Consider the following 144179-nt stretch of genomic DNA (forward strand, 5'->3'; position numbering starts at 1 on the left):
ACCAAGGTGACATGTGTTGCAAGGGCACAGTGCTCAGCCCACAGTGTAAGAAAATGTTGCGGCCAGGATCACACATTTTAGTTACACTGGGATTTCAAGCTTAGCTGCAATTTAGACGTTTGACCATGTTCTCAGCGCTAGCTGGTTACATTGTCCTAAGGATTGACTTTCTTGGCACCCAATTACACATCCCATAATAAACGAACTCCACAAATGCATAAATCCTTATAGAAATATATTAAGCAAAATTAGTTGTAGTTGTATCCCATCCTGATTGAAGACAAGTATTGGAAAGCATATACTACATTTGAGATAGCTTTAGGACTACTTGAACTATTGTATTCACACTTGTGCTTCTTTAACTTGTTGCATTGCGCTTTTTATCGTTGTTTTTAGTGATTTTATATGTGATTGCTTAACATTGATTTAATCTCTTATTAAATTGCCTGCTGTCGTAGGGAAACTCGAAAATTAATTTGCGCACACATTTATTATCAAAAAGCTCTTATATTTTACATTTAAACCTCTGCTTCGTGTAATACACGATAAAAGAGGTTATAGAAACTACAACTCCCTTTGAATTAGTAGTTTCCAAGTAAATACTAATTGACACGTCAGGCAAGTGAGTAAATTCTATCCCGCCAGTCTACGCCCGTCCCTCTCTTTGTCTCCACTTTAGTCAAATCCCATGACGTCTCGCTGTGACTTTGTTTCCTCAATTCTCAGAAACCGCAGAGCAAGACTGCAGACGTCATCGCAGGATGCCTGCATTGAAAACAATGAATCTTGTAATAATCATTTGCCAGCATTGGTTGTTCAGGAAGTACAAACTCCTGTCTTATCAGATCAGAACTTGCCTATAAACCTGATACTGCAGCCTACAAATGCAATTTTTCATACTCCGTTAAATACACCAAGTACTGATATAACTAATATCTCCATCAATAAGCATACTTTGAGTTGTTTGCTTTTGAAAACAAGATCATTGGTAAAGCATTGTCATGCAGTAGATTTTATTCTCCAGTCCCAACCAGACATTTTTGCTCTGGCTGAGACCTGGGCTCATGATACCACGCTATATCTCTCTTGGAGTCTCTGCACATTGCAGAGTTTCATCAACATGTTATGGCCCCTACCCATTCAGGGGGTAATAACCTGGACTGGGTTCTATCCAAGAATCTTGTGACTATGAATCTTAAGGTTCAGAATTGTATTTGGTCAGACCACCTTCTTGTTTCTTTTTAAATTGACCATCAGACTGCACTAATCTGTGACCAGCAGTCTCCTCTGCCTTGATATCTGCAAAAGGTCACCCACAAAGCTTTTCATGCCTTGGTCCTCCCCTTGCTACCCTCCCTCAAAGAATACATGCCTCTTGAAGATTTTTTTTCTGGTATTAGATCTGCTGTGCACCATGCGTTTGAGACAGTGACCCCATTAAAATCCTCACATATAAAAAAGCCCACCATCTTCAATACCCCGTTTACGCCCGAGGTTGTCGAAGCTCGAGCATATAAGCAGAAATTAGAACGTGTTTGAACTAAACATCCAACTGTCATGAACCACCGTACGCGTCCCTTCTGGACTTCAATGTCCCTGACCCATAGGAGATTAAACTCAATTGTACTCCCAACATGGCCACGGAACTCGGAAAGCTGTCTGCCAGTCTTTGCATCGTACGCTCTACGTTCTACAAAACAGGCACGCCCCTGCGGCCCCACACGTCTAACGCTACCACTTGCAGAAGTCAGACGTGTGCGGCCGAAATTTGTACAGCGATTTCCTCTTGTTCCTGGTTCCCGGTCCCCTGATTCTCCTCTCCTAACATCCTTCCCTTTCTTTCCTCATTCTGCATTCCTGGATTGCGAGCGCATTCTCTGAGTGCGCTCTTCGTCATTCCTGGCCTATCCCGGACATCTGAACCCTTCCTGGAATCGGGTCACGAACCACACGCTGGAATCCGAGGATTCACGCACAGGGTTGTACAAGACCCGAACAGTGCATAAGAAGGCAACTTCGAAGATCCCGAACTAACAATACAGACAGGTGAGAAGGGGGGAAACCTGTGACACCAACTAAATCACAATGCCTATAAACTGCCAAAATCTATAAATCTATAAATTATTTTTAAAGCCAAAGAATCTCATCTAAATCTTAGGATCTCAGAAGTAAAATCCCAGCCTAACAAGCTTTTTTCAATTCTCCATGAATTTAAGGGATGCACTACCATCTCCTCTGCACCTGCAGATACTATCTGGTGCCAACGCATCCATGACAGTTTTACAAATAAAACATTCAGACATCTGGAGAATATAAATGTTCAAGTAAACCTACTATCTACTCAAGTGCACCCTTCCACTAAAGAGGCTGCACTACCCGCTACTGATCTTCCCGTTTTCACCCTTAAATCAGTTTCTATAGACAAGGTCATGGAAGTGGTTCGTAAACTCAAACCCACCTCCTGCAAAGGGGATTTCTTCCCTGCTTCTCTGTTCAAAGAGTTTATTTCTACATTGGCTCCCTGCGTTATCAGATTTGTAAATCGCTCATTTCAAGAGTCATATGTACCGGAAAATATTAAGGAGGCGTGGGTCACGTCCCTGATGAAAAAGGACAATTTGGACCCAGCAGAAGAGGGAAATTATCGATGCATGACCAATGTCCCTTTTATCCTAATAATCCTGGATAAAATAGCCTATATACAGTATCAGGCATTTGTGGAGATCCACAATATTCTTGCTGTCCAGCAATCTGGTTTTCACCCTAATCATGGGACCAAGTCGGCATTGCTGGATTTGAAATCACATATTGCAGTCTTATGGATGATGGTAACACATCACTGCTTTGGCTATTACATCTATCCGCCACTTTTGATCTTGTTGATCATCAACTTTTGGCAGATAGACTATCCTTAGTAGGTAGATTCTCCCCTGCGGCAACAACATGGTTTAGATCTTTCTTGGGCCCAAGAAATATGAATGTCACCAAGGACAATACTCACTCCAACAGCTCAGTCCTCATGAGTGGGGTGCCACAGGGGTCCTGTCTTTCACCATTCCTTTTTAATATTTACCCGAGACTCCTGTGTGTCCTCCTCTCTTCTATGGGAATCTATTTTGCCAACTATGCCGATGATACACAGATCGTAATTAGGTTATCTGGTGTATACATCGACGACTGGGAGCTCATTAATTATATCTTTACCCAAATTCAAAACTGAATGGCCATGAATTCATTGGCCTTTAACAACTTCAAGACCAAGCTGCTTATTCTGGGCACTCAAAAAAAACTGAAAAGGCTCGACCCCAATTATGACAAATTCATCATTGCCCAACTGTCATTCCCATCTCTAAAACTGTCAAGACTTTGGTTGTTTTCTTTGACCCCCAACTGTCGTTTAATTGTCAGGTCAGTTTCTTAAATTCATGCTGCTGTAACTATACACAGTTACTTTGGCAGATCCGTCCTTTTCTGTCTGCTGAAAATTGGGCCATGATAGCAGCTGCTATCATAAATTGCAAGTTGGATTATTGCAACAGCCTTTTAATCGGCACCTCACAGACCAACATAAAAAATTGCAAGTAATTCAGAATGGTGCTGTATGTGCCGTGTGTGGACTCAAACGCAACCTGCACATTACAGAAGCCAGAAGAAGTCTACACTGGCTGCCCATTCAACACAGACTACAGTATAAGAGCTTAGGTACTGTGTTTAAGTGCTTGCATGATGAAGCACCACCCTACCTTATCACCAGGCTTAAGAAGAAATCAATTGTACGCACTTTGCGCTGCAATTATACTATTCGCCTTATACAACCACGTTCTTCTTTGAAGATCATTGGTGGGGCTAGTTCCAACCTTTGGGGTCCCTCCTTATGGAATGCTCTGCCAAAACACCTTGTAGATAGTGACTCTACGGCCCTTTTCAAGAAGTATTTGATAACCTTCTTGTTTGATGCTGGACATGGCTGGTTGATCTTCTCTGCCAACATCCTTCCCATAAACATGCCTGTCCCATGACTACTTCTTTTGTTAGTTATCGGTTTGTTTCTATGGGACAGCTCCCTCCTCTCCTAGGCCTATATCATTGTCTTTGCATGTGACTCCTCCTGTGAGCGCCCTGAGGCATTTGGATTAGTGGCGCAATAGAAACATCTAGATAGATAGATAGATAGATAGATAGATAGATAGATAGATAGATAGATAGATAGATAGATAGACCTCGGCTCCTCGGTCGGGTAGAAAACCAACCTTCAGGTGTTTGGCTAGCATTTTGCTAGCTCTCCTTGCTTCCACTAGCTGCGTGGCCCAGCGTGGCTCCGCCCCTCTGGGACATCAAAGCTGTGGAGGCTCACCTCTACGTAGCTGTTCTCCTATCCCCGTAGGAGTGTCTCCTCCCTCCAGTCTGTTCTGCTATCATACACATGACAAGAACTCACAGACCAGTGTCTTTCTTCGTTGACCATGGCATTCAGGCCGTGTTGAGCATTACCTGTAGCCAATAGAGGTAAAAGGATATTTGTGGAATGTAGTCACTACAGGAGATTTCAAAGTCTTTTCCACATCCATATCTGCAAACAAGGTGGTGTGGACTAGGAGTTCTGCTTTGGAATGGGAGTGCTTGTCAACAAGAAGGGAGTCACTCCCAGTGAGGTACCACTTGCCCAGACCCCTAGGGAGGGTCTTGCTAGGGGCTCATCTCCCTAGCCTCAAAGGGGGTGGATCCCCTCTGGGGACAAGGGATGCATTGTCCAGATTCATCAGTGTGTAAATCTTCCATAAGAAGCCTTTTGCAACTATTTCCCTTTCTGAACGGTGTATCCTCCTGCATTGACGTTGAGGCAGAGGATTGCGGAATTCATAATCAACTGAATCACAGACGGGGGTTATGGATTTTTCTCGGCAATCTATTTTTTTTTAGGTTCCATGTCATTTCATCGCCTGCCTGTTCATCCCCAGGCTTTTTAACATGCACATTCCATCGAATGTGCTCATCGTTTTATGCTTATTTTTTGCTATTGCCCACCCACCAAAACCCTTATCTGCCCTTTCCCACCCCCCTAAAAAATTCGATGAGCACATTCGATGGAATGTGCACGTTAAAAAGCCTTGGGATGAACAGGAAGGCGATGAAAGGACGTTGTACCTTTTTTCAATAATGTTTGGGATTGCTGTGAAGTGAGAGGGAACTGAGTTGTTTTATGCTTTATATATTGGGCCTCATTCTGAGTTTGGAGGTAGCCATGGCGCTATTAGCGCCATGGCTACCTCCAAAATGGGTCCGGGTCCGGTCTGGTGGAGGGGGGACTTACCAGGACATTCTGCCCTAGGCGGGCCCGGTAAGTCCCCATTCCAAAAGCCATTCCCCATTCCCATTTGAGCCCCCACAGGGCTCAATGGTAATAGGGAAGGCGCTAATAACGGGCCCGCAAACTGCGGTACCGTTATTAGCTCCAAGGTCCCTTTACAGGTCCCGTCCAGAACGGCTGGTCAGACCAGCCGTTCCTGGTGGGACCCGCTAAGGGACCTCGGAATTGGGTGGTAAGGGATTACCGGCACTGGTCTCCTTACTGGTGCCTGGTATCCCTTACCGCCCAACTTGTAATGACCCCCATTGAGTCCTCCCATCTCCACCACTCTAATGCTGGTCTATAAGGGAAGTGCTGGGGGTTGGCTAATGGACACATAGAACCATGCATAGCATAAATTACAGACTGATAGATTTCAACTAGGATGTTCGAGTGACATCATGGACAACACAAGCTTTGCTCTCGACTGTCAGCTTTCACTTGCAAATCCTCAGTAAAATATATTCATGTGGTTGACAGCTACACATCTATAATTCCATATATAGTTGATGGGGCAATTGAAGATCATTCCTCAGAGATCATAATATATCGGTACCAATTTCTCTTCGCAGCTACCCAGTTACTTGGTTCTTTTTTAGCAAATTGACCTACTGAATCTAGGCATTGTGTTGATTTTCTGATTTGAATGCCTTGCTGACTAAGTGTTGTGCACTCTAACCTGATTGGTGATCATTTCTTCCCTCTAAAGTATTGTCTCAGAAATGTGGAGTGTGCTCAGCATAGAGCCTGTTGTGAACACACAGATTCTGCTTTTGCTTCATGAGAAGCTCATGGAAAGTCCTCAACAGGAGAGCAATACACCCCTGGACAGCAATCACGAGACCATACCAGAGAAAGCAGAAGCTCCCACTGAAAGGCCTGCTGTGAGTAGCCATAGACATATGTTCAGCCACAAATTGATAATACCACAGTATATTATGAATTCTGTAACACTGTACTAGTGCATTCAACTGTGTTTAATTCCTTTAGTCCAAGGGATGCCACACCCCCAGCACTATAGCTTTTTGAATGTCCCAGCATTTTTGCAAATAAACCTCCTTAACTTTATGTCGCGATGATAAGCTCGGATTTCTTTAGCTTTTTCAGATTCTGAAATAGCCAAACAAAACATTGTGTGGTTCATTTTGCTCCTGACGTACTGGAAATGTAGGCGTAAAAGCAAGGCATATTGCTTTTACGTTATTATTATTATTACATTTGTATTGGGCGCCGCATGCCCGTAGGCCTCAGGGCGGCGGCCTATTGTCTGCTCCGCTTCATGTTCATGCTGACGCAAGGAAGAGGAGGAGGGGCTTTCCTCCTCCATGTTTTGTGAGCGCTTCATTTTGCTCCTGCAAGAGATTGTTATTGTTGCACACGCCCCCTGCAATGTGTAATTGGCAGACGACATTTATTCTTTGTAAAATAGAGAGAAAAAGTAAAGGGTAATGGCAATTTCACCTTGTCTAACTCTATACATTTTCAGTCAACCTTTCACAAGTTGATATTGGCATGCATTGGATCCAACAGCACAAGTGCTGCTGATAGTGGTCTCCTGGATGCAATTTGTATTTTATTTGATAATGCCACCCTTTGTGTTTATTAAAGAAATTCAAAAACGATTGTGCACCAAAGGTTTTTCTATGTTTATTGCATCAAGTTTATATTTCAACTATTATGTTGACATGACAATGAAACTGTTAAATATATATATATATATTTTAATGTCATTTGCCTATTTCATTGTTTGGACGTGCTTGTGTAAAAAAAAAAGTAAAAACGGGTCGCAAAGCAAGAAAGCTCCACAGTTTTAAAGGACTGGACCCATTCTTCTTTCAAGACCGCTGTTGTGTGTGCAAATAACGAGTTTAATCAAGTGCGTTCAGAGGCGCATGTCATTTGCCCCGGTTCGCAGTCTGTGGGACCCTTAGCAAAGTTTCCTGAGAGTTTAGGTGCACTAAGCCAGACATCTCAACTTGGCTCTTGATGGTTTACTAGGGTGTCTCTAGGTGGATAGTGAGCCAGGGGGATCCCTCCACATCCACCCTCTGGGAGACACATTCAGTTACGGCTGGACCAGCCCAGTCCCTGGACATATAAGGATGGGGCATTCCAACAACTCGCCACACTACTTAGTAAGTAGCAACTTATTAGTGCAATCTATTGTCACATAACTAATATTATGACAAATATAATATGACACAACATGGACACTGTTACATGCACACTCTCACCCTCGCCTAGCTACTCTGGATGATGTAACATTAACATCACGCTAATGTAACTTCATCACACGCATGCGTAATTTCTAAATACTAGAAGCTTTGTCAAGCCCCTGTATTCTAGCTAGTGGGCACACTCTATCTGGCCCTTTGTTAAATCATCATTCCATATCATATCCTTCTGACCACCAGGATTCACTTCTGGATCTATGTCTGAAGACCAGGAACACAAAGACTAACGGTAAAGATTCCAGGTCGAAGAGGCTGCACCTGCAGGGTTTTCTTTTTTCCTGGTCCCTTTGAAAAGGGGTGGGGCCCACACCCCACTATGCTGCGTGGACATAAGCTCCCCCACTTACCTACTGCGACTCTGACTACCTCTGTTTGTGGTCTGCGGGCCCTGAATCCGGAAGACCGATGCACAACAAGTCGCACTTCTGTGCGCATCTTTCGTGCCTCTGCATTCCGGGTTTACAGTCTACAGACCGCAAACATCATTTCCCTGCGCTTTCTTTTTTTCTTTCTTTTACTATTGTGTAGCTTGTTTGCAAATTGAGTTGAAAGCGAATTTGAAACATCTGTGGTGATTGTTGCAACGATTTTGCTCAATTTCTTTCACCATGATTGTGTTATTTCTCATGCACACTGGTTATTGATAGAGCAATTACAATGTGTTAACTAAAACATAGGTAGAGTCAGGAATACATTTTTATAGTTAAACTTTAATGTCGCTTACTATTAGCAATCTTTTATTAATAGCATCTGTTTGTACACATGTATATTGCATTCTCATGTCATTAGGTCATTAACTATCTTCATGTAATATATTCTACCTTGATGGCCCACTAAGCTACATTCATCCCTTCAGACACATGTGCATTCAATTTGTCACAAATGTTCTTCTTGTGCTTCCTGTTGACAAACATAACTCATGAGCCCATCTGGTCACATGAGTCTTCTCTTTCATGTATTTACATATCACCATAAAAATTATGTGTTAAAAGAAGACAAAAGCATTCTTGCAAGATAAAAATTCTAAGAAATACAAGTTAATAGATAGACAGGAAAAAGTGCTAAAAAGAGGGACGAATATACATGAGCGTCAATTACTGTTGGCCAACTCCTTCCTATGTATCCAAGTCAAGCCTAGCAAATATTTGGCAACCCCACCAAATTTTCACAGTGCTAGAAGTAGACTTCTTCAGCATTGGATCTTTCATGGATTCACATGCTGTGAATATTCCCAGTCGTCAGGCTGGGAAAACCCTGGTAACTTTAATATAGTCATTTTCCTATGGGAAAAACGTTGACACCTTCAGTGTCCTATCGACGTTGTTATGGGTGCTTTGGGCAGCACCAATGGGACGTCGAGTGTATAGTCCCGCTCCGCGGCTTCCTCTCAGATTTCAACCGTCTTCCAAACTGTTGGGATTACCTCGTGTTCTCTCCAGAGAATTAGACTTTTTGTGAGAAACTTTCTTTTTCTTCACTTCAGATTTCGCTGCTTCCCAGTCTTTCGTAAAAGAAAGGTGTGTTTTTTGGTCCCGTTATGGAATCCTTGGGTCCGAAGAAATGTTTGGTCAGGCCGTGTGAGACCTGCGGCCTCAAGAATGTGTACGAGGGGGACAGGCATTTGGAGTGCCTATACTGGTTGTATCTAATCACTCGGCCGAAGATTTCGACATCTGTCAGAGGTTCTCTCAAAAACCCTCAAAGACAGGAACAGGCGCTTAATTTGTTGGCTAAACGAAGGGGCCTATCCCGCTTCAGAAGTCGGCTCTTCACGCAGAGGCAGGGCTTCCACTCCCTCAGACGGGAGGTCGTCATCTCGCCAAAGGTCTAGGTCAGAAGAACCACTGCTGAAGAAACAGCGCACAGGTGAACCTAGACCTTCATCCACTAAGGAAAAAGCCAAGCTTTCATCCTCCACTACCAGGCCTTTCGTCGAGTGGTGAGGGGTCACGAATTCCTCCTTCTCGTGATACTTCTACATCACGTTCCGAAAAGCCAAAGGAGAAGGGCTTGCAACCGCAAAAATACGTGGACTCAGCCCGCAAGGCATCAGATAAGGACAAATCAAGGCCCAAGTCCTCCTCCTCATCGACGAAGAAATCTTCATCCACGGACAAACATCGCTCCTCATCGGCATCCCATAAATCATCTTCGGCCATGAGTCGACATCATCCACTGCTGTGGTGCTGGTGACGAAGACAGCGTCAATGACTCGTCCCTCGGCGATGACTCCACCGATGACAACAGGTCCATCGATGACTCTCTCATTGATGACAGCTCTACCACCTAGTGGGCCTCATTACGACTCAGGCGGTAAGGGTTTTACGGCGGCGTAAACAGCGCCGACCCTTACCGCCTGAGTACGAGGTCCCTTAGCGCCATGGAGATTTTAACACCTGCTTTTAGCAGGTGTTAAAATCCATGGCGCTAAGGGACCATGGAGTTAATTACGCCACCGTAATTTACGGTGGCGTATTTAACGCCTTCCCCACTCCCATTATGCCCTATGGGGCAAAATGGGAATGGGGAAGGGTAAATGGGAAAATGGGGATTTACCGCCCCGCCAAGGTTGGAATGGGGCGGCAAATCCGCCAACCACCATGGCGTAAACATAGTTTACGCCATGGTGGTAAAGTCACGGCCCAGGCAGTAACTTACCGCCTGGGTCATAATGAGGCCCATTGTCTTGTCGATAATAATACCATCGAAGACTGCTCCGTCGACGACAACCTCGTCGATGAAGAGGAAAGCTCTGACGGCGCATACTTCTCGCGACACCAGTGAAATCTAGACGTACATCTGCGTCTATAGAACAGCCTCTATTGGAAAGGTCTCCAACCATATTGCCAGAGGACATACTTCAACTTGAGATCACCTCTGACTTTGAGGCGCATCACTACGACGAGCAGGCAGCTATTGAATCAGATCCCTAAGAAGGAGGTTCGGAACCTCCTCTCCCGGATCCATCTGTCTTGGGCCTTCAGTGGACAACGCAATCACTGTCTCTCCCGTCCACATCAATGGGCTTGGGTGCTATTCCTCCCAAATATCCTCTGCTTAACCCACAGTCATTGCTTTCTATGCAAGTACTCTCTACTTTACAAGCCCTCGTAGGGCAACTAGACGCCAGGCTCCCAATGCCTCAGGCTCCATCAGTCCCGTTGCTGCAGGGCCCTCAGATTGTCCCTCATAAGAAGGAGGCTTCTGGTGCCTAACGGAACCAGGAGTCTCGCACCAGGAAACCATCCCCAGCTAGACCTCCTCTGCTCTCCCCTAGCGTTTTTAGTCCTCCATGCAGGGATCAGGAGGAAGGGGAGCTAGATGATTCAGAACTCGGAATTTGCCTGCAGGACACCCTCTCCACGGTCTCCTCTTCTCTCTGAATGGCAGACACCTGAGATACAGACCAGGACCAGGATGCTCCAGATAGTCCGGCCCAACCATCTCCACCTGATGACATTGGGGGATTCCTTGCCACTATGGCTAAAGCCTGCCAGGAATTTGGCCTCATCCCTGAGGAAGAAAAGAAGGACTGTGTCTTGTTTGACCACATAGGGAAGAGGAGAAAAATGGTGTTCTCAACCCTATACCCGATCACATATGGCAGGAGGGTCGCCGTATGGTGAGGCACCCTCTTACGGAGCCAGCTGTCAAAGGCTGCTTGGGAAAAAAATTCAAAGCTCCCAAATCCACTCTGAAGTGCTTAACATCTCAGCCTACACCAGAGTCTGTTGTGTCTGCAGCAGCTAGCACGAAAGCTTGCACCCAACACAAATGTGCCACTCCACCCAATAATGAAAACCTTAAGTTGGACGCTTTCGGGAAGAAAGTTCACATGGTTGGAGCGACTACGGTGAAGGCTGCCAACTCTTTGGCCATCGTGGCGAGGTATGACTGTGAAATGTGGCACCGCCTAGCACCACTGCCAGACCACCTTCCAGAGCATCAGAGGAAAGAAGCTATGCTTTTGGTGCACGAGGGGGAGGAGGCATCAAACCATAGCATTAACATTGCTGTTGACCTAGCAGAGACTGGTTTCAAGCAAATCAACAACATAGTGGTGCTCAGACGTCAAGCTTGGCTTCGCTGCACGGATTTCCGCCAGGAAGTTCAACACAAGGGTGTGGACATGCCCTGTGAGGGTGAAAACCTTTTTGGGGAAAAGATCGACGAAGCTTTAAAAAATATGAAAGCGGATTCTGATACAGGAAGGCCCCTTACAGCCCTGCACAGCAGAAGATCTTTTTGCCCCTTTCATTCCTTTTGTGATGTCTCAGGTAACGCAAGATTTTCAAGTTCTCGAGACAAGGGATACAGCAGGTCCACCTACTACTCCCAGGGCTACAGGCATTCCTTCGAGACCGCCCAACGCAACAAGGAGTACTAAGGTCGGAGGAAAAGAAGATCCTCCTATTCACAAAGAGGCCATCAAAGTAAACCACAACAATGACTGCCACATGTGCAGTCAGTTAGGGGGGAAGGTGGCGCTCCATCTCGACGAGTAGCGTTCAATATCCACAGACAGATGGGTGCTGGAAGCTATTCAATACGGCCACTTGTTAGAATTCAAGCCTCCACAACTCCCCATTCCTCCAGTGAAAACATCTCAATTTCACCTTCACATCTTGCATTGGGAGGTTTATCCCATGCTAAAAAAAAAGGCCATCGAGAGGGTTCCCCCATCAGCAAGAGGAAAAGGCACCTATTCCAGGTTTTTCATGCTGAAAAAGCCAAACGGAAAGTGGCGCCCCATTCTGGACATGCGGATGCTCAACTAGAACATAAAAAAGCAAACATTCAGGATGCTAATGTTGCAAGACGTTATAAGGGCAGTACAACCCGAGGAATTTTTGGCGCCTCTAGATCCCGAGGACGCTTATTTTCACATACCAATGCACCCAAGACATCGGAAGTTCCTCAGGTTCACAGTGGACAACAGCCATTTCTTTGGCCTAAAGTCAGCTCCCAGGACTCCTGTGGCAGCTTACCTCTGGAGAAATGGCCACCATGCTTATCTGCACCTGTACGACTGGTTGGCCAGGGGATCAATTTACCTGCAGACTTTGGAGTCTCTCAACACCACAATGCTCCTTCTACAACGTCCAGGCTTTGCCATCAACTTCAGCATATCCTATCTGACGCCCTCAAAAAATGTGGTCTTCCTGGGAGCGCAATTCCAGACGTCCCGCAATCAGGTGAAACCATCAAAGGAGAGGATAGAGAAACTCTTGACCCTAGCGGGCTCATTTTCATCAGGAACATCTGTCACGGTCCGCTCGTATATGTACCTCCTCGGGACCATGTCGTCCTGCATCCCCCCTCATACCAAACTGCTGCCTCTATATGCGCCCAGCACAGGAATTTCTCACATCCAGATGGTCCCAGATCCAGGGCTCCAGGTCCAACAGTTTAGTCATCTCCCAGCCTATGACAGATGCCCTACAGTGGTGGACTCATCCCGTCAGTCTCGCAGACAGGATGGGGTGCTCATCGGGACCAGTTCCAAGTCAAAGGCCTGTGGTTACCTGCGGAGGCCTCTCTGAAAAAACAACGTCCTAGAGCTCAGGGCAGTATGCTGGGCTCTCAAATCTTTTCTCCCTGTCATGAAAGGCTCGGTGGTAAGGATTCTCACCAACAACACAACTACCATGTTCTATCTGCGCAAGTAAGGGGGAACTCATTCACAGCTGCTATCCCAGGAAGCCCAAACCATCTGGCACTGGGCCTTCCAGCACAGGATTCAGATCCTGGCTTTCCACCTAGTAGGGATTCTGAACACACAGGGCTAATTCCCTCAGTAGGGACTCTCCCCAGATGCACGAGTGGCAACTGAACAGCTCCAAGGTGACAAAAATCTTCGAGAAGTGGGGCTCCCCCCCTTTGGACCTGTTCGCCAGCCCCAAAAACAAACAGTGCAAGCAGTGTCCCTTATCCGGACTCCAGGCGAGACTCATTCTCTTTTCCTTGGAGCGGGATGTTCGCCTACGCATTTCCCCCGTTTCCTCTGATAAGGAAAGCGGTTCAAATGATTCACAAGGTTCCTTACAACATCATCCTAGTGGCCCTGTTCTGGCCCAGACAGACCTGGTTCTCCAACCTGCTCCACTTGACAGTGGACGATCCTATTCATCTCATTCCAAACCGGCTCTCCTATCTCAGAACAAATGATTGATGTGGCATCACAACCCGTGGCTCCCTCAAGTTGGCTGCATGGCTCCTGACCAATCCAAATTCAGAAACCTTAATATACCAAAGGATTGTCGCCACATTTTGGCTGCGGCAAGGGCTCCCTCTACCAACACATGATATGCCTGTAAATGGAAAAGGTTTTGTGTTTGGTGTGCTACACAGCCAAACCTACAGCCATTGCTTGTTTCCCCTCAACAGCTACTTTTTTACCTTTTGCTGTTAGCAAAAGGTGGTCTCGCAATATCGTCCATCAAGGTTCACCTAGCAGCGATATCAAGATTCACGCAGAAAAGGAATTCTACCATGCTTTTCAGCGACCGACTAATTAAGCATTTCCAGGACTTTTCCCCCAAGGAAAACGTTTTCTCCCATCTGGAGCCTCAACCTTGTTCTAACAGCCCTCATGAAGCCACCATTTGAGCCAATGTCTACAATGGCCATAAAGTTTCTCACCTGGAATGTATTTTTCCTAGTTGCTATTACATCCGCCAGACGAGTATCAGAACTGCAGGCTCTGGCCATTGACCCACCATATTTGCGCTTCATGAAGGATATGGTTCTTCTATCTAAAAGTCCACATTTCATTCCGAATATTCGATTGGATTTTCACAAAAACACTACAATTACCTTACCAACCTTTTGCCCTAATGCTTCTACTCCATCTGAAAGAGCTTTGCATTCATTAGACGTTAAAAGAGCTTTAAAATACTTCCTAGATCACACTAAGTCGTTCAGATCATCTGGGCAGCTTTTTGTGGCTTTCGGCCTATCCAATAAAAATAGGCCGATTTCAAAACAAGGCATCTCACGCTGGGTGGCGGCAACAATATCTTTCTGGGTGTGGGGGTGGGGTGGGGGTGTGAATGAGTGAGTGAGTATATAAAATCTGTGTGATTTTAATGGATGCACGCATGGAAAATGTACAAACATTTCGGTGTTGCGTACATTTCCCGTGCAGACTTTTCCATCGTGGCCCATTCCGCGATGGTAAAATCACGCTGATCTGTTCATTACGCATGATAAATTCTGTTGCTATTGTTTGTATGTCAACTAGATCCATTTTATCTTTGTGTATATTGCACACACAAACATGATTGAGTCTTTTCTGAGTCAGAGTTGTACGCAGCCACATTTTCAGTCATTGCAAAGCATTAAAGCTCCCCTCAGGCTCACAGGAAGATACTGGAACAGTTAGGAGGGTCCACAGTAGCTTCTCCACCTGTGCAAATAAAGCTCTTTCTGTGGGAGGGATCCTTTGATGTCTACTAATTCTGAGATGGAAGAATACTTATGGACGCTTGATAATGTTGTTAATTGTGCAGAGAGGAACAAATATTTGATTTCTGGGTACTTAACAATATTTTCAGCACTTCTGCCTGTTAGAAGCAGCTGTGCCACGTGAGATGGTGTAATGCCTACTACAGTACTGCAGGACATTATTTTACATATTCTACTCAATTGACTTTAGTACACATGTGTTGGAAAATGATCAAGAGTGTTCAATTTGATTAGTATCTCCTCTAGTATGCGGCTAAGGGCTTCACGTACTGCTGCACCAATGCCATGCTTAACCAGCAAGTTAACACGCCTTCTAGCAAACCGAGTTTCTGAGCAATGCTTCGCTTAGCAACAAATTGGGAGTCGGGACTATGCACCCATGATTTCATTAGTTTGACATACAGACCCAGAGCACAACCCTGGGCTAGTAACTCGGTAGCTGCCAGTCCAAAATCACCCCAGATTAAAACACCCCAAATTAATTCCATAGGGGTGTTCTGGGGTAATCCCAACAAAGGTCTCCAGCACTTTCCCTCAATTTTTTACAGTCAAAAAGGCCTCTTAAGGCCCACACTGCAGACCCACATAGTATCATATGCGTTATTTTAGAATTGTATATGCTATTAAGGCTGGCCTTAAATTATAGCCACAGTATGTAATATAATAGAGCAGCCTGGCCTGCATGTACTGGATAGTTTTTTCAGAGGAATACTGCCCAATGCAATTTTTGCATAGTGCTCAATGCTACCTCGCAGCCACTTCATGGCACTGATAGGCATTTCTTGGAAGAGCTTCATTACATTAAAAGCAGAAAAAACAGCTTTATACTTGCATGACTGCTCCTTTCAGCATAGCTGATAAGCATTTGATCGGATTGAAGAACATTTTTCGAAGGCTCTTTTCATGGCTCTATAGAAAACCTTTCAGACTGGTTGCTATTATTTGTATTAGACAGCATGGCATCGGAAGCTGTATGTTTAATGGAACTGTGCATCACTTGCCAGTAAGGCAACTAAACTATCAATGGGAAAGTATCAACAACTCAACACGACTGGTACAGTTTTAATAAAATGGTGTGGCACTCCACTTCAAGCAGAGACTTTGCTGCTAAACATTGCAATGGCACCTTCAAAGCACATCTGGGCGACTGTTTTTTCAATGCTTTACCACTTGCCTTATGTCTCAGAAGTGAGCTTGTGATTGAAGCGATAAGACTCTGAACTTCCTTTTCAACAGGTGTGATTCATTTTAACGCTCACCTGGTATCCACGGGGACGTCACTCAGCCTGTTCTGACCTCTTACGACCTCGAACCCTTCCCTGGAGTCTACTTGACTCGAGACTGGGCCTGAAACACAGGATTGGTAGAGTTTAACTCCCTATTGCCTCTGTGTGCTTGAACCCCTTGTTCCCGGGGTCCAACCCTTCACTTTGATTCACAGCTCATCTTGTTTTCTTGGAAATGGTGCTCTCTGTCCTGCTTTCAGCGCAGGGGCGTGTTGATTCATGCAGGCTCGTTGCTGCCTAGTTACTTCACTGGCAAGAGTCTGACAGGTAAATGTCTTTTGAACAGTTCTCTAACTTCGTTCCTGCTGAGATGAGTAGCGCTGAAGGTGAGTGAGAGTGCGATGCGCGATGCGACCCTTTCGTATTTGTATTGAAATGAGTTATTTTTCTGTGTCTTTTAGGTGCCGCAACGTTTTCAGCGTGGATGAAGAAGAAATGTGGTGAGTACGCGCGGTATTCGGTGCCTCTAGATGTTTCCACGCTAACCTGGAGTGTCTTTTCCCTCTTGCAGATGGATGAGAAGTTCCGGAGACAGCTTTTAAAAATAAGCGAAGATTTGCTAAATGCTTACTGATGCCTTTTTTATGTTTTTTTCCCTTTTCCTTAGGAAGCGACGTGCCGGGATGGGAATGACACCGCCGAAGATGCCCGCAGAACAGAAGGAGCGATGAATGATGGGCAGAAGCGCTGCAAGGTAAGGCTGTTCCTAACAGTGTTCTTGTTCTTGCAGGAGCTGAGCGCAGAAGAAAGATGCAGGCCTACAGGAGAACGATCCGAACACGGTGAGTGTCACGCTGCAGGTGCAGAAAACACAAAGCATGTTTCTCAGCCTGGGCGTGGCTTAAATAGTCTCTGGGTATCTCAGGTGTCTCTGGGCTGAATCACACCCAAAAGACTAGACTGCACATGCAGTTCTGGGAACCGAAATATGTGGGGGCATCCATCTTGTCCCCATCAATGCACTACAAGTCCAATCCCCAATGTTATCCTATGGGAGTGAGTGAGTCTGGTGCCACAAGCGCCAAGTCTGACTCCAAGTGGGTCTTTGGAGGGATGGAGAGGCCCTTGAGGGCCATGTAGGTGATTGTGGCCTGGCTCCAGCCTGACATCTTGGAGGGCTGGGGACATGAGGGGCAGGAATCATGACATTCATACATGCCACACCACACCATCCCCTCATTACATAGAATCATTACAGACCTATTTAGTATTACGCAGCATAGGGCTGTAATTGTGTTTTTAGCCTTGCAGGGTTGCATTAACAATGAGTGATATATGTTTCGCCCACTATGCTAGATAGAATCTGGGTTTATTTTCATTTTTGTGTGGTCTGCCTATGCTTTTTAGCACAGAACATAAGGAGTAATGATATATGGCTTTTAAACCTGTATCTCCCATTCCTGTAACACAAACAATGTAGCACTGAGCTGCACTACTTAAGGGAACGACAAAAATTAAGCTCCAATTATTGTGTACTACCATCAGGGCTAAACATTACAAGTTACAAGCTATTAGCCAGGCATTAATAGTCACTCGACCCTCCCACCCAATTCTTCACATACACACAGCACTCCTTTTCTTATTCACCAAGTCCATTATCACTAGTCAATAACTACTGAAAGTTTTGAGGCCTGCTAACATATTTGTCGACTGACATCAAATACTTGTAAGAATAAGACCTTATCCAATGGTGTGATTTGTTTCTCATTTGAGCCAGAACAAAGAAACATTTGATAGTTTCCTGGTACAGACTGTCATGATGCCTACCTCCAAGGAGCCAGGTCCAACCCAGCAACCCCAGAGGCAGGCATCATTCCCCCCAGGGAAGTGCCAGCGGGCCCAAGCTGGGGCCCTTTGGACACAGTCCTTGCGCCTTAGGCGCCAGGCTCATGTTGGACCCCTGTCCTGGCGCCTTAGGCGCCAGGCTCATAAAGCTAGACATGTGTTCAAGTGTTTTAATGTGCACTTACCTGTGGCAGACCATGCTGCTACATCCAGGCCCTCTTGAGGCCTGAATGGAACTACTTTACCTGTGGGACTACTTTCCACCTGGGTGTGGTCGGGGAAGGATACATACCTGATCGGTGGAAGGATACATACCTGGAACTTCTTCCAAAGCTATTTAAACCACGCCCGATCAGCAACTCACGCTTCGCGTTGTTTGCTCCTCGCAGCTGGACGCTCACCGTGTCAGCTCCTGCATCTGGACTTCAGCCACGCCTGTCAGCATCCTGGGTCGCCTGCAAAGGGAGATAAGAGAGAATTGGTGAGAAAGAAGACCTTACCTGCTAAAGCTGCATCACGGAGACATCACACCGACGATCCTGAAAGGGAAGACATCCTTTTAAAAGCATTTCGCTTCGATCGCTGCAGCGCTGCATTTCACTCACCTTTCCTGGGAGCCTCCATCTTCAGCAGCGATCATCTGGATCCGCACCCACTTCCCAGAGCCTAGAGAGAAAAAGACAAGAAAACAAGGTGAGAGAAGGAAGGGAATAGGAAAAGCTCAGTTTCCTTCTAAGACTTACCTGTTGGGTCATTCCCATTTCATTTCGGGTCCTGCCGCTTCCTGGCATTCCGGACCCCGGCCCCTATGGGGAAAAAAGACAAAGACATTGAATGAGCGAATGCAAAGACATTACCTGAACGCTCATCCAGAACTTACCTGTCATTTACTGGAACTGCACGTTTCACTTCGGGTCGGCGCCATATCTCCAGCATTCCGAACCCCGGCCCCTAAGGGGAAAAAGACATAAGCATTAGCGCTTGCTGCAATAAGACAATGAACATTATTATTAAGCTTGAACTTTTGAACTTGCAACAGAACTCTTACAGCGCCTCACCTGAATAGTCAAGCTTATTTTGAACTCCCATCAAACCTCAATCCAGTGAAGTAACTGGGTTTCAACGCGCCCCTGCATCAGAAGCAGGATGGAGAACTCATCCTTCCAGACCCTAAGGTGAGACTTCACGGGGAATCGTGGAAGGGTATTGTGGAGGGTTGGAAGGGAGTGGGAGGCTTGAGCATTATTCTGTCAGTAGGTAATACTCCCTTTTCACGCACAGGGGAATATTCCTGCGAGCCAGAAAAGCCAGAGTAGAGGGGCCCTTCCTGTCCATCTTCAGAGTCCTGCGCTTCACCATTGAAGAAGCATCAGCACTCGAAGCCAGACCTGCGCCTTCGTGGGAATCAGGTGAGCGTGACAGAACGCAAAGCCTACCCTCAATTTCCCACCCGGGCGCTATGGAGACTTCCGAAACAGATCAGCTGGCCCAGCTTTTGGGGGAATTACGGGCAGAAGTGCACTCAGCCCTCCAGGAGACTAACGCTCTCAAAAGAGAACTGATCCTATCCAAGGAAAGAACAGATGACCTGGCCAAAAGGTTATTGCAAGCACAGGCAGGGAACACTCCTTTACCTAATTTCGGAGGTACTTCCACATCAATGGGTTTGAATAACCCGGTACAAATCTACCTGGACACATGCCTTTGGCCCCGCCTGAACGTTTTGCGGGGGATCCCAAGAAATATGCCGTCTTTATGAACCAATGTCGTTTACACTTTCTATGCAGACCCGGGGCCTTCCCTAACGGCCAGACCAAGGTAGCCTTTATACTATCTTACCTCAGTGGCAGTGCTGCCGATTGGTCTATTCCATTGGTAAATCAGGATGATCCCATTCTCCAGGATTTTTAGGGCTTCCAGGCCAGCATGGAAAGATTGTTTGCGCGACACTCTCAAGGACAGGCCCTTGATAACAAACTGCTATCCTTACGACAAGGTAATCAGGATCTCCTGTCCTACGTTGCCACCTTTAATAGACAGGTTGTGGAAACTGGATGGCCAGAAAACAAAAGGATCACATTGTTTCATCGAGGCCTGCGCGGAGAGCTTAAGGATGTTCTAGCTCAGATAGTAAATCTACCCCAGGTCTGCGCAGACTACATAGACTTGGTGGTTCAACTTGATCACAGACTTCAAAATAGAAAAGCAGATCGGTTCAAGTACGAAACCCGAGTACCGATCAAAACCCACGCTAACTCCAAGAGTACCGACGTATCTGAACCTATGCAAATCGGCGGTATTAAAGGACCATTAACGCAGAAGGAACAAGAGAGAAGGCGGCAAATGCAACTTTGTCTGTATTGCGGGACTTCCGGTCACTTTCTTCGAAATTGTCCAGTTAAACCACCTAAGAAGGTGGTTGGAGCCACTGATAACGATTTATTGACACCTGATTCGGGAAACGACCTAGCCCGACAAGCGTAGGGGTCCGCTTGCCGAGCTTGAAAACAAACTCTTTGACCTCGCATTTTGTCATGCCAATGGTGCTCGTGGACCCAAAACAGCCTCAGCAGTTGCATGCTATAAAAACGTACATCGACAGTGGAGCTATTGGAAATTACATAGACCGTGAATTGGCTTCCAGGATTAAGCTCCCTCTCCGCCCGAAAGTAACCCTAGATGTCATTACTACAGTAGATGGAACCGAAATAGCCTCAGGGCCTGTAACGCATTCCACTGTTGAAGTGACACTGGTGGGTCAGGAAGGCCAGCGGGAAGCAATCGTGTTTGATGTGATCAAGGCCCCACAATTTCAAGTAATTCTTGGAATTCCTTGGTTAGAAACACATAATCCCAGAATCGACTGGCGAGCAAAGAACATAAGTTTTCCTGATTGGGAACCAACTTGTTATCCAAGAAATCCAGCTATGGGTCTAGCCTCAGCAACTTCCACCCCTGTACAGCTACCGTCAGAATTCCAAGAATTCCAAGACGTTTTTCAGAAGGAACAGGTATAACACGTTACCTCCCCATCAGTCTTATGATTGCCAAATCGATCTGGTACCCAATGCTCAACTACCTTGTAGTAGGATTTATGCTCTTACGGAACCTGAGAACCTGCATTTGCGTCAGTATTTAGATCAGTACCTAGCCAATGGTTTTATTCGCCCGTCCAAGTCTCCTATCTCCTCAGCTCTGTTCTTCGTGCCGAAAAAAGAGGGCGACCTTAGAACATGTATAGACTATCGCGCCCTAAATCAAATAACGATTAAGAATCGTTATCCTCTGCCCCTGATCCCTGAGCTTATCGACCAGGTGAAAGACGCTTGTGTGTACACCAAGTTAGATCTCCGAGGAGCTTATCACCTGGTGCGTATAAAAGAAGGCGACGAATGGAAGACTGCATTCCGCACCAAATTTGGGCTCTTCAAATATCAGGTGATGCCCTTCGGGTTGTGCAATGCACCTGCCGCCTTTCAGTACTTTATGAATGATGTTCTTCGGGAACTTATCGATGTCTGTGTCATTGTTTATATTGATGACATCCTGGTGTACTCTTCTTCAGAATCCGATCACAGAAAACATGTTAGGGCAGTTCTTGAGAAATTGCGCCAGCACAGACTATTTGCAAAGCTCGAAAAATGCGTTTTTCATACCACAGAAGTTGAATTTCTCTGATTCATCCTGACACCTCAAGGAGTCCGAATGGACTCGCGAAAGGTGGATGCCATCCTCAAATGGCCATCTCCTAGCTCGGTGAAGGGAGTTCAGAGCATGCTCGGCTTTGCCAATTTCTATCGAAGATTCATCCCGGAATTTTCCCGAACAGTCCAACCCATCACAGCTCTCCTAAAGAAAAACAAACGCTTTGAATGGACTCTTGAGGCCGAACAAGCCTTTCAGGACCTGAAAACCAAATTCACCTCTGCACCTGTATTGAAGCACCCACACCCAGATCTCCCTTACATTGTGGAAACCGACGCATCCAGTTCGGCCATGGGAGCTGTCCTGTCGCAAAGAGACCCAGAAACTAACCAACTACACCCTGTGGCCTTTTGGTCCAGGAAATTTTCTCCTCCTGAAATCAACTATGCAATTACCGACAAAGAGTTACTGGCTATTAAATCTGCTTTCAAGGCTTGGCGTCACTACCTTCTCGGGGCAAGACACACCATCACCGTAATTACGGACCACAGAAATTTACAGTATTTAAAGACGGCTAAAGCTCAATCTTCACGACAACTCCGATGGGCTCTACTCTTTGTGGAATTTGATTTTGTAATTACCTATCGCCCTGGCTGCAAGAATGGTAAAGCGGACGCCTTATCCCGGATTGGCATGGAAGAACCCAATTCGAGTTTAGAACCTGTGCCAATCATACCTGAACAAAGAATCTTAGGCCTAACTTCATTGCAAACTATTGAGGACATCCAAACGCAAGTAAAACAACTTCTAGACTCTTCAGCCTTACTGGAATGGAGTCAAAAGGGTCCTCATTACACCGTTAAGGATGATTTACCCTACTTACAGGAGCGGTTGTTTCTGCCAAGTAAAGAATTGCAAGAACTTGTTATTGTCCATCATCATGAATCATTAATGGAAGGACACCCTGGTATCGCTAAAACGGAGGAAAAAATCAAACGCCACTTCTGGTGGCCTTCTTGGAGAAAAGACATAAAGTCTTTTGTTTTGTCTTGCGGAATTTGCGCCCAAAACAAAGGTCAAAAGAAAAGGCCAGCCGGCCTACTTCAACCCTTGGATAATCCACCGGCACCATGGCACACCTTGTCAATGGACTTTATAACTGATCTGCCTCCTTGTGCTGGTTACAACACTATCCTTGTAATTGTGGATCTATTCTCCAAAATGGCCCACTTTATCCCTTTAAAAGGTTTGCCTTCAGCTTCCACCTTGACCAAGGAATTTCTGGAGAATATAGTTCGCATACATGGTTTCCCTTCCATATTAGTCTCGGATCGTGGAAGTCAATTTATCTCCCATTTTTGGAAGAAGTGTTGCCAACTAGCACAAATAGATGTGCGGTTATCCACCAGCCACCACCCCCAGACCGACGGACAAACCGAGAGAACCAATCAGACTCTCGAGCAATTTCTTCGGTGCATGTTACACCAATCCGAGTTAAATTGGAAAAACATCCTTTGGATCGCAGAATATGCATACAACAATTCAGTGCATTCTGGAACCGGACAAACTCCTTTTTATACTTTGTATGGTCACCATCCTCGGACCTCTGACCTAGATCCACCTCTGACCCTGGAAATGCCCGCAGTAAATCATCTGCGTTCCACAATAACCCGAGCCTTCAAAGAAGCTGCAACTCATTTACAGCAAGCCAAGAAAAAGTATAAAGAAAACGCTGATTTGCACCGAAGTAAAACTCCTCCTTACCAAGTAGGAGACCAGGTATGGCTAGCAACGAAACATTTACCCCTCAAGGGCCCATGAACCTTCAATCCCAGATTCATAGGACCTTATCCCATCAAGGCTATAATCAATCCCGTGGCCTTTAAACTGGATTTACCGTCCAACATGCGTATTCATCCAGTTTTTCATGCATCACTTTTGAAGCCAGTACAACCAGGGACCCGACTGTCCAAGCCTCCAGAACCAGTTCAAATTGAAGGGGAATTGGAATTCGAAGTTAAAGACATTTTAGACTCCAAGGTGTTAAGGTCGAAACTCTTCAATCTTGTTGACTGGAAGGTATATGGACCTCAGGAGAGATCGTGGGAGCCTAGTAACCATGTTCACGCACCTCGATTAATACAAAGGTTCCACCGGAGATTTCCGAACAAGCCCAAGCCCCCGGAGGGAACAACCTTGGGAGGGGCCTTGAGGGGGGGTACTGTCATGATGCCTACCTCCAAGGAGCCAGGTCCAACCCAGCAACCCCAGAGGCATGCATCATTCCCCCCAGGGAAGTGCCAGCAGGCCCAAGCTGGGGCCTTTTGGACACAGTCCTGGCGCCTTAGGCGCCAGGCTCATGTTGGACCCCTGTCCTGGCGCCTTAGGCGCCAGGCTCATAAAGCTAGACATGTGTTCAAGTGTTTTAATGTGCACTTACCTGAGGCAGACCATGCTGCTACATCCAGGCCCTCTTGAGGCCTGGATGGAACTATTTTACCTGTGGGACTACTTTCCACTTGGTTGTGGTCGGGGAAGGATACATACCTGATCGGTGGAAGGATACATACCTGGAACTTCTTCCAAAGCTATTTAATCCACGCCCGATCAGCAACTCACGCTTCGCGTTGTTCTGCTCCTCGCAGCTGGACGCTCACCGTGTCAGCTCCTGCATCTGGACTTCAGCCACGCCTGTCAGCATCCTGGGTCGCCTGCAAAGGGAGATAAGAGAGAATTGGCGAGAAAGAAGACCTTACCTGCTAAAGCTGCATCACGGAGACATCACACCGACGATCCTGAAAGGGAAGACATCATTTTAAAAGCATTTTGCTTCGATCGCTGCAGCGCTGCATTTCACTCACCTTTCCTGGGCGCCTCCATCTTCAGCAGCGATCATCCGGATCCGCACCCACTTCCCAGAGCCTAGAGAGAAAAAGACAAGAAAACAAGGCGAGAGAAGGAAGGGAATAGGAAAAGCTCAGTTTCCTTTTAAGACTTACCTGTTGGGTCATTCCCATTTCATTTCGGGTCCTGCCGCTTCCTGGCATTCCGGACCCCGGCCCCTAAGGGGAAAAAAGACAAGACATTGAATGAGCGAATGCAAAGACATTACCTGAACGCTCATCCAGAACTTACCTGTCATTTACTGCAACTGCACGTTTCACTTCGGGTCGGCGCCATATCTCCGGCATTCCGAACCCCGGCCCCTAGGGGGAAAAAGACATAAGCATTAGCGCTTGCTGCAATAAAACAATGAACATTATTATTAAGCTTGAACTTTTGAACTTGCAACAGAACTCTTACAGCGCCTCACCTGAATAGTCAAGCTTATTTTGAACTCCCATCAAACCTCAATCCAGTGAAGTAACTGGGTTTCAACGCGCCCCTGCATCAGAAGCAGGATGGAGAACTCATCCTTCCAGACCCTAAGGTGAGACTTCACGGGGAATCATGGAAGGGTATCGTGGAGGGTTGGAAGGGAGTGGGAGTCTTGAGCATTATTCCGTCATTAGGTAATACTCCCTTTTCACGCACAGGGGAATATTCCTGCGAGCCAGAAAAGCCAGAGTAGAGGGGCCTTTCCTGTCCATCTTCAGAGTCCTGCGCTTCACCATTGAAGAAGCATCAGCACTTGAAGCCAGACCTGCGCCTCCGTGGGAATCAGGTGAGCGTGACACCGACAAGAACGGTGGTCTATCAATCATTTCCACAAGCAGACCTCCTGACGCACATGCTGCAGTCGAAGCCTTCACTTATTAGTTACACTCACACCATGATTGCTAGCAAACGCTATTTGTTTGGCCAGGTGATGCCAGCAAACCCCACTCTGAAGATTATTCCACCAACGCTGATACAAGGCAATTATATTAATTGGCAAGTGCTCACATCCGAAGCCAGGTATTCCACTAATTCACATCATCTAGCAGGCATGCCAATGAAATATAAGCAGCCTTAGATATTGCATTAATATGCTGAAGTAAGCAAATCATATTGCAGGCAGTTCAATCAAATGCCAGCTTCTCAGATCATATAGCAGGTATCATCATCAAATGATCAGCGTGTGCTCTGCATTTCCATTAAAGGGTTAGTATTTGCCCCATATGCCAACCACTGTCAGCAGATAATCAGGTGCTCACACCACACACAGGGTATTGCCAAATGCTCGGGGCTCTTATACTATCACAGACAGGCAGTACTACCCCACCACTCAAAAGCTAAAACACCACAGATGCAAAGCTCTTCTTCATGCTTTGGGAGATGCTGTAAACAGGCGATATAAGCGACATTTATTTATGTATTTATTTATTTATTATTTGCTTGTAAGGCACTTATACAATAAGAATATACTGTTTCAAAGTGCCCACAAGGCAAGGAGGGAGGGAGAGTGGGATGTACATTACAACAATTACAACACAATATTTAAGAGCAGAGGCAGAAGAGGGAGGGGGAGGAACCTACTATGCCTTGTGAGCAATGTTTCCTCTAATTATTTTTCTCTATGTGAGGAACCGGTTGGCTGTTGTGCGCACATTATTTTCCATGTGCGCCACATACTAATGGGATAAGCCACTTTGTGAGCTACCGTTCGTGTCGCAGAAGAGAGTTTGGAAAGGAATTCCCTCTTCCCAGCCACTGCGATTCTTTAAAAATCTTGCAACACTTTTTCCAAACACATTGGCTAAAATAAAATATATCATATGTGATTATACAGAAAACTCATCAACCAGTCAAAGACTACAATATCTGCCACAGCACCTTGCAAAGGTACTTTTGCGCAGAGAAAAATGTCGGCCTCATTATGAGTTTGGCAGTAACCGGTAAAGTTGCAACTGAGTTACTGACAACTTTACTACTACGCCAAATTACGATTCTTGGAATGTCTGCTGCAGTAATTCAGCTACAAAAGCCACATTGAGTCCAATGGACTCAACATGAACTCTGTATGAATGGGGAATTACACCATCACCACCAGTTGTAATCCGGCGGAAATTCCTGCAGATCAAGAGGTGGTAACAGTAATACGTTTGGGTGGTGTTCTGTTGGATACCGCCCAAAGTCGTAATGAGGCCCTGTATGTTTTATGCCACTGGAAAATCACTAATTTATATTACAAAACACAAATATCTCTTAGTTGTGTTCCCAGATATCTTGCACCAACAGTATTTATTCTTAAAGGTATTTTTCTTAGTATTCTGATTTTTCAATTTTATTCTTCATGCGATAATCTCGTGGTTAGCTGACACATGTTTCGACGCAAGGGGTCTAAATCAAGGCTGGTGTGTTACTGTTCATTGACCATTAGGTAGGTTTCTCTTAGTGGTGCGTTGGGGTAGGTGGGTTCTACTCCTGGAATAGGCTTGCTTGTCAGCCTGTTACTGCTGCAAACGACGTCCTTTGCATTTGTGGCCCTCAAATATCTCTTGTCATAACTGATGTGGCTGTCAAGAAACTCAGAAAGAAAAAGTTGCTGATGGATTAACAGCAATTAAAAGCAATGTGTCAAAAACATGCTGAAAGGAGTTCAAGTGCCACTTTAATTAAGTAATTCAAGGGCCAGGAGAACATGTTTCTAATAATGTGTGTAAGAATGATAATTGTATCAGAATAACTGCACCTTAGAATATGATGATCCAAAATTCCTGTGCCTCTGCTTACTATAAACATTACGTTCTCCTGTGTGTAGTGATAACACAAGCCTTAGAGCTAAGAGACATATGCACCATGCATGTTTACTCCCTAGAAAAAGGAAAATGTGCCAATAAAAAAGGAGTAACAATGAGCATATCATTGCTTCAACCCACAAAGCTCCACTGATATTTTTTCGAATTAGTGACCAGTAGAGCAGTGGCATAGGAAGGAAGGAACTCTAATAATATTAATGCCCGGTCTCAAAAGGAATTTTCTGTGGAAAGAACATCTTTTAATAAGCAGAAAGTATCCGTATTTGCAAAGCTAATACCTTTTTACTCCCTGAAAAATCATTTGACTCCAGTTAGGGAGCAAACTCTGATTAGAACCCTGCTTGTATCCCTGACATAGGGAGCGAAACGACAGGGCACATAATAAAGTGTATAGTTTTGCCCACCCTTCCGCACCACAATCTAGATAAAATCAAACAAGAGCTTTACTGAGGTTTATTATGGAGCCCTGTTGAAGAAAATCACACATATATGCCTTTTAAGTTAATAGCGTCAATTCATCCGAGCTTCAGCTGATTGAGTGCCTTCTTCTGTAACTATGGATCCCTCTTCTGTAATTCTTTGTTATCAGTTAAATAAGATGCAGGGGGATGCTAGAGACAATACACACAGAACACATGCATATATTTAAAAGCCCTCAGCAGCTGACCATAGAAAGAAAATGAAGGTGCTGTTGTCTAGATGGGTACTAGAATTTCCTATCCTTGAGCAAACAGGCAACACATTTCCTTCAGTGTACTGCCGAAAAGTCTGCCTGGGTTTTTTAAATGTGCTGCTTTGTTCATCACCCGCAAGGAGTGATACTTCCACCCATACCCTTCCCCGGGCCCTGTGCTTGCCGCCAATATTAGTTGATAGAGTACTGTAAAAAGTGAGGGATTGTAGCAGTAAACACTCACTGGGATATTTGCAGACCCACAATACTTTGCAAGCAAAGCATATTTAAATGCCTCCATATATGATGTGCATTTTAAGAATGTCATGACCCTGCATGTACTCAATTTTTTTGCAGTGCATACAAGCTTTTGTGCAACATACCCCATCCTTACATCATTGTGTAGAATTACACAAGTGCTCAGGGAAACAGTTTTTTGTATAGAACTGATTTACCATATAACATGTGAAGGTCGATGCCCAAAGGAAGTCTGAACACTTTGAAATGATGCAGATTGTGTGAAAAGCATTCTCCTGTCTGGATATCCAGTGCCCTGATACTGCAGACGAGTAATCCCATACCCATTATCCCTTGTAGGCTAGGTAAATGATATTGCAATGTTGCTCTCTGTGTATAGGTTAATGTTAGTAATGCTAAAGTAGGAGACGTTGAGCATCACATTTGTCTTTTCATAATCTTTAGAGGGCAAATTAATATTTGAGTTTTATAATGCATCAACTTACAAAGGGGGCCGCTTCAAAGCACTTGCATGACATATCCACAAAGAAGAGGAAGTATGGGATTTGGTTGCACATCTGAGTATCTTGCTTACTTACAGTCAGTATCCGATAGTTGAGCTGGTAGTTCAATTATATAGTATGGGAGACACTTTTGGTAATGCACAATGAGTAACAGAAATTCTGGCGCGTGAACGTTATTCATGTTACAACAAACATAAAACAAGTGGATGTAGGTACACACCTGCTAACCTGTCGCAGAGCCAAGAGAGGAAGAATAAAAGTTGTCCGGTAGTAACTTAATGTACTCTGGGGTAGAAGTTAAAGTCATAAGGTAAAAGTTTGGTAGAGTCAGGTTTAGGAATCATGGGTGGGGAGGGAAAATGTTTCATTAATGTGTGCAGGCATATCTTGGTTAGATTCCTCTCTTATGGAGCCAGTTTTTCATATTAGTTTCTAACCTCTTGTGCTGTATTTTGCTGTTGGGGATTTTAGGTGCATAGTAGTGTAATGCAAATTAGCAGAGCATCAAGACTAGTTGCTTATTTTAAGAGAAAGAACATTTCAGGTAATGCTGTGGCTTGTGCCTTATTAAATCTTTTTGAATAGGTGAGGATTGTCTGGGTGCGCTGCTAAAATCTTCTGAGCGGCACCCAGAAGGAATCTGGGCAAGCCCACATGCGCACAGCTTAGAGGAAACACTGATTGTGATTATTCAGAACGTGAGTATTCAGAACATGTATCTGTCACAAGAAAACTGAGACAAGAAGACCAAACTGAGGCTTGCCTGAAGTGCTGGCCTGACAGACTAGTGTGCACTGGTTTTGTGGGCCAACGCGAGGAAAGTTTGCGACCTGGTGCACCTGGCTTGCCACATCTGGTAGTTTTGATCACAATGCTCGCCCAATGGTATTTAAAAACCTTCATTCACCACATATTTTTCACACATAAATACACCCACATCCAAGCACTAGTTCGTTGCAATAAATCACAATTTGCAATTTGTGTTTACGGGCCATATTTTTGGTACCTGTTCCTTTTTCTGCCACAGTTCTATCCACGGAAAGACAGGGAAATAAATCTACTTTTCACATGAAAATGCACAAGAAGCCAGTGTGGTGCCGTTTGCACCCCTTATACTCATTTGGTCAATACCTGTCTCTTTTATCATACCAATAAAGTGCTGTTAGATGCATTTAACAGGCATTCCCAGCACTGGACATTTAGCTGAGATGGACACGGTGCACCCACTGAATGCAGCTTTAACAATTCATGCGTGATCCCACGTAAATTCTGTACTGGTAGCCACTGTCCTAACAGTCGGGTCCTGTTCTTGGAACACGCTCCAGCCTTGCACAGTGCAATACCGAGGTGAAGAGAGAGGGGCCAGGAACTCGGGAGGGGCTGTGTCTTGGGCATGTCCTTTTTCGGAAGGGGTGGGCGCAGATGTGTATGTGGTGGCCCAGAACCCTGTCCCACTCCCTCCCCTCATCTTTTTGTCTGTTCAGCACTGCATGATGACAGCCATGGAGGACACAGGGATCCCACTCAGCTCTGACAGACACGGAGCGGACAACAACAAACGTTGCATGACAACATTATTTGAAAATGTGATTTTCCAAGAAAAAAAGGAAAACACAGATTGGCCCCAGGCATTCGTACAGCACTGCATGGACCAGTCCTTTCCTCGCCTGAAATCAATGTCAACTTGTCAAGCACAAAATCAATGGTAGTTTGGCAGCCACCGACACGCGCGCCAGCCTGAGCATGTTACTGCCTGCCTGCTCCACTTGCCGCCTCCTCAACATGAGGCAGACTCGGCACTGGTTGCCCCCGCCCTTACCCTCCCCCCTTCCCTGGGCTGTGCTTGCGCTGTCCGTATTGCACTGCGCATTATGTGATTTGAGCACTGGGGGAGGGAGCAGCAGTCACTCAGGAGCAGAGGGCACCTGTGATTTACTTCCCGGCCCGGGCAGTGTCGCGGCCCCTCAAATGCGCACGTAGAAAAGAAATATCTTGGGCCAGATTACAGAAACTTTGCACCGGTGCAAGTGCAAAGTTGTACGGTATTAACACTAGGGCAAAGTTTCCCCTGTTTTTTTAAAAACAAAGGGACATATTAGAACACTATTGCACCATAACAAGTGCAGTTTAATTATTTTTTACTTTGGTTTAGAACCAATGAAATATTACTTATAAATCTCATTTGTAGGAACTCCTGATTTTCCTAAAGGGCTGGGCACAAGCAAACTAACATACCCACGCTTTCTATAATATGGAACCAGCAGCAGACCATGCCAGCAGGAGCATAGACCGGTGCTTGAGGGGCAGTTTTGAGTTTTACTAAACAGGTTTTGTGGTACGCCCAACTAAAAAGGGAAGCACATCAGTTTGGGAACCAGCACTTTATAATGTATTGTTAAATGAAACTATAGCTATATTTTACAATGACTACTGTGCCTTCAGATAGTTTATTATAATACATTATGGGGTCAATTGTTAAGAAGTGGCAATTGCATGAAGGGGCCTGACAACAACACGGTACCTACTCCAACAACAGGCACATATTAACTACTACTCTGATTAGACGTTTACAACTTCCCCTCCGCTCCCACCTCATTTTTCCCATATACCCACACCACCCTCCCCAACACGTATGCCATATGCCCACCACAATTAACCAATATCCCTCTAATTCTCAAACATCCACTGTAAAACCACACCAAAACACCCTCATTGGTTACAATCACAGGCCTAGTCAACATCACAGGAAGGATACCAAACTATGAACGTCACTCATCTTTAGAGCTCTTCCACACTCTTCCCCACATTAGTCGGCAACACTGCCATAAGCATTTTATACACTCTCAGTCTTTGGGATCTTCTGTCAAGATAACATACCCTAAAATGAGTATGTCAATTCCAGAGAAAGCACACTGGCACACTTGAACTGCCTCTAAGTCTTCCCGCTATCCTACTAAACCCTCCTTACCCCCTCCCACCCTTCTCTCCTCTTAAAAACCCATGCGCAGTGAGGACAATAAAATGGCAGAAATGAACATTCTTTTCTAATTATGATGATTATTATTATAATTAATGGTATTTACATGTCATTTTGTCCCCCGCATGCAATTTCACTCACTTGCAGAAATGGATTCAAAATCATATTTGCGCCTTTTCATTTGGTTCTGTTTTACACACAACATGTAAATGCCACTTGCCTTTTACTTATGGCAGGCAGAATTTGCAATGGATTTCTGGGGAATCCTTTGGTTTTATGCCATCATGAAAGGATCGTGCTTGCGCAAAACCGTGAAGCATGTGAAGGCTTTCGAATCCATCAGCACTCAAGCAGTTGATGCCATCGCCCCGCTCACCCTAAGGAAAGCTAAGCGTAGCAAGCATTCCAATGCTTGGTTTTCCCAAGAGCTTCTTGAGCTATGCTCTAGGAAAAGGACAGTGCTCTCCACTGGAAAGCTAGCCCTAATGATTCCTCCAAGTTAGCTTTTAAGATTATCTCCAAAGAATATAAAGCCGCCATAATCAAAGCAAAAGCCACCTCGTTTAACTCAAGGATAGCAAATGCTAAATCAGGGACCAAAGACATTTTTGCTATCTTCAGAGAGTTGGAAACTGACACCCGTCCTCCCCCACCGACCCTCCACAAAGATGAAGAATGGTGTAATAATATCTAATCTGCTATGGTTGACAAACTTAACACTCTAAAAAATAAAATCCTCGCCCATCAACAGGCACTCAGCCATGAAATTTCAAATCTATAGAGTAGCACTTCTGGTGACTCCCCTCCCTTCGCTTTCAAGGAAATGAGCGAACAAGAAGTCATCGCCCTCCTCAAATCCATCAAACATTCCTTCTGCAAAGGGGATGCCTGCCTGGCTCAACTCATTAAAGATTGTGCCCTTACGCTTGCCCCATTCCTTCCAGCTTTTATTAATGCCTCCTTCCAGTCAGGCCATGTCCCACTTGGTCTCAAGGAAGCATGGGTACTCCCTCTCCTTATGAAACCCACACTTGACCCAACTGTCCCAGGGAACTATAGACCCATCACTACAGTCCCATTTGTATTACAAATCCTTGGCAAGGCAGCTTATCTGCAAGTTCAAAAATTCCTCGAGGCGAGCAACCTGCTCGGCCTCCAGCAGTCGGGATTCCATCCAAATCTGAACTTTAAGATCTAAAAAATCAAATGGACGATTTCAGAGATGCGGGCAAACCCGATCTCTTTCTGCTCCTCGATTTGTCCGCAGCTTTTGACTTGGTGGATCATAATACTCTTTGCCACCATCTCTCTACCGCTGCTAACTTCTCCCCTAAGACCATTGCTTGGATCAGCCCGTTTCTCCAGGAAAGGGTTATGAAAGTCTTCTCTGACCCAGCCTGTGCACACCCAAGCAACATAAAATGCGGAGTCCCATAGGGCTCCTGCATCCCACTCACCCTTTATAACCTGTTTACGAGCCCGTTGTTCCACATTCTGGACGTGTTGGGCATCAAATACACTAATTATGCCGATGACACGCAGGTCCTCATCCCTAACTTTGCTCATTTTTTTGCACTTATGTCTGAAAAATATACAGAACCAGGGTTACTATATTATTCAATGGCCTATACGACATTTTTTGCTGATACCTTTTGTTTTTTAGCCTGTGCCATTTTGCTGCCTAACACTGTGTTGGAGTTTAGTTTTCCCCAAATAAAAGCAGATCTACAAGTAGTGGATTTGCAGGGTGATGTGAGCCTGAAGACCAGGACTTATAGAGGGTTTTGCAGGGTGATGTGAGACTGAAGACCAGGACTTGTAGAGGGTCTTGCAGGGTGATGTGACCCTGAAGACCAGGACTTGTAGAGGGTCTTGCAGGGTGATGTGAGCCCGAAGACCAGAACTTGTAGAGGATCTTGCAGGGTGATGTGAGCCTGAACACCAGGACTTGTAGAGGGTCTTGCAGGGTGATGTGAGCCTGAAGACCAGGACTTGTAGAGGGTCTTGAAGGGTGATGTGACCCTGAAGACCAGGACTTGTCGAGGGTCTTGCAGGGTGATGTGAGCCTGAAGACCAGGACTTGTCGAGGGTCTTGCAGGGTGATGTGAGCCTGAACACCAGGACTTGTAGAGGGTCTTGCAGGGTGATGTGAGCCTGAAGACCAGGACTTGTAGAGGGTCTTGAAGGGTGATGTGACCCTGAAGACCAGGACTTGTCGAGGGTCTTGCAGGGTGATGTGAGCCTGAAGACCAGGACTTGTAGAGGGTCTTGCAGGGTGATGTGAGCCTGAAGACCAGGACTTGTAGAGGGTCTTGCAGGGTGATGTGAGCCTGAAGACCAGGACTTGTAGAGGGTCTTGAAGGGTGATGTGAGCCTGAAGACCAGGACTTGTCGAGGGTCTTGCAGGGTGATGTGAGCCTGAAGACCAGGACTTGTAGAGGGTCTTGCAGGGTGATGTGAGCCTGAAGACCAGGACTTGTAGAGGGTCTTGCAGGGTGATGTGAGCCTGAAGACCAGGACTTGTAGAGGGTCTAACAGTTGACTCTGGACGGCCTGATAGATCTACAGAGTGGGGACAACTTCACAAGAAGGTTTTAAGTCCTGCTAACTTGCCCCTTGGCATGTCTGACATCTCTATCTAGCTCTGGCTGGTAGGTCAAGAGCAGTTTCCATTGTGAGACTTGTAATTGCACTTTACCTTTGGGTCTACAAAGCCACACATATAAAGTGTTACTGGCTGAAAGTCTAGGATCGGCCACTTATCAGCTACTTTCGCATCACTATGTACTTATAGTTGTGATGCAAATGTATATTTATCCTCTCACTATGCCCCTAACTTGCTTATTTCTTTGCACTCTTGCCCCATACTGCATACTAATTGCACGGTAAGCATAGAACTACTTGTACCAAAATGCAAAGAAAACGTGAAATCTGGGCTGGATGGACTGCTCGCAGTTATTTTTCGGACATCTTGATTTGTGTGTAGTATTTGCATGTAATGTTGCAGAGCACAATGTAAATGATGATCGGTTAGCAGGCTTAATTCTTTTTTTGGGATGCCGTTTTTAGGTGCTGTATGTTACAATTGCGTTATAGCTCCTAGAGATCTAAACTAGAGAGTTAACTATGCCAGCATTCAGGCATGCCTAGCGTTTCCCTGCCTTCTGCAACTCATAGTTGTGCTTGTCAATCAGCAAGGTGGACTGGGAACTAGAGCAGATTTCTTCCCTCCAGACTGAGGAATTAAAAATCATAATCCAGGCAAAGAACACCAGGCATGGCAGATCGAAGTAGAATTCCTAACAGGGAATTTTCATTTGTAAGGAAATGATAGGGGAGTCTGGATGGAGGAACTGAGACTATGGTGGAACAACCACAACCAGACCACTAGGAGACCCCAGGCACCAACACATTTAAAAAAAAAGGAGATTTGCATGCAGGGTCGTAGCTTGGGGATTGTGGAGAGCGTGGGGTGTCACAGCCCCACGTCCTTGTGTGACCAGTTGTCAGATTAGGAAAGCGCTGTCCTGTCTGATGATGTGTGTCAGAACCACAGCTGCCATGACTCCTTCATCAAAGCTCCTGCTGGGCAGCAGTTAATGGGGAATGGGCCATGGGGCAACGTTCATCTCCAGCAACCCTTTCATGGCCAAAACTTTAAGTGTCCAAGGAAAGTGCTAATGTTAGAACTGTAAACTGTGATGGGCTATATGTATTTTAAAGTTAGACCCCAGTAAAGCTCATAGAAAAGATTAACGAAATACTTTTACATTTTACTTAGCTTCCGGTTTGTTTAAAATGAAAAAAGGTTTTACCTGTTTGGGGAAAGTTCACATTGTATTCACATAATGCAAACCTTGCTGAATGCTTTTTTGCAAATAACGAAAAAGGGAAGCAACGTTTACTGAAATAACAACCAACCCACAGCAGACTTGCAGACATCTCAAGCTGTGGCAGTGTCACATTTTCTTGCATTCTGTCACTTGCAGGTCTGTATTTACAATTGTTACCTGGATCTTCTCCCACGTACTTTCCATCTTGGCTTTAATTGATGTTACATAATAATAATAATAATAATAATAATAATAATAATAATAATAATAATAATAATAATATTCTGTTCTTGTATAGAGCGTCATGCCAGACTCCTCCAACGTTTAAGTGCTCTAATAAGAGGTGTTGTTATTACTCCTCTTTGAATGGTACTTAATTTTGGAAGGATAAAAGGCTAAGTCAGCCTTGCTCAGGACTTGAACTTGCAAACTGTAGATCACGTGTCCACGTGACCAACACTTTAATCTCGCAACTATTACTTACCTCTTGGTTAGTGGTTTCCCCAGGCTGTTTTGTTTTGGAGCCCACCTGGAGTGCATTTGAAACCTTTGTAGAATAATTTCTAATGTATTTATTTAATTTATTTTTGCATTTGTGGCAGTGCACAGAACCCTTAGTGATAGGGAGATTGTTCCAGAGTTTAGTAGCAATGACTGGACAGCTTGATCCTCCTGTGGTCTTTCTGGTGAAGTTAGGCACTTTGAGGAAGTGGTCGTTTGTGGATCTTAGTGGGCGAGGTGGGGTGTTTTTTTCCACCTGGCATGAGAGGTACACTGGGGCAGTGTTGGTTCTGCGCTTGTGTGCAATGGAGAGGGTTTTGATTTGCTCACAGATCGGAAGCCAGTGGGCATCTTTTTTTACTTTTGAGACATGATCGTACTTGAACAAGCCTAGGGAAGCCCAGAGGGCATTGTTTTGGATTGTTTGTAACTTGCCCAAGTTACGCTGTGAAGTGCCTGCAAAGAGGGTGTTGCAGTAGTCCACTTTGGCTCTGGTGATGGCTCTAGCAACAGTGAGGCGGTTGGAAGTGGTGAGGAAGGGCTTAACGGCATTAAGAAGTTTGGCCGTGTAGGCCACAGAGGAGGCAATGGCATTGACCTGGCAAAAGAGGTCCAGGGTAGATGCCCAGGGTCTTGGCTGCAGAACTACTGTCAATGTTAAAGGCTTCTTAAGCTGGATCCATGTTGCAGAGAGTGGTGTGCGAGCCTACAAAGAGGATCTCAGTTTTGTCATTGTTTAGACATAACTGGTGTGAGGCCATCCAGTTCTGGACCATTTCATAGACTGAGTTGATGTCTGTGACATCTAGGTGATAGATGCTTGAGAGAGGGAGGAAGATTTGGATGTCGTCTACATAATTCGTGTAAGATATGCCAAGGACAACCAGGCAATCAAAGAGGGGTTTAGTATACATGTTATACAAGGTGGGGGAGATGCATGATCCTTGTGGGACTCTGTAAATTACTGGCGTGGGTGGGGTAACATGCTCTTCTATGATCTGAGGATCTGTCTGCCAAAAAGGATTTGATCCAGTCTACGGTTGCAGGGGACAAGTTTGCTGTGGTGGTGAAGTGGTTGCAGAGTGTCTCCTGGTTGACAAGATCGAGCGCCACTGATAAGTCCCGGGAGGATAGCTCAGCGGCAGCGTGCGCGTCTTGGAAGCAAGACGACATGAAGCAACACAGGTTCGATCCCCGGGTCCGCGCTTAGAAACCTCTGGGTGTTTAAGCGCGTTATAAATACGTAACTAAGACAAAAAACCTATTCCTGTAACAGCGCCTTGATGCCTGCGGGCTGTGTGAGCGCTTTATAAATGTAATTTAAAAATTTAAAAAGTCTAGCACGAGGAGCAGGGAGAGTTTACCCGTGTCTTTGATATCATCCAGCTGTTTTTTCAGGTCCAACAAGGCCGTTTCAGTTCCGTGCTTTGATCGGAAGCCTGATTGGCGGGTGCCCAAGATGTGGTTGTCCTCGAGGTATTGTTGGATTCGGATGTAGGCTATGCGGTTGAGGATTTTCAGGATGAAGGATACAGTGGTAATGGGACAGTAGTATTCTGGGGATGGTGGGATCAATGGATTTTCTTTTAGCAGCAGGAGAATCCATGGAGGGTTGTACAGTTTTTGTGACACAGGATGAGTTAATTATTGCTGTGATGATGGGGGGGAGAGTCTCAGCACAGTCTTTGATGATGGGGACTTGGCAGACATCACCTTTGCAACGGGAGGGCTTGAGGCCTTTGATGATGTCGGCAACTTCGAGATCCGATACTGGGCGAAAGTTGAATTGGCTGGTAGGTAGACTGGTGGCAGCTGTGGTGGCTTTGGGGGTGGCTGGTGTTGGTTTGGCATGAATGTTGGCCCACATTTTCTTCTGGAGGGAGAGGAGATTTACTGTGAGGGCTCTTGCACCTTGGAACACCAGGTATCAACTATGATGAGGTCTGTGGAGGTGGGGCACTGATGACTCAAGTTCATGCAGCATCGTGAAGAGTTCACGGGTGTTGGACTGTGCGTTATCTATTCTTGTAGCTATTTTGTAGTCTTTAGCGAGGGAGGTGAACTGAGCTTCGATAGTGAAGGAAGGGTCTATTCTCCATGGCGCTTGGCGGCACACTTCTTACCACAGGACGCAAGGAGCTTGGAGGTGAACCAAGTGTTCTTTTTTAGACCATATTTGGCTTTTTGCTTTTTTTAGCGGGGCAAGGGTTTTAACAGCTTGTGCTATGGTGTTGTTGTAGAGGTTGACAAGGGCCTCTGGGTTGGTTGCAATGTTGGACAGGACCTTAAGGTCTGAGAGGAGGGATGTGAGGCGGTCCTTGTTAAGATTTTTAGTGCAGCAGGCTAAGGCTTCTGGTTTCACTGGGTGACGGGCTGGGCCGTCTTCTGATAGGAATGGTGAATATAATGGTCGTTCAACGGGCTGGTTGTGGTGCTAGGTCTGGCCATGTTACAGTTAAGGTCAGCAATTCAGTCGAGGGTTTGACCATGAATGTGGGTGGGTTTGGTTGTTCGCTGTTTGAACCCTGTGTGGCTGAGGGCTGTGGTTAGGCTTTTTGCATGCGTGTCCGTGGTTGAGGTCTCCTAAGATCAGGAATTTTGAACTCGGCCTGATGGTGGGATTGAGAGTTTGCATGAGGTCTTCCTCAAAGGATAGAATGGGAGCTGGGGGGAGATAGATGAGGTGGATACTGACAGGTTTGCTGGGTGAGAGAGTGAGCTTTGTAGAGAGCATCTCACAGCTTGTTTTTGTAAATTAGCACGACTCCGCCACCTCTACTGTGGGTTCTGTCATTGCGCAGAATTGTCTTTCCTGATTCCTGCAGCTTGGTGGAGCCATGTTTCGGGTATGGCGAGCAGGTCGAGATCATTGGAGGTTGTGAATTTCAGGGGCATGTGCACAGACTGATCTGGCATTGATCAGGGCACATTTAAGGGCCTTGATAAGTGTGGCCACTGGGGGGGTGGAGATGAGCAAATGTGGTGTTAGTGGAGGGTAGTTGGGGGGGCCAGGTGCGCAAGCGAAGGAGCTTGCTTATAGTGTGGATGGGGCGGTGCTGTGTAGGGGTGGGGTGTATGGGGTGAAGGATCTCCTGGTGCAGAGCTGGAGGTGATCATTTCTAATGGATGGGGGGCGGACGAGTGAGGGGTGCCATGATGTCTGTAAATGAGATGTGGGTGAACTCTATAGGGCTTATTGCGCAGGTGTGCTTGCCTAATGCAGGGGGTAGTGGGCCTGTAGGGTAAGTTGCGCAAATGTGCTTGCCTGATGCAAGGGGTAGTGGGTCGGTAGGGTAAGTTGCGTGAATGTGCTTACCTGATGCAAGAGGTAGTGGGCCTGTAAGGTAGGTCGTGCAAATGCGCTTGGCTAATGCAAGGGGTAGCAGGTCTGCAGGGTGAGTTGTGTGAATGTGCATGGGGTTCTGGGTTTTGATGTCTGCAGGTGGTGCATTTTGAAGTTTGTAGATACCGAAATCTGCGGCGTACAACATAGTGCCCTTTGCTTGCCTGTGCGGGCTTCGCCTGTTTGGGCTTCAGTATCTGGACTTTATTCAATCATCGCCGTAAATTGCATCTGCATGGCGGAAGTGTAGGCACAACGTATGTTCGGCTAGTGCCTTGCACAACTGCAGCGCACAACACCGCACCCTTTGCATGTGAAGGCTTCACCTTGTGGGCTTTGGTACCTCGACAATCGTTGCTGGAAATTGCATCTGCGTGGCAGATGTGTAGACCCGACGGATGGTCAGCCAGTGTCTTGTGCATCTGCAGCGCACAACACCGTGCCTTGTGGGCTTTGTCTGTGTGTGCTTCGGTACCTGGACTTTATTCCATCGTCACCAGAAATTGCACCTGCGTGGCACAAGTGTAGGCCAATTGGATGGTCGGCCAGCATTTTGCGCACCTGCGGAAATGGCATCTGGCGGAACTGTAAACCCAATGGATGTCGGCCAGTGTCTTGTGCGCTTGCGGCGCACAACATTGTGCCCCTTGGTCTGCGCAGGCTTTGCCTGTTTGGGTTTTGGTACCTGGACTTTATTCAATCATCGCTAGTAATTGCATCTGCGTGGCGGAAGTGTAGGCCTGATGGATGGTCGGCCAGCATTTTTTGCACCTGCAGCGCACAACGCTGCACCCTTTGCCTGTGCGGACCTCGCCTGTGTGGGCTTGGTACCTGGACTTTATTCAATGGTCGCCGGAAATGGTATCTGCGGGCTGAAGTGTATGCCCGATGGATGGTCGGCCAGCGTCTTGCGCACCTGCAGCACACAACACTGCACCCTTTGCCTGCGCGGGCTTCGCCTGTGTGGGCTTTGGTACCTGGACTTTATTCAATTGTTGCCGGAAATGGTATCTGCGGGCTGACGTGTATGCCCGATGGATGGTCGGCCAGCGTCTTGCGCACCTGCAGCACACAACACTGCACCCTTTGCCTGCGCGGGCTTCGCCTGTGTGGGCTTTGGTACCTGGACTTTATTCAATTGTTGCCGGAAATGGCATCTTCGTGGCAGAAGTGTAGGCCCAACGGATGGTCGGCCAGCATCTTGCGCACCTGCTGTGCACAACACTGTGCCCTGTGCCTGCGCGGGCTTCGCCTGTGTGGACTTCGATACCTGGACCTTACTCAATCACCACCGGAAATTGTATCTGCATGGCGGAAGTGTATGCCCAACGGATGGTCAGCCAGCATGTTTCTTACCTGCGGCCCACAACACCATGCCCTTTGCCTACCCGGGTTTTGCCTGTGTGGGCTAAGGTGCCTGGACTTCATTCAATCTTCACTGGAAATTGCACCTCGGTGGAGGAAGTGTAGGCCCGGCGGATGGTTGGCCAGCGTCTTGCGCACCTACAGAGCACAACACCACACCCTGTGCATGCACGGGTTTCGCCTGTGTGGACTTTAGTACCTGGACTTCATTCAATCGTCGCCGGAAATTGCAACTGCTTGGTGGAAGTGTAGGCCCAACGGATGGCTGGATAGCGTCTTACGCACCAGCGGCGCACAATAGTTGCGCCCGTTGCCTGCTCAGTCTTTGCCTGTGTGGGCTTCAGTGCCTGGACTTTATTAAATCATCGCCGGAAATTGCATCTGGGTGTCAGAAGTGAGGGACTGATGGATGGTCGGCCAGTGTCTTGCGCACCTGCAGCTCATAACACAGCACCCTTTGCCTGTGTGGACTTCGGTACCTGGACTTTATTTAATCGTCACTTCAAATTGCATCTGCATGGCGGAAGTGTAGGCCCGACGGATGGTCGGCCAGCGTCTTGTGCACCTGCGGCGCACAACAATGCACCCTTTGCCTGCGCGGGCTTTGCATGGAGGACTCCGAATTTGTGGGGAGTGTGGATTAATTAAAACTTTACCAGGTCTCAGGTTTGCATGGATCTGTTATTTGTAGGCAAATGAATAAGGATAACTTCTAGTTTTCAGGAAATTCAGGGTTACAGAGACTAATAATTGTAGGTTTGTATGAAGACTGAGAGAAGCCGTGATGAAAACAATGTACTACACTTTATAAGTGAACGATACTTCTATTTGGTGGCAAAAATATCTGCATTTCAGGAGCTGAAAGAAAAACATGTCTACTGCAGCTGTGCATTACCTGGGGATGATGGACTCAGGTAGGCGTGGGTCTTTCATGACTCCTTTGGAGAGTCATTTGTGATTTGTATGATGTTATGCTGCTTAGCCTGTGATTTCATGATTTTTTAACGACTATTTTAACAACCAAATCAGAATTGCAGTCCAAAAGGACACACACGTTATGACAAAAGGTTTCCTTTACATATTGTATTTCCCTACAGGCCTTGAATGCTCTCTATGTGATGCTCTTGGTGACAGAGACCAAACTATTGATTCCGGAATTATTTCCTCCCCTTTTGCAAAGTCTGTTGCTGATCATTAACTCCTCCAGTGGCCTGACGGTGCTAGAAGATGGAAAATCTTCCAAGAAGAAGAATATGGCGGATCCTAACATTGAACTATTTGACCCCATGAGGTATGGTACACCGAATGCATACTGCACAGTGTGATATCAGTTGTGCCCACTAAACACTCTAAATCACCATCTGCATTTAAATATTAATCAAACAGTGTGCAATTGCTTATTTTTGTTATTTTTGTGAGTCATAAATCTGGCGAACACGTGGGCCAAGAAGAAAGGCAGGTTAGTGCAGCCCCATTCTCGATTTAGGACTGATGATTGTATCTGTCCAATAAAAGGAAGGCCTGCCACAGGAGGTGCCTGGCACTACCACAACCTCACCTTGTCTGAGTTAGATAAATATTGTGGTCAAGGAAACCCATTCTAACCCAGAAATGGGCCAACAGTTCTCCCATAATATGTTTTGTACTTTAGCGACAGGCGTTGGGCATTTACCTAGCTTAACAGGTCATTGTTCAAGCTCCACTGCCTTGGCCTGCAATAGTCAAGGAAGCTATGGTGCTTGACCATCATCTCACCTTAGTGCAGCGGCCACTGCCTTATCAACAGATCCCACAATGAGTTGCTCAATCTCTTCAAGAGAGCTTGTCAGTGGAAGATCAACATTAACATTTGTGTTAAGACCTTCCCCAACCTCACTGGTATAATGATTGATAACAGAAGTTGCAAAATATGTAGTCACAGGATTGTATACAATCTTTGTGGAAAACACAAGTGCAGGGACCAGACTGGGACTTCAAATTATAGCAGGTTGACCCTCTTGAAATTGGGACAACTCTGTCACTCACAAATCAGGAAGGTGGCATATGTGCTGCCAGTGCTTTTTGTGATGTTTGTGCCAATGGCGCATTTTAGCATAAGGAGAAGAGGAATATGGTTCCAGGGAGTGCTTCTATGTTTGCTTCCTTCCATCAGTAATCACAGCCAAGAGACAGCATGTGCATTGAAATACATTACCACACACTCATTGCTCTCACCTGCTTTTGTCTGATGTGTCTCCTTTTGTGCACTGTGTTGCTTCTGCCGTCAATGCACAGGGCTTTGAGGGGCAGCTATTGTGAGTGCTTTCGTGTCTCAGGACGTCTGAGGCTAGCACTATGCGAGCAGATCAAAATCTTGCCTGGTGGAGCCCGAATGATAACTGCATTGAGCCCTCATGTGATAAAGGTGCCTGACCAAGTCTCCAATCCCAATATCGGTTCATCAGGCCCGAAGGGAGTGGAGAAGCATTCTTAGGAGACTTCTACTGGCAGAAGCCTAGAGGTCTAAAAAGGTTGTCACAACAGACTAGCTTTGAGGGAGAGGACCCCTAAAGGGCGCATGTTTGTATTAAAAGAAATATGTAATTTTGCTTGGCAGATGCCTCCAGGATACAGGATGCCTCATGTTCACTAGGCCAAATATATGCCCTTCTCGATCACTGTGAAGTTTCCTGCCTGTGTGGGGTCTTTTTTGAGGGGTTATCTGTGTTTCAAGTGGAATTTCCAAATCATTTCCTGTGCTGTTGTGTCTGTCCATTGTCAGTCGTTTCCCTGGCTTGCAGTTAGTAATCCATAGACAGCTTGTACAGCAAGCACCTGGTAAGATGTTTTCAGCCTGTTTTGAGTCTTTGGAGGGGGTGGGTTCGGGGGGGGGGGGTATCTTTGTTTTAAGTGGAATATCTAAATAATGTTTTGTGCTGGTTCAACCTCTAAAGAGGACTACCCTGGGGGTGTAGTCCTTGGTTTGTTTCTGTTCCTTTTTCCTCTCTCCTCCCATCTTGATAGGAATTGGAGGAGGGAGTTAGAGGTCCCTTTACATTGTAGTTTTACCTGGCTTGCAGTTAGTGCTCCATAGGCATCCTGTATAGCAAGCACCTGGCACAATTTTTCCATTCTGTTTGTGGTCTTTTTTTAAATTAATCAGTGTTTTCAGTGGACTTTACAAATCGTGTTTTGTGCTGGGGTGCCTGTCCATTGTCAGTCGTTTCCCTGACTTGCAGTTAGTAATCCATAGGCATCCTGTACCACAAGCAACTAGTAATTCGTTTCCAGCCTACATGGGGCATTTTTGGGGGGGTTCTATCTATGTTTTAAGTGGAATTCCTAAATATTTTTTTGTGCTAGTTTACCTTCTAGAGAGGAATGCCTCGGGGTTGTGGTCCTTTGTTTCTGTTCCTTTTTCCTCTCTCCTCCCATCTTTATGGCAATTGGCCGAGGGAGTCAGGGGTGCCTGTCCAGTGTTTGTAGTTTACCCTGGCTTTCCATTAGTAAGCCATAGGGCCCCAGCCTGATTTTCACTCCCTCCGATTGGCCTGTGTCCTTGGTCACATGAACATGAAACATTCTTTTTCACCGGTCCTCCCAGTGCAGCCTTTTCTGGGCAGTCATCGGCTAATGGCCAGAGACAAAGGGCAGCTCCCAAAGACACAGCTCCACTCCATGCCGTGTTTGCCTGGGACGCCTGACACAGATAACCCACAGAGACGGATAAGGTTAGTGTGGTGTGGGTGGGGATTACAGCCGCAACTCTACTCCAGTAAAACCCCACGACTTCTATTACCTATTATCTAGCCTAATTGTGTAAGGTAGTCATTCTGGCACTCAGTCTAAGTGTGTACGATAGCTGTACTCTAGATGGAGCCTATATTACATACAGTAGCCATACTTCAAACCAAAACCTGTTGGTATAGCCTTGTTATATTCATAATATTTATATTGTTAGCCATTGTACTGAATTGTGGAAGGAAATGTGTTGTACCTACATGTATAGTAGGGAGCAGACATCATGCAGGATTTAGATGTATTTTGCCAGAAATTAAATGTGTTGCTCCCAAATGTATGTTGGGGGCAGGAAGTGTGTTACAATAGACATATTGGGAAGATTAGCTATGCGTCTCATTTGGATAGATCTGTGAAGATTAGCTGTGCATCACATTTAGATAGATTTGCAAAGAATAGCCATGTGCCACATCTAGATAGAATGTGAAGATTAGCCATCCCTCGCATTTAAATAGTATTGTGAAGATTAGCCATGCATCACAGTGAGATAGATTTGTGAAGATTAGCCATGTGTCACATTTAGATCAGCCACCTGAAGAACTTTGAGAAAACCTAATGTAATAACCACCCAGCTCCTACTTCCCTCCTACACACCTCCTTTGTACTATACACACACCCATGGGCTAGCCAAACTACAACAAACAGCCCAGGCATTGGGCCTCACCCTTACACAAGCCAGTTCACTCCATAACAACCTTAACTACCAGCCAATTTACATACAAAACACACACACACACACCCACCATAGCAGACATAGACATACATCAAACGCACCCAGGCATTGGGCTTCACCGTTACGGATACAACAAGTCAGTGCATGCAATTGACCCATCTGCAAACCAAAACACGCAGACGCCAGTTTCTCCTGGTTCTGGACCTATTCTATCCCTCTACCCTAACTAACCAACCCTGTATTCTTTCTTTCAGAGCTATGTGAGCACCTGGAGTATGCTCCTGGGTAGGAGCGGTGCACAATATAAGTCAACATAACATAACATAATCACATTAAACTTACTAAATAGCGAGTGCGCAGGGGGAAAATAACTTTCCGAAACAAGGCTAAAATCCTTCACTTCAGGTACGCACTCATGGACAATAAACCTAATTCTTGTTGCATTACAGAAATTGGGACGCACTTTGGTAGCCCCAGTAACCTTCGCCAGATTTAACCTTCAAGATAAGTACAATCGGTTTCCTGGTTGTATGACGAAAGATCTGTGTCATAGAGAATGGCTGGTAACACTTTCATTTAATAATAAGTAATTTGATTTGATTTGATTTTATTTTATTTATAAAGCGCAAAAAAACAGGCCCAGGGGCAACCGGGCGCATTAATGAAATTACTGGCATTAATGAAAATTAAGACATAGCCTTGGCACGCTCCTCAATAGGTAGGCACCGACTTAGACTGAGTGCCATCTCCATCTAATCGCACCTATACCTTGGTTCGAGAGTGACTAGCAGTCAGTACCTTTAGCAAACTAGTAGGGATCTTCCAGCTCCTTAACCTTTTCCATAAGATACCTCTATTAACACCATCAAAAGTGGACAAAAGGTCAACATATGCTATATAAAGAGATTTGTTCTCACACCTTTTCATTTTTATCAACATCATAAGAGCAAATCCATTTACCTCGATCCTAAGGACAAGAACAAGGGGAAAATAGCTTTGTTACTACTCCTAGACCTCTCTGCCACCTTCGATTTGGTGGACCATAAAGTACTATGCAATCACCTTGACTCAGCCGCCCACTTTTCACAAGAAGCCATAGCGTGGATCCAATCCTTTTTGAACAATAGGACCATGAGAGTCTTCTCGCCCTCAGCGGCTGCCGACCCGATTCCGATTACTTGTGGCGTGCCACAGGGCTCATGCGTCTCCCCAACAATGTACAACATATTCACAAAGCCTCTGTTTAATGACTTGGACCATCTGGGTGTCACCTACACTAATTATGCAGATGACACCGAGATCCTCATTCCACTCACTGGGGACTATGACGAGAACACTGCCCTTGTAAATAAAATGTATCTAATCATTCAGGCATGGATGGCCGCCCACGGCCTATGCTTGAATGATGATAAAAAAACTGAGTTCCTCATACTTGGTAGCACAGTCAACCTGAACAAACTCAACTCTAAATATACTTCACTCAACATTGATGGAAACCACATCAAAGTGGTTAAAGAGGTAAAAACTCTAGGCTTTTACCGAGACTGAACCCTCACACTCGGTAAACGGTCAATGCTTTGGCCTCATCTACCGCATACACCTGCAAACTGATTAGAGCATGCAAACCCTTTCTCTCAAAGGACAGTTTTAATATCCTTGCCATAGCCCTCATCTTATCCAAACTGGATTACTGTAATGCCCTGCACTTGGGGGCAAGCAAGCACATTACTAATAAGATCCAAATACTCCAGAACAATGCTCTTAGAGCCGCACAGTGCATACTCAGAAGAGAACATATGTCACAGATAAGGAGACAGAACAAATGGATATCCACCAATGATAAAATCATGCTTATAACCGTCTCACTTACACACAAATGTCTCAACAAAGCTGCCCCACTTTACCTCTCAGAAAGAATCATCAGAAACACCTCAGAACGCCCCACTAGGACTGCCAATTCCTCCTGCCTGGTAGTCCTGGTTCATGACCCTAAGCAATTTCACAAAACAGGAATCTACAGTTACAAATATACAATAAATACATGAAAGAAAGGTTTATTAGTACATATCCATGCTGTAAAACAACCTACATTTTTTTTAATAAAGATCTGATTAATGAGTGCAAACTAACCATCCAAGCAATCAGGTTTGATTAGAGGCTAGATTTAAGCTACAATAACAAAAAAATGAATGGAATCCTGTGATAATCAAAACCAGATGACTTCATGCAACATGGAAATGAGGGTTCCTGTAGCATTTTAGAAACCTTGTGCAGGGTACCGTCATAGGGTCTCTCCTGTCCAACATGACTGGGTCTTGCTCTGTACAATTCATGGTCACAACAGTTCTCAGAGCGCTTTTTATTGTGCCATGCCACATCGTCATAAGAGGCGAGAACCGCACACCTGAACCTCCCCCATGGAACACCATCTCTTAGGTTCCAAACTAATTGAATCCAACGGGGCATCCATTTTATTGGTGGCCAGGAAAATGGCTTGTATGGCAAGAGTTACACCTGTTTGCCCAGCACAACCTCTGACATCACATTGTCGCATGACCATTTTTTTCTTCCAAGCTGAAATTTCATGTCAAAGACTCAATGTCCACCTTAACTTAATTCTCTTAACAAATTTGAACACTTGATCTCCCAGGAAAGAAAATGTTGACTATTTACTCAAATGATAATTTATGTGCCTGTTTCCTTCCCTTTTCCCCCTGTGGACTCTGAATTCTCCTCATATAATAGTGTAATGTTCTTCTAGTTTCTTTTTTGCCACACAAACTCTAACTTCTCCTATCATCCCTTGGTATGATGCCCTCCTGTTTTTCCACTTAATCAGGATCTGGAAAGCAGCCTCAAGATCATCTGTAAATGTACCCAGGCCACCTCCTATCTCCCTTTATCTATTCTCACTGTCACTTTCGCACTTATCCCACTAACTCCCCTCTTTAGATCGGGATCTGAATTATGGGCTTATGCCTTAGTTTTGAATGTTCCCTGAACACCTCTTTCTCCCTTTTTCAAGTTAACCGTTGAAAGGATTTTCTTCCTCCAGCCACACCTCTACTGCTCTTTTTAGCATATAGCATCCTCCACATTACCCAGGTCTCATTATAGATTGGATCCTAGACCACGAGAGTAACATCACAGTTCCATCCAATCTACCCTGTCCCTGGTCAGATCACCACACCATCACCTTTGCCATCCCCATCCCAAGCAAACACAGGCAACTATGCGCCAACCAAGAGGTCCCCCAACTGACCTTTCTGGCCTGCAGCATCCACAACCTGAGCAGCCCCGGATCCTTCCCTTACTCAGCCTCTCCTTTTCCCTCTCCACGACACCACTGACCTTGTAAATGTTATGTTATGTTATTTTACATTTATATAGTGCCTTATGTACCATTGGTATGGTCTGAAGGCGCTGGTAGGTTGAACGCCCTTGGGAACCGAAGTTCAAGTCAGTAGAGAGAGTAGAGAGAGTCAAAGGTGTGTGTGAGCACTGGATATGTGTGCAGCTGGTGTGGCTTTTGTGAAATAGCTGCTTCTTAGCGGTAGGTGTGGTGGTTGAGAGGTCAATAGTATGTGTTCGTTCTGGCAGGATTTATCCAGACTGATTGTGGCTGCGTTGGGCCTGAGAAGAACGCCTGGCTGGGGGGGGGTGTAACCAGCAGTGTTTAGATAGAGTGATGGGGAGTTTGAGACAGATGTTGATATGAGAACAGCTATATACCGAATGGTGTCATAGTATCGCTGTGTTCTATTTGAGTGGTGATGTAAAGAAGAGATTGAGTGTGGGGATGTGAAAATGGTGGTTTACTGTAGGTGTTTGAGATCGCGCCCATTCAATAGTTCCATGAACTTTATCCGTTCCTTGTACTCCGACTGTTCTGTGCATTACGGCCGTTTCAAGCACTCAGACCGTTCCATTCAAAGCTCTTTAGACGTTCCATGTCCTCCAAACCATTCTACGTATGTTACGCTATTCTGTGCACTCCAACCCGTTCATGCACACCCATCCGTTCCATGCACACCCATCCGTTCCATGCACACCCATCTGTTCCATGCACACCCATCCGTTCCATGCACACCCCTCCGATCCATGCACTCCCCTCCGATCCATGCACTCCCATCTGTTCCATGCACTCCCATCCTTTCTATGCACTCCCATCCATTCCACACACTCCCATCTGCTCCACAGACTCCAATCCGCTCCACGGACTCCCATCCATTCCACGCGCTCCAATCCGTTCCACGCACTCGAATCCGTTTCATGCATTTGAATCTGTTCTATTTACTCCGATTCGTTCCGTGTAGTCTAAGTTGTTTTATGCACTTCATCCACATATTTCACCCGTGTCATCTTCATACTTTGTCCGTTTCATCCACATATTTCTTACGTTCCATCCACATATGTTACTTATTTCATCCACATACATCGCCCGTTCCATCTGCATACGTTGCGCGTTCCATCCGCATACGTCACCCGTTCCCTCCACATACATCATCCATCCGGATACATCACCCATTTCATCCACATCCACATACGTCCGCTCTATGGACTTGTCTGCTTTATGTCCGCTTTATGTCCTCTGCTCTAGGGACTTGTCCGCTTTATGTCTTCACACGCTCTACTCACTCACATGTTCTACTTATTCACCCACTCTCCGCAGTCACCCGCACCCCGCACTCACCCTAACTCCAAACTCACCCGCTCTCCAAAGCGGCCTGGAACAAAAACCCCACTACAGCTCACAAAGACCATCTTGCCGCAATCTCCCTGTCCTATAAGCAAATGATTCACGCTGCCAAAGCTGCTTCCTACAATTAAAGAATCACCAACTCATCTTCCAGCTCACATGAACTGTTCATCATACTCCTTCGAGAGCTAGAGTCTCTCATCGCCCCTCAATCCACAGTCCTGAAAGACAACTCATGGTACAGTAACGTCCAAGATACCTTCACGGGCAAAATCACTCAACTACAAGCCAAAATAAAAACAAAATTGCCATGTACTTTAGCACCCGCGCTCCTCACATTCCAGACCGGACCACCTAAAGACATCCCACTCTTCCAATTCCAACCTACCTGTGCACCTAACCTCAGCACCATCATCAAAGGCCTCAAACCATCTAGATACAAAGGCAATATTTGGCCAGAATCCATTGTAAAGGAATGTACAGACCCCAGCTCCCCATCATCTCTGCCATTATGAACTCCTCCTTTGCAACTTGCTTGGTTCCATCTATCCTTAAAGAATCCTGGTTCTCCCCACTGCTTAAAAATCCACCCTTAACCCAGCAATCCCAACTAACTTTCGGCTCATAACCACTGTCCCGTTCCTCCTGAAAATTATCAATAGAGTCGCATTCCTCCAAATTCAGGACTTCCTTGAATCCCATTGCATTCTGGCCACACAACAATCGGGCTTCAACCCAAGACATGGGACGGAAACCACCCTCTTGGACCTCAAGAACCAGCTTGATGATGCAGATGACCATGGAAAACCTTTCCCTACTTTTACTCCTCGACCTCTCAGCAGCTTTTCACCTTGTCAACCACCAGACGGTCTATCACCACCTCACATACTCGGCCCACTTCTACCAAAATGCCATCAAATGGATAGCCTCCTTCCCGACTAACAGATCGTCTCGAGTCTTCAGGTGGTGATGCCACTACCAGCCCCACTCCCATCTCGTGTGGGATGCCCGGAGCCTCCTGTGTCTCAACAATGCTATACAACGTCTACACTAAGCCACTGTTCAACAATCTCGACTCGCTAGGACCTCCTATACCAACAATGCCGATGACACTCAGATTCGTATCCCCCCTTTCGGCGACCACACACAAGACACTATCAAAGCAAACGCAATTTACTTGCTGTTTAAGTGCCTTACAAATGCACAATAAATAAATAAATACCATCTGTGAATCTATCCAATCATAGATGGCTTCACACGGTCTCTGTCTCAACTCTTGACTTGTCCCCTGGCCTGCTTGGCCAAACTGGACCAATCATACAATGCCTTCCTCATCGGTGGCCACAAAATCCCAGTTGCCATGTCGGTAAAAACACGGGGGGTTTACCTAGACGCATCACTCACTATGACACGACATATCAACAATAATGCTTCTTCATCAGGCTATGCTACAAAACTCATCAATGCTAGCAAACCTTTCCTGTTGGCCGATAATCGACTTGAAGTTGCCCGTGCCCTTATTGGATCAAAACTAGGCTATTGTAACTCTCTATTGAGTGGCACCTCGGAAGAAAACCTTCACAAACTACAAATTATCTATGGGCAGTGATGGACATAGGTAAGCATGACCATATCTCAGATATCAGAAGGTTTGCTCATTGGCTCCCTGTCAAAGACAGAATCAATTTCAAGACCCTATGCATCGCCCACTGCTGCCTGTCCAACAACGCTCCCCCCTTACCTGGCACAAAAACTCAGGAGACATACCCCGGCAAAGGCACAAAGACCCACCTTCAGTCACCATCTCATTATACCCAGACTGAACCAGAAAAGACCAGGCCGATCCAGCTTCCCAGTCCGCGCTGCCACCCTCTAGAAGAACCTCTTCCCCCTCCGACCTGTGGAACAAACCCTCCTACACCTTGTTCAGGAAGAGACTAAAAACCCATCTTTTTTTTTTTTTATTATTTTTTTTTTTATTTTGTTTTTGATGCAAACGCATCTTTACAAAATTAATTTACAACAATTACAACCAATTACATTACACATTAATACATATTATTTAAAAACTAACATTTACATAAAACAAGCATTTATATTCCCTAGCTGTTCCTTAACCACAAACATATTCTTTACTTAAACAAGGACCACAAAGCCCGTCACATCATATAAACACATCAAACGTAAAAACATAAAACGCAGAAACACAGGGACTCAATAACGGCCCCAAATTGTCCCAACCACACATTTACCATCAACACAGAGAAAAAAGTGCAGACTCAATTATTTTTACTAATCGCACCGTTGCCAAAATTATGGAATTACTAGAGCCCCACATACAACGGGTCCAGATTAATTCTCTTCCCATGTGGGTATTAGTAGTACTGAATAATGAAATATTTTTTACTCTCGCCAATTCAAACACTGTACAGAACAAAAAAAGGTGTTTCAAAGTCTCTGTGCATTCAAGTTTTTTACAAAATCTACAACTAATATCAACCTCTTCTCTAACTCTGGAGCCCCATTGTTTCGTTCTTGCTTTCGTGTGCAATAAATCCAGACGAAAGCGCATGTAATCTGAGCGGGTTTCAGCACTCGGACTAAGAATGAGATATTGCTGCCGAGGTACCTGAGCGTGCCTAAAACGTGCATATTCAGAAAAAGAAGAGTAGCTCGATATTTGAGTGCAAGTCTCTGCCCAGTCATTCAAAAAAACACGCTTATGTGCAATATGAGATCTGCTTTGAAGCTCTTCAGCAGAAATATTAATACTTTCAAGGACAAATAATATACGCTGCTTAAAGTCAGCAATAGATCTCGGCTGTGATGCTCTTAGCATATGACAAAAGTCCTCATACAGCGAATTTTCCTCTGGGAAACTCATTTTTAAATAAGTTTTCAGAAGACGCCAATTATAGCGTGCTGCCAGAGAGTTTAAACCTAGCTCATGACGAAGTATAGCATTCGGAAGAAAAGAAGGAAGACATAACGTTGTTTTCCATAGCTTGGCTTGCAGTTTATTCAAAAAGCTTGCTAGATTGTTTAAGTTCATGTCCAAACCATAAAGAATGATAGCTTCAACTTTTTTTGAATAAAATTCAAATAGTGGACTTAGGGAGAATTTACAAAGTTTACGGCAAATAATTCTCATTTGATTCTGTAAAGGTGTCACTTTTTCTGCAATCGCACGTTGCCAAAAAAGTGCAGATGAATTGTTTGCCAGATTATATCCCAAGTAGGTTATCTGGACTGCAATTTGAATGATAGAGGACTCTAAGTGCCACCGAAACTTCCGAATCTTTTTTTTCGAAGAAAGTATCAGGATATTTGATTTTGAGGGATTTATCGTAAGATTATTTGTTCTACAATACAACAAAAATGTCTCCAATTTATATTGCAGCCCAGATTGCGTACTATCAAATAGTAATATGTCATCGGCATAAGCCAACCACGAGAGATGAATCTTCCCCAACTTCACAGAGTAAGATTTAGAGGGATCCCAAATGCCTTCAATATCATGGAGGTATAAGTTAAAAAGCACTGCTGCGAGGTTGCATCCCTGTTTAACGCCAATTGCCGTTGGAATAGAATCTGTTAGAATACCTTTACTTGAAATACGTACTCTGATGGAAGTATGTTGGTGCAAGAGAGCAATGAGCGCCACCAAACTTTGTGGAAAATTAAGATTTATCATTTTTTTCCACAACCTATTACGAATTACAGAATCAAATGCTGAAGATAGGTCGAGTGATGCAATAAAAATCGGACCATGTGCAGAATTATGAGCCTCCGCAAGTAGGTGAGCAAGAACGGAAGCATTCAGCTGAGTCCCCATATTTTTTCTAAAACCCGTCTGTACTTTATTTAGAGTTTTTTCTGTTTTGATATGTTTCTCAACTTCATTGAGTAGAAGAAGGGCAAAAAGCTTGGCAGCGACATCAATAAGGGCAATTGGCCTAAAGGAATTGGGATCGGTGCAGGGTCCTTTTTTATGTAAGGGAATAATAATCGACTTGACCCAAGAACTCGGAAGAGATTTAGTTAAAAAAATAGATTTAAATATCCTCAAAAAGACATTAGCCCAAAAAATAGGGTCATCTTTTATGACACATGGCGGTAAACCGTCAGGGCCAGCACACTTTGACGGTTTCAACTTCTCGATTGCTGCTATGACATCATTGAGCACCCACGGACAGTGCTCGGGTATGTGTTTCAATAGATATGACATATCTTCCTCACAAAAGCTCTTCGGAAGACGATATTTTTGTTCAAAGAAAGAGAACCATGTATTACCATCAATTGCAGGTTCCATATGGGCTACGTTTGAATTGTCTGGTGTTCTAAGCATTTTCCAAATATCACGAATGTTGTGATTACATAATAGCTGAACCATGTTTTGATTCATAGACAAGTGGAAAGCGCACCGAGTAGCCTTTATCTTAGATTTATATAATCTGAGCACCTTCTTTTTTGCGCACAAAGCCAATCGCCTGTGCTTGAACTCAAATTCTTTTTTTAGCGCACGTAATGCAGTGTTCTTTTCGGATTTCAATTTTGAGAGTTTATTTGACAATGCATTAAAAGGATGTAGATTCTGGGTATGATTCAAAGCTTCATCAGCAAGATCCTTAAGATGAGACTGTATCATTTGCATGTTCCATTCGAGGATTGTGCCCAGCGACGTATCACAAACAAACATGTCGGGCCACCAATCACGATTGACTAAAAAAGTCAAACGACGACAAATGGACTTGTTCCAACGGATAGAAATAAACGATCTATCCCCCTGGGCCAAAGCTAACAAGTGGGCCCTATCAAATAACTCAGTTGGCCCTGACAGCGTGCATTCTAAGATGGCATGGTCGCCATAAGGCAGGAAAGATGGTTTAACCCGAGAAAGTAAGCCCGAAAGCTCTTTAGAACTCACTATACAGTCAATGGTCGAAGAGGCATTACCCCTGTGCCAAGTGCAAGATGAATTAGATCGGATAAAGTTGATAATACACAAATCCCAACTAGACAAAAAGTTACACCAACTTAAGCCATTCTGAAATGCTGTTTTAAAATGTTGCGAAAATACCAAAGGAGTGGAGCTCTTAGATGATACATCTAAATAAGAATTAAAATCACCACCAATCAATAACTCTATCGTTGGCTGTATCTGGAAGAATTCTAAAAGCGAATCATTCAACATCTTAATAGCATTCACAAGAGGGAGAGATTGAGGATTCCAATATAATGATATCAACAACATCCTTCTTGGCACACCCACATTAAAGGTAACATCCAGCAAAAGAAAAAGTTGGGTCGCAAATGTGTGGTTTATTACAAATCTAAGATCATTATTAAGTAGAATGGCAATTCCACCTACAGGCCGGCCAGACACCGAACGAGCAGCACCTTGTTGCACAACCATAAAGCCGTCCACATGTAAGTCATGAACACACATGGTTTCTTGTAACAACAAGATCGAAGGTAAAGCACGCATATGCCTATCTAGAAACCATTTCGAAATATTATGAAAACCGCAGCAATTCCATGAGCAAATGATAAGGCCTTCACATTATGACGAAACTATGGAACTTCCACCTAAGGAAGATAGATTCGGCAAATTCACCAATAGTCCATTCAATGCAGCAGTCAGCGAAGCTAAGTGTGTTAAAATTTGTGCATTCTCACTATGGACAGCTGGTAAACCCTCCACACTGGGCTCCTGTCTCTTCACCACAGGCAAAATATATTCCAAGAATTTCATAGCTGTTTCCACAGAGTGGAAAGCTTGTAATTCAAGTCCCAAAAATAACAAATCGGATTGATGTTCCCAAATCAGTCTCGCAATAATCGGAGAGACTACTTTGCACAACATCCGATTGTTATTCTCCAAGGGTAATTTAATCCAATCTACATCATGTGAGACCAGATTACGTAAGGAAGGAATTTTATATAGGAATTCATCAAAAAGCCACGGTTGATAGGGGCCGTGCCATTGATCTTTGGATTACTAATCCATCCAATAAGTATCTGATTTTCTTCAGAGATATCATTAAATTCAAGTAGGCTCTTGTCAGGTATAGAGCTTAAAACTGAAGACTGCCCAGTTATGGCAGGATATGTGGGTAAGGGAGGCCCTCCTTGCTGTTCAACCTGGGCGGAAGATACAGATGCCAAGCCCAGAGTCCGCATTGCCATCTTAGCCATATTATCGACAGGTACTGCTACATGCTCCCATTTCGGTACTATAGACAGGTGTTTAGGAGCAACTGGCCTCACAACACAAGCTTCGTGACAAGTCTCAGACAAAGGCTGAGAAGGAGGCTGAGAACTGCAAGAAGCCGGCTTTGCAAACATTGCCTGCCCCAAAGACGTCATAGATGCATCATCCGCACTTGCTACATGCATCTCCTCGGTTAACACTGTGTGACAAACAGATTTTTTATTCTCAATCATAGGAAAAAACTTATTCAAATTTGTTTGGCTGATAGCAGCTGGTGAAGGTTCTTCAACAGTACTAGGGCTGAATACAGCAATACATCTATCATCTACCTTCTGCTGCAACGACAAACCCTTCTTTACACTGTTAGTACCCTTTAATTTACTCTTTTGATTTATTTTAGCATCTTTTATTTGTAATGCAATTTGGCTCTCGTCAGTCAATTGACTTGCATTAATTTGAAGATCTACTTCTCCAATAGATAATAGAGACGAAGGGTCCAAGGTCACTACCTCCTTAGAAACTTCATTCTGTGTGACATGTTCTGTGGTAAAGATATTAGAGGCACCTTTCTTGTTTTTGTTCGCTTTATTTTTACGTTTTACTGCTCTCTGGAATGCCTTCTTCATTTTACGGGACGCATGATACGTGTGATTATTCAATTCATTTTCTTCGGCTACTACCTGCAACTCGGTAGCTTCGATGATATTCGTGAGAGCCGAAGGACTGTCAGGCGTAATCTGATCTGCCATACATGAGGATTAACTGATACAAGGCTCACACATATCTAGATTAAAGAGCTTAGAATTAACCATTATATTTTCAATTTGCAATATTCTTTCATGATGTAATTTAGCAAGATCTACAATTTCTATAGGCGGAGAAGTCACACTAGGCTGACCCTCAACCGCCACTTGGGCTACCACCGATGCAAATGAAGTAGGCATACCATGTAGTAAAAATGAGGCATTAGATGTTTGAGTGCTTTGAGAGGTTAAAACCTGCGGAGCAGGAGAGGGAAACGCATTCCTCCTTACAAGTTCCACCATGCGCTCTGGACATTTTACATGAAAGTTATGACAGGCTTCTTGAGCCAGCATAAAACCCTCCATCTTGGCCAGATGGATTGAATTTGCCACAACAGAATCTTTCAAATCTTTTAAGAGTGCATGAGTAAGTTCATGCCCTTTATCAAGCAGATTGAGAATTCGTGTCAAAACAGGAAAAGATTGTAATTCCTGTTCTGTTTGAATCACCGAATTTCCCAAATTAAGGATAGGAGAGCTTGAAATGTGGGGAAAAGCGTGCTCCATAGGGGAAGCCTGGGGGAGCTGTGTAACGGGGGGTTTCACCCTTGAGGCTTCTTCGGAATTGGATACCCCAGGAGAATGCAAGCCACCCGGAAGATTGCTGCACATATTAGCAAGAGCCTGGGGAACTTCCCTGCTACTAAGAGACGCATCCATGTTATATAAAGGTAAAGGATGAAAGTGTACTTGATCACGCAGGCCACAAGACACAGCCGCTGGGGTTGATGGCCCCAAAGATAGACTAATGCGTCTTTCTAAAGCATCGATTATCCCAGGTGCTAACAAAAAAAAAAAACATCTTTTCAACTAATGTCTTCCCTCGCCCTTGATCCCTGTACATACTTGACAACTTACCTGTAACACTGTAACTAGCGCCTAGATGCCCATGGCCTTTATGTGCTTATATAAATGTTAAAATAAATAAATAAATAGCAGTTTTAAGATTGTAAAGTAGTGCATCATAAAAACTTCATATATAAAATACATAAATCAAATAAAAGGATCATACATACAGAAACACTGTCCCTTGGCAACAGTATCAATTTTCACCCATTTTAGAAAATATATATTCCCAACCTAATACTGAATAGAGGTTTCTAAGCGCGAACCAGGATTCAAACCTGTGTTGCTCTGCATCGTCGTGCCACTGAGCTTTACTACCTATTCACGTTCGTGGTTATTGGTTCTGACAAATATAAGAAGGGCTCCCAATTTTCTGTTTTTACTGATTTTTTACACATAAAAATATAGATGGAGATAACTCTGTTCCCTTCCTGTATTTATTTGTAAAAATTGAAAAAAGTAGAATTACATGTGTATTGACAACCTCTTCAGGTTGTAATGTATGCCTTGCAGACCAATGGCTGTGCAGAGTAACACAACTGAGGGGCTAAAAAGTGATTTGTTTCTCTTTGAAGTTGTTTAAAGGCCTAAAAGGATGTTTGCCACATTAGCATAAGGAGCAGCTGTTTGTTTTAAGGCGAAAAGGGTTCTTATCAAAATGTGCAAAAAGCCAGCTCTAGGTGGTTCCCATTACCGGCATCAAAGCGCTGCTTGTTACATTTTTAACTAATGCAGAAAAGCACCAGTTGCAAATTATATTTTTTACAAAGCAACTATAAATGTGGAAAATTCCTAATAAAATGACAAAAACATAAATATCGAGGAATGAAGACAGAAATGTTGGAAAAATAAATACCATAAAACCGCCTAAATTATAAGATATTGCTCTCACACACTGTCTGGCTGGGCTAATATGGCCACTTTCTTCTGGGTGCTCAAGACCCTTACTTAAAGGTCCAAAATAAGGCATATCAATTGATGTTGGATTGTTGATCCACATCTAAATAGTTTACATTGCATGCCTTTGGAGACTACCACACAGCAGGAGCCACCACACTTGTAACAGCAATAAATCCATTACTCTATGGCTTTTTCCATGCCTTTTCCATTTTCACCACCCTGTGGTGAATCAAGGTTTTTTCTTGACTCACAGAAATAACATTTCTCTGAACCCATGTAACAGAGAACGGAGAGGAGCGGCTGGTCAAGATGGCAACATACAGCAGACGGGCTGGAAGCATGGAGAGAGGAAAATCCATTATCATCTGAAAGGAAAAGGCTTTACCAGTAACTGGCAGCACAGCTGAAAAAGCACAATGGTAGAATTGTTACCCTCCATGTAAAAATACGCGGGTTCAATTCACCATTAAGGACCTTGGGTAAACTGAATCAAATTTAATGAAATAACAACTAATAAACCACACAGACATGGGGAAATAAAATAAAAAGTTCTTCCATAAAGCAAGAGAAACACAGAGAGCCATACCTACCATATACCCAGGAGGAGCAAACAAAAAACACTGGAGCAAAGCCCTTATATAGTAGAGTTCATTGGAAGTACTTTTTTCCTCACAAATGTTATTTGAACTGACTAGCCTGGGAGGCTATGATGTACGCCCTACATCCCAAATGCAGAAGCTGGACTGTTCACCCAAACAGTGGCTAGTGGACTCAGTTGCAAGTTGTCTCAGCTGGGCACTGGTTCCCTGTCTCACTGGTTGGGGGAAAACAATGGAGAAGAACCTTGAACCAGGGGGAAGGAAGGCTGCCTGGTGCTTGGTAGCAACCCTGCTGTGCTGAAGAGGGAAACCTGGGAGAGCCCATCTGAACCCAGAGTGGGAGGATAGTCCTGCACCCCTCTGATCCAGGATTTCAGAGGAGCTGGAAGAAAGGCAATCTATGGTTAGCCTTTGGGGGCTAGGCAACATTAAGTTCCCCAGTGAAGGAGTTGAGAAGGGGTGATCCCAGTGCGAAGGAGCCATGAAAGAAACACATCCTCTAACTCTGAGTGAAGATAACCCAGGAGAGAGGATAACAAGTGTCAAGAGACCCCAGATGAGGGGGAGAGAGAGTGAGGATACCCTTGAGCAGGGTTAAAAGAGAGACGCAAGAGAAAATACCCTGAGTCAAGAAAAAGAGAATGTGAAACCCAGAGTGGAAAAGAAACACCCCGGATGGGGTAAATAATTGAAAATGGCACCCAGATGTTTCAGAAGAAAGAGGGACTGAATCCTCCCAAGTAAGACTTTATCTTGAATGACGGTTTCGAACATTTAACCAGCATAGTGGCACCTGAAGATCCTTCTATCCAGGGTAGAAAACCTGGGGACAGAAGCAGTCAATCATCTTTTTAGTTGATGGCCCCTTTAGACATATGTGTCAGATTCTATAAATGTAGTAGGCTAGTATAAGATTTGGGCTACAGACTTTGTTTTGGTTCATCCTGACAAGAATACCCCTTCTTTCAGCAATTGCATTTTAGAATAGGGAACCTATGACTTACAGATGATTTTCATTATTTGCTTTATCTTTTTTTTTAAGCTGGCCAGGATGTCAGACTAATTGTAAGAGAAGATAATAAAGATCAGTGAACATGATGTCCCAGAGTCTGAGTCCTACTTCTGGCTTGCCAGAACCCCCAAAGCACAAGCATGAAAAACACTCATTACTCGACGATCACATACAAAACCAACAGGTTTATTAGGAATAAGTCCTGTGGTACCAATTGTGGAAAATGAAAACTCCCCTCCTTTTTTCACTCACAACCTGTCCATCTAATGGATTGTGTGTCCCACGGATTCCTCATCTTAGATATATTTTCCTGCTTTGCAGAACGCTCAGTAACTTTTTCTGGTACGACGTCCTTTCATCGACACCAATTTTTACGATGGGTGTTTTCTACGTGGAGTTTTTGCCAAAAAAAAAATACATTTTTTTAGGGGGGTTGGGAAAGGGCATATAAAGGGTTCAGGGGGTCAGGAATAACAAAAAATAGATAGAGGACGTGGGGCTAGGGAGGAACCTCCCCAAAATAATTTAAAAACATTTTGATTATTTTTTTCAGCAAAAACTGCGTAAAAACACCAGTCGTAAAAACGGGTGTCGATGAAATGACATAGAACTCCTTTTCTCCCAGCATGGGGTGCTGTGCCACCTCGAGTCATTGGCTTTGGGACCAAACGTGACATTGATACAAATAGCATGCACGGCACCCTGTGACCTCAGTTCCTTTTTTCCACATGCACAGTATGCTACTCAGGAACAGTTGGAAGGCTTAGAGATTTTTCTCTGCCACACTAAAATGTTCAAAATCCTTTCAAATTCTTGTTTTCATCGGCAATGTCGACTCCGAAGCATTTGGGTTTTAAGAAGTTCTGTGAATGTATCACCAAAATGTTACTGACTGACCCACACAGAATTTGTCTGTGGTTTCACGGTGCCGACAATGTAGTGGCAGATAGTGACTCATGCTCTCCTGAACATCCGTGAGGACCTGCTCCTGAACCTCGATTCCAACACTCCCTGTGTTCTCATTCTGCTCGATCTCTCCTCTGCCTTTGACACTGTCAACCATGCCATCCTGCTCAACTGTCTCCGTGATAACCTGGGTATCACTGGTCAGGCTCTGGCATGGCTGACTTCTTTCCTTTCCGGTCGACCCTCCCAGGTCCAAATGGGCTCCTTCCTCTCTGACATCTTTTTCTCCACCTGTGGTGTCCCCCAGGGTTCCAACCTCTCTCCCTGGCTTTTCAACCAGTATCTGGCACTCCTTGCCCACCGCATCGCCGCTCTCTGCCCCTACTTCCAGTGCTATGCCGACGATACCCAGCTCATTTTCAGGCTACCCTCGGCCTCCTCCTCTCCTTCCCTCATCTCCGACTGTCTGTCTGCTATCCAGGAATGGTGTGCCGCCAATGACCTCTGCCTCAACGCCAGTAAGACTGAGATTCTACTCATCGGCACACCCACTCCCTCCTTCCCTGCAGCTCTCTGGCCGGCCTCCCTTGGCCCCCTTCCTGCCCCTACCTGCAAGGCTAAAAACCTCGGGGTCATCTTTGACTCCACACTCTCCTTCTCTCCTCATATATCTGACGTCTCTAAGAAGTCACACTACCAGCTGCACCGCCTCAGAGGTATTCTTCCCTTCCTCTCCTTCCCCCAGAAGCTCACTGTCTCCCGAGCCCTGGTTCTCTCAAGGCTGGACTACTGTAACAGCCTCTATCTTAATCTGCCTGCCTCCACTCTCCGCCCTCTGCAACTTATCCAGAACAGAACTGCGAGACTTGTCCTTGGCCTCAAGCCCAGGGACCGTATCTCTCCAGGACTGAAATCCCTTCACTGGCTCCCAGTGGCTGCGAGGATTAAGTTCAAAACCCTCTGCATTGTCCACAAGGCCTTCTGGGGCCAGGGACCTAAATACCTTCAACTCTCTCTTCCTAAATATCTTCCTTCACGAGCCCTTCGCTCATCCGTCTCCAACTCCCTCATGGTCAGCCGCTTCTCGAAGCAACGAGCTGGGGGTAGATCTCTCTCCGCAGCAGGGGCCTCCCTCTGGAACAGCCTTCCTGCCTCCCTGAAACTTGAGGAGAACCATCTCCGGTTCCGGAAGCACCTCAAAACCTTCCTCTTCGCTTCTGCCTTCTCTCTCCCTCTCCCCTGCTAAACCTGCTTAACCCCCCACTGAATTCAGCACTAAACCTGCATCTGGGCCACTCTCAGCAACCTCGGTCCAGGGCCCAGCCACTCTCCACTTGCACTGCCTCCCTGGCTCCCCGTGCACTGTGGGACTGTCACTGTACCCTACAGCCCCCTTCCCAGCACTTGCTCTGCACTTACCTCGCACTTGCCACCAGCTGGCCCTTTTTATTTATTATTTATTAATTATTATTTCTTACGCTACTTACCTTGTACTGCACTTCCCCCCCCACCTCCTCCCCCTGCACTTCCTCCTTTTCCCCTTACCTCTGCACTTGCGCGATCTGAATGACACCTGGCCTAGTAGGATCGTTTGTCTGTCTTCCCCTTGTTTCCCTCCCTCCCTGCCTCGTCGCGCCTTGAAACACTTGTGTATAGGCGCGTTACAAATACCATATCATATCATATCATATCATGCCAAAACATGACGCCGAAAGCCATAAAGGAGAGATTTTCCAAATTGGGCCTAGGTTGTTCGATGAAGTCACCTAGTTCGATGCCGTTAAAGCAAAAATCCAACCAGGGCAAAAGCTCTGCAGTTGTGAAATTCTGTCTTCTTCCTTATCCAAGAAGAAGAGAAGGAGGTGGCACAGACTCCTCAATGGACAGGCAGGTACGCTTTCCCTTGAAAACTGCTTTGGACGGGAAAGTGAGAAGAGTTCTCTGTTAAAATAATACATGTCTTTGAGAAATAATACCTGTTTCTGCTTCATCCGGGAAGAAGACAGCCCACCACACCCTGAAAAGGTGTCAGTGTTTTGGATCACAAACCTCCTCATGCGCCTAAGAGCCCAGGAGTGGTGAAAGCCTCAACAAGAATTCAAGAGCTATGGTCGTCCTCTATGGCTGCTGTATTCTTCGACGCTTCATTGGCTCTGCAGGCATTGACGGGAAAGTACCTTTCTGCGTCAATGCTCGAGGAACCCTCGACTTCGAGGTTTGTTCCGAATTCAAGAAGGGACTTTATGTCTTCCTTCCAGGGCATCTTCATTGAAGATGATGACCAGTTCCTTTCGGGTTCAAGCTCGTGGGATTCTCTCAACAGCCAGCGTAATATCAGGCTGAGGAAAATAGGCTAGCTGACCTGGCTTCCATTTTAAAGAATGTAAATTGGTCTAGATACCTCCCCTGGAGTGGAGATTCCTTAAGCTGATCCTCAAACCCACCCTAGTGTGGCGATAGGAGAATGAAGGCCAAGGTGGCTGATGAATTGGGCTAGAGTACCTGCAAGGGAAATCGGGGAATATGACCTGACAGACATTTTGCATAAGGAAACAAGGTCAAAAGTCACACGGGTAAATATGGACACTATTTAAATACTACTTGATTCAAATAAGTGTGGAGACAGGAGAGGCTCAGTCAGGTAACCAATTTTAGCATCATATTTTAATTTAAAAAAATCATAATAACATTAAAATACTTATTACATACACACAATAACATCATTAAAATACATTTGAATGTATATCAACACGAAAGAAGTATTCAAAAATATCAAAAATCTATCTAAAAGCAACCTGTCAATTACTGCTGGATGTAATACATCTCCTTCTCTATTTCATAAGCAGTAAATATAAATCACTGTAAAGGTGCTATTGCAAAAAGTGCTAAGTGCCATAAGTCACTAAAAAAGTGCTATCGCAAAAAAGTGGTAAGTGCCTACTGTAGATACAGATTAACAAAGTATCTTCTACTGTAGATACAGAATAACAAAGTATCTTCAAAAATACAATTTCGGTGACAAATTGCTGTCTAGTTCGATCGTAGGAACTGATAGTCGCCTTTGTCAGGGCGCACTATTAAGTAAGCTATTAAGTAAACATATAACATGGGAGACACACTGTTATATATATTTTATATTTGCTGCTTATGAAATAGAGAAGGAGATGTATTACATCCAGCAGTAATTGACAGGTTCCTTTTAGATTGATTTTTTGATATTTTTGAATACCTCTTTCGTGTTGATATACATTCACATGTATTTTTGCTGCAGCAGTTCAACCTCAATGTCATGTTTCTCTGCCTAGCCAGTGCATCAGTGTTTTCCTCCTGATGTCCTCGGCTTGTTGAGCATCTGGGTGCAATATATTTCTTTTCCTGGGGATTGCTCCATTTCGTTAAGCAGTATACATCAAGCAGGGGTCTTTAACTGCTTGTATATCCCTCCTCCAAAGTGAAATATAGCTATTAGCACCCTTGGCATGCAAGCCGAGATGCTGATGGCATTTTTTTTATGGAATTTGGATCTGTAAGCATCGCATGCGCTGAATTTCCTCAAAAAACACCCAAACAAAGAGGACCACCATGGACATAGAAAGGGCTCCCCTTTCTATGTCCGTGTTGTCCAAGACAGAAGGCCCAGTGATGAACCACACCCTAAAATAAGTGTGGGCTGCAGGGAGCCTAGTAGGAAGGCACTGGGGCGTGGGTGTTGTGGGGAGCAAGTGTGCCGGGGTCAGTGGGGGCTCGGATTGGGCCAGAGTAGGGGATATTGCTGATGGAAAATGGCAGTCTGCAGGAGAGGTGTCAGTAGCCAGCATGGAGCACAGGCTTTACCATGGAGTGAGCATGCAATTCTGAGGCTTTGCATTATATCAATTTTTAAAACAAATCTTTTTGGAACAGTTTACGGTTGTACATCCTCTGCATTCATGTGTTTTTTCTGTGGAAATCACACTACAGTTCATTAGGAGCATATTGAGGTGAAAGTAAGAGAATCAATTGAGAAGCGATTGGTGGACTTCATCCTGAACTGGCTCAAGTTGAACATAGGTAAGGGAAATTCTGTGGTAGATTTGGTGTGGTAGGCTGAAGGTCTGTTGGTAGTATCAGAAAGTCCCTTCCCCAGCTCTTGTTTCTATGGGCTGGTCAAAGACTGTGGCTCCAGACCTGCAGATACAAAGGTACCTGTTAGGCTACCAATGTGCATGTCATGACTACCAGTCCTTATAGAAAGAGAGGAGTCAAATGCTACCCTTGTCATTAACGCCCAGGTGGTCACCTTCTGTTATTAGTGATCTAGTTCAACATATAGATTCTAGCTCTTGAAAAAGATCACCAAGAAATAGAAATGTTTCCAAACGAAAACAAAGCTTTTTAATTTCATACATAGAACATGGATATTTTTAAAAAGAACTCATGTGCCTTATTAGGCACGAAAAGTATGCATAACATAAAATCCAAAATAAATATGCATATAGGTGGGTTAGTATATAGTAGGTGACTATTATTTCATGTATTGCTCAAAATGAAGCAATACGCAAACATTGTCGACACACAAGGTTCAGGTGTTTCTGGCTCGGTGAATGGTTGGAGAAGAAAAAGGAGGGGCTGTGTGGATTTTGCCCTTCTGCTTATGGCACCGAACTGTCGTCAGGACTTTGGAATCTTGAAAAGACGATGTTGCTTGAGGAAATGACAAGCACCTACAGGTAGCGAGACAATGGGTGGGAGTTTTTTTTTTTTTTAAAAAACAGTGATCAAGGGCAAGTGAATTGCACAAGGAGGGCACTGCAAAAGGGGACCTACCTAAGGTAGTGGGAGCGTCATGGCTTGGATGTTGTTAAGCTGCCAGTTTTTTGTCGTGTGGCTGGCTTAGTTTTGTGTCCAAGAACCGGACAAAAGGTATCTGTAAAAATGAGAGAACCAATTTTAGATGGGTGCAGGAATTCAATCCAAGGAAGGATAAATTGATATGACCGAGTATATGGCTATTGAGAGCTGTACAATGCGAGCTGCCTGGTGTAGCAAAAATGGAGTCCAGGTAGGTTAGTTGGGAGAAGTTGTTGGGTTGCTATCCGTTAATACATGATGGCGCAAAGATCTTCTGCGGAGGAAGTCATGAAAAACTGTTTAACTGATTTATGCGGGTTAGGTGCTGAAACAGACTTGATTATTATCATAGACTGGTAGAGGAGTATATGGAGGTACACTTAGAGGGCGGTTGTGAACTAATTAGTTAGAAATCACTCAAACTGTACAAAGCAAAATGGTGGCCCGTATGAACTAGGGCTTCGAGGTGAGCGTTGCCGGAGTGTGTTGACATAATGGAGTGAAAAGCATAGCAGTGTGATTTATTAGAAAGTAGCACTGTGCCCGGTTGGACCGCGAGTGGAGGAAGTCTTACCTCAAGCTAGCGAGCTGTGTCACTGTCTAGGGGCTGTGTCTGGTTTCAACACATGCGTGCTGCGAAGGATGTCATTATATTGCGGAATGGGGAAACTTTATTGATGAGATGTCTGGGTAGGAATCTGAAGTGCGCATGCATCAGGGTGTCAGTGTAGTGTTCTGACCAGCGCATTGTAGAGCGTGTGTATGCAGATTAGTGGCATGCAAAATGGTGAAGAGGTTGCCCATATATGCATGAGACTCGAGTAATAAAACAACAATCAATGAAGGATGAGAGCACGGATAGTAGTTGTTACATTGCTTTTAGTACACTTGATCGGACCAACACAGATGATCTGCATACCATTATATAATGAATGTGTCTTGTGCGGCACATATAGGTTATCATATGGAGAAAACAACAACACACATACAGAGGTTAACATCTGTACTGCCATGCGAAAAAAGGTCATTCGGTAGCAGTCTCGTAAACAGCAAGTCCCGCTTCTTATGACATGGACAAGTGGCTTTAAATAATCTGCTGTTTAGGAACATAGCTAGGTAGTTGTACAGCTCTCAAAAGCCATGTACTCTCTCATATCGATTTATCCTTCCTTGGATTGAATTCCTGCACACATCTAAAATTGGTTCTTCATTTTTACAGAGACCTTTTGTCCGGTTCTTGGACACAAAACTAAGCCAGCTCCCACTACCTTAGGTAGGTTCCCTTTTGCAGTGCCCTCTTTGTGCAATTCACTTGCCCTTGATCACCGTTTTTAAACCCCCCCACTCCCACCCCTTGTCACGCTACCTGTCGGTGCTTGTCATTCCCTCAAGCAACATCGTCTTTTCAAGATTCCAAAGTCCTGACGACAGTTTGGTGCCATAAGCAGAAGGGCAAAATCCACACAGCCCCTCCTTTTTCTTCTCCAACCATTCACTGAACCAGAAACACATGAACCTTGTGTGTCGACAATGTTTGCATATTTGAGCAATACATGAAATAATAGTCACCTACTATTTACTAACCCACCTATATGCATATTTATTTTGGATTTTATGTTATGCATACTTTTCGTGCCTAATAAGGCAGATTAGTTCTTTTTAAAAAATATCCTTGATCTATGTATTAAATTAAAAGCTTTGTTTTTGTTTGGAAACATTTCTATTTCTTGGTGATCCTTTTCAAGAGCTGGTACATATATTTTCAACTAGCCTCACTGCTAACAGAAGGTGACCACCTGGGTGTTAATGACAAGGGTAGCCTTTGACTTCTCTCTTTCTATAAAACTGCTTAACCCTCTTGAGTCAGGCCCCCTTACAAAAAAGAGAGTCCCTGCCCCCATCTCACACGTGACTACCAGTCTTCCAGTGCCAGCCCCCATTTTTCTGCCTGAAAAGATCAGGGTGGTACCAAACAGTGGCTCAAATACCTCTACTTAGCTCTGTAAAGGTCTTGTCTTCTTTGGGGTTGTTCAGAATTTGGGCAGACCTCCTAAAAATATCAAAGCGGTAGTAGATGTCTATCCGTTGACAGTAGAGCACTGCTATTCCCATAATCTTGCATCTCGGTATCAGAGGCTCTGGTGGCTTACAAAATTGCTCATTTACCAACAGAAAATGATGTTTCCCATTCACATGGTTCAGTTTTGGTGCAAAAGGTAAAGGAAACATGATTCTAAATGATTCTTTGGAACGATTGTTATTGCAGTACATTTCTACTGAGAAGACAATATTAATGTTAATGTTAAAGGATATTTGTACCGCGCACTATCACCACCGGAGTGTTCCCCTGGCGCTCTGGCGGATCTGAAAGGGAACGGGGGGCGAGTTAGTGGGAATAAGCGGGAAAATTGCAAGAGAGCAGTGATGTGCCGTTGGCAGCCTCAACTCAGTTAGCACCGTTCACTGGGCTTGGGGTGTTTTTCTGTCCGGTAGCCTTTGTGTGCTGTCGTGCAAGTCTATACGTGGTTTGTTTTGTTGTTGCGGTGTAGTGAAGTTTGTGCAGATTGTTGTGCTGTAGGGTTGTGGTTGTGTTTGGTTAGAGTTTGAGAGGTGTATGCATAGGGGTGAAATTGTTAGTGGATTGGTTAATTGGCATTGCTGCCTGGAAGCGAGGTGCTAAACTTACATGTTCTCTTGGGGTGGGGCACGCGAACATCTCTACACCTCTATCTAGAACTGGCATCGGCCGACATCCACTGTCCCTTCCACACATGACGTTCCACACATAACGCCCACCCACCTTCATAAGTTTCCAGGTTCTGCCCCCGCCCACCTCTGTCAAACCTGTCTGTATGCGGGGCAAACAGGCGTTCATGAGTCCATCCAAATCTGGCCCTGACCAGCATTCTCAATACAGGCATCGTTAACCAACGCTACTCCATCCAGATCTAGCAGTGGTCGGCATTTACAGTCTTATCCAGCTGTTCACGTAGGCTATCGCTCACAGCCCCTCTGAAGCGTGGCACATGCCACAACTCTCATCTACGACCAGGCGCTGCTCTTGCCATCAATCACAACTCTGTCCCAGCCCAGTGCATGCCCATGTCCATAACACAGTTCAATTAGTGGCAGCTACTAACATTCACACATCTCTATCTAAGTACGGTACCTGGTAGCGTTCATGGAGTGGGTGAGGTTGTTGGAAGGAGTTGGGAGGGGGTGCTAATTTCTGTCCTTATGGGGTGTGGCTTGTGTCCTATTCGACCTAGCGTCGCCTCTCTTGTTAATGTAGGAGTTTCCTTGGTCGGTTCTGGGTGTTGTCAGTGTCATCCTGAATAATGTCACCTTGCTCTTTGTGTTTCCTGTTTGATTGTTTCAATTTGAATCTGCAGTGTTGAAGAGCCAGGTATTTAGAAATGTTCTGAATTGTAGGTGGTCTTTGGTGTTTCTTATTTCTTTTGGGATGTTGTTCCAGGTTTTTGCGGCTGGGTGGGAGAAGGAGGATCTGCCTAGTTTTTTCTTGAGGTATGGTTTTGGTTCCAGGCACATTTTGTTGCTTGATCTGAGGAGTCTGGTTGGCTTGTGGATTATTTCCTTTTGTAGGAATTCAGCTCCCTGTCCGCTGATTGCCCTGTGTGTTATGCACATTGTTTTGAAGGTGATGCGATGTTTGATTGGGATCCAGTGTAGTATTTTTAGTGCTGGAGTGATGTGGTCTCTTCTGGATAGTTTGAGGAGGAGTCTGGCTGCTGCATTTTGGATTCGTTGTAGTTTCTTCAGGAGGTATTCTGGCATCCCGAGGTAGAGGCTAACAAGAACGCATAATTAGGAAAAATAGAGGAGTTGATCCCTTAGCAGTAAAATTATCCTGTCTCTGTGTCATGACTGGCACCAGAAACTTTGATTTGGTTCCACTTTCCTCTTCACAAGAGAGCATGATAATTGTGATATTTGTATTCCTGATGAGGATGTAAAACCGTTATTGAATTTTTTGCACTCATGATTTGACTGCAAGATTTTCTCTACTACTGTACATTTCTTGTCCATGGCAAATGGTGCCAAATTTCTGTTTGACCAATGTGCGAGATGTGTAAGACGTGCTATTTTTAATATTCAGCAGTTTCATGGGCATTGGTATTAGTCCTTTTTGGACCCTTTTGGGAGGCAACTCATGAGATTGATTTATCGCTACTTGTTCTCCCAAGTTGCTCTTATTTTTCTCAGATGAGGACAGGAGATTGAAATATCTCTAATATTCCTCATATTGTTCTTAGATGAGGAAGGAGATTAATTATGTCTCCAATTTTCGATCTTTTATATTTCACATACCTGAGAATGTATTACTGTAAATTTACCAAATTAGAAATGTTCGAGGGAGAAAAAACGAAAGTAATTTGAACAAAAATGATTTTTGGTTTTCACTCCCCCGAACATTTCTGACAACCCACTGACCCCCACACCCTTACTTACCTCTTGGTGGCACACCGTCAGCTGCTTCCCTCTGCAACGCTGGTTCCCTTCACTTATATGAATGGGAGCCGGTGCTGCAGGTTCCTCTTTTTTTCAAATTGTATTCAATAGGGAACGGGGGACACACTCGCAGCCCCCGCAGCCCTTGTTCACTATAATGACACCGAATGAGGGATTTATTTGAAATTTTCAGCTGTAGTTATTTTGATCCAGCCGATTTTCGAATAAATCTCCCATTTGTTTTATTGCAACAAATATAAGGATTCCCCAGAAAATATTCCCACCTCCCAGGATAGGACCTTTGGGATGGACCTCCTATTCACCATTACCTAACAAAGCCTACATAAATAGGCTCCGTCTCCTTAAAGAGCATATCCACAATACGCCATTATGACACATGCCATGCTGACAGCCCACATACTACAACTTATTTTCAATTTCAGATTTGTTTTATGTCCTTTAGTTAAGAAACCATTGGGGAGAGCTAATGCCATGCTTCATTTGCTATGTGGGGGAGGTTGTGTATGGGGAAAAATGGCTGTCAGTCTATGCCAACTCTGCAAGTGTATAAGTGCTTGGCAGCTAAAGCTGCTGTGAGCCTTTCTGAGCAAAAAGGAGGACAATGTAACTTTTCAAGCTATGCCGCAAGTGTTTTAGGAATATCATTTGGCAGAACAACCCTCATGAATGTTGTATGTACTGTCTGCACCTTCATTAGGAAGTAGCATATGACCAGCGTCAGGGTCCATTGACCTGGACAGGACATGGAAGAGCATGTTCCTGTTTATATAAGCATACGGAGCAAAAGGTGGCTTTAGAGTCCAAAAAGCACTGCGCTGCTGAAAGTGAGAGGAAGCAGAGCAGGCCTGAAAGTATTTATTTTTTTTAAAACTTTTATTTCTGACGGCAGAGGTTCACAAAGGCACGTACATAAGGCAACAGGTGTATATAACAGTTATATCATGGAGCAGCACATCGATCAAAATACAATAATCACAGCATTTGCGACAGAGCGTCACCTGAGAAGAGAGGGTATAAGGCTTCATGAAGTAGGATTAGATCCTGATGGGGCAGGGGACAATCCAGACTCGGGTGTAGCCTTGCTTTGATTGTTAAGATAAGTGTTGAATGCAACCCAGATGTTCTTGGGGCGAGAGTGGGCGGGGAGTATAATCAGGTATTCTTCCTCACAATTTCATGACCAAGTGAGCAAGCGCAGCCATTTTTGAAAGACCGGGGGGGAGGAGCTTTTCCAACTCTGGAGTATACATTTTTTTGGCAATCATACAGCTTATGTTTAGAAACTTAGCCAAGCACCTAGTATCATCAGTTTTCCAAACCCCAAACAGAACTGCTAAGGGATCAGGGTCAACCACAGTTTCAGTTATTACAGCGAGTGTTTCCAAAATGCTTTTCCAAAAATCAGATAGGCCATTGCAGGCCCAGAACATATGTAAGTGATCAGCTTCTTCTGCACCACAACAAGGGCATAGGTGCACCGTGGTGCGGGTAAACCTCGAGGTCCTGTGTGGGGTATAATAGAGCCTGTTTAGAAGTTTGTACTGCATGGCACGGTGGCAGAAATTTAGGGAGACTTTTTGGGTGTGTAGGCACATTTCCCCCCAGATCCCGTCGGATATTTCTAGGCCCAGTTCATTTGCCCATTCATCGCATGCCCTGAGCTGGGGTCGTGGAAGTGTCCAGTAGGATCTGGTATAGTGAGGAGACGACACCACGGGCGCCGCCAGAGTTAGCAATATATGCGATCGGCGGATTATCTGGGGGCTCATCTGGAAATGAGAGCCATTTAGTGCGGAACGCGGCCCGTAGTCTTTAATATTGGAGGGTCTCTAAGGCGGATCTGGTGTGCCCTTGTTTCCATGTTTGGGGGGACGATGAACCTGCCTTCGGGGTAGAAGTCGGACAACGCCTGATATCCCAATGTCCCCCAATGTCGGGCCAGAGCAGTGTCATGTGTGGGTTCCAGGCCGGGGAAGGCCCATACAGGGAGCCATTTATAGTATGGGAAGGACTCGGTTGTTGGATATAGCACGCGTGTCCAGGCATGATTGATTGGATCAATAGGAGAGTAGGGGGTATAATGAGGATGCAGTATATGGGACATTATGTTGGTACCAGCGGCAGCAAATAACTCCAATTTGGCGTGCGGTTGCGCTGGAGAACCAGGGTACCAATGAGTGGCGTGTTGGGCCTGGGTCGCAGTCCAGTAGAGTGTCAGATCCGGAGCTGTGAGTCCCCCTTGTTTGTATGGAAGCACCATGTCCGTCCACTTATTGCGCCATGCACCAGAGTGCCATAGGAACTGTGCGCATAGTGTGTGTAGTTTAGCGAAGTATTCCCTCCCAGGCCATATAGGTATGTTGCTGAAAGTGTAAAGGAGCTTGGGGAGCAGAATCATTTTAATGAGGGAAAGCCGACCAGCCATGGACAATGGGAGAGAAAGCACCTGTGATATCTTAGCCTCAACTGTTTGTGCCACTGCCGAGTAATTATCGGCAAGTAGGGTGGATTTAGTTAGGGATATCTGCATTCCCAGATATCTGACGCCATCCGGGGACCAGTGAAGGGGGTATTCGGTGGTGGGTTGTTAAGTAGATTTAGTAAGCGGAAAGATCACAGACTTTGAATAGTTGATTGTGAATCAAGAGTAGGTGCCGATGCGAGTGATATTTCTTAATATGGGGTCAAGATGGGTTGTGGGTTCTCTGATGTATAATAGAACATCGTCCGCGTATAAAGATATAATTTCGGGGTCATCTTTCAATCTTATTCCCTTGTGGGCGTGGCGTACACGGACATAATCTGCCATCGGCTCTATTGCTAGTGCAAAAAGAATCGGGGAGAAGGGGCATCCCTGTCGGGTACCCCTGGAGAGTGTCAAAAGGTCAGATGTCAATGAATTAGCTCTTACTCGCGCCACAGGGGAGGTGTATAGTAATTTGATGAACCCAATCATGTTTGGGCCGACGCCCATTGTCTCCAGCACCAGCCACCTGTAGCTCCAAGAGACCATATCAAAGGCCTTCTGAGCGTCCAGCGTGACCGCTACAGCTTCGACGTCCTGGTCTATACGGGACATAACATTAAACAATCTCCTGATATTGTGGGAGGTGGACCTACCAGGGACGAAGCCTGCCTGGTCTCCGGGGACTAAATATGGCATAATGGACAGAAAGCGATTCGCTATGATCTTTGCAAAGATTTTGGTGTCACGGTTCATGAGGGCGAGAGGTCTATAGGACCCGCATTCGTCATCAGGTTTACCAGTATTGAGCAAAACCATGATGACAGCTTCACACATGGAAGGGGGGAGGATAGAGACATGGAGTGCTTCGTCCCAGAACTCGAGCAGCCTGGGGGTAGTATGGCAACGTGCTCTTGCTAAAATTCGGTGGTGAGTCCGTCAGGGCCCGGTGCCTTACCTTTGGGCAAGTCTGAGATGACCGTCACTACCTCGTCTAAAGTAATTGGGGAGTCCAGCTGGTCCCGGGTAGGAGGGGAGATTTCAGTAGTGGGGATCTGGTCAAGCAGCTCGCGTATGTGCTGTTCAGTGTGTTCGGCAGGTTGAGAGTAGAGGGACTTATAGAACTCGGTAAATATTTCTAAAATGTGTTGGTCCGCCCACTGTGTGTTGCCAAATTGATCTTTGATGGAGGCGATCTGGGTCCGGCAAGATTCCCTTCTCACCAGTGTCGCTAGTGTTTTCCCCGGTCTGTCTCCCTCGCCATATTTCCTGGCGGCCTGTGGGCGGCTAAAGTATTGGACTTCTTTGGTAGCCAGTGCGTTGTATGCTTGGAGTTCAACGCTGATTTGGGCGAGTATAGCGGGGTCAGCACCTGTGGAGCATTGCAGCTCCAATTGCTGCAGTTTGGCTTCGGAGCGACCGAGGGTGGCTCTGATTGCTTTCAGCACCCCAGCCTCCCGTGAGATAGACATTCCCCTAATGTACACTTTGAAGGCATCCCACCTCACTGCAGCTGATGTGCCCTGAAGAGAGTAGTGCTCTAAGAAGGATTCGATGTCCGCCAGAATTTCGGCCTTGAACACAATATCTTTGAGAGCCTCAGATTTAAAGCGCCAGGAGCTAAATGTCAGGATGGGTATACCTAGCCTCACAGATAGTGTAAATGGAGCATGGTCTGATAATGTGCGAGGTAGGATCCAGGACCCCTCCACCCTGCCCATGATTTCACTTGACACAAGAAACAGGTCTATCCTGGATGAGCTGTCGTGCACGGACGAATATTAAGTGTACTCCCGACGCTGGGGGTGTTGTGTCCTCCAGACATCACAAATGTTAAGTGACCGTATGTGGCCGTGTAGCCTGCAGGCAGCACTGGACAGGGCTCGGGTGGCAGTGCCAGTTCTGTCCAGGACAGTGTCTAGAATAAGGTTCAGGTCTCCCCCCCATATAGTCTGGATTCCTACATAGCCTAACATTATGGCGGTTACAGCATCAAAGAACTCAGGAGAGTCCACGTTGGGGCAGTAGGTATTGACAAGTAGGTATTCTTTATTAACCATTGTGCAGTGCAGTATGACGTAGCGTCCTTCAGGGTCTATATAGCTTTTATGTAGCGTAAATTTAATTGACTTATGGATCATTGTGAGGACACCCCTGGATTGGGAGGAGTAGGAAGTGAAGACTCTAGCAGGGTCCCATGACAGGGCCATAGAGCTTGGAATATGGCCATTGAAGTGTGTTTCCTGTAGAAAGAGTACCTTGCAGCTATGTCTATTAGCAAAGGCCATGATCCTACAGGCCTTGGTGTGATTGCTTAACCCCCGGATGTTCCAGGACATTATGACGGTAGACATTTCAGTGACAGATATCTAATCCCATAATACACGTGTTAGTGAATATCCTAGGTCCAGCAATAGTGTGAGCTCCCAGAGTTAGAGTCGAAGGTGTGCTCATTGGTCTTCAATGCGCATGCCGTGAAACCTTGCATGCCTTTTTTTGTAACACCCCATTCCCATCCGCCACCCTCACCACTAACCCGAGATCAGCAGTGTGAACATCACCCACCCACAACTGTACACAGCTGAGCCGTCCCCAACTTGGCCCAATCTGTCCAAGAGCCCAACTGGGGCTAACCCACAACAAAGGTGTATCCAAGAACAGTGCAATCGCAGTGGGGTGCGCCATTGCCGTGCGCAAGCGCGCTTGGAGTCAATTGGTTCCTTTATAAAACGAGCAGTGTTGGCGGTCATGTAGTACATGCCCCTGCCTTCCTAAGTGGGAAACAGGGATCTGCATATGAACCATAATGGTTCCGCTACCCAGCAAGCAGATTTAGCAGTTATGTAATGCATGTCCCTGTAGCTGTAAACGGGAGACAGAGGCCTGCCGACAAAACATTAGATGCTTACATCTTAGACAACAACAAACAATGAGAGTGAACGGATAAACGGGCTGGTATTGCATCAGCTTCATGGTGCGTATATATAGGATGCAAGGTGAGATGTGTATAGTAGAGCTATGTACCAGGGTGAATACAGAAGCGTGGTTAATCATGGGTGCGAGCGATGATTGGTAAGACTTGATCAGCATATAAGCATAACATTTAGATGGTACGGGCCAAGTGTAGAGTTCAATCATTGCCCATTAGGTCGTCATCAGGAGCTTGCAGGGGTACGTGTGCTTCTATGAATTTCACAGCTTCAGACGGCACCGTGGAAAAATACAGTTTGTTGTTGAACGTGAACTTCAAGCGTGCAGGAAATAGTATGGCATAAGGGATGTTCCTCTCTTTAAGGAGTTTCTTCACTCTGAGAAATTGGCGACGTTCCTGCTGCACTCCGGTTGAAAAGTCAGGGAAAATTCTGATCACCTGAGAGTCCATTCTTAGCTCTCCCCTTTCCTGTGGAAGGCGGAGAATGTGATCACGATCTTTGAAACTCAAAATCTCCGCAATGGTGGGCCTCGGGAGGGCCCCAGGTTTGGGCCGCGGCGACAGCGCTCTGTGGACCCTTTCGACAGTGAAGAAGGGAGACATGTCAGGATTGCTCAGTAGATCTTTTAAAAGGTTCTCAACTGCCAGTTCAAGTCGGCCCTTCAGTGCATTCTCCGGGACTCCAACAATGCGTATATTATTTCTACGTGATCTGGATTCGAGATCATCACATTTGGCCCTGACCACCTTCATGCCCGTGACCAAAGTGGATACAGTACCCTGGAGTGTGGCTATATTATCTTCGTTGGTTCCAATCCTGTTTTCAGCCTCCGTGATTCTCGTTGCTTGCTGGTCTAGTTTGGCTCTGAGTGACGCCACATTGGCGTTAATGTCATTGAGCTTTTCGTGGAAGGCTGCAAAGTTTCTAGCCATTGATTCCATCATCACCGTCAGGTCTGTGGCAGGTGCCTCGGCAGGGAGCGTGTCGTCAACTTGATCACCTGATGTGTGGGCCGAGTCGGACCTCGGGGTGACCTTAGCGAATTTGTCGATGGCCTTGGTTTTATTGGTATTCCTGGATCTGTTGGACATCGTAGAGAATGATATTTGAGCGCTCAGTTCTCAAGGCAGGATCTTGTACAAGCATTTTACACCAGGAGGCTGTGTGGTGAAGAGGTAAGGGTGAAGACACACCTCGAGCACCTCAGTTGGGGAGACACAGGTCATTGGAGCAGATCACTAATCCACAGTCGCACAGACAATTTTTAAGCGGGGGCGGCAGGGCCACCGGCGTAGGGGGGTGTGGATATGCTGCTAGGATAGTGCCACCCTGGTGGATGTGAGCAGTATATGGGCAGGCCTCGGAGTCAATGCAACAAGCAGGGTAGGCAGCAAGAGCGCGAGTACAGATAGGTTTGTGCCAGGAACCACTGCGTTCAATTACCATTCGGTGTAGTAAGAGCAATGTCCGGTAGTGTCCCAGAGTCACGCCAGTGTTGAAATGCCGAATTAGAAGGTGAATACAGTGACAAGGAGAGGGCGTCGTGGTAGGGCACCCCTTGTTCAAAGCAGCCCCCCTGTCAGTTAACCAGCCATGGGGCGCAGCTCTGTTGGGCGAGAGCTTATTTTGCCTGGAGCCTGGGGCCAATGGAGGCAGTGCCAGAGAGGCAAGCAGAGGCCCGCCGGGATGTAGCTTAACAATGGTACATCAGGATATGAACATAATGATCGGAGCAAAGTTAGTGAGCCTTGGGAGTGCCTCTGGGCTTCAGAGCAGAGAGATCAGGCCCAGCTGGGGGATGGCCGGTATCAGTTAGAGAAAAGGGGGCAGTGGAGTTTAATGTGCAGTGGCCCCAGCCGCTCCTCACCTGTGTCGCGGCCGACAGCCCAGGCCGCGATTAGTTGGATCCTCGGGAAATCTTCGGGGTTGACCTTGGGCACCGACCGTGGAGAACGGATGGCGCGTGCAGCCCCTCTGATGAAGGCACACCACCCGGAGGGCTAGAGGACGTGCCGCACATGTAACAGCAGGGTGGTGCTGGCGTGGGGTGGTTGAGGGCTCCCTCGGCTCCAGGCGCTTCCAGATGCAGGCCCGGATGTAGCGCCGCTGGGCGGTCCTGGCAGCAATGTGGGGGCCCAGGCCACCGCGAGCCGAAGCAGCACGTTGCTCAGGCTACAGACTCCGGCTCAGCGCAGAGGCGGCTCAGCACGGAGGCGGCCCAGCCCACGGCGCCTCCAATCCGGATCACGGGCCGCACGTAGCACATGCGGCGCAAGTCCCCCAGGCCAGGTCAGGCAGTCACAGCAGGTGGATGGGGCAGGCGGATAGTCCAGGCCACAGCAGCGGGGTGGCACAGGCAGAGGCAGGTATCCCACTGGCCCGCCGCGCATCTCGGCAAGCCTCGAGGGAACGCCTCGCATCGATGTGAGCCGGGCGAGCCGTTGGTCAGCTCCAGAGGTCCGATTCGTGCCCAAATTTCATTGGCACGTAGCCCTAATTATTGGCAAGGCAGGGGGTCAGAAATGTAGCCACAAAGGAGAGGCTGACGGCAGATGTCCTCAGATGTACAGCAGCAGTGCTCAGAGCTAAAGAGCTAGGCAGCCATCTTGTCAGCTGCTCAACAGCATCCCCATTGGCCTAAAAGTATTTCAGTAGGGGAGGGGACAGTGCCTTCAGATGAGTCTCAGAATCCTTGAAGAGTTTGAAAATGACAACTGTCACCTCACTGTTTTAGGGAGAGGGTGGCTTTGAAAATAAGTGTCTGTCAATGATGCTGCCATCGATAACAGAGGAGGTGGTAGAGCTGCCGACATCAGCAAAGCAACTAGCATTGGATCTCCATTTGTCAATGAAATCTTCATTGAGGGACTGTTGTTGGTCTCTGTTACAGGTGGCGCTGATGGCTTTGTTGTGTAGGCATGCAATGCTGTTGTCGGTAAGTCATCATTAGGCTCATCAAGGAGGTCCCATCAATGACTGGCCAGGTAGCATCACCAGCCTATTTCTAGGCATTGACAGTCGTTATTGAATAGGAAACATCATTGGTCATCAGGATTGCCTCAGGTTTTCTCCCCAGTCGGGTATAGAGACCAAATAAGATCTGGAAAAAAACTCTTCAGTGAGTAAGATGGTGCTGCATTTGCATTCTGGACAGGAGGCACATTTCAGACCTCGATTTGCTCCATAAAGGAGTATGAGGAGGCCTAGAAAGAGGATAAGGACATTTGGAGTGGTGACTGTACACATCAATCTGAATGCTCAAGCCCCTCCACAAGGATATTCTGTCTTTATTGCAATATTGATCACGGCATGCATGTATGTATTTATTTGTATAGTCCTAAGGCGAGGCCCGTGGGCATGGGGGCGCTAAAACAGAAACAAAAAACATACACATCCATCATGGAGCCAGGAAAGCAAAAGAGGCTAGGCAAAGACAGCAAACAGAGCCGTTTTTAGACCATGCTTAAAGCAACCAAAAGCAATTAGAAGTCTGCATTGTTAGTCCAGATCATATCCAAGGTTTGGAATTCAAGTCTGCAGGTTTTGAAGACCCTTAAGTGGCAGTTGGCTTGACAAATGTTATAAGGCTGATGGCTCAGTAGCTGTTTACTACAGAAACCAGCCATGTCAAGATTAAAATTGTTGCAACCATGCTTGGGTGGATACCTGTGCCTCTGGGATCTTCATCCACCCTACCTCAACACAAGTAGTCTTCTAAGCAGGATGCCACAGGGCGAAGGGTTTACAGTTTGCATCCTTGGCAGTGGGGGAAACTAACATGGTGGCCATTCTAGCACACTATAAGGGAAACATTTGAAATAGTTCTCCCACACTGGGAGAGACAGATGATCTATTGAAGGAGGGCACCCTAGCATTGAACAACGTTATGAAAGTGAAATTGGACTTAGTTAACAGTTCTTGAACAATGAATAGTAGTGGGTTGTCCAAAATATCAGTGATGGCTGAAGTCTGTAGGTTAACGGCTGAAAGAGCAGGCATATATTTTAGGTTTTCCTTTGAATGAAATCCAGCTCTTCAGTAAAGACTTCAATACTGTGCTTATGGCTTACAAGGTAGTCTGTGAGGGTGGCAAGTGTATTGTCTTCCAGGCACTCAACATTACAGAACACATCCACGAGGGCTAGGAGACATCCTCAACAACATCTTTTCAAAGGCAACTACCGAAGCTCTAGGGCTTGAGAAAGGGACCGAGCTCCTTTCAGTCCCTGCATAGTGCTTACAGAGGAGGCAACTGGGTAAGCTGGATCAGCTCCAATCTATCAAACAGGCCTGACTTGCCACTGGCCCCTCCCTTTCAAAGCACCCTGACAGGAGGAAGGATCGCCAGTCACTTACCAGCATGGCAGTCATTAACATCAGACATGTGGGTGTTAGAGATTGTTCTGAAATGACACACAGTTGAAGGAGGAAGTGGGGCAGATGTTAAAGAAAGGTGCAGTTAAGGGTTTCCAAGACAGAAGAGTGGACAAAGGGTGTACTCAAGGTGCTTCCTAATTTGGAAAAGAGACAAGGAGCACTGGCCCATCATGGACTTCTACACTTTGAACACGTTAATCAGCAAACATTTATTCAAAATGGCGACTATGCAAATTGCCATCCCTCTTGTTCAGAAAAGGGAATTTGCTGTGTGTTCTGGACCTGAAATATGCCTATTTCCAACTGCTGATCCTGAAGAGAAATCAAATGTTTCTGTGATTAGAGGTTCAAACAGCACACAACCAGTTCAGAATCCTCCATTCAGCCATACAGCAGCTCCAAAGGGGTTCACAAAGTGTCTCCATCTAGTGGAGGCACACCTGTGGAGGAGCAAGGTACATAGGTTTTTCTACTTGGACAATTGGATTATTTATGCATCTTCCAGAGGGAGTGCAAGGAGAGCCAAATGGACAATGGTAGACCTGTTGTATCATTTGAGACTCTTTATCAACACAGAGAAGGCCACCTTCAAGCTGTCGCAAAGTGTGACAATCCTGGAAGCACTATACCACACAGAGAATTGTCAGGTCAAGTCAGCAGAGTTAATGATAGAGGCCTTGCAGCAGCTGGCATTTCTTTTCATCAGATGGACAGCCTTTCAGGCAGGGTGTTTCAGTGCATGTTGAGGCTGATGTCCTCTTGCATCTCTCTAAGCCCCTTTGTAGCCTGCAGATGGGACCACAGCAGCTCCAGCTGAATCTCCAGTAGTTTCAGCTGGATCTGAACTAGGAGGACAGGCTTGTGCCGAACATGGTGATGAAGCATTATCTGGCCCGGTGGACTCGTGGAGCCGATGTTACCAAAGGATTGACATTCTGAGAGGTGGCACACCAGGTCAAATTGGTGTTTCATACATCCATTTCAATTGGTTATATTTCCAATAATATTCCAGAGTAGAGTATGATTTGGTTGGCTCTTATGGCATTTCTCTCAGATTGTGACCAGGGTGGTCAAGATTCAGACACACAACACAATGGCTATGTACTACATCACAAACTGAGAGCATTCAGACCCCCAGAATTGTCCCAGGAGGTGCAAGCTCTGTGGCGGTGAACACACAATCAAGTGCATCTGTTTGCAGTTCATATGGATGAATGGAAGAATGTCACATAGGCTATGAAAGAACTGAGCTGTTCTCTTTTTTCAGAGCTGTGGGGATGAGGACTTGTATATGTAGCAAAAAAACAGATTTCACAAGAACAGATACCCTTCCTAACACACTAAGGTGCAGAATATCCACAATAGGCTGACTTAGAGAACTGTCATATTTTGTTTAGACAGAGGTACAGAGACTTACAAAAATAATACATATTTTAATCTTCACATACAAAAAAGTGAGTTCATTAACATACTAAAACACATAAAACACATGAAAGTAACTCGGTCTTAATCAAAAAAACACATTGCTATCTCAATCATATTCATAAAGTTGTAGAGATAGAGGTGAGGTTAGTGATGGAAAAGTGAGAGGTATGGTTATACACGTATATTTTCTCTCTCAATTATTTCAAAGCTATTGTGTCAACACTCGAATGTGTTTCTGGATCCAACAAGGAAGGACACATGCGTGAATAGATCTAATTGATGTGTTCCATTGGACCCGTCTTCAGGACACTTCTTAATCATACAACATGGTTGCATTCAACGTGTTGTTTGACATGACTTCTGATTTCCATGACATAATCTAAAAAAAATAACATGTGTAGTATTGGTTATTAAAACGTACCAATCTTTTGTCACTATGTTCTGCGTAGTGGATATATTAAACTTAGCTTTGATTTCTTTTCAGCGTGTGAAGAAGCATTCTTAGTATATTGTTGCTGCAGTTGTCCAATATTTAACATTTGTTGCACACTGCTGGAAAAAACAATACAAATATATGTTTTCATTATTTACAACTCCTACTTATTAGGGCAAAGCTAATTTTATCAGCCTACTTAGTGATGTTCAATCCTTTTGTGAACCACAGAGTTGTAAGTGGCAGAAGTTTGAAACCAATTAATAATCTCAGCCACTATGAATTAGTCCTTATCAATGCTCACAAACACACGGCATCTTGTAATTTCTTTTACAGATCAATAGTTCCCTATATTATTGGAATCTACTTCAAAGTGTTCCAACCCAGAGAGATTTGTTCTAAAGTAACCATTGCTCTCAAGTGTAGTATAGCATATACTATTTGTGCATATTACTTCACAGATATAGCAGCTGAGAGACATATAAAGTTACCTTGATCATGTCAGGTTTACATTCAATGTTGCCTTTTCAATCGCGTCAGGAGGATTGAACCCGAAACCTGATGTTTCTGTCCGTTACATTGCTTCATCACATTGCACCTTATTGGTCTCTTGTTTTAATTGGCATTAGTGTGCACTTAATAGAGGCGGCGTCCGCGTTCGTATGTCTTCGGGCTTCGCTGCCTTGTGGCTAGGGCTTTTTTTATAACCGTACATTTATAGCGGTTCCTTTTTCAGTTTTTATCCCTTCGCACAAGTGATTTTACCTATACGCCAGAGGATATGTACAATTATACATTGCACAGTTTCAAAGGTATTACATAGCTCTCTTATTTTGCGGAGAATTAGGCTATTTTTCATTATAAATGCCGTGGTTTAGCACTTACTTGAGAGAAGTTTCATGTGTGTCCACCGTGTTTACACAATCAGGAAATGGCTGTGCAAGTCACGTGATTTTGAACTTTCCGGTTGTGATTGCAACACGTGTTATTACGGATGGAGTGGCCATTTTAGACGCCATTTTGGGCGTACCATCATCCGAATAGTTGACCCAAAAGCCGGGTAGTGCTTGATAGTTTGTACTATCGGATGCTTTCACTTTTGTTTAGTGGGGGGTTGTATGTCATGTCTGATTCATACATACGATATCCCAGGCTTTAAAATAAAATAAAAAGCAGTGTATATGTTTTCGATTCATGGATCTGCGGATAATATGGGCCGGGTAACCACGTTCTTTTAATCTATCCGTAAAATGTTTACTGTTAGTGTCATAATCATCCTTCGTTGTGCAATTCCGTCTAATTCGAAGGAATTGCCCATAGGGCAAGTTTTCACACAAACTAAGGGCTGGGAGGAGCTGTTAAACAGCAGCACTGTGTTCTTATCTGTGGGTTTTGTGAACAGGGTGGTGCCCAATTTGCTGTTATCAGACCTTTATATCTCTAAGTCTAGGAAAGCAATCCTGTTCTTATTAGAGGTCATAGTGAAATTATTGCACGCTCCCTATTTGTTGAGCCATTCCAAAAATGCCTTAAGCGAGTTCGGCACGCTTCCCCATAGCATGAAAACATCGTGTTTGTAACAATGCCGAGCTTTAATCTAATATTTGAAGGGATTATTTTCGGCATAGATTGACCTATTTTCAAGATCATCCATGAATAGATTTGCCAGGTCTGGGGCAAAGGTTGCACCCATGCTCATGCCGTGCTGTTGTTGGTAGTAAGTACTTCCCTTGATGAAGAAATTATTTGTTAAGGCCACCTTGATGCACTCTGCAATAAATTCAGACGGGACCCTTTTGCTATCTCTTTTTTCTAGGTAGGTGTGCATGATTTGGATGCACTTCATTTGGGGAGAATGTCACTACAGATTTGTTAAGCAGAGGACTAAAAACCAAGTCACAACTGAGGGTTGGACTTTCGTCATCTAGAAGAGGTCTTTGGTCTGTATGGATATCCGGAGGTATTACTTTTTGCCACCACAAAAAAATAGAAAATGCAGAGACTTTGCTTTCAGGTTTCATCACCTAGACTCTTTGGGGGATTTTTTGTCAATGAGCTTGTCAGAGACATTTTAGTTTGCCTTTCCTCTGATCACATTAGTGTAGAGACTGATGAACAAGCTGTGGAGCGTCCCTTGTAAAATAATACTGATCACCCATATGTGGGCCTAGTCTGCGGGAATTGACGATGGGCCCACGGACCCCACCAGCTCTGTCTTGCCTGGGGAATATAGCCCACTACAGACTTGATAGCTCTGAAGGGAAAGGGGAATTAGACACCAAAACAAAACTGCCAGATCTCCGCTCTACACCCACTGTTCTCTACTCCGTGGTCTTGAGTTTTTGTGGTACAATTCTTTGATGTGGGATTTACAATACAAACACACAACTGGTTAAACCTGGTAATTGTTTACTGTGGTCAAGTGCTTATTTATTTCCTCTGTTTTATCATGACCTGATTGCCTTCCTTTCTTGCTGGAAGGAAGACATAAAGTTCCTTGAATTTCTTTTCTCTGGACTTGCTCTACTCGTTTTTTTTTATTTTATAGAAAAGCACTTTGAGTCTCTTAGTTTTATTTCTTTTTGGTTTTCTATTTTTAAATTCTGAATACAAATGTATAAAAAATTCCTTTTAACTTTTCTGAATTACTTTGGTTGACAACTTGTATAATAATCCCTGCACTCCCAAGTTCTATAACTCTTCTTGGAATTCTTGTCACCATCCTCCTGCGCTCTGAGCTAACTCTGGGATACTCCCGTGCTCTGTGCCAACTCTGCACTTCTATCACACTCTGTCCTGCTTCTTTAGTGACTTTTCATCGCGCACCTGTGCTCTGCTAAACTGTCCTGTGTGTGCCCTGCTTACCACGCTGCCCGTGCTTGAACCTTGCCTCTGAAAACATGTGCACATTTCTCATTCATTTAATTTCTCTGTGCTCGGCTCACTCAGTGCAATTGTCTTTTCAAGGCTGCGTCAGGAGTTATGACTGGGTTCCCAGGCAACGCAATGCTTTCCTTGGGAGTACGCTCACACCAAAGGGTTCTTTTTTCTAGCTCAGGCCACTCTCGCTGACTTCTCCATTAAAAAACGAATCAGTTTCAAGTAAGACTAAAACAAGTTCTCCACTTTCCTCATGCTGCTACTTGTTTTACTGCTAAATAGAAATTTCTAACGAAATTCTCCTCAGAATCTTGCATAGTCTAACAGGTTAAAATCAACTATTTTCAATCCTTACAAACTGTATAGTATTTCAGACTTTTTACATACTTCTGCATCTTGAAACTATACTTGCTTGCACTTATCTTTAGTTCTGTAAATGATTCTTCTTCCTTCTTGAAATTCTATCTTAATTTCCTGGAGCTCTAGTTGCTGTGACCTCTCTGGACCAAATCTGATGAAAGTCAGTTTAGAACGTTGGTGAATGTTCTAAATAGTGTCCCAACTGCTTTTCCCCCAATCATTCCTGAGCTGAGGCATCTCCATTTTGGAATGGGATTATCCCTTTCCCAGTGGTCGAAGTGTACAAAAAGAAGTTGTGGAACTATGTTCTCTGCTGTTCTGTCTGCCCCAATCCTCACAGACCCCATCACCAAGGCCCTCTCACGCACAATACAAACCCCTAAACGTATGTTCCTGCTGTTTAAGGGAATGCCCAGTGCAGTGCACTGAAAGTGCACGTTTCAACTTCTTCCTAGACTTTTATTTTAAATTGAAACCATTCTGGAACGGTTTCTTTTTAAAATAAAAGTGTAGGAACAGAAAACCTTAATAAAAAAAAGTAGAGGAGCATCGCTCCCAATCGCTCCCGCCCACTTCGACCACTGCCCTTTCCCCTATAGATCTCAGTTAAGGAAATTAATAAATAAACACTCATGAAAACCCAGCGCACATTCATTCTCCTCCTGAGTCCAGTCGGTCCAATAGCCCCACTAGTGTTTAGTGAACCTGAGTCAGCCTGCTCCTGCAACTCCGCCCAGACCTGACAAGACGCTTCAGGAGCCCCATATCCCGCTGCCTTTGCCTTCACCTTCACAACCTGCTGCCCAGGAAGCAGGGCAGGGTGCTTCCCCATGAACATCATTATCCTGGGAGTGTGGAATCTGAGGTCTAAGAGTTTTGTCACCTGAAAATGACAGGTCTTCATGGAGATCCTGGCAGATATTGTCGACCAGGGAAACCTGCACAAAGAAGTGGGGGAGTGTATGCTGCATGTGTTCTTAGGCTGATTTGCATTCTATACTGCGACAGCCTCACAAGGTCCTGCTTTTCTTGCTGATCCTGGATCCCTTGCGAAATGTATTCTGCTATCAAGGTTCATCTTTGTGCCATCACACAAGACAATATATAGGGAAAGACTTAACTTGCGTTTGTATTCATGGTAGAAGTGCATTGACTAGACATGGGAACTCACCCTGGTTCTTTCCAAACTAAAGGATGCACCTTTTGAACGGCTGCACTCCCCCGATGTGCAGTGGCAGAGTCTGGGGGGAGGGCAGCTCCTGAATGGGCACCAGGATTCTAAATGATTCATAGTCAGTTATGGATGGTAAATATTTCCCCAAATTGACATGAGCAACCAAACTTAGTGAGGGAGCCCAAAATAATGTAGGGTCGAATGGGGGGTCCTCCCTATGAACATTTTTAGAATAATGTATTGAAACAGTCCATTTTACAGTACAATGATTGCGAAAATTGTGTCAAATCCATACAATTTACAATTAGTTCTCTAGGGTAACACATGCAAAAATCCAGTAAAAGCCATGTCATCAACAGTACGCAGGAACATTTTAGAACATTGCAGGAGGCTGCGGCCACCATCTATGCCAGTAATGGTCACTTTAAGTCACTTGCATGAGGCTGCAGCTACAACCTCGCAAGACCAGTAATGGCCACTGCAAACCACTTGCATTATGCTTCAGCTACAACCTATCAATGCCAGTATTAGTCACTGTAAACCACTTGCATAAGCCGCAGCAGCTACAACCCATCAATCCCATTAACCGTCATTGTAAATTACATTCATGAGGCTGCAGCCACATCCTATCAAGGTCATTAATTGTCACTGTAAATCACTTGCATGAGACCGCAGCCACAACCTATTTATGCCAGAAATGATCACTGCAAATCACTTGCATGAGGCTGCGGCCCCAATCTACCCATGAAAGTAATTGTTAGTATACATTATTTGCATGAAGCTGTGGCTAGGACCTATCTATGCCAGTAATGGTCACTGTAAATCACTCCCATGAAGCTTCAGCCACAAACTAGCATTCCAAGTAATGGTTCACAGTAAATACTTCCATGAGTCTGCAGGCACAACATTTCAAATGGATTGTGTGCTCCCATGTATTCCTCATATTTTGATAATTATCCTTCCAGCTTCAGCTGCTTCGCCAAAATATTTCTCAACAGAGGACGCTGTGTGGTAGCGTCGATGACTCGATGTCCCTGAAAGTCCTCCGTCCGACCGTCAATGTAATCCGCAATATATGTAGCACGTGCAGTGCCCGTTGGCTTCAGTTCCGTTTTTCTGACACTGCTTTCGCTTTGAGAGAAATGATAGCACGCTTCGCTTCTTTTCAGAATACGTCATGTCTTCACCATCGACTCCATCGATGCCCAAGACGGGTTTTAAGGAATGTCAGAATTGTGGGTCGAAGATGTCCATCACCGACCCCCACCGTGTTTGCCTGTGGCTCCTCTCCATGGAGCATCGTGTAATTCCTGTCAGGCGATGACTGACAAGGCTCTGAGAGAGCGTAGAGGTAAATTGTGGGTAGAATTCCTAATTCCCCTTCTGTTCCAAAAAAACGTACTTCTGATGAGTCGAGAGATTCTCCTAATCGAAAAAGATCAAAGAAATCTCGATCAAGGAGTCGTCCAAGTCATTCTTCATCTTCCTCCAAGAAGTCGAAGAAAAGACGTCATAGGTCTCCTTCTACCTCGAGTGACTCATCACCCTAGAGAATCACATGTCCAACGAAATCCGACTCACCAGCTAAATGGGAAGAGTTTTGGAGAGAAATGATGAAAATCTTCAAGAGAGAATCCCCAACTCCCTCGAAAGAACGGAAGAAACACCATGTGCATGTCGCTCTGCAAAAAGGGAAGTCTAAGGCGAAACCCTGTGCACCCTCGAATCCGGACGCAAACCTGATGAACATCGATCATTGGGAGTCTTTGAGCCCTCGAAGGAATGAAAAAGTGTTGAGGACCTCGACAAGTCGAGAGTCCAGCCCCTCAAGGGCTTTGTCAAAGACAACTTTGATAAAAACATGATCGTTCTATCGATGCCCTGAACGTCGGAACCTTCAACACCCATATGGAAGCCATCAATACCTAAGTCGAAGACTTTGACGCCATTAGCCTCAAAGCCTACTTCGTGAACTTTTTCAGAGCCATTGAAGGCAACACAAGAAAAATCTTACAACACCTCTGCCACAAAAAGGTTTTTTAAAATCTCTTTCTTCAATTTATGAAGAACATGAACCATCTGATGATGATCAAACACTTTTTGGCCTTCAATATGGCACCCCAAATGTACCAGATGAATTCATTTCAGAGGAATCTAGGCTTAGAGACCTGTATGAAAAACTACAATCAGCCAGTGGGGTAGATACATCTCCTGAGCTGGAATTTCGGAAGCCAGATCCTGCAGATCACGCATATAGCTCTTACAGACAATTAATGAGCAAAGTAGTGGACATTTTGGGATGAGTAGACCTGCTCCTCCTATTCAGCAGGATGACTTAACAGACATATTAGACGAAGGTCCAAAGAGGGATCCCATTTTGAACCTTCCATATTTCTTTACAAAAAAGGGTTTTGCTTTACAAAAAAGGGTTACAACAAATTGGGAAACCCCAGATTCTATTTTATTTCTGCGGTTAACTTTCCCCAAAAATATAGGCCATCCAGTAGGGACCCGGATTATTTAACCAAGCACCCGACTCCGGAAATGTTGATAATCCAGGCAGCCATGTCCACAAAACAATGTGCTTACCCTACCATTCCTACAGACAGGGATACACGGGTGTATGCTTGGGCACAGAAAGTATTTACTGCAGGTAGCATGGCTTTAAAATCGGCAAATGCCACTTGTCCCTTGTCTAAATGTCAGTTCATCGTGTAGAACTACACAGCAAAAAAAACGGCTGACCACATCCCTGAAGAATGGTTGGTACTCCCTGTATTTTCTAATGCCCACAAAGGATGGAGGATGGAGGATTGAGACCCATCTTGGACTTAAGAAACTTGAACAAGTTCCTCAGGAAGGACAAGTTCAAGATGGTTACCCTTTCTCAGATCCTTCAGGCCCTCCAACTCCGAGACATGATGGTGTCATTGGACCTTCAGGATGCTTACTTTCATGTGCCTATCCATCACAAGCACAGGAGGTACCTGAGGCTCGCAGTTGGCCGTTCTCATTATCAATTTCGAGTTCTGCCATTTGGGCTGACCTCCACTCCGACGGTATTCACCAAGTTGATGCTGTGGTGGCAGAGAGTCTCAGGAGAGGGGGTTTTCACGTCTACCCCTACATGAATGATTGGCTGATCAAGGCTCGTTCTCCCGAACAGACCCTGAAACATCTCAGCATGACTTGCCACTTACTCCATAAACTGGGCTTCTCACTCAAACATGATACCATCTCAAAAACACCAATTTATCAGAGCAGTCCTGGGTGCCTCCTTGGGAAAAGCCTTGCCGCCCGAGGGCTCATAACATTCTGCAGATGGTCACCAAAATTCAGCCTAGTGTCTTCCAACCAACGATTTTTTGAGGTTGCTTTGCCTCATGGAATACTGCATTTTTCTGGTGCCAGAGGCTCGTCTGAGAATGAGATCCCTACTCCCTCTCTTGATCTCCCCTCTAGCACTATCCTCCTTCTTGTGCATTGCACCTGTTGAGGTTTCTAAAGTTGTCCATTCTTTGAAGGTCTCATCCAAACGGGTGCTCCCCAGAACTAAGGACAATACCCCCTCCCTCGCCCCGGCTCTAGCCGATTTCTGCAACTTTTGGTTTGCCACTTGCTCCTTTCCTCCATCCCTCAAGCACTCTCGTGTGCATCCTCTCCTAAAACAGCCGTCGGCAGACCCTTCTTGCCCGGCTTACAATTGCCCTATCTTTACCACCCCCTTCCTTGGCAAACTCTTGGAGAATTTGGTCTTCCCCCAACTGATCCATCACACTGAACTTGCTGGTTGTCTCCATGACCATCAATCTGGATTCCAAGCTTCCAGAGGCACAGAAACTGCTCTCCTGAACACCACGGAAGATCTGCTCGTTAATCTTCACTCCAACTCTGCTGTTTTCATCCTCCTCGATCTCTCCTCGGCCTTTGACATGGTCAACCATTCTATCCTCATAAAACGGCTCTGCGATACCCTCGGCATCATGGACCGGGCACTGGATTGGCAGACCTCCTTCCTAACTAACTGCCCCTCCCAGGTGCAACTGGGCCCTTTCTCCTCCACCACCTCACTCTCTACCTGTGGCATACCCCAGGGCTCTCTACTATTGCCTCAGATCTTCAATATCTCCCTCGCCCCTCTTGTCCACCTGATCTCCTCCTTCTCTCCTCATTTCCAGTGTTATGCTGATGACACACAGCTTTCCTCAAACTTCCCTCTACTACCTCCTCTTCCGCCTCTCTCATTCCCGAATGTCTGACCGCTATTCAGGCATGGTGCACGGCTAATGATCTTTGTCTTAATGCCAGTAAGACTGAGATACTCCTTATTGGGACACCTGTGGCCCATTTCCCTCCTTCCCTCTGTCTTCTGTCTGCCCTGCTTGGGCCCTCCACCCTCACCACCTAGGGAGACCAACAATGTTGGGGTCATCTTCGATTCCTCTCTCTCCTTCACCGCTCATATCTTGGACCAGCTTCTCCTTGGAGGCGTTTTGCCTTTTTTCACCTCTCCCTAGAAGCTCAATGCCTCCAGAGCTCTGGTTTCTCTAGGCTGGACTACTGCAATAGCCTATTTCTCAATCTGCCCCTTTCCTCCCTTCACCCGCTTCAACTAATCCACAATAAGGCTGCAAGACCTATCCTTGGCCTCAAGCCCAGCCACCGTATCTTTCCTGCCCTTAAATGTCTCCACGGGCTCCCGGTGGTTGCAAGGATAACATTTAAGACCCTCTGTATCATCCACAAGGCCTTCTGTGGACTGGGACCCCGCTATCTCCAACTTTCCCTCCCTAAATACCTCCCTGCTCAATCCCTCCACTCCTCTAGCTCCAACTCTCTGCTGATCAAGTGCCTCTCCAAGCAGAGAGTTTGGGGGTAGGTCTCCATCCTCGGGTGGTGCCTCCCTTCAGAACAGTCTCCCTACCCCTCTTAGACCTGAAACTGACCTCTTTAGTTTCCCAAAACTTCTTACAATCCTTCTTTTCTCTACCTCTTTTCCTTTGTCCCTCCCCTGCCAATTTCCCACTGCTGCTGAGAATGGCAGCCTGGCCCCTCATGAATCGAAAAGGTTAGCAGGCAGTGGCGGCTGGTGACTTTGAAAGGTGGTGGGGCGTATATTTCTCTGGGCGAATTTGGAAGCGAGCAAGCGCAACAAGTGAGCCCAACCCACATCAAAGAGGGTGTGAGGGGGTTCTCCCCCCACAATCATTTTGGAAAAAATGGCTTTCAAAATGTGCAATTTACTGTCCAAACCCACACACACGTGACTTAAAAAGTATTAGGTGTTAGGTACTAATGGAATGGTGGTACATTATTCTTTTGTGGGCAAGTGTGATGGTTCATTCCACCGCAGCTTGTATTGAGAATAGCTGGTACTATGCTGCATGCATAAAGAAATGTATTATATAGCTATCCAGTAATGATGGAAAAATATCATTTTTTCATGCTGTTACTGGTATTTATATGCGTGTATCCCCTAAGGTTGAGAATGTAATGAAAATGTAAACCACTGAGATGCGTTCTAAGTAGGCAACGTGAAGTACTGAAGTAGTGAAACTTCTTGCATCACCTGGAACCTCACTATCTGTTGCTAAATTTACAAGTTCTGAATTGATTTTACACACCTGTGAGGGTCAACTGTGCAAGAGAAGGGCTCAGAGTGGGACGTTACATGTGTAAAATGCATATTTTATAGAGGGTGCATGCCTCCAACCCATCTCACTTCCATGCCTAACCGCTACCCGCTACACAGACCTGCCTCCTTCTCCCAAAGACAAGTCTTTCACTCTTTTATAAACCTCCTTTTCTTCTTTATAGACAAAAGTGCTTTTATGCATAAAATATGCCAGTAGGTGCTATACAAATGCAAGATAATGTGACATACATGCGGCGGCCGCAGGGCCTCTAACAGAGCCCTGCTCCTCTGTCCATGCTGCAGCCATGCACTAAAGCACTTGAACGTCTGATGACAAGCAAGGGAGAAAATACAAGAGAATGCAGAGTCAAAATAATGTTTTTGGTTGTACACGTGCAGAGGTCGTGCTGCCCCCTCTCACTAATAACCTCAACACATCAGGCCTCAAATTACATCCCACCGGAAAGAGGACGCTTTTGAGAATTCCCATTTCACACAGATCTTCATTGCTCTGTAAATCACCTCCAATGGTTATGTTTCCTACAACGCCCCCTCCCCACAAGGGCCGCAAGGTTAAGCGGTCAGGCGGATTCCACCTCGGAAAGCGGTACATCACAGCTATTAAATGGAAAGATGCTTAATAGATTTCTCAATTCACTGTAGCAGGTGCAGTGTAGGATAATTAATTTGATTTCTCATCATTCACATCTCACCACCTACCATTGTTAGACACTTTCTTTCTTTAATGAAGACACAGAAACCAAGGATTTCAACTGCAGACCTCTTTATTCCTCCTTGCACCACCCTCTTCTCTCCCATACTGCCCTCCTTTCACTCTTCCCCTTCCTCCCCATGTGTTCCCCCTACATATGTGGGTCAGACTTAAAGCGCAGTCTCTATATACTCACAACAACCATAGAAAACAAACAGACACTGTATTTTTCATGTGCACTTAAAAATAATCTGCCCTTTCATCTCAATTTGAAAGTCTCTTATGCCCCATGTGTTTAAATCGTGAGTGACAAGCACAACGCAGGGTCCCCCAAGATTGCAGCACATGACGAACATTCCCACAATACCGGATGGCCAAACTGTGTGTGTAGTCTCAACAAGCATTCATGAATGCAACAGTAAGTGCTTTTAAACACGAGTCCGACTAGTTGTTAGGAAAAAACACCTGGATGTTTCTGCTTTCTCTTAACTGGACAACAGAGAATCCCTGCTTTAAAGCATAATTCTTCCAGTAAATGTACCATGTGCCATTCACATGTGCTTGAGCATTTTGTGCTTCCATGCATGCAGAGTGTTTAATCAAAACATGCTCCTCAGTGAGAGAGGGCACTTTATCTGTACTTTACATGACAACAACGTGGCTGCCTCTGGGAGTGGAAGCAACTAAACACTTCACATTCTGACCTTACAAATAGCTCATATTATGATAACATAACCAGTGAAATGCACTAAGCAGTGTGAGATTTAGGATGTACACACCCCAACCCCCACAAACTAGTTAGCTTCTACTTGAAGTACTTTAATTTCAACAGAGTATCGCACCATTAACCTTTGGTTCCAATCCCCTTAAAACATTTCACGTGAGGTAGCCCGGATTTTAGGATTTCTGGGCAAAGATGAAAATACGCCCAAAACAGTGGCCATGCACTCTTGCAGGTGTTTGCGATTGGGGAGTGTGGGTGTAAATAATATTGTTGGCAGGGGTGCTTGGTCGCTTCCTTTGCGTTGTTTCCACTTCGACAGGCCTGGCAAGGTAAGCATTCTTCCTTCTACACTGACTGGCCATATTATGTGCAGCCATGAATCGATTAAGAATCTGCAGTAATATACATATTTCATAGAATTGTATATTACCGCAGATGAAAGCTGTACAGAAAGGATTCCAGTGGGCAACTGGAATGTGTAGTAATTGGGAGAGTCCAGCATCGATGGATGCAGGCAGGGGGGGTGGAGGGGGTTGAGGTATACACGGCCTAGTTTTCGACAGCTTAACAGCGTCGACAACTAGGCCCAGCATTCCCTAGGGCAGAGCTTCAGGACTCGGCCCTGCATTCCCCAGGACAGGGCTCAAGTCCAGACAGCCAGCCCTGCTGCCCTGGAGAATGAAGGCCGGGCTGCGCACAGTAAAAAACAATTTCAAGAAGATAAGTTCACACACACTTACCGGAGCCTGAGTTTCCAAGGCAGGGCCTGTCCGTGCGTGTGGGCCCTCTGCTGTTCTCGCTCTAGACAACTTCCTCAACTCACTGTCCATCACGAAGTGAGAAGTTCACATCGTCACCACCATGACCCCGCCCGCACTCATGAATGTCATTGGCTGGCAAACAGCCAATGACATTCAGGATATTGAGTTGCTATGCAATGCTTACTGTAAAATGTCAGACCCATCCATTGACACTGCACTGTTTGCGTAAAGATAAATATTGGCGGGGCCACCTCTCTAGCGCCCCGCCAGCTGCTTAAATGGCTATGGGTTACGTAAAATGCGTGGAGTTACGAGCTCCATGCATTTTACACTACAAAAAACAGCGTAAAATGGGACGCGCCCCTCTGTGAGACCTGTGACGCAATGCAATGCAATTTTTTTTTTTACACAGTCATTTGCCGGCATGGCACCCCCCCCATGCTGCTCATAACAAAAACGAATGAGATGCAGAGGAGTGAAAACTGTTCTCTGCACACGTCATGAAAAAAAACGAATGATGCAGAGTGAACACTGTTCTCTGCACACTCCCTGGGTGGGGGGCGGCGCCCCCCGGTTGCTTTGCCTCATGGAATACTGCATTTTTCTGGTGCCAGAGGCTCGTCTGAGAATGAGATCCCTACTCCCTCTCTTGATCTCCCCTCTAGCACTATCCTCCTTCTTGTGCATTGCACCTGTTGAGGTTTCTAAAGTTGTCCATTCTTTGAAGGTCTCATCCAAACAGGTGCTCCCCAGAACTAAGGACAATACCCCCTCCCTCGCCCCGGCTCTAGCCGATTTCCGCAACTTTTGGTTTGCCACTTGCTCCTTTCCTCCATCCCTCAAGCACTCTAGTGTGCATCCTCTCCTAAAACAGCCGTCGGAAGACCCTTCCTGCCCGGCTTACAATTGCCATATCTCTACCACCCCCTTCCTTGGCAAACTCTTGGAGAATTTGGTCTTCCCCCAACTGATCCATAACACTGAACTTGCTGGTTGTCTCCATGACCATCAATCTGGATTCCAAGCTTCCAGAGGCACAGAAACTGCTCTCCTGAACACCCCGGAAGATCTGCTCGTTAATCTTCACTCCAACTCTGCTGTTTTCATCCTCCTCGATCTCTCCTCGGCCTTTGACATGGTCAACCATTCTATCCTCATAAAACGGCTCTGCGATACCCTCGGCATCATGGACCGGGCACTTGATTGGCAGACCTCCTTCCTAACTAACTGCCCCTCCCAGGTGCAACTGGGCCCTTTCTCCTCCACCACCTCACTCTCTACCTGTGGCATACCCCAGGGCTCTCTCCTATCGCCTCAGCTCTTCAATATCTCCCTCGCCCCTCTTGTCCACCTGATCTCCTCCTTCTCTCCTCATTTCCAGTGTTATGCTGATGACACACAGCTTTCCTCAAACTTCCCTCTACTACCTCCTCTTCCGCCTCTCTCATTCCCGATTGTCTGACCGCTATTCAGGCATGGTGCACGGCTAATGATCTTTGTCTTAATGCCAGTAAGACTGAGATACTCCTTAATGGGACACCCGTGGCCGGCCCATTTCCCTCCTTCCCTCTGTCTTCTGGCTGCCCTGCTTGGGCCCTCCACCCTCACCACCTAGGGAGACCAACAATGTTGGGGTCATCTTCGATTCCTCTCTCTCCTTCACCGCTCATATCTTGGACCAGCTTCTCCTTGGAGGCGTTTTGCCTTTTTTCACCTCCCCCTAGAAGCTCAATGCCTCCAGAGCTCTGGTTTCTCTAGGCTGGACTACTGCAATAGCCTATTTCTCAATCTGCCCCTTTCCTCCCTTCACCCGCTTCAACTAATCCACAATAAGGCTGCAATACCTATCCTTGGCATCAAGCCCAGCCACCGTATCTTTCCTGCCCTTAAATGTCTCCACGGGCTCCCGGTGGTTGCAAGGATAAAATTTAAGACCCTCTGTATCATCCACAAGGCCTTCTGTGGAATGGGACCCCGCTATCTCCAGCTTTCCCTCCCTAAATACCTCCCGGCTCAATCCCTCCACTCCTCTAGCTCCAACTCTCTGCTGATCAAGTGCTTCTTCATGCAGAGAGTTTGGGGGTAGGTCTCCATCCTCGGGTGGTGCCTCCCTTCAGAACAGTCTCCCTACCCCTCTTAGACTTGAAACTGACCTCTTTAGTTTCCAAAAACTTCTTACAATCCTTCTTTTCTCTACCTCTTTCCCTTTGTCCCTCCCCTGCCAATTTCCCACTGCTGCTGAGAATGGCAGCCTGGCCCCTCATGAATCGAAAAGGTTAGCAGGCTCTCCACCAGGTTGACACCAACACCCCCCACCCCTCAGCACTGCCCTCTGGGCCCCCAGCTGTGCGGCTCTGCATCGCCAACCTTGGGATACCTTCGCCCTAGCACTTTGCCAGTGTCCCTTCCCCTGGGACCCCCTGGTACTTCCCATCCTGGGTTCCCATTATCACTTGCCCATTCCTTGTTCCCTCCTGCCCCCTCCCTTCCCTCTCTCATGCACTTCTCATCTCTGCACTTGCACAATCCGAATACCACAAGGCTTAGTAGGACCGCAAATGTTTATCTACGTTTTTTTGTTATTTTTTATTTACTCCCCTTGTTCCCTCCCTACTTTTGCCTTGTAGCATTTGGAAACACCATTTTTGTTGTATAAGCACCCTATACACACTCAATAAAATAAATCAAATATGTGCATCTAACATATTTACATTGTTTTTAATTACAATTCCTTGCAAATATAATCCTGAAGCATGCATAAAGGTCGGAATGTGGCAGAACATGTTGCCCCATGGTACGTCAAAAAAGCAAATGTCAAAAGCAAGTCCCCTTATCTACTCTCCCAATAGATTTAGTACTAAAACTGGGGACATTTGTTATAGTATCACACATGTACTGTTAGGGTATTTTGAGACCTTCTATGTAGGTTTGCATAGTTGTTCACTATATGTTTGGCCAGTGATTGTAAAATGAGATTTTTTCATCTCCCATAGATTGCTGATCCCTAATTATCTTCCGGGGGAAATCACACAAGGTGCTGTTTCACAGCATGACCCCAGTCCATCCTTCTGTGTCTGTGTTCCATTTCCTCCTCAAGAGACTTTGACATACGTGCATTACATTTCCCTAGCATGCTAGTTAAAATATAACCACACCAGCACCTTCTTTTACTATCAGCACTAGATGGTAGCATGCTAGCTTATTTTCTCTACAGCAGAATTCCTGTTGAGCAGTTTGCTGGTGACTATTGCATAGAGTAATGATGCCACTTATCTATGTAACGAATCATATAATTCTCCCTAAACTTGAGAATGTTTTGTGTTTAGGTGTGCACTCCAGGCCTTAAATATATTGCTGCGCGATTCTGGGTATGGGCTTGTGATTGACAAGATGGAGACAGCACACGGCTGGGAGAATTTACAGAGCACAGAAAATTACAGAGCTGGGCTGTCCCAACTGGTCAGGTAAGAAGAGAAGGTGGAAGAGAGTGTGCCTCTAATGGTGAGGATAGATTCCAGCTAGAGGTGATGAGGTAAAGCCCTCGAGTCCGTTACTCTGTGAATATTGCATTTATCCATTTTAATGAGTCTTGGGCTTTTTATAATGCCAAGCCAGCAAGCCACCTGTCTGATAAAGCAAGCCAGCTCATTGTACATGCCCTCACCCAAAGCACTCCCACTTATCTGTGTGGGCAGCACTCTGAAACGATCTAAATGAAGGTTCTGTGTTCTTTTAGAATGGTGATGAAATGACTACTGCTATGCGTGAGTACAGCGATAAGAAGTGGTTTCTAAACTCCTACTCAGGCCCAACCTACTACTAAATCAGTAGTGATCTCCTTCTTAAAGGTTAAACAGGCACAACATGAATGGGACACTTCCTTCACCTCTTTAAAATAGCATGGGCTGAGGGAAGGCTATACTCTGGAGGAGGGGTGCGAGTCAGCAAGGAAGCATCCAAAGTAACAATACTATGGTGGTACGGAAATAAAGGAAATGTCCAATGAAAATTGTATAAAAAATACAAGACTTAAAATCAAAATAAAAGGACAGACAAATGAATACAAATACTAACAACCCACCCCTGAAATTAAATACACTGATTATGAAAACCTTTGTATGAACAGAGGCATTCTCGTTATTAGGGAGAGGGTATGCAGGCCATTGTCTTTGCAGCAACATTCAAGTATTAGGAATGTGCCTTTAAATGTTAGGGTGGGGTCGTAAATGTCACAAGGGCCCTTGAAACTGTTTCTATACAAAATGTACGCAGACATATACAGTATGTACACGACGCACAATCAGAATGAATATGTTTCTACACAAAGGGGCCGATTCATGGAATATTTTGTGTGGAAAATCGGGGATTTGTGCGCCATTCTTCGTGCAAAGCCCTGTTTGTCGATTCATGGAATCGACTGCGCAGGACTTTTCCGTAACATGCGTGGACTTCACGCAGACTCGGCACGTCTCTGCGAGCGGTCGAGTGCCTTGCGCAAGACATCACACAGGGCGTGGGTGAGGCCTACTCAGAGGGCGGAGTAGGGGGCGGAACGCAGAAAATTAGGAAGAACAAGGTAAAAAGTGGGTGCAACGAGGCATGGGCGGCAGGCAGTCCATAGCATGCTCACAAATGCACATTTCAAAGTGTATTCATGGATGTGATCGCACAACCTCTCACCTGGGAAATGCCCATGCAAATCCCTCCATCTCTTCGCCACACAAATGGAGGCGTAAGGACACATGTGCATAGGAATCGCAGTGTGGGGGTGGGCTTGCATGCCGGATTTAGGGGTGCGTGTACGTAGCCGGGGATCCGGTTGGATTTAGGGGTGCGCGTGCAGAGTCTAGTGTGGTGCAGGAATGGTTTACGGTGGTTCGCATGCAGAGTTTTACTCGAGTTACGATACATCATACACATGTTGTCGGGGTACCAGTAACATTTATGGAAGACCCCGTGCAGGGTCCTTGAGATACAGGCCGGCTTGCGGGGGAACCAATGCACTGTTTGAAGGGTGCATTTCTTTGCACCCGGGGTTGCACGCAAAGGTGGCTCAAGGGTCGATACATGGAATTATTTACATTTAAAATCATGGATTTGCACGCCATTCTGCGTGCAAAACCCTGTTCGTCGATTCATGGCATCGACTGCGCAACACTTTTTCGTGACTTGCGTGGACTTCGCACAGGCTCGGCATGTCTCTGCGAGTAGTCTAGTGCCTTGCACGAGACACCATGCAGAGCGTGGGTAAGGCCTGCACAGAGGGCGGAGCAGGGGGCAGAACTTGGAAAATGAGGAAGAACAAGGGGAAAAGTGGGCATTTTGAGGGACGGGCTGCAGGCAGTCCATAGAAGGCCCGTAAATGCACACAACCAAGCGTATTCATGGATGTGACCATGCATCCTCTCGCCTGCGAAATTCCCATGCAAATCCCTCCATCTTGCCTCCACCCGAAGGCAGACGTAAGTACACTTGTGCACATGAATCGCAGCGCGGAGGTGGATCTGCATGTCAGATTTAGGGGTGCATGTATGCAGCCGGGGATCCAATTGGACTTAGGGGTCACGTGCGCAGTGCAGTGTGGTGCAGGAACAGTTTACGGGGTTTGCAAGCCGATTTTCTGAGTTTTACATGAGTTACAAAACATTGCACGCATGTTGTCGTGGCATCGGTAACATTTGCGAGGGACCCTGCACTGGGTCCCCGAGATGCAGGGCTGCTTGCGGGAGACCACACACACCGCTTGAAGGGTGCCTGTATTCATGCCCAGGGAGCACGCAAAGCTAGCTGTTCTGGCAGTTTTACCTTTGCATGGGGGCGTGTTGTGGGCGTTCTGGTCGCGACTTGCATATATGGTTACTGTGCGCAGAAAATTCCATGAATACATGGGGGCGCATTTATTATTCTGCGCGCAGGCTCGCGCAAGGTCATTCTCAGCATGCAGACTTTGCGGGAAAAATGCACACTTTTCCATGACTTGGCCCCACAGTGTTTATACAAAATGTACACAAACATGTAGAGTATTCACATTACGCATGATAAGTCAAGACCTCAAACCACTCTAATTTCTGATGGCTTGAGTTTGCCACAAACTGATTTGTGCATTAGCAAGAGGATCTTTTGAAAAGTTAAACGAACTTCCACTTTTTGTTGTGTTGTAAGCTGGTCCTAGACCCACATTTATGACAGTCCCACCTCTTACGGCACCGAACATTCAACCTGTGAGTGCATCATTGCACTTTCAGTTCTTAGATGTCCCCGTGTGAATGTTGGGGCTAGCTCCGCCCCTGAAAAATGCTGTTTCTGTAATAGGAAGTTATTTATTGGGTACTTTGACAAAGGGGCTAGTTAGTGCCCCAGAGGTAAGGAATTGTCCCATAGCCTGTTGCTAATTTGCCACCTTTGCTGCCTTTAAAATTGATTAGCGCTCTGTGCGCGGTCCAATGGTTCACCCTTCCTGGTCTTGGCCCTGTTCCCTCCCCCCTCCCCCGTCCCCGCCTCCCTGCTCTGATTGGGCTGTCGCTTGAGTCCTACTCAGCGAGGCTCTATGCCCTGCACTCTCGCAGTACCAGCACTTCTCCTCGTGTTTTTCCAGAGGTAAGGTGGGGCCCCATAACCTGTTGCTAATTTGCCACCTTTGCTGCCTTTAAAATTGTTTAGCACTCTGAGCGCAGTGCAGTGTTGTTTCCCACTCCCGCTTCCTGGTCTAAGCCCTGTTCCCTCCTCCCTCCCCACCCCCCTTCTATGATTGGTCAGTAGACCCTCTTAACACTTCATCCCAGGGCAGCCCGTCTGCCTGTGCAGCCCTTTCGGCTAAGGGCCCATGGCAAAGGGCTACTACTACAGTAGTGGCTCCAAAGCGTGTATGCAGGTGTCAGCAGGGGAAGTAGGCACCCACTAACATAAACCAAGCCTAAACTACCAACTACCCCCTCAATTCCTCAGTGACATATATAACCAAACAGACCCACTGTGCCCCATCACCTAGCTCATTCACTGCACTGAACTCAAGGAAAAGGACCAGCAGTTCTCCCACCTGAGTACCCTGGTGCAGTGTCAAACTCTAACTATTCTGTCTAACAACAGCCAACACATCCCTGCTGAAACCGCACTCAACGGGGGGGTTGCAAAAGCATAATTCCACTCACAAACCAGCATTAGCAGCCAGCTGCAGTGCCAGACTCGCCAAACGAAGAACAGACTGCCATCAACCAGCATCAACAGATAAGGTAGGCGCAATTTCACTGGTACTAATAACCACATTAGCATTCACCCCACCATACAACTCCACCAGGGAAAGAAGTACATCAATATGACACATCCATCACACTCACTAGGAAATCCATTGTGAACAGAACAGTTGTCAAAACCTATTCTGTTGTTAAACGTAGGCCTTTCTCCTACCATACAGGAATCTCAAATCTAGGTGTGATCCACCCATATCTGCCTATTGTATTGTGAAACCTTTCGTATGGGGAAACCCAGGCCTCTCTCCCACTATACAGGATTCCCACAGCCAGGTGTGTTCTCCCCTGCTGCTAATTGTATTGTGAAACCTAGGCCTCTCTCCCATGATTCTCAAATCTAGGTGTGATCCCCCCATATCTGCCTATTGTATTGTGAAACCTATTGTATTGTGAAACCCAGACCCCCTCCTACTATACAGGAGTCCCACATCTAGGTGTGTTCTCCGGTACTGCTAAATGTATCGTGAAACCTAGGCCTCTCTCCCACTATACAGGATTCTCAAATCTAGTTGTGACCACCCCCATATATGTGCCTATTATATTTGAAACCCATTATATTGTGAAACCCTGGCCTCTATCCCACTACACATGATTCCCACAGCTAGGTGTGGTGTTCTCTGCCGCTAATTCTATTGTGAAACCTAGGCCTCTCTCCCACTATACAGGATTCTCAAATCTAGGTGTGGTCCCCCCAAATCTGCCTATTGTATTGTGAAACCTATTGTATTGTGAAACCTAGGCCTCTCGCCCACTATACCGGATTCTCAAATCTAGGTGTGATCCCCCCATATATGCCAATTGTATGTGAAAACTATTGTAATGTGAAACCCAGGCCTCTCTCCCACTATACAGGTTTCCCACAGCTAGGTGTGTTCTCCCCTGCCACTAATTGTATTGTGAAACCTAGGCCTCTCTCCCACTATACAGGATTCTCAAATCTAGATGTGATTCTCCCATATCTGCATATTGTATTGTGACACCTATTTTATTGTGAAGCGTATGCCTCTCTCGCACTATACAGGATTCACAAATCTGAGTGTGCTGTCCCGTACCTGATAATTGTAGTGTGAAACTAGGCCCCTCTCCCACTATTTGGGATTTGCCAATCTAGATGTGATTTCCCCATATCTGCCTATTGTATTGTGAAAGCTAGGCCTCTCTGCCACTATACAGGACTCTCAAATCTAGGTGTGTTCTCCCATACCGCTAATTGTATTGTGAAACCTAGGTCTCTCTCCCACTATACAGGATTCTCAAATCTAGGTGTGATTTGCCCATATCTGCATACTGTATTGTGAAACCTAGGCCTCTCTCCCACTATACAGAATTCTCAAATCTAGATGTGATTCCCCCATATCTACCTATAGTATTGTGAAACCTATTGCATTTGAAACCCAGGCATCTCTCCCACTATACAGGATTCTCGCATCTAGGTGTGTTCTCCGTACCACTAATTGTATTGTGAAAGCTAGGCCTCTCTCCCACTGTACAGGATTTCCAAATCTAGGTGTGTTCTCCGTACTGCTAATTGTGTTGTGAAACCTAGGCCTCTCTCCCACTATGCAGGACCCCCAAATCTAGGTCCATTCTCGCGTACAGCTAACTGCATTGTGAAACCTAGGCGTCTCTCCCATTATACAGGAATCTCAAATCTGGGTGTGACTCACCCATATCTGCCTATAGTATTGTGAAACTCAGGCCTTTATACAAATCTATATGAACCCAAAATCTAGGTGTGTTCTCCCTATCTACCTATTTATCGTGAAACCTTGGCCTTCTTCCACTAGACAGGAATACCAAGCTAGGTGTACCCCTGATATCTGCCTATTGTATTGTGAGACCTGGCAACTGTCCCAGTAGACAGGAACCTCAAATCTAGGGGTGTTCCCATTGTACGCCATTTTCCTAAACCCAGGACCCCACCGCTTTCTGGGAACACCCAGCAAGCCACATAAGGCAATTGCTGAAAGCCAGATCATTGCCCCAGTTAAACGCGAACCCACAGTCTAATTTCAGGAGCTAATTAGTCCAACGGCAGCCCCCCCCCCATTTGAAAACCCTTAGTAACCGGATCCTGCCCTGCTTAGGCACTCAGCCATTGGAAGATAGAAGCCCGGAACAATAAATCACTGCCCAGCAAACCACTGTTGAAAACCTTCAGATAAACATCCCGCAACCTATAACAACCACAACAGGAACCCCACAACATCTACAACTCAGTCTTACACAGGCACTCCAGACAATTTACAAGAGCAGCCCACAAGAGCAGGTTTACCACCGGATCATAAAACAACCTGCAAAGACACAAGCCAACAGAGTACACCCCATTAACACAGCAGAAGACGACAAATCTCGACAACATTCAAACCACACAAAGTGCTAAATGCGGGCTACAGCCCCTGTAACCCAAAGTCTGAGCTATTGCACCATGAAAGACCCTAAGATGCCCTGTCAAGGAGAAGGATGCCGCCTAAGAGAAATGGAAAACAGAACAAACCAACCGGATACGCACCCGACTCCAGCAGAAACTGCCACAAATACAGAACACACGCCGAAAAACCACTCATCCAATGAAACAGATATCACAAGAAGAGATTAATCCCTATATCTAACACCATATCTAACAACCACTTCTCCGCCTCGACAACCCAACAGCGCTAATACGTCCAGGCACGCCGAGAACTGACCGGAACCCCATAGGAAGAGAAGAGATGACCCAAGAAGGGGAAGGAATGAAACCAATGCCCTCACCCCTTACATCACAAAAACACAAAGGCACGGCGGACAACCACAGCAAAACATAGAAGATGAAGAAGCAGAAGAATTTATCATCAACCTAACAGATCGTTTCTGCAAGAAAATAGAATACATGGAGCACCAACAAAATTGTGACCTAATCAAAGAAGAAGAGTAACAGAACAACTACAAGACAAAGCAAGGATTAAAAAACAATTCTAACTGAGTCAAAAAGATCCACTGCAACCTCATCAACGCCAGATAAATGTCCAAACACGCCACCGTGATCTTCGACCTCCTGTGCAAAGGTGGTATCGACATTGTATTCATAACCGAAACATGGCTAGATGCCAACTACAAAATCACATTGCATAACTGCATCCCTGACAACTTCAAGTGTTCACAAGTAAACAGGAAAAACAAAAGAGGAAGAGGACTGGCAATAGCATAAAAGGAACACCTCAAAATTAAAACGGATGAACCACTAAACATCAAAACCTGCGAATCCATGATCCTTCATCTAACAGCAAACCCCAAAACAAACCTCAAAATCGTCCTGGTATACTGACCACCAACATACAATGCAACCTTCACCGACCTATTCGCTGAAGCCATCGCCAACCTAGCTATCAAGCAGGAACACCTGGTAATCCTTGGAGACTTTAGCATCTTGTTTGATGAAGATTCCACTAACTCACATAAATCACTAGCCAAACAACTGAAGACAATGAAACTACATCAGTTAGTCAAAGGAGCAACCCACACTGCGGGACATACGCTATACGCAGTCTTCGCCAACAAAAATCTCATCACCACGATGCCACCACTACAGATCCTCTAGAGCGACCACCTCATCATTCCATTCATGATCACACTCCCCACGACGTCGCCAGAAAAAACAGGTAAACTGCCAACTATCATGAAAAGAAACTGGAGAGCCATCAATGCTAGCAACCTATGAGAAGAAATAGGAATCAACAATCAACAACGTCCCTGGATGAAGCTGAGATCGAAATAAAAACATAACTACTACATATGTGGATTGCTGGAATGATCAACGGGATCTCAAAGGAAAAACCTTTCACCGCATCATGCAAAAGAGCGACAGCAAAATGGTTTACCCCGCTACTCTGCGCCATGAAAAGGAAAAACAGGAAACTTGAATTAGAATGGAGAAAAAATCAAGTGAAGAAGCTACAACTCCACTCGTACAAGAAGGAAATCTGTAAGGCCAACAAGAAATAGTATGATAACAGAATCACCAAAGCCACCAACACCCAAAAGGAATTGTTTAAAATCCTAAACGAAAAAAGGAACCCTCCTGGTTGCAACAACGCTCCGATATCTTCACTGAAGCTATGCAATGACCTTGCAGACCACTTCAAAGACAAAATCGCCACCATCCAACAAATCATATGAAGCAGACCAATTGACTACAACACGCAACCCACCCCGCCATCCGAGGACCACCAGAACAAACTATGAAGCATCCCCCAATTATCAGCGGAGATATTCGCCAAGCTTGTAAGCAACAGCAACAAAGTAGGCTCCCCCATGGATCCATGCCCCCCAGACATACATAAATCAATCCTCACACAAGGAACGCCCATGGAATACTACAGAAACCTTTTCAACCAATCACTTTCAAAAGGGAAAATACTGCAATACAGCAGGAAACATGGAAGACCTCTCCAACTACAGGCCCATATCCAACATCTCCTACACAGCTAAACTTCTCGAGACATACGTCTACAGAATAGCACAAGAATTCATAGAAGAGCACCAACTGTTGGACAAAGCACAAGTAGGCTTCAGACTGATGAGGGGAACGGAAACGGCATTACTCTCAATCTGGAACGATCTAAAGACTAATGCAGACTCAGACAAAAGCACAGCTCTAATCCTTCTGGACCTCTCTTCAGCATTTGACACAGTCAACCATGAAATCCTCATCGGGAGACTAGAAGAAATAGGAATCACTGACATAGCCATAGTATGGATTACATCCTTCCTAACAAACAGGACAGAAACCATCTGGATCAAACCTTTCAAATCTACAATAAGGGAATGCACCTGCAGAGTAATACAAGGATCATTCTTCTCCCATTGCTCTTCAATATATACCAGATGTCACTGATCAGACTCATCAAAAAATATGGCCTCACATGCTACAATTACGCAGATGACACAAAGATCGTCTACAAAATACAAGATACACAGGAAGAAAACAAAACGCATAACAACTGCCTACATAAGCTCTACAGCTGGATGAACACAAACATCCTGAAGCTCAACCCGGGCAAAACTGAAATAATGATGATAGCTAGGAGCAAGGAAAACAACCACTACATCACATGGCCTAGGGAACTGGGTACAGCACAGACTCCATCAACGATAGTAAAAAACCTAGGAGTCTTGATAGTCACACTAACACTAACTAACACTTAAACTACAAGTAAACGCCATAATCAAGAAATGTTTCTTACTGCTTCATGCACTAAAAAGGATACTACCATTCCTCTGTGTCACCCACAAAACACTCACCATCATGGGACTCATCATGTCCAGAGTAGACTATGCCAACAGCCTATACCTAGGAATGCCAGAACGACTGTTAAAAAAACTTCAGTGCATCCAGAACACTGCAGCAAGACTCCTGCTCAGACTAACACGAAGATAACACATTACCCCAGTGCTGAAAATGCTACACTGGCTGCCAATAAAAGAGAGAATACATTTCCAAACGGTGTGTATAACGCAAAGAGCAGTCTAGCGCCAAGGAGCAGATTTCCTCAAGAAAATAATAAGTGTGTACCTTTCGACAAGATCACTCAGATCAAGCAGCGACATTCGTCTAGTACCAAAACCTTACAACAAAAGAAAACTTGGAGTATCATCCTTCACTCACCTGGCAACATTAACCTGGAATAACATACCAAAAAACATACGCAACAGAGGTCATTTGGAGTTCAGAAAAGCACTCAAAACTTAGCTCTTGGATCCAGATTTAGGAGGAATGAAGTAGGAAGAAAGGACCACAATGAAACAGTGAATACACCTGTAGGAAACTATAATCCCTACCCTATCCCTCCATTATAAAAGTGGGGGTAGGTGTGCACCACCCGCCAGGCCCACAAGGTGCCAATCCTAATGGGTACACGGATAGGTGGGGACAACCCAACAGGATGGAAAATGAGGGACAAGTCCTGTGACCAAAACTACACCTGCCGCAGGGCAGGGGAAGTAGCAGAAATGAGCTAGATACGGAAGCCACTGGGGTCACACAAAGAGGGCTCCCACTACGCAACAAGCCTGCCAACCAGGCGGTCAAACTAGAGCACTAAACACACAGGATAACCATAGAGGTTGGGTGCAGAAACACGAAGACAAAGTGGTAAGAAATCGACAAATACTTGACAAATACTTGAAAACCATTATAACCGTACCTTAAAAATAGCAACATTCAGCATACTCAACTTACAAAAACTCGCACAACTACCTCTCTGCACAGCAATCTGCATGCACTTCACCACATTGCAACAACAGACTAACAACACATAACCCAACACAACAGTACATGGGAATTCTGCCATTGACCAAAAACCGCATTTAAGCTCAGTGAATGGTGCAACCGAACTGAAGCGGCCAACAGGCCATCACAACTCTCACTTTCCTATTCCCACTACATCCTCCTATCCCCCCTCAGCCCCCCTCTCCACACACTCCTTTTCAGATCCGTCATAGCACCTGGGGACCACAGCAGCGGTGATGGTGAGTAGGGGTGTCACAGTATTTGTTTTATGACGGTACGATAACCTTCTTGCCAAATGACGGTATGTCATGGTTATCGCGGTATAGCAGGTGGAGTTAACTAATCTTAACAAATATTTTCTAAAAGGTCATAAATTGACAGATGTATCATCACAAACAAAACCAGGCACCCAGGGCCAGAATTGGGCTTTTCAACATACTTTCCACTGAAATGCCTTGCTTCCACCAAACACAAACACACGTGTGGAGAGGAGGGGGTGGGGTGGAGGCCTGCTGCAATTGGCAAAGCAAACTGAATAGCTTTTCTTAAGTGGTCATTTAGGCTTTTTGCTCCCCCACTGGCTACTGGTGAAGATGAACATGTTGCCATCTTGATAACCTGCCTGACTGACACACAGACAGACAGACAGACAGACAGACAGACACACACACCTCTCTCTCTCTCTCTCTCTCTCTCTCTCTCTCTCTCTCTCTCTCTCTCTCTCTCTCTCTCTCTCTCTCTCCCCTCAGCCCCCCCTCCGTTACAGCCTTTAGTTTACTTGCGGGCCAAAAGGTGTTCAGTAATCACTGACATGTTACCCTTTGGTATGGCAGCAGGGAATACCCACAGAGATGAGTGAATTTCGCATTATTATATGTAAATTCAATGATAGAACCAGGGAAATCCCCCATTGCCATATGTTTAGAGAACATTATCTATTATAAATATATAAACCCCAAAGCCGCCACCCCAAAGTAAACCCTTTTCCTTCTTGGCACTTTATCTATTCTTCCTATTGCTAACATATTGATTTTGTGTAAGGCACGTGTGGTTTATGGAATGGCATTAAAAACTGCTCCAACTGAAACTACTTGGTAGACGGCACATCCAACAGTGCAAAACCAAGACTGCGCAGCAATTGCTTACTGCAGCCTTTCCAAATCAGATTGAAAAGCACACTTAACGGTATGAATGGTATAACGGTATAAACAATGTGACGGTTATTATTGTTCAATTATGTGGTTCACTGTATCTTTAACGGTATACCGTTACATCCCTAATGGTGAGCGGTACAACATTAACATATTGAGTACAGCTGCTAAGCATTCCAATTTGCATTGTATATTCTGATTTAAATAGTTACCTCCGAAGTATAGACTTAGGGCCTCATTAGGAGGACAGTAGTAACCCGCCAATGCTAACGGCACGTTGCCCCCGTCCCCGTAGCACTGAATTTGCTGCCTGATATCCCGGTGCCTCCAAGACATTACAAGTCCCGGCGGCCCGGGATATCAGGCGGCAGATTTTGTAAGCCCCATTCACTTGGAGTCCCATAGGACTCCACAGGAATGGGGACTCAGAAGCACCAGCACCGTTGCTAAGGATGCTGGTGCTTCCGTGACAACTCTGCTTTCCGGGGCTTTTGCGCCCTGGCAGGTCAGACCTGCCAGGAGTAGCAGAGGCCCTAGAAAGCAGAGTTGTACTCTGTCGGTGTGGAAAGGGTGCCGGTACGTTGCTACCGGCACCCTTATTTTCAGCTGAGCAGACCTTTAGAATTGTACAAATTGAGTTTTAGTTTCAGAATCTATTAAAAAACCTTTTTTGGAAGTGGAGACTATATGCATAAGGATTGAAATGTTTGCTAGGTGGATTCTTTCAAATATTCCTTTGGAATTTCCTTGAAAAAATAGAAATTCATTTTTGGGGAGCGAAGTATCTAAAAAGTTGTATGTGATGAACATATGCATGCCGCCTGCCGTTGACTGTGGGAACAGTGTGCCTCACAAAACTTTGAGGCATGATAAATCTATGTTGTCATGGAAATGTTTGCCTTTGATTATTATTAAACTCTTTTAGTATGAGTTATTTATTAAGCTATGTATATTCCACACTTATGAGAGCCTGTAGAATTGAATAAATGGGTCAATTAATCGCTTTTAAGATACAACTATTGAGAACCCTTTGGTATCTATCAAGGAAGCTGATTAGTCAATTGACATCCGATAAATTGGTATACATGCTCGAAATAAACATACAATTAATAAAGCAATACAAATCCTCACTAAAATAGACAAGCATTAAAATCACCTAGATGCTCAGAGAATATAAAGAAACTCATACGTGTAATTACTCCCTGAGTGTGTAAGGCAGGAAAGGAATTACCACCCCTTCAGAAAACCTTTCTGCTTTCACTGTTTGCCACATGCTTAGAGGCCTCCAGTGCTCTTCTTGTTGGTATCAATGCCTCACCACCCCACTGCTCACGTGCTGTTAATCATTTTCCTCAATTGAGATGACTGACTAAAACAATAGTGGGCCCTCACATCCTTTACCGAAATAGTCGCTCTGTACTGCGGTTTTCCAACGTTAAGTCTGCATTTTATTGTATGTTTTCGGCAGCTGGAATGCGGCTTCCATTTTGCTATCAAAGTAGTCTACCTCGTCTCTTCCCTTTCTTTTTCTCTCTTGATCCATCAGATCACCACCCCTTGTCATGCTGTTACGAGTCCGTCAGCCTCATTGTGTGGGGAGGGGCAAGTCTGGGGTGTGTGGCAGGAAAAGGGAAGTGAGGGGAATGGAAGGGAAGTGGGTAGTGTATTGAAATAAAGAGACCTGAATAGACGCAAAGTCTCTGCCTCCTTACTTCAGGCCCGACCTGTTAGATGGGCGGCGAGTCGGTCAAGGCTTAGTGCAGCAGGGCGTCAACGTCCTGCGCTGAGGCATCACATTGCAATGAGGGTCTTCCATCTACACGTGCACCGGCACAGCACACCAACGTCGGAAAATGGTGCCACGCCCCCAGTCGAGTGCATCGTGTGGTGGCAGTCCTTTGAAGAGGCGCAGCAGCGAACTGGGCAGCATTTGACCCTCAGCATCAACCCTGGGTGGTTGCCATGATTAAGATGAACCGAGCGGCCTGCGCAGAGGAGCACCGGGCATGTGCCCCACCCTCCTTCTGCTTGCCACATGCGCAGTAGGGAGGAAGAGGAGAGGCCCAACCAGCCACATTTGCCGCACCACGTTCATGTTGCCACAAGGAAAGAAGGACCCTGGCCAGCGGGGGTGAGTGCAGGTCCAGTCCCCACTTTAATAATAATAATAATAATTTAGCATCTTATATAGTGCTAGGAACCCTGAGGCATCTGAGTGCTGCTTATTATTACCCACGTGTGTGGTGCTTGTTTATTGATCTCGGAAGGATGAAAGACTGAGTTTGGCGCTCCCGGGATTTGAACCTGTGTCAGCAGGCTCTGCATAAATGTCAAAGTGCGCGCTCTACTCGCTGTGCTATCAGACCGGCTACTTACCCGCCCTAGGAATAAAGGGCACAAGTCCAGCCCTAACGCAACGACTGCTCCACGGCCAGACCCCAAGCACGGAAGCTAGGCCTAGGGGAACAAACAAATGACTTTAAAAGACCCCACATACCCACAGGGGGGGGATACAACTGGGGTCTGTGAAGCCACAGCGAAGCACACCAGGGATACTGCACGATCATGTCTACAGAGGACATCCCAGCAACTGTATTTGCTCACCCTCTGGGACATTTCACATGGCCTAAGGTGACACCTTTCCGTGGCAGTCTCCGGTGGCTTTTGATCTTACTGATACAAGCAATCTGGGCCGAATGTCGGTCCGATGGGTAAAGGACTTCAAAGTCTACATAGCTCAATGAGGACAGAAAGAAGAACCTGTTGAATCTAGCCGTAAAGGGCGGCAGTCCGGGACATCATATGCGAACTGGTAGATGGAGAAAAAGCGATGTTCTGTGAAATCCAGGAGGGTCTAGCTACGTACTTCGACACCACATACAAATGTCAATTACGAATGCCATATATTCCACACAACAACTCAGGACCCAGGGGAGACTCTAGATAACTATGTCATGCAGCTATACTTACGCATGAAACATTGCGCTTTTCACTGCTACTCCAACGACAAGGTGCTCTGGTCCCAAAGTGATTTAAGTGTGTGAGTTGCCAGAGTTTCGCAAAAAACTGTTACAGAAACAGAGATCACTGGATGAAATCCTAGCCATGGCTAGATCTGACTCAGCTATTGTCCTGCAAGTCCAAAACATGGGGAAACTGGAAGTTGTCACCTCCACAAAAGACCTGGAGTCGATCCAAAAGCTGTCGCCCACGCAAGGGGAAGGCACCAGAAAACCCAACATGACCTGCAATAGGTGTGGGTACGAATACCCACATGAAGGCCAGTGCCCCACCCTTGGGCAGAAGTGTGCAGCTTGTGGGGGAGAGGATAATTTGCACGCGGTATGCAAGAATGCACGCCAACCCGTACCGCAAAACTTTAGCTGTCAGGTGGCAGACGACACATGAAATACCACAGGGAAGAGCACAGAAGTTCCCATGATTCCAGAAGACACAAACCAGTAGAAGGGGACCAGGACAAACAATATGAGTGGAAATCACACAGGTCATCAGAGGGAAGGACATCACGCTGTCCGAGGCGAAACCTCCGATATGTGGCAACAGGCTCACACTCCGAGAGTGACTCATCAGGTTCATCTGTGGACCAATGAAAAAGAGGCTATGTGTGGGCCCTACATAACGCTACAGCGAAACAACACAGCCCGATACTTACCCTCCAGGTCCTCAATGCACCTACGGAATTCCTCATCGACACGGGGTGACCGTGAATGTCATGAGCGCAGAGACATACAACAAACTCCTGCGGTCCCACAAACTGAAACCATCAGTGGTGGACATTTACCCCATGGATCTGACACCCCACTCCCCTGCAAAGGTGTATTCACCATCATATGGACACACAAGACGCACACAGCCCGCATACAACTACATGTCTTGTTGGCGGAGGCAAACAGCGGGTGTATATTGAGTTTTAAAACAGCACTGGACATGAGCTTGATCCACATCCTCTATCGCATCATGGCGCATAAATACATGACCCAGGATGGAGATGTGGTCAAAATGTTCCTGAATGTATTCAAGGGCCTAGGGAATCTAAGGAACTGTAAAGTCAAACCACACATTGATCCAACCGTCAAACCGACCGCCAAGCACCAGAGGGGAATCCCATTAATATTCAGACACAAGTGGAAGAAGATCTCTGCGGTTTACTGGACCTCAACATCATTGAGCGGGGGAGACGCCCAACGCTGTGTGTCTCCCCAATAGTCCCTACACCAAAGAAGTCAGCGGAGGGAACTATCTGCCTGTACGTAGACATGCTCTGGCCGAACAAGGCTATCCAGAGAAAAAGACACCAGGCACCCAGGATCACTGATATGATCCACCTTCTAAACAGCCCTGACGTTTTTTTCCAAGATTGATCTGAATAAGGGGCACCAGCAATTGGAACTGGCACCCGAGTCCTGCTACATCACAACTTTCGTAACACACATGGGCTTATTCCGCTACAAAAGACTCAATTTTGGGATATCGTTGGTGGCAGAAATTTTCCAGGATGAAATCCACCAGATCATAAAGCACATACCAAACTGAACTACAGCGATGACATCCTTGTCTTCGGCAAATCCCTGAGTGAACATGACATTGCCCTACATTGTGTCTGCATGGTGATAGAACACTAAATAAGGACAAATGTGAGTTCTGGAAACACACATTAACATTTTTTTGACACATCTTTTCAGAACAGGGGATGAGACCCGACCCAGAAAAAGTGGTGGCCCTGACCGAAACTCCCTGGCCTACCACTGTCTCGGACCTCAGATCATTTCTCTGGCTGGCCAGCTACTGTGTCAGATATTTGGAAAACTCCTCAAAGAGGGTCAGGAATTCATCTGGTCACCAGAGTGCCTGGATGTTTTTTGAGGACATCTGCATAAAAACTGCAGCTGCGGTCGACATGGCTTACATCAGCTCAGCGAAAGACACAGAAGTCATCGTAGATGCCAGTCCCGTGCGGCTCGAGGCTATACTGTCGCAAGTTGACCCAAAGAAGCTGAATGTCAAGCATATGGTTGCCTATGCAAGCTGCAGGCTCGCTGATACGGAACAAAAATACTCTCAGACCGAGAAAGAGAGCCTGCCGGTGGTCCGGGCATGTGAGTATTTCCACTTCTTCCTGTATGGCAAGGCTTTTACCATCATTATGGACCACCAGACCCTCCTTATGATCTATGACAACCCGAAGGCACGGATACCACTGAGCACTGCCAGGTGGGGCCTCCGGCTACAAGACTAGACACCTCTATCCCAACCAACTACAGACCCATTACTACACTCCCCTTCTTACTTAAAATAATAGACAGAATAGCTTACCTTCAAATTCAGGACTACCTCGAAGCTAACCACATATTAGGATCACGTCAATCTGGTTTCCGCCCTCTACATGGTACAGAAACAGCCTTAATTGACCTTAAGACTCAAATTGACGAGTTGAAGGACAATGGGAAAACAGCTATGCTACTCTTCCTTGTCCTATCTGCAGCCGTCGATCTGGTGGATGACGCAGTCTTATGCAATCACCTCAGGTCAGCTGCCCATTTCTCAAGTGATACCATAACTTGGGTCCAGACCTTTCTAGCAAACCCCACAATGAAAGTCCTCTCCCCCTCAGCCTCTGCTGACCCTATACAAACGTCCTGCGGCGTACCACAGGGATCCTGCGTCTCACCTACTAAGTATAACATCTTTACTAAGCCCTTGTTCGATAAGTTGGACAGACTGGGTGCCACCTACACAAACTATGCAGATGAAAAAACCCAGATCGTCATTCCCCTTTCGGGCAACTTTCTCGAGGACATGGCCTTGGTAAACAAGATATACCTCCTTATTCAGGTATGGATGGCTTCACATGGCCTCTGCCTGAATGGCGACAAAACTGAGATACTAATCCTAGGTTCAGAGACAAACCTAAAAAACTCAACCCCAGTTATGCACCCTTCAATATTGACAGCAACTCTATCAAGGTGATGCCTACAGTTAAAATGTTAGGCTTCTACCTTGATTCCACGTTATACCTGAAGAACCAAGTTAATTCACTAGCATCCTCAACTGCCTACACTTGCAAACTCATCCGAGCTTGCAGACTATTTCTCTCTGAAACTAGCGGCATCACCTTGGCTAATGCACTTATAATGTCCAGACTCGACTACTGTAATGCTTTGTACGTAGGCGCCAACTAATACATCACTGACAAAATCCAAAGGTTGCAAAACAACGCCCTAAGTGCAGACATGAATATCCCCAACAGAGAGCACATTTTGAAATTCAGAAGAGATGTCCATTGGCCAAAAATAAACAACAGGATCCTTTTTAAAACAGCTTCACTTACGTCTAAGTGCCTGAACAATATAGCACCACCATATCTCTCAGAAAGAATTAACAGGAGAACCTCAATACGCCCAACCAGATCTGCCAATGCCCACCTCCTAGTGGTTCCTAGATTCAAACAATCTACAGCTGGTGGGTCCAGCTTCCCGGTCAAAGCAGCCCTTTCCTGGAATACACTCCCTGCATACATTAGAACTGAACAACCTTACCCTAAATTCAGACGCAATATGCTAAACTGGTTATGTACAAATGACTGCGTACACCCCCCTACCTGACTAGGACTGTACCCAATGCTGGCTACCCTCTCTCTGCTCCACTTCTATCTTGCCTCATGGTAGTTTTGACCTATGGTTCTACCATACTCACTGTACCTGTTATCTTCTGTACTACCTAACTGCACTATGTAATATTTGACCCATAGCACCACGCCTTCATTGTAACCTGTAAGTGGTAGCTAGTTATATCTCTGCATGTCCACCGCACTCACTGTACTTGTTACCGACTGTACTACTTGACTGCATTATGTAATATGTGACCTATAGTACCATGCCCTCACTGTAACCCTAAGTGGTAGCAAGTTATATCCATGTATGTCTGTACCCATTGCATATGCTGTAACTAAGCTTTAAGTATACTTGTCCTGTTGCGCCCAGCTGCCTAAGGGTTTGGTGCGCATTACCAAATAAATAAACAAACAAACTAACAAACTATAAATGTACAATTCAACACAGGCCGGGTAAGGACAAGAACCCGGCAGACTACCTATTTTGTCACCCATGGGGGCCCCATGGCTAGAACACTCGATAGCGCAGAAATATCTGAATTACATCAATCATCAAATGAACCCGTTCCCGGTCGCATGGGTGTCGCTCCAGCAAGAGTCGCAGGGTGATCAGGCCCTTACTATCGCGATCCAATGTCTGCATGGAGGAGGATGAAACATGTCGAAGACATGGCCAAACACCGGGATTAACATGTTCAAGACAACGTACAAAGCCTGTGCCTAGTGCAAGAAGAACGGTCACGGAAGACAACATTATCCTCAAAGGCTGCAAAAATGTTTACCCCGCTCACTCTGCCAGAGGGTCATTGACCTCACCCATGAACAGCATCGACAAAGAAGCTGCTATGTCAGAAAGTATGGTTCCCCCAACTTGACAGCAGGGTGGAATATAAGCTGCAGAACTGTGCCATATGCAGGTTAGTTGCCCCTTGTCCAAAGCCTCACCCACTGCAAATGGCCCCCCTGCCAGACGGAGTCTGGAAGGAACTAGCGATTAACTTCTTTGGGTCCATGAGAGATGGCTCACATGTATTGGTACTAACTGACAAATATTTGTGATTCCCAAAGGTCCAGATCATACCCTATACCGCAGCTATGGTGGGCCTCCGCACACTGGTCCGAATCCTCAAAGCCTACGGCATTCCAAAAGTCATCAGATCATACAATGGACCACCGTTCATGAGCCGCGATTTTGCACACTTTGCAGAGTACATGGGGTGAAAACATTGCAAAATAACACCACTCTGGCCACAGGTTAACGGCATGGTGGAACGGTTCATGTCGAGCATCAGTAGGACTCTGCAGATCACTTGAATAATGGACAAGCCATTCAAACAAGTCCTATACCAATTCTTGAGAGAATACAGGCACAGCCCACATTGCTCCATGGGCGAGTGTCCAGATGACCTCATGTTTGGTAACAGAGTCCAGGAGCGGCACAAACACAACAGAGAAGAAGGTCTAGACCACTGCGACGATCACGAGGTGAGGGCACGAGATGCGGCTGCCAAACAGACAATGAAAGAAGCGGCAGATGACAAAAGAGAGGCTAAAGAGTCAGGGCTGAAGGTCCCTGGAGGAGATTGTGTCCTAGTGAAACAGGTGAAGCAAAGGAAGGAGGACTCCACTTTTGCCCCTAAGACCATTTTTATTTATTTATTTATTTATTTATTTATTTATTCGTATTTGTTGAGCGCACAGCAGACCGAGGGCATTGTGGCGCTTGTTACAGTGTTGCTTATACTTAGTTACATACAATTCAAGTCTGTGAGGTTACATTGGACAATATGATTCTTTTTGTTACATATATACATAGAGGGACAGGTAACAAGGAGAGCAAGGTTAGTTAAAGAGAGCAGTTTTGAGTTTTTTGCGGAAGGAGGAGAGAGAAGTTTCAGCTCTGAGGTCAGTGGGTAGAGAGTTCCAGAGCTTAGGTGCGAGGAATGGGAAGCTTGTGCCTCCTGCCTTTGTCCTGTTGATGCGAGGTATCGTTAGTTGATTGGTGTATTGTAGTCTGGTTGGTCTGGTGGATTGAGATATAAGTAGGGTGCCAGATAGGTATGAGGGTGCAGTGAGGTTCATGCATTTGTGCGTGGTTGTAAGAATTTTGAAAGAGATGTGGTCCTTGACTGGGAGCCAGTGGGCTGTTTTCCTGGCTTGCGTGATGTGATCTCTTTTCGGTATGCTGAGGGCTGCTCTAAGAGCGTTGTTTTGACTTGTTTGGAGCCTTGATAGATTTTTTTTGGAGGTGCCTGCTAAGAGCGCATTACAGTAATCTAGTTTGGCTCCTATGGTTGCTCTCGCGATGGAGAGGCAGTTATCCTTGGTTAGGAATGGTTTTATTACGTTGATGAGTTTAGTACTCATTGCTGAGGCTGAGACTATGGCGCTGACTTGTTTGTCCATGGACAGGGTAGCGTCTATGTGAACCCCTAGTGTTTCGACTGAGGATAGTACTGGGATGACACAGTTGTCTATGTTGAAATTGAGGTACAACGGGTTGAGGTTGGAGAGAGTGGATTTCCGACCTAGAATGAGGATTTCAGTCTTGTCCCCGTTCAGACAGAGGCCGTTGGTAGCCACCATGCTTGTATGGTGGAGTAAATTTGTTGTAGGGTAGTGGCGTCTTGATGATAATGCCCCGTGAGTGGAAGGAGAACCTGAGTGTCATCAGCGTAGTTTGTGTATGTGATCCCTAGTGCGTCCAATTTATCAAAGAAAGACTTTGTAAAAAGATTATAGAGGGTAGGGGCAGTACATGAGCCTTGTGGGACACCGCAGTGGATGATGAATGGTGCTGCATGAGCTGTGTTGGAGAACACTTTCGTAGCTTTGTCCTCTAGGAATGATGTCACCCAGGACACTGCGTCCTTAGAAAAGTGTGCTGCATGTGTCAGATGACTGGTCAGTGTAGTGTGATCTAACAGATCAAACGCTGCTGAGAGGTCAAGGAGAAGGAGGAGCGCTGGCTTGCCTTTGTCAAGGATGTTGGTGATTTAGTTTTTTAGGTCTAGTAAGGCAGTTTCTGTTCCATGCCCCTTGCGAAACCCAGATTGTCGTTTTCCTAGGATCGCATTCGATTCCAGGTATAGTTGAATCTGTTTGTGGGCGGCTTTGTCTAATATTTCAAGGAGGAATGGAACTGTCGTTATGGGTCGGTAGTTGTTGGGGTTAGCAGGGTCTAGCGTTATTTTTTTTAAGAGAGGGCGCACCCGGGCCTCTTTCAGGCTGTTTGGGACTATGCCCGTTTTGAATGAGGCATTAATGAATGCCGTGAGAAGAATCGCAAGTGGTTCTGCGCAATCTTTGATGATTTTTGGGGGGCACTCATTACCTTTGCATTGGTCTGGTCGGTCTCCAAAGATGGCACGCCCATTCCAGGCATCCACATTGTTCAACCACCATTCCATTTCTGTTATGGATTCTGGATCCAAAGGCACTTGTTGATGATACCTCAAACCGTGTTCCAAGTGTTTGATCTTCAATCTCTGCAATGCTCGATAGTGCAAGGCACCTGGAAATATGGCCTGAATGGAGGCCGCTAACAGCCCTACTATCCTTACTAGGACTCTGAGGGAGATCACCTGATTTCTCAGGCACCCTCGGATCTCCCTTTTTATATCCCGTATCTTCCGGGCCGGAAGCTCCCGGGTAGCTTTGTTGGTATTCAGGACGAAACCTAGAAAGTCCAACCTCTGTGCCGGAGTGGTATCAGATTTTTCTACGTTCACCAGAAATCCCAGGGACCCGAGCAGGTCTTGCACCCATTCTGTCTGGTAAACTAGGGTGTCTCGGTCTTCTGCTAAGAGTAAAAGGTTGTCTAGGTATATGAGCAACCTTATTCCTTTTTCTCAGATCGCTGCCGCTACTGGCTTCATCAATTTTGTGAAAGCCCAGGGCGCTGAGGCAAGACTGAAGGGCATAGTCTTGAATCGCCAAAGCTGCTTGTTCCAGCGAAAAGCTTGAAGCATTTTGTAGCTCTCCTGTACCGGAACCGTCAGGTAGGCATCCTTCAAGTCCAGCCTCGTCAGCCAGTCTCCCTCTCTCAGAGAGTCTCTGAGCTGATGAAGGCCTTCCATTTTGAAATGCCGGTATACGATCCATTCGTTCAATCCCTTCAGATTTATGACCGGCCGTACTTTCTCCTTTCGGTGCACTAGGAACATGTTGCTTACAAAGCTGGGTCGCATTGTGCACCTCTCTATGGAGTCCTTCTGCGCTAGCTGAGATAGTTTGCGATATAGGCACCTTTGCTATGCCCGTGCTAGCTGCTGGTGTGGTCAGCTCTCCTGCACCGGCTGCTCTATAAACTCCAGCTGCAGACCTCTTACGGTTTGCAATATCCAAGCATCGCTGGAAAGCGCGCGCCAATTCTCCCAAAACATACCAGTACTCCCTTCCACTGGAGGGTAATACACTGCTCTCACCTGGTGTAAATCCTTGGCCTCGCCTGGATCTTCTTCCTCTGCATCCTCTGGGACCACGTCCCCTGGCCGGGAAGAAGGTATCCTGTTGTCTTTTCTCCCAGTACTGGGCTCTGGGATTGGAGGGCCTTCTCTCTCCTTGATTCCGACTGGCTGCATGACCCCTGAAGCGGCCGGTCCCGGCAAAAACCCTATTTGGGAATATTTTCCTAATGGAGGCCTGCGCCTTCTCCAATGAGGTGTAAGTGCTGACAAACCGGCCCATTTCTTTCCCAAAAATCTCTCCGAACAGGAGGCCTTGGGCTGCTTCTCCTGCTTCATAGGATGTAAGGTCGCTCAGCTTCTGATCTATTTTGAGCAGCAAAGCTCTCCTTCTCTCTGAGGCAATGGTGCAGTTGGCGTTGCCTATGAGGCAGACTGCCCTCTGTGCACAACCTGCTAAGGTATCGGCATCTACTTCTTCTCCGGTATCCTTAGACCTCTCCACCAGGTCTATAATCTTCGTGAGTGGCCCTGCTAGTTCTAACACCTTCTCCTGACAGCTACTCCATGATCTATCAATGCCCTTGCGCGGATCCTTACTGGTTTTGGACACAAACGTCAGCATCTTAGGGTCCAGTTCGGGTGTCTCTGCTACCTTCCCTGGGACGTCTGGACGTGGGCATTCTGCCCGGAGGCGTTGTCTAACCTCTTTGTCGATGGCCTTTCTCAGTCTCATCGTCATGTACTGTGCAACTTTGGGAGGTGGTTGCCAGTCTGAGGATCTTGGGTTCCGGATACTGTCCGGATCGAACATGTCTTCTTGCCCCTCTTAGAAGTTCTTCTCCTTGCGGGCTCTCATCCTCCCGCTGGGCTTTGCCCAATCCTCTTCTACTACTTCCTCTTCCTCTTGTGAGGAAAGATCTCCTCCTGCTGGCTCCTCTTCCGAGCCAGGGCCCACCTCTCCACCATCTTCCTCCCCTGGAGTGGGGATCGTGAGGTCTGGCACTGCCTGGGGCTGCAAATAATCTTCGCTGAGCTTTGCAAAGGCATCGGCAACCTCCGGGGACTTTTCCTTTACCCCATCTGATGGGCCCTGGGGGTCGCAAGAGGATTTCCTCTTCAGGGCCTTGTTACTACCCTTATACCCTGTTTCTGAGGGTTCTGTGGGTGTGCGCTCAGTTTCTTTGGTGCTCCCAGCACCTCCTTAAAGCTGGCAGCGAGGTCTGGCAGCTGCTCCTCTTCACTCCATTCGAATTCAGACATTTTTGGAGTGTGCTCTCTGCCTGATACCTGAAGCAGGTGTCTTGCCACACCCACGGTGCTTGGTCTGATGCCTGCGTGACATTTGGCTATTATTCTTATTTTATTCTTTTTTTTATATTGCACCGGACTGATCAAATTCTGTAGCCTGTAGTGATTTCAATGTGTCCAGGCTGCCCTTCTGGTGGGCTTCGTGTGCCTATGTAGGCTCCTCTCGTGTGGAAGGCTATTGTCTTCCCTCCGCTGACCGTAGTCTGCTTTCCAGCTGAGCCGCGTTGTGATGCGGTCGGCGCTTCGTGTGGGAATCCATCCCTTTTATCTTCCGCTCTATAGAAGTGGGCTTGCTGGTGTTTCGTGAATATATTTATACTGCTGGCGTTCATCGGCGGGCCCAGCTCCTTCTGTGTCGCAGTCTCAAATGCGACCTCTGAGCGCTGCACGGGGCTCCGGTTCCGCCTCCCCACAGGTGGGGGCCGGAGCGCCCGAGCGCTTCACGCCTTTGCACGAGTGAGGCTCCCTTAGCCGTACGCTGAGTTCTGTGGGGCTGATCTAAACCCCTGATGTGCCGAGCATACAGCATGGGCCTCTCGCCCCACAGAGGCAAATATAAGACTCGCCTGACTCGCCGCGGCTCCAGAGAGTATCTCCCTGTCCGCCGCGGTCGCTGCTGGCAATGCATACGGCACGCTCTATTTCACACGCGCGAATACTTTCGCAGAGTAACTGCCTCCTACAATACATAACGCTGGCGTTATGCCCCCACATAACATTCATACTGTAAAATATTTCTAAGCATAGTTATAAACGGTATATTACTTCTCCAGCATTGGATCTTTCATGGATTCACATGCTTAGAATATTCCCCGTCGTCAGGCTGGGAATCCCCGGTACATTATATATAGACCCTTTCCCGTAGGAAAACTTTTTCGATGCTTATGCGTCCTATCCACCTTGTTTTGTATCATGCGTGCCCGCACCGTCAGGACGTCATGATATAAATACAGGCCCCGCCCCCGCGCTCCCTCAGATTTCAACCGTCTTTCAAAGTAGTGGGATCCTCGTGATTACTGCTAGTGGAAACTAGGTTGTTTTTTCTGTTTCGCTTCGGCGAAGTTCAAATTCTGGAGAATATGTCTGGAAAAGCGTTATTTCGCCCTTGTGCGACATGTGGCCTCAAAAAAGTTTATGAAGGAGATGCCCACATGGATTGTATCTACTGTCTCCACCCGCACCACACGGCGGATACATGTGAGATATGCCAGGGTTTCTCCCAAAAAACCCTTAAGGACCGTAAAAGAAGGCTGGTCGACTGGCTTAATGACGGAGCGGGTACCTACCCTGCTTCGGAAGTTGGCTCCACGGCCTCCAGGAGCAAGTCGGAACCTCCATCGAAAAAGGTACGGCCAGCAGAAAACCGCGCTGAGGACAAGCATAAGGGGAAGCATGCTGGGTCCTCCTCATCACATAAAAAGCCCTCCTCCTCCTCATCTAAGACGGAGAGGCAAGCGCTGTCAAAATCCTCCTCAGGGGACCGTCCCAGGTCTTCCGTGAGTCGAGATGTTTCAGCCGGGAAGTCGGCATCGAAATCGGCGACGAAGTCTAAGGGCTCGACGACGACAACTTACTCGTCGACCTCGGTGTCAATGACGATGCCTATTACCGTTCAGGCAGCAGCGGTTGGGATTCCTTCGTCGACAGAGACTCAGTCTTTGGCTTGGCTGCCAGAGGTCTATGACCTGATCCCCCCTGAGGTCTTACTGCAGCCAGACACGGCCTGCTCGGTGGAAGGAGAAGGTGACACGGTTCTGCAGCCATCGGATTTAGGCTTACGGCCTTCCACGTCGACGACGACGAGTGCGAGTGGGGGTATGGTACCTATATCATCAACGTTATTGAACCCCCAGGCAGTTTTGTCTCTGGATGTGCTTAATACTCTTCAGAAGCTCCTGCAGCGGCTGGATACGCAGATCCCTCAACCTGGGACTTCGTCGTCACCTTTTTCCGTACCTCCTGTCGACGAGCAAACTTGTGCGGCTCGCTCGACGACTAAAAACCCATCGACTCCTCAGGCAGTAAAAGATCGTCCTCGAGCACAGGAGGAGGGTGAGTTGTCGGAGTCCGATTCTATACTGGATGACTCAGGGTCAGACATCTCCCTGTCACCTTCGAGGGACCCAACATGGAATTCGGATATAGAGGTAGAGTCTACGAGGAGCCAGTCACAGCCATCCCCTCCGGATGATGTGGGAGCCTTCCATGCAATGATGGGGAAAGCTTGTTCCGAGTTCGGCTTGATTCCTGAGGAGCAGAAAAAAGACTGCTTCCTTTTTGACCATATGGGTCAAAGGAGAAAATCGGTATTTGCCATCCCAATTCTGGACCACGTGTGGCAGGAAGGTCTCAAGACGATGCGCCATCCGTTTTCGGAGCCAGCTATAAAGGGGCGGATTGAGAAAAAGTTTAAAGCTCCGGAGTCCACTCCAAAATGTCTAACATCACAACCTCTGTCTGACTCGGTGGTGTCGGCGGCAGCGGCTAGGAAGGCCAGGGTACAGCAAAAATGTTCAACTCCACCAGAAAGCGAGGCTAGGAGGCAAGACGCCTTTGGAAAAAAGGTGCTCTCGGTCGGTGCGACGACGGTAAGAGCAGCCAATTCCTTAGCGATCGTATCACGATACGATAGAGAAATGTGGCAAAAACTAGCCCCTATCCTAGAACACCTGCCAGACGAACACCGGAAAGCAGCCATGTTACTGTTGCGGGAGGGCGAAGAGGCCTCGAACCACGCAATTAATATTGCAGTTGACCTAGCAGAGTCTGGATTCAAACAAATCAACCATGGCGTAGTACTTCGTCGACAAGCGTGGCTCAAATGTACTACTTTCCGTCCTGAAGTCCAGTACAAAGTCCTTGACATGCCATGTGAAGGGGAACACCTGTTTGGCGAAAAGGTTGACGAAGCGTTGAAGGGGATGAAGGAAGACACGGATACCGCTAGGTCCCTCTGCGCCCTCCAAACGGGTAGAAACTTTCGCTCTTTTCGCCCCTTTAGGGGTGCTTCTGGAAACTCCCGCTTTGGAGCCTCGAGGGATCGGGGATTTAACAGGCCCTCGTACTCTTCACAAGGGTTCAGACGAACGTCCCAATCGGCACGTAGAAGCAGAGACTATCAAGCGTCCAGGCGGCGAGGCTCGGGTCCCTCGTCGACGAAGAACAAGCAAACCAGCAACCAATGACGGCCTTCGGAACGTCCTGGGGGGACGAGTCTCTCATCACTTCGACCAATGGAAATGCATCACCACAGATCGATGGGTTCTAGACACGATTCGCATGGGTCATGCGCTACAATTCAAAGACAAGCCTCCACGTCTTCCGCCTGTATTTTCGACCCAGCCCCACCTCCGAATCCTACGTCAAGAGGCGGCGCTTATGTTGCGAAAAGGAGTGGTAGAGAGAGTTCCTGTGGCACAGGAAGGACACAGAGTTTATTCCCGGTTCTTCGTTGTCAAGAAGCCAAATGGAAAATGGAGGCCCATTCTCGACCTGAGGGTGCTCAACAAATGGCTAAAGAGCCTAAAGTTCAAAATGCTAAAGCTCCAGGAGGTTATCAGGTCGGTGCAACCCATGGATTATCTGGCGTCACTAGACCTTCAAGACGCTTATTTTCACATCCCAATACGCCCACGACACAGGAGATATTTAAGGTTCGTCGTCGGGCGAAAGCATTTTCAGTTCAAGGTCCTCCCGTTCGGTCTCAAGTCCTCCCCCAGGACGTTCACCAAGTGCTTGGCCCCCATAGCGGCCCATTTAAGGAAGGACGGTCACCATGTCTATCCCTATCTAGACGACTGGCTGGTCAGAGGCTCGCCCAGGGAGCAAACACGAAAAAGTCTGGGGGCCACGATGTCCCTCTTACAGGAACTGGGCTTTGCGATAAACTCCAGCAAGTCCTCCGTAGAGCCTTCGAGGACCTTGGTCTGCCTAGGAGGGGAGTTTCATACGCACACAAGTCTGGTAAGACCATCCAGCGAAAGAATACAGAAGCTACAAAGCAAGGCATCGGAATGGAGATGCGGTACCAGGGTGTCGGTGCGCAAATACATGTCCCTGCTAGGGACCATGTCATCCTGCATTCCGCTGATAAACAACTGCCGTCTGTTTATGAGGCCCTGCCAGGAATTTCTAGCGGACCGTTGGGCGCAGAGCCAAGGTCGCTGGTCCGACAGACTGATCATCGACGATCAACTGGTAAAAGCACTCGGTTGGTGGAGAGTTTCTACTCATCTAACGAAAGGAATGCCTCTGGTGGAACCGGAGTTCCAGAAGACGGTGGTGACGGATGCATCGCTGAGCGGATGGGGAGCTCACCTGGATACATTACAGGTACAAGGCCAGTGGTCGTTGCAGGAGTCATCCCTGCATATCAACCTGCTAGAACTGAGAGCAGTGAGATGGGCTCTGAAATCTTTTCTTCCTCAACTAAGGGACTCGGTAGTGCGTGTCATGACGGACAACACCTCTACGATGTTCTACTTGAGGAAACAAGGAGGGACACGTTCCAGGTCCCTATCGACGGAGGCACAGAAAATCTGGCATTGGGCCCTACAACACAACATGCAAATCTTGGCGTTCCACCTACCAGGTGTGAGAAATGTGGAAGCCGATGCCCTCAGCAGAGAAATGAACGAAGTTCACGAATGGGTGCTGAACGACCAACAACTACAGCAAGTATTCAAGAAATGGGGACATCCTTCCATAGATTTGTTCGCGACGAAGAACAACAGGAAATGCCATCAGTACGCAAGCAGATGGCCTCAGCAGGGCTCACTGGGGGATGCGTTCTCCTTCCCATGGTCGAACAAATTCCTGTACGCATTCCCTCCATTTCCCCTTGTCCGGAGGACGTTACAATGGATCCTCAGGTACCCATGTCGAGTAATTCTGGTGGCCCCGTACTGGGCCAGACAGGTGTGGTTTTCAGACCTGCTGCACTTAGCCGTGGCGGAACCGATGAGATTCCAGAAGACCCCCGACCTTCTGTCTCGACAGGAGGGTGTAGTTTGGCATCACGACCCGGACAGCCTCAAGTTGACGGCCTGGCTCCTGACTTCGCCGAATTCGGTCGGCTAACGATTCCGGAGGACTGTCGGCGTATCCTGCAAGCGGCAAGAGCGCCTTCCACAAACGCCTCATACAAGTACAAATGGAGAAGTTTCTGTCCGTGGTGTGAGGATCGACCAGGGTTGGCCCCGCAATCGATTAAGCCGGAACAGCTCCTTCCATACTTGCTGTTCTTAGCTCAAAAGGGCCTATCGGTATCGTCAATAAAAGTACACCTGGCCGCCATTTCCAGGTTTACTCGTCGACGGCATTCGACACCATTGTTCAGCGACCGCCTGATTAAGCACTTCCTTAAAGGCCTCTTTCGGAGTTTCCCTCCAGAGAAGAAATTTCCACCGGAGGGGAGCCTCAATCTGGTCTTAACGTCTCTGATGAAGCCTCCTTTTGAGCCAATGTCATCATCGTCTCTAAAGTTTTTGTCGTGGAAATTGGCCTTCCTGGTGGCCATCACTTCAGCCCGACATATTTCGGAAGTTCAGGCTCTAATGGTAGACCCACCGTACTTACGTTTTTTCAAGAACAAGGTAGCCCTTGCCACTAACCCACAGTTCATACCGAAAGCTCCTTCGGTGTTCCATAAATACTCCTCTATCGTGTTGCCTACGTTCTTTCCGGAACCATGCTCGGTAGCGGAGCGCACGTTACACACATTGGATGTAAAAAGGGCTCTCAAGTTTTATCTTCATCGTACGCAACCATTCAGAGAAACAAGACAACTGTTCGTGGCCTATGGTTTGGGTGCTAGAGGAAAAGCCATTTCTAAGCAAGGACTGTCAAGATGGGTGTCATCTACCATTTCGTACTGCCATTCCAGGGCAGGGAAGCCTCTTCTACGACGGCCAAGAGCTCATTCAACTAGAGCAGCGGCATCGTCGACGGCACTGTGGGCCGGAGTCCCTCTGGGGGACATCTGCATGGCGGCTACCTGGGCGGCTACACACACCTTTACCCGCCATTACTGCCTGTCGCAGCAACATGCCGAAGATACCAAGATGGGACAGGCGGTGCTCCGACACCTATTCCAATAAGGTAAGCCCCGACTAGGGGTGGTATCCTGTGGAATTTATGACTGTATGTGGTTCGTTTTCCTATGTTAACAATTACTAATGTATACATGATCATAGGGAACGGGCTTTGCGAAGAAAGTATATGGGTTTGCATGCACGCCTCCTCTCTTGGGGGTGTACTGCTATGTAATCTATTCTAAGCATGTGAATCCATGAAAGATCCAATGCTGGAGAAGGGAATAGTTTCTTACCTGTAACTCCATTTCTCCAGCATTGGTATCTTTCATGGATTCACATGCGCCCACCTGCCTCCCCCTGAACATGCAAACCGGTTCCCCCACTACTTTGGGGGCCGAAATCTGAGGGAGCGCGGGGGCGGGGCCTGTATTTATATCATGACGTCCTGACGGTGCGGGCACGCATGATACAAAACAAGGTGGATAGGACGCATAAGCGTCGAAAAAGTTTTCCTACGGGAAAGGGTCTATATATAATGTACCGGGGATTCCCAGCCTGACAACGGGGAATATTCTAAGCATGTGAATCCATGAAAGATACCAATGCTGGAGAAATGGAGTTACAGGTAAGAAACTATTCCCATCTGAATCTGAGGAGGTGAGAAAATGGTACTTATCTGCTTGAAGAGCAGTAAAAAAAGAGGAGGAGCCTAGGGACAGAATGTGTGTCATGACTGGGCATGGACTACAGAGACTGTTGGAGTTGTAGTCCAAAAAGGAAAAGTTGCAGTTGGAGACTTTTCAAAGTTTGTTATATTTGTTGAAACTGCTGAGGAGTAGTAATAAAAGAAGTTGAAGCATAATGCTTGCCTCCTAGTCTTTAATATAATTAATACTCCCTGTACAGTTAGCAGGGGTAATCTTCATTAAATGGCCCTCTTCCTCTTCTAGGCCACATAATACCAAGACTGGCCCCAAAGGTTTCTCCACCCCATCTAAGAAATCAGGTGTGGACTGGGTTTATTACACATTTACAGCAAGCCCAACCTTTTTCCTATGGGAAAATGTGGAAATTTCACACAAAAGAGGCCTAGGGTGCAGAGGCCTAACGGTAAATCTCCAGAGTTTCCTATAGGCCAGTCCACCCCTGTAAGCCATTTATCCAGGCCAGTACTTCCTTCCAATACAAGTGCACTCTTGGGCAGCTCCACCACATATGCCACTGTGTTCCTACTGCTCCACAGCCTTTCCAGCATCAAGGATCTACCCCTCTGTACATTTTGGAAAGCTTGTGGGGAGTGTATTTCCATTGGTTGATCAATCTAAACATGTGCATTTTATACTGCATGGAAATCAACATTTTAAAGACAGTCAGACATTTCCATGCCCAGGCCTCCTCCAAAAATGCTCTCTCCATGTCTTTCTTCTGCAACAACTTTGAGGTACCAGTGACTATGTCTTGGGGGCTAATTATTACTATGTACATAATAAATATTAAGCCTATGGCTAGCGGTTCTATTTACAGGGAAAACCGCAGGGAAATTCATGTCTGGTTCCCCACCTCAGTTGAAAAATCTCAGACAATACCCCAGTAACGACTACTGTCGCTGTTGGATGCCTATAAAGTGCCCTAACCCCCGCTATCCACCTCTGTCCAAAGTCCATTATCTGTAACGTCATCAACAAAAACTGCCACCCTACCCTGTCAAACCCTTTCTCAGTGCCTAAACACAGGAGTAGGGGATCTTTCTCCTGGTCTTTCAGGGATGACATTAAATCAAGAGTGTTCTGTATATTAGCTGACCTTTGCCCTTCACAAATAACTCCCACCTAATCAGTCTGAACTAACTTTGGGAGAAGTTGGCCGAGCCTTCTTGCCAGGATACTCCTGTACATTTTATTTTGAGGTCCTGAAAGGCTGCTCTCATAGTACCTGCCATATCTGCTATATCTGTTGGGCAGGACAACAGATCCTTCTCCTCATTTTTTATCCTGCCTATCGTCCCCCCTGCCAGTTGTGCCTTCAGTCTATTTGACAGCAGAGTATGTGCCTTGTCCCCTATGATGAATCAAGGGATTACTTCCTTCTTTCCAAGGGGAAGCTCCCTCTGTGAGGATGGGGAGGTGAGCCTGCTCTGCAATACCCACCTTAGGGGTCGAGGCAAGTGGGACCTCACCGGGAGAGACTCCCCCCTGGGGCACACAGACTCCCATTCCTGTGAGGAACTCTCTTAAGCTGTGCACACCGTGGCCTACATGAGATGCTCTACTATACCAGAGACTGTTAAATACTAAAACTGGGCAAAAGAAACACTTAATGAAAGTCATTCAGTGGATTGTTTTTCTCCCGCAGATACCTCATTGGGTAGATATCCCCTTCCAGCTTCAGATGCTCAGAAAAACTTCAACCGGGGACATAGTGAAACTCGACTCGGCCGTTGTTAGTCAATCCGCCTTCACTCGGTGCTCGATCGTCGGCTCCGGAGGGGACATTGGGTGTTGTATATATACTGAGCCACTATGACCCCGTACCTCAGTACCTTTGTTCCGCGCACTCAGCACTCTGCTCTTGAGGAACGCTAGCGATATTTAGATTCTCGAATTTCACTCAACTTTTTTTTGTCAAATTCTGTCACTGCGAGCTGCCATGTCTGCCCCTCGGATTTCAGGATTCAGCACTGCTCCGATTGTAGCTCCAAGATGTCAGTGACCGACCCGCATGACATCTGCGTGTGGTGCCTTGGCATGGGCCACGACACCGAGGGGTGTGCATCCGGAGGTAAAAGGAAGCTGAAATCTCTCCGGGCAGCCAAGCTCGCTTTGGGCAGACTGCCATCCAAGTCACCGGCACGGACGACCGTTCAGTCTTCAGAGGCCAAAATGGAGGGCTCAACACCTGAGAAAGAGAGTAGGCACCAGCGCAAGGTGAAGAAGAGATCCCACACTCTGAGCCACTCATCGTCGTCGTCCTCGCATATGAAGAAGAGGCAACACCAACGTGATTCCTTGTCGGATCACTGTAAGTCATCGGCAGGGCCGGCGTCCAGGCAGGAATGGGAGGACTTTAAGTCCCAGATGTTGGCCATGTTTGGGAAGGTAACTGTGGGTGCAGGCAAGCCCCCGAAACAGCAGGCCCCAGCAGCTCCGGTGGCACCCAGTGATTCCGGCCCTGGCATAGCACTGATAGCGACACCGTCGGGGTCAGCGGAGCCTTCGGGCTCGATGGTGAGCAAGTCGGGCAGGCCTTCGATGCTGGGACCTTCCAACGTGCCTCAGGCCCTGATTATTCTCGATGCGCCACCGGCGCCCAGCCCAGAACTGTGTCGACATCGACAGCCATGCCTTCGGCGTCGAAGGACAAGCCCTTGATGCTGACCATCGATGTTCGGTTTTTAGTCCCATTGTTTCGATCTGATTTCTTCAGGCCGATGGCGCACATTTTCAGCACAGACGACAGAGTGACGTCGACCCCATTTACTGGGGAGCTGGTGTGACAGACTATCTCACTGACCAGGCAGACCTCATTGCCTTGGCAGAGGTACTGCATGACACCAGTGGGTTGGATACTTCACCAGATGTTGAGCTACAGCAGGCCCATCCATATACCCATACTCATGCAAAGTGGACAGGGTAGTTGGCACCTTGGGGCTGAATACCTCTTCTGTAACTGTCCAGGGCTTTGAGCTCACAGACATTCTTGATGAGGGTCTGACCACAGAGAGGAATATGTCACTCAGCCAGCTATCGCTGACTCGGTTGCCTCCCTGTGGCAAAGGACTCGCTCCATTCCCTTGGTTAAATCGAAACTGACAACCAAATATAGGCCGGCAAGAGCAGAACCGATTTTTCTCTCCTCTCACCCTATGCCGGAGGGTTTGGTTGTTCAGGAAGCCACAGTGTGCACCAGGGCAGCTTCATCCATGTCCAATTTACCAGCTGATAGGGAGGGCAAGAAAGTTGATGCCCTAGCGCAGAAGATTTTCTCCTGGAGTTTTAAAAGCCACTAATGCCCAATATGGCTTTGCAAAATATTCATTAGGACTGTGGAAAGCAGTTGAGCATGTGGCCCAGTACATCCCTGAAGGGAAAATGCAGGACTGGTTCATGCAGCAGGTGGATGACGGGACGGAGGTGACCAGGCAGTCCTTGCAAACGGGTCTGGATGTGGCGGCCTGTGTTGCTCAGTCGATGGGTACGGCCAAGATTCTTAGGAGGCAGGCCTATCTGCGCTCCTCGGGTTTCGCTTCTAATGTCCAGAGTAAATTGTTGGACATGCCCTTTGATGAAGAGAACCTCTTCGGCCCGAAAGCTGATGACTCCATGGAGAAATTCAAGGAGTCCAAGCTTGCCACAAAGTCACTAGGTCTAGCCGTGCAACAGCCGGCCAAGCACGCCCTCAGCTTCGCTTCTATGGGCAGAGGCTACAGCCGCTACATCCCCAATGGCAGGAAGATTCAGCTACTGCACAGCAGGCAGGGACAGAGGTGTTTCTCACACTCCAGAAGGGGCAGGGGGCCTATAGGGGCGAGCAGATGGCAGCAGCTGTGGCTGGGGTGGTTCTGTCCTCAAAGCTGCTTTTATTTTCCCCTCACACAACTCATCTGTTGGAGGACGGCTGCCCGAGCATTGGAGCCAGTGGTAGGAGATTACCTTTGACGCCTGGGCCCTGGAGCTCACGTGATGGGGTTATTGTCTGCCCTTCTTAAGAAAGCCCCAGAGCAGATCCCTACCATCTCCTTGTCAGCCAGAACAGGAACTCAAGGAAGAACTGTAAGCCCTGTTGTTGAAGGGTGCCTGGAAGAGGTACTGCCCGAGCAGAGAGGGTCTGGCTGGTATTCCCGGTATTTCCTGGTGCCCAATAAAGGAGGAGGTGGATACGCTGAAACCAGCAACCAGCAATGTAGATCTTATACAAGATCCCCAAAAGGGATTCCAGGGAGGAGGGAAGAGTTAATAGTCCATTTGTAGAGTTACAGAGACTGAACCACATACTGCAATCCTCAAATAATCCTATTTGAGGATTATGTATTAATCAAGAATTCTACAGACCGGTACTAGAAGTATCCTCGGGAGAAGGGAGTCATTCTCCTGACTTAAGTTTGTTTTCATAGTGGTAGGGTCAGTTAGGTTTGTTTTGGAGAGCAGATTTACTCCTTTTGGCATTGACGCATGACTGACGAGCACCTTAGTTAGTAGCCTAGGCAGGGACCACCCATAGTGATTGGTAAAGTTAGGCCTTATAATGTTACTTTACTAAATTTTGTGAAACATGTCCTCAGAGTGGCTGTGTCCTTCATCTGGTTCGCCACACCCCCTTCTTATAGAATTCCTGCTTACAATATCTTAGTTTGGCATAAATCATGGCTGACAACACATTGTTCAGGCTTTGTTTTTTTATCCATCAAATCCTGGAGCCTGGAGTCTCTATCTTGGTCACTCGTTATCACTTGAAACTCTCTGCGCCATTATATTGTTTTTCAGGTTTAGCTCCATCAAACCCTTCTCATGTTTCTTGACTGCCCCTGCTTCAATATTCAGCCCTCCAAAAGTGTTTTTGGCTACTTCCTAGACAATATTCACCCCCACCTCTCCTGTGTAATTTAGTCAGAAATACTATACAATGTGCTCCCTCATTTCTCCATCAAAGACCATCAGCCACATTATAAGTTGGCCGATACATGGTAAAAGTGCCAGTAATAATGCTTACTGGCCCTTTTACCAGATCAGAAAACTACAACATTGCCAGAAGGGATGGAGGATTTACCTGCAGCTGTGAGCTGGAGGTAAATCTGACCCCTACTGGCAAACAAATACCAGTATTACCAGCAAAATTCCCTTATGGAGTCCTGGGAGACTCTATAGAATGGGGATTTACTTTTTAAACCAGCATTTATAATAGGCAGGTAATACTGGCAGACAAGTGCTGGTAACGGTATTAGCGTTTGCCGCTATCCTGCCAGAATTACCAGCAAGATACTGGCAAACTTATATTGAGACTGCATGTCTCTAAATAATGTGTTGTTGCAGAGCCATCCCCTCTTCCTCCTGATAGTAACTCCTATATCTCTCGTATCTACCGACTCATGGTCCGACCATCCCACTTTCTGTATCAAGGCTCCTGTGACCTTATACTCCTGCCCAGCTAGCATTAACACATTATCTATATAAGCATACGTTTTGTAGGAGACTAAATAGAAGGCACTTTCGCTTTTCCCCAGATTAGCCTCCCTCCACGTATCAAACAGGAAATGCTGCTGCAAGTGATATAGAACCAATTCCATTCCTGATCCTTGACCCTCGATGCACCCTGCCAGGCCAGGCACCAATTCAGAGCAGGAACAATGATCATGTTGAAGTTTCCCTCACAAATAAGCATCCCTTCCTTCCATCTTAAGAGTATCTCAAATGGATCAGTGCGGAATGTTGCCTGTTCAGAGTTGGGGAGTAAAGCGCACTCAATGTAAATATCTGGTTTACCCAGCTACCTACCCTCTAGCGCCTTCTTAATTTTTACCCCCTTAAGCCCTAGAGACCCCTTGTACAGTATTCCTAGTCCTCCCTTTTTGCATAGCCCGAAGGCCAATTTCACCCCACCCACTTGGCTCCCTTTAACGTCGAATTCTTCTCTGCGTCCGTATCTCGTTTCCTGTACTTGGATAATAAATATGTCTAACCCAACCTGAATAAACAGCTTGGCCAGCATTGCACTTTTTGCCCATGAATTCAGTTCAATCACATTTAAATTACACCCCATCTGCACACTGCCAACTTTTCCACGACACTTCACTATCCTGCGTGCACCTTTGAACAAACCTTGTAATCTCCTTTACTAAATACAACAAACTTTTCTCTAGTTTTACTCCTTTTTTCCAAATGTATCTTCCCCCTCTTCCCTGCTCTTTCCTTCCTCAGTCCCCCCCCGCACCCACCACCTACCACGTGCCTTCCTGCCTCCCTGATACGTTGCGACAGGGAATCAGAGCCACACAGGTAAAGTTCCCCTCAGACAAGTCAATATCATGACAATAACGTCTTCTTCAATATGCATGGCATCCCACCTTCACACTACTAGCCTTGGATACCTCCTGCCACCCTAAAGAGTCCAATTTCTCTTAGATAGCCCCGGTCCATCTTGTGGTATGATTCAGAACTTGCCCACAGCCTGCATCTATATCTCATCATCCATTGTCACGAAGGCATCATTTCCGTGGAGACGGGGTATTAAATTCTGGAATTTTCTCACCCCTTCCTCTCCCGGTTTGTCCACGTGACCATGATGCCCCCTCCCTTCCCTGGCTTGGACATACATCCTGTGGTTGGGTTTGTAAATGGGTCGGGGCACCCTGCGTGGGCCTCCTGGTGGAGGCCCTGCCCTGTGCAATCCATCATAGGTGCACTCTCTCTCACCATCCTCTTTGAGGAGGCTCCTCAGTAGCATTTTCAATGTTTGTTCCACACTTGGTGGGCTTTTGCCCTCAGGATTCCGAGCTCCTGCGATACGGATATTGGACCTTCGTTCCCTGTTTTCCGGGTCATCCACTCTCAATGATAGATCATATTATTTATTCTCCATTTCCTTTAACCTAGCATCCAGCCTTATCTCTAATACATCTGTCGTGAGTTGGTTATTTTCAAGTGCTTCAACCTTCTCTTCAATTGTCTAAACTCTACCTTTTAATTGTCTCCTGGATGTGCGAAGGTTATTCTTCATGGACTTAATTTCTTCTAACAGGACTTTATCATCTGCTTTTGTTGATGTCTCCTCCTCAGCCTGCTGCTGTTGCACTTCAATCTGCTCTTTTTCCTACTTTTCCGTTAGCGAGATTCCTCTGCTGTATTGTTGAAGGACAGCAATGCTTCCTCCTTTGACAAGTAGCGTCCAGTAAATGTGTACAATCCGTGAGTGGCTACTGTTTCCCCTGACAGCCTTTCAGACAAGGTGCCCTTTTCCACCGTATTGTCACCTAGCCTGCTCTCGCGGCCCAAGTCCACCTGAATTTCCATCTTTATGCCACTTTATTGTGTTTCCCTCTCACAAAATTCAACATTCCCATCTCTTGGTGGCACCCTCAAGCTCTCTTCAGAGCCTTCAGTCGGGCCTCGTCACTGTACGGAGGCTCAGCTGCCTCAGCATTGCAATCTCCTGGTCGGTCATTTTTCCTGCAGCGTTTCACCGCTCACTACTCACTGTGCCCCGCACAGTACCTCCTCATTCTTGCTGGCCTTCAGGGCAGAGGATCTGCTTTTGCCTTCAGGGTAGGGGGCCCGCCATCCCAAGCCACAGGGCCCCCTTGTTCGGTCTCACCCAGCTGGCCCTTCCGTTGCATTGCTCTGATGTCATGCAGCAACCTTCTGGTCTTCCGACCTGAGGACAAGCCTCCTCAGAGTGCGGGGTATCTCAAATCGGGCCCACCTCTCCCAGGCTGCTGCAATGCCGAGCCGTCCGTCTTCTCGGCTGCACCTCTGGAGGAAGTTCATGGTGGCGGGGCATCCAACAAATGTAACTCCAATGATATGGTGACATTATATATTCACCATTGTTGATGAATCGACATATGGGCTCTGCAATCCGGCAGACATTTTGCCTGTGCCCCCGGTGCTCTCCGTAAGAATGTTTTTTATTATTCCTTCCTTTAAGTCAGTGGACATCTCAGTGTGACAACACCATTTGGACTCACAAACCCGGTCAGGGCAGTTTTATTTTCACATGCCTAATTCCTGGAGGATCCCAGTACCTGTACATAGGACATGTAAGGCCTATGGGTCTGCAGTCTCCTCTGTTTGGCTAGGCCAATGTTGTGGTTTTCTAGGTTTAGTGAGGGTTTGAAACTACAATTTCCCCTTGCTTCCCCTTGCTTATCTCCCAGAGGGTCGGATTTGTGATTCACCTTTCCCTCAACCTGCCCTAAAGCGGGTATAAGAGTAGCTGTCGGTGGTGGTTACAAATGTGTGGAATTAAATTGTGAGGAAAGGGCATGGTCCTAATCTCTCTTTCACTCTCTCTCTTTTTCTTTATTGTTTTGTCCATAGTGCCTGAAAAGGGCCCCCGTGGCCTCCACACATAGCACAATGGCTGATAAGCCTGACAAACATTCAGAAAAATACACCGTAAAAAAGAAGTGTCAGGCTTCGGTGCATATTCCCCTGGCTACTTCATCTCCCCCACAGCCCAGTTGAAGCGAAATCCCAACCTGTTTTCACACTACCTATGACTCTAACTACCACAGGGAACATTTCTTCTATTAGCTGGTAGTACCCTTCAGCAGTTGATCTGGATTTGCCCTCCATGTACCATTCTATGTGGGGCAGATTTCCGCCTCCGTCAGTGTCCTAGAAATGGCTCATGAGTTTCAATAACAGGCGGGATCACTGGATCCCATCCAATCAGTGTCGGCATCACAAGGAGAGCCTTTTGCATAAATTGTGACATGTGTTTACAACACCTGTGATGCCAAACTAGCCTCACTGTCCCTTTCAAAGTCACCTTCAGAACTGCCATCAGCTCCCCTGTTGTTCTCTGTGCATTTGTCAAATGGCCCTTCCCGATAAAAAGCATTCCCACCAACCTCGTGGAGCCTGTCATATATTGCTTTCAGGAACGCGTTCCCAACACTAATCTATGCAAGGGGACTAGAAAGTGCATTTTTGAGCTATTGTGCAGTCAGTCCCTCATGAAATGCTCAGGTCACCTTTTGAAAAAGATGACCTAAGCATTTCTGAAAATTCAGAAAATTAAAGGAGTGTATTCTATGCACTCCTTTCATTTGCTCTATATTTTTTAGAATCTGGGCCTCCGACTGTAAATACCTTGTTGGACAATCACGTTCCCCACTTATGGTCAGTCTGACAACTCTAAAACCTTGTTGGGTTTCAGAGGTTTCCAGTGATGGCAGGGGAAAAGAGAAAAAGAATGGACAGTTCCTGCTCTTCTTCCTCTTTCAGGGCTGGTGTCAAAGACAATTTTATACAGAATATTTGGAAGTAAGATGTGAATTGTCAACATAAATTCAAGAATGTATGATTCTCTGTGATTGCAATTGCTGGCCCGAATGTAAATCCGATCCTAACACTGCTAGTCTTCTTAACTCGCTATATGAACACAATTTTGTGGCACAAGTGGACTATTCGACTCATATAGTCAGACATACATTGGATCTGAATTTTTTGCGATCAATAGACAAAAGTATCCTCTCACCGATCCCTGTAAGTGGACTGATCATATAGGAATTCCATTTAATATGTGAATTCACATTATACCAATAATAAGATCACCCCTGTAATCAAAACTCTGAAACACCAATGGAATCAGTTAAAAATAGAAACAGTTGAAACTCTAACGATTACCTGCCCTATGCCTCATACTTTACCTGGTGTAGATAATCACAACATACTAATGGAAAACCTGAACAGCTATACCCAAGGAATGGTAGAGGAATCGCGCCTTTAATTTGAACCAACACCCATAAGAAGGTTAATCAAAATGGTTTACACCAGCTCTTAATCGCATCAAACATCATGTTAGGAAACACAGAAAGACACTGGTGTAGGAAACATAATGATGAAGTGTTAACTGCCCTTAAAGGAATCGTGCGCTCACAAATAGTATTGTCCCAAGCGTACGAGCATGTGTTTTTAAGCATACATTGATCGATCGTACAAACATTTCCTATGTACCTTACCATAGTGTTCCTGACTTTTACACATGCGAAATCAAGCAGCAGGGCGCTGCCATCTTGTGCTAATCTTATGTGTTGCCGCATCGTCCTAAGGTGAACTGCCCTGGCGGCACTAAATCAATTCCCCTATCCCTGAGGCTGACATCACCATTCCTAGCGATATTCTCTGCCTATCTCCATGACATTACTGGGCAGCGTAGCCAAATGCGCCCAGTCATCACCTACGTGTTGAAGTAAGTTTATGCAGAACCCGGAATTTCAACACACATCGGCCCTCATTGCAACCTTGGCGGAGGACCATGGTGCTACTAGCACCATGGTCCATGCCGCTAAGGTTGCAATTCCGCCATGGTGGATGGCGGAATTACCGCCCCATTCCAAGGTGAGTGGGGCGGTAATTCCCATTTCACCAATGGCCCCTTCCCCATTCCCATTTTTGCCCCATAGGGCATAATGGGAATGGGGAAAGGCGATAATTACGGCACCATAAATTATGGTTTGAAGAAGACATAAATGCAATTTTAACAAAATATTAGCGTGGAATTTGGTATTGGTGGAACGTGGCGGAACCCAGATGTGGACTATGTGCATTTCGGTGCTGGACTGCCCATTTGCCCGGGACAAAGACAATTACACACAGGTTTATTTTGCGTGCCTTTGCAATATGCCACAAACAACAACCCTTTACAATGTAAGCTAGCAACAACGGTCAGATAATGAAACCTTGACTCGTTCGTCTATAACATCGTCTACAGTAAAACGTACATAATATTCGGCATTTCCATTCTCTCGGTGTAACGCAGAGACTCCGTTCAGATCAACACATTTTCATAAAATGAAATTACATGTTCCTTTCTCCAGTTTTGGAATGGTGAACCTTATCATATTTGACAGTATTACACACCTCCCTTCATTCATTCCATTCGGAATCCTCCCTTTCTTCCAAGGACAAAAAGCAATCGAACCTTATACTGTGAATGATGCGTGAGTGTGCACAGCTCACAAGCAAAATTCAAATGTGTTACCTTCACTTACAATGCGAGCGAATAGCCTTGCAGACCACAGTGGCATCTGAAATATTTTTTAAAAACAAACAGTGGTTGCTGGCATTCACCAATGGCGCGCAACATTTCTAGTGATTTACTTTTTTAAAATTAAAACAGTTAGTTTACTTCCAAATGCCTAAATTTTAGTGTCCCTCTGGTGAACTGCCCATTCTCCCAGCGCCTCGCACAGTAAGAACCCACCACCTGTCAGCTCCACCTGTCTCCTGTTCTCAAAGCAAATCAGCTAATCATTTGTGCAAGTAGCGAGTCTCGAGCCCTGACAAAATGTGCTCATACGAGAATGTCAGAGCAAGCCCTGCTCCAACCTTAGTGCACAATCCATTTCTGCTCACTGACTCATGCCATCTCCAACCCCCTCCTGCCAGGCCACGGTCCACTGAACCCATGACCACTGTTCCTTTGAACGCATCTGGTCCCCAGACCCTACCCCTGCACCACCACAACTTCACCTCCCATATACCTAATCAGGAATGGTCAGATATTTTGGTAACACTGACACTTATCCCCACTGCTTTTGAAATCGTAAGACTTCGAGGGCCGCAAATCATAGATCAGCCCCTCTAATAAGGCATCCGATGGCAACGACCCCTAACACATGCCCCCATAAAAATATAGGTCAGAATGCACCTATGTCTCGCCAACAAGCCCCTTTGATGCGTTGTTTTGCTTACAGTCTGTAGTTCTTGCGTGCCAAGTTTCTTATGTAGCCTGGGTCTCATTCCTTTGTGGGACGTGTATTTATTCAGCTATTTGGACATCTGCTTGGTAAAGCAACTGCAGAACCCCAAAGTTGCTTTCATGCTGATATCCATTGGACCCTCCCCCCGATCAGTGAAGGACCCACAAGAGCTCGACAAAAGCATGCAGTGTGAAAGCACAGCATTACACTGTATCCTCCAAATGACACTTCTTGCAAAAACATTGTCAAAGATGATACATTTCAAAAGACAATTTGGACACTTTATTTGGACACTTTATATAAACATTGTTGAACAAATAAATAGTTGTTAATCATTTGAACCGGGAAGTGAACTGTTCCACAAGATTTGCTTTCGGTGGACAGGGCAGGTTAGCAATGTTTTGTGGCAATGTGTATGTCCTAGGAACAAAATCATGAGCGATTCCATGAGTATGTATGTCCAACACAGTCAAAGTAAGATCTTTCACAAAATCGAATTCCATTTCGTGGTATAATGGCTTGACCACCCATTTTTTGATTCTTTTCGTAAAGGCCATTGTGTAACAAAGCATCCCAAAGTTGCCTGCAGTCCTCGATTGTTCTCTCCCCACATTTTCATTATGCGCTAAGACCGCTAGCTATGTCCGATATTGCATCCTGTCTATGCCGAAATGCAATCTCTTGGGACTTTACTTTAGGCACATATTGTGGAACACCTCCAAATCTCCCATGTGACAGAATTCTGTGAGTTCCTTCAGATCTCTTGATAGAGTTTTATCAAACACAATCTTCTCAAGAGCTTTGTGTGGAAGTGAAGATGGACCAACCACCTCTTCTTGCGTTTCTGCTCCTCCGATAAAGGTCCATGTGAACATTGGTGAAAATGTTGGTTCTCTGTCCATGAGAGAATGTTGGAACAGTGGTGCATCAATGAGCACCATTTTTCAATTAGAATTTCCACAGACCCACCACAATTTTTGGAGCTCCACCAAAGATGGTTGCTCAAAGACTGGGACCACTGTAAAATATTTTCAGAACCTTTTTTTTACCAGCTGCTGTGATGTTTGTATTGATTGATTTGGCAATGTGCCATATATCAAATTGATGGTGAATGTTTGGAAACTGTTCTCGCATGACCTTTGCGATTGAAACATGTCTGTTGCTGGCTATGAGATCTATTTGCATACCCCTCGATTGGAGATCTTCCAGGGATTTTATAAAATAATGTTTCTCCATGGCCACTGAGGATTTACATTCGGACACCTGCATGACCACCAAACTTACAATTCTTTTAGTTTCCATGTCCTGAAAGTGGTATGTGCAGTACTTTGCTGAAAATCCGGGGCTGTCACACTGTCCATCGCCAGCTAGCCTGAACCGTTTGTCAGAGAATGTCCTTTCAATTGACATTTGTTCAATTTTCCAAGCTTCACTAATAGCAGGGAATAAATATTCTCGTATTTGAAGTACTGCGTTTTAGAAAGGAACTGGGATCCCACAAATTGACAGAAACTGGACAACTTACTAAAAGTAGAGCAACTGAAAAGTAAAGCTGCTGCACACAGTACATTCCCAGCTGCCACTTTGCCCAGCATTGACTGAGCGGACCATGAAAATGTAGCATTGAGCAGGCCACAGGTGGCTTGGATTTTCAGGTTTGTGACTTGTGATACACAAGTCACATTCACCAATGGCTGCCCGCATAATTCCCCCCTCACTGGAAGGACAAATTTCAGCATCAGTATAATATGTACCAGGCACCTGTTGTAACGCTCACCTGGCTCCCACGGAGGCGCTGGTCTGGTCTGGGTTGCTGTGGCCTCTTCAAGCGTGATGCGCAGAATTCGGACCACCGATTGAACAGGACCCCCAAATCTTGCTTGTCTGGCCCGTAGGAATATCCTTCTGCAGATGAGAAAGGGGATTAACTGTCTGCTGAATAATGTGCTTGCTCCCCTCTTTCCCCCTTCGTTCTTCTCTGACTTCCTCCAAAACCCCCGGTTTAAGCTCAACTTATGGTTTGGAAGGATGAACTCTCCATCATGCTTCTGGTGCAGGGGAGCGCGTTCGTCCAGTTACTTCACTGGTTTTCAGAATGGCGCTGGCAAATCCACTTGACTTTACTGAGCGATACGCCGTAAGTATGAAGATGCAAAAGTTCAAGTGTGAGCCTCCTTTTATGTTGTCTTTTTCTGTCCTTTATTTCAGGTGCAGAACAAAGGCGATGCGTTGAGGGGTTAAATTGCCGGGGTAAAATCAGGTGAGTTAGTGATGAGGGCGACCCCTCTAAATGTCTTTATAATTCCCCAGTAATGTCTTTTGTCCTTTCCCCACAGGGGCCGGGGTGCGTTACCTGCCAGAGATGTGGCGCCGACCCAAGATGTGGAATGGTTCACCAAGAATAGCCTGTAAGTAATATGGCTGAAAATTCGGCTTTCCTCTTGTGTTCCCTTGCTCACCTTTTGTCTCTTCTTCTCTCCCTTAGGTGCAGTGCAGAGATGTGGCGACCGGCACTGAGAGCCGCGATGGAGCCGGGCGGCGTCTCGGGAACAGGTGAGTGAAGCACGGCGCTGCAGCGGTCAACGCGTTGCTTTTAAATGGAAGTCTTCCTTCAGGAATGCTGGCGTGAAGATTCCGGATGTAGGTAAGAAGGTTGAAATAGTTCTTGGTTTTCACCTTTCTCTTCTCTTATTCCCTTACAGGTGATCCAGGTTCGAGGCGGGCGTGGCTGGAGTCCAGGTGCAGGAGCAGACACGGTGAGCGTTCAGCTGCTGGGATGCAGAACAACGCGAAGCACGTGTGGCTGTCCGGGCGTGGCTTAAATAGCCTTGGAAGAAGTTCCAGGTGAGTATTCTTCCACAGCCCCACCCAAGTAACAAAATAGTTCCTTCAGAAAAATAGTCCCTCCTAAGCCTCATTTGGCTTGGTTCTTCATGCAGCATGGTCTGCATCAGGTTAGTGTGCAGCATGGTCTGCTTCAGGTAAGTGCACCAAGCACTTCCCCTTATGAGCCTGGCACCTATAGCGCCAGGACTGATGTCCAACATGAGCCTGGCACCAACGGCGCCAGGACAGAGTCCAAAGAGCCCCTATAAAGGGCCGCTGGGGTTTTACCCGGGGGCGTGATGCCTGCTCCCGGGGGTGCTGGGCCTGGCCTGGTGCTCCGGGGGTAGGCATCATGATAGCACTCCCCCCCCCAGGCCCCTCCCAGGTCCGTTTACCCAGGAGGTTTCGGTTTGTTCGGGAAATTCCGATGGAACCTTTTTACTAGCCGAGGTGCATGTACGTGGTCGCTGGGTTCCCAAGATCCTTCCTGAGGCCCGTACCCCTTCCAATCAATTAGATAGAAAAGTTTTGATTTTGAGATCTTAGAGTCCAAAATGTTTTTCACCTCGAATTCAGGCTCCCCATCTATCTGGATTGGTTCTGGTGGCTTTATTAATCTGGTTCCTGGTTGCACTGGTTTCAAAAGCGACACATGAAAGAGGGGATGAATCCGCATGTTAGCTGGTAGATCAAGCTTGACTGCCACTGGGTGAATTATAGCTTTGATCGAGTAAGGGCCTAAATACCTTGGATTAAAAGTCCGAGGTCCCTTGAGCGATAAGTGTTTGGTAGCCAACCATACTTGATCCCCTATTTGGTATGGAGGCGCCTCCTTGCGATGCAGATCCGCATTCTTTTTGTATTTCCCTTTCGCATGTTGTAAGTGTGCAGTAGCATCCTTGAAGGCTCGAGTAATCGTAGAATGCAAATGGTCCACTGCGGGCATTTCGAGGCTCAAAGGTGAGTCCAGGTCTGAAGTACGAGGGTGATGACCACATATAGGGTATAAAAGGGGCTCTGACCAGTTCCAGAGTGTATCGAGTTATTGTATGCATATTCAGCCACCCATAAAATGTCCTTCCAATTACCCTCCGATTGGTGCAACATACATCATAGATATTGTTCAAGGGTCTGGTTCGTTCTCTCCGTCTGACCATCGGTCTGTGGGTGGTGGCTGGTTGAGAGTCTTACGTCGATTTGTGCCAGTTGACAACACTTTTTCCAAAAATGAGAAATGAACTGGCTTCCCCGATCGGAGATTAGTATGGACGGGAATCCATGTAGACGGATGACATTTTCGAGGAATTCCTTGGCAAGAACAAAAGCTGAAGGTAATCCTTTCAACGGAATAAAATGG

The 144179-nt window shown here is 46.1% G+C and overlaps 1 protein-coding gene across 1 annotated transcript; it reads left to right on the forward strand.

Moving 5' to 3' along the window:
- Window positions 1–6068: 6068 nt before the first annotated feature.
- LOC138568799 (maestro heat-like repeat-containing protein family member 1) lies at window positions 6069–114076 on the forward strand. Its single transcript, XM_069646573.1, has 4 exons — window positions 6069–6231; window positions 41996–42189; window positions 97853–97990; window positions 113896–114076. The coding sequence occupies exons 1-4, from the start codon at window positions 6070–6072 to the stop codon at window positions 114074–114076; spliced, it is 675 nt and encodes a 224-aa protein (XP_069502674.1). The 5' UTR covers window position 6069.
- The last annotated feature ends 30103 nt before the right edge of the window (window positions 114077–144179 follow it).

The sequence above is a fragment of the Ambystoma mexicanum genome, chromosome 2q (genome assembly GCF_040938575.1).
Source record: "Ambystoma mexicanum isolate Mex_15411 chromosome 2q, UKY_AmexF1_1, whole genome shotgun sequence".
Lineage (NCBI taxonomy): Eukaryota > Metazoa > Chordata > Amphibia > Caudata > Ambystomatidae > Ambystoma > Ambystoma mexicanum.

Excerpts from the sequence above, each read along its gene's own strand:
- LOC138568799 (XM_069646573.1), top strand. The coding sequence starts at position 6,070 with ATGTGGAGTGTGCTCAGCATAGAGCCTGTTGTGAACACACAGATTCTG. Across the intron at positions 6,232-41,995 it reads CTCCCACTGAAAGGCCTGCT|GCCTTGAATGCTCTCTATGT; the intron begins GTGAGTAGCCAT and ends ATTTCCCTACAG. Across the intron at positions 42,190-97,852 it reads GAACTATTTGACCCCATGAG|GTGTGCACTCCAGGCCTTAA; the intron begins GTATGGTACACC and ends TTTTGTGTTTAG.